The 144,179-nt window shown below is 45.4% G+C and overlaps 1 protein-coding gene across 2 annotated transcripts; it reads right to left on the bottom strand.

Annotated features, from left to right (window-relative positions):
* Nucleotides 1-43,549: 43,549 nt before the first annotated feature.
* On the bottom strand, nucleotides 43,550-140,265 carry TRABD2A (TraB domain containing 2A). Of its 2 annotated transcripts, XM_068423723.1 has the most exons (8): nucleotides 140,161-140,265; nucleotides 134,303-134,863; nucleotides 75,533-75,679; nucleotides 73,188-73,362; nucleotides 54,335-54,425; nucleotides 49,597-49,599; nucleotides 47,313-47,582; nucleotides 43,550-43,730 (listed from the first exon to the last, which is right to left on the bottom strand). In XM_068423723.1, exons 1-8 carry the CDS (start codon nucleotides 140,263-140,265, stop codon nucleotides 43,550-43,552), a joined length of 1,533 nt encoding a protein of 510 aa, XP_068279824.1. The 2 variants fall into 2 exon arrangements, with proteins under 2 accessions (XP_068279824.1, XP_068279825.1); XM_068423724.1 differs by lacking the exon at nucleotides 49,597-49,599.
* Nucleotides 140,266-144,179: the final 3,914 nt, after the last annotated feature.

Genomic DNA, 144,179 nt, shown 5'->3' with positions numbered 1-144,179 from the left:
CGTTCCCAAGCAAATCTTATGCTCCCCAAGTAAAGCACAGCTCTTTGCAGGCTGAGGGTCTTCCACATACAGCAGCAGCCTGTAAAGTAATTATCATGCATTGGGAGGAACAGATCCTGCCCAGTTTTGGGGAAATTGGTAAGCTAATGGTTTTTGAGACCAAGGTCATGTTTAGAAGATGTCATCAGTATCTCTTACTGACTAGTCACTACATGGGCTTGGAAGAACATTAATATCCTCTTGCCAAGTCTCCCCTGAGACAACTATATAGTATCATGACAGGACTTCTGTCTCTAGGTAGCCCTGCAGTAGAAATAGTAGCTCATCTCTGGTAACTCTTCTCCCAGAGAATGCTTTTCTTTTGTACCTTTGCCCATTTGATCATGTCCAGGTATAATCACTGCCTGTCACTGATCCTCTTATCATCAACACTACTGTGAAGAGTTGGACTGAGTTTGCAGAACCATTTCTGCAAACCATGATTTTCAGAAGAGGTCTAGCTGTATGGAGTAGATACAAGAGCAAACACTAATAAAGTTCTTAAAATGAAAGGTATTCTCAAAGCCAAAGTCATGGTGAAGGCAGCTTAATCTTAGCCACGTGGACCAAGTTCAACTTCCTCCACTAAAAATAGTTCTGATACTTCTTCCCTGTTAGATTAACTTCAAGTAATACTCATTGCCTCTCAAACTGTATTTGACTGCATGTAGCGCTACATCCACAGGAGGGAGCAGTTGAATAAAATTTTGAGCAGTTTGCTGCATAGCTCTATTTTCATACCTTTTTGTGCAGAGTGCTTCTGTGCACTGGAGATGGGGAAGAGATAAGAGATAATGGAGGTGCATGGAAACAGACTGAGTAGCCCATCAATTCATGAAGCAGAGCTCTTCAATTAGATGGATCTTGCACTGTTTCATTCAGGCTTTGCTTCACAGGATCACAGGATCACAGAATGTTAGGGATTGGAAGGGACCTCGAAAGATCATCTAGTCCAATCCCCCTGCCGGAGCAGGATTGCCTAGACCATATCACACAGGAACGCGTCCAGGCGGGTTTTGAATGTCTCCAGAGAAGGAGACTCCACAACCTCTCTGGGCAGCCTGAGATTTTTCAGCAATATTATCAGTTCCTCATCCCAGAAGGTTCCAAGGATACATTAAGAAAAAGTCTCTGGAAGGAAACTTAAGATTGAGTTACCAAAATTAAAAATGGTGATGATCCATGGTTTGAGTAGTTTAGTACAAAATATGCCATGTTCTCTTTAATTAGACTAAAACTTTTAACTTAGAACAGCTTTGTATCTAAAAAGAACAGTCAATTCAAAATAAAAGTACACAGTTCAACACAATGAAATAAGACCGACATTAATTATTCTGCATCTAGTCTTTTTGTGCAAACCTGCCAATACTTAGAGGACATATTTGTGCAGATGAATAAGCACATAAACACTGTATTTAGCAGGTTCCTCTTTAACAGACATATACAGAAGGTATAAGAAATTTGCCACTCTTCACTGCGAGCAGAAAATAAAGTTCTTTCTATTCTTTAACAAATTTTAAAATCTGACATTTTTTTTATTACCATCACACTCAGAATTCCCTGATGTGAATGAATCTTTTAATTTTCACGGTGCTATACACACACACAAACAGTTCCTGGTGAAGACATTTTAAAATTAAATTTAAGACAAAGGACAACATCGATAGAGACCAGTAAGTGAGCAAAAGAAACCAGGAGATAACCTGTATCGTGATGAGAGAGAATTTCAACACACGCATGACTTGAGCCAGTAAAAATGTACATAGGCATCAAGACAAAGATGACATTAAATAAAAGTTTTGACATTAAGGGAAAGTTTTAACATTAAAGGAAACCACAAAAGGTTGGACCAGATGACCTTTCAAGGTCCCTTCCAACCTGGGCTACTCTATGATTTGAGAACAATAACAGGAAAAGTTTGTGGAAATCCCCACCAGTGGCAGCACCTTACCTGGTGTAGAAGAGGAATTTATGCAAACAAAAAAACCTGCCCAGGTTGCTGCAGGTAGTTGTATCACCTGCAGCAAATTGTGAAAAAGGCATCATATACCATACCAGCAGAAAAAAAGAACTTCTCTTTGCTTACATAAAGAGGTAGGTTTGTATCTTCTTTACCATATATAAACGGTAACATATACGTATCATCCCATGGACATGGATGGAAAAGACCGATATATTTCATCCTAAGAAAAGCTTGCTTAGGGTAGATGCTGTTTGCTGTAATGTGCATATTATTTTTAAATAAAAGAGCGTACATCCACGTAATGCGTGGTGAATCCACTCTGAATGGTTCAGAGTAATAAAAAAAAGCAAAACAAAAAACTTCGTTACCCTGTCTCCTAGGTTTCATGATGCAATGCACACGTAAAAAGTACTCTCTTAAAATAAATAAAACACTGAGTCATTTTGTTCCTTGGGCTGAAAATTTTGTTCTCTGCTTCAGAGGGCAATATGGCATTTTACAAGGAAGACTTTGTTTCATGACTGACGTTCACACAGATGGATCTAAAATAAGAAATCTGACTTTCTGAAGGGTTGAACTAGACTAAAGTGCAAACTGCTAGCAGTTCAACAGCCTGAAAGCTCTAGAGTTCTTAGTCTAGTGCAGAGAAACTGTACCACAGTTTGACATCTGCTGCGTTTAAAAAGAGATTTGTTTCCAATATCTGCTTGGAGTACAACAATGCTTCCCGAGGGAAGCAGTGAGTGAGGGAAAACTTACTTCCGCATGCATTGCCAGTAGTCTGCACTTCAGCTATGCTGATGTGTCAGACCTTCCTGAGGGACCAGGGTTTAGCTGAGCATTGGAAGAGTAGACACATAGTCCTGCTAGACCATGTTTCTTGTTCTTTGCCCCTCTCTAGGGCCCCTCCGGTCTTTCCTGACTGACCAAAATGTGACACCTTGGCAGAACAGATTTCTAGAACCTGTGGACTTGAAGATTTTCAAAGCTGAAGCTATAAAAGAAGCTGGCGCAGCCTTAAATTCCAGCAGGACTGAGACCTCCACCAGTAGACTCAACGGCAGGTTCTTGTACACATTTCCCTTTAAAATGGTTATTACTTCTCCTTCCACCCTTGCTTTTGTTCAGTTTAAATCCTAAACTCTGGATATGGACACTCAGTGCTGCTCAGTGCTGGAGACACTTGCACAGCTGGAAAGGCTCTGTCTTCACTGAAGCATCTGGGGACCTATTTTTATTTCCTCAGGCTCATGCGTGGAGACTCCAGTGAAGATATCTCAGTGGAGATCCTCTACTGGCACAATATGAGTCCTGCTCATAGAATGAAGTCTTCTCCTGAGCCAGGGCAGATTCCTCTAACCTGGGCAGGGACAGGGAAGAGGTGGCTGCTGTTCTCAATAATCAGATCACAACACTGAGGAGAGAGAAGAATTAGAGAGGAGGTCTGATTTTACTAACAAAATTTCTTGCTTTTCCCTTTCCTGTTGGCAAGTGGTGGCAGATGTGACTCTCACTGTCTTCCAGGGGCCCTACAACAGTCAGAAACTGTAGTTTGAAATCAGCTCTTCTAACAAGAGTGCTTATGTACGGCACGGACTCGGAACAGGAAACAGAAGAAAGGAAGTGGTGAGGTCCATTATTAAATTTATCATATTAATCCTATTCCTGCTGGTGACGTGTGCATAATCGATTAAGATAATTATTTTGCTGCTGCCAATGTTATGAACTCCATGTAAGGGAACAGACGTGGCTGGATTGCTTGTTTGCTTCTTTTTTTCCCCTTTCATCTTTTCCTAATAACAGCATGGGTTGCATTTCCAAACCCTCCCAGCACCAGCTTAACTGTGCTCTCTGGCAGCTGCGATCAAATTCCTATTTGTCTAACTGCTAACACTTCTACCAGTGAAATGCTGACTGACTGCAGTGGGAGCAGAATTGAAGCAGTTCAGGCTCACCTAAAAATACCACTCTAAGAGATTACTGTAGGAAAATATCATGATTTTTCGTCTGAAAGAGTGGTGACTTATTAGGGCCAATATCAACAGATGAGGAACCTGAGGCAGGGAAGGAGACACCTTTTTTTGGTTATGTGGCAAATACAGGAGAGCAACCAGGACCCAATTTTCCTGAGCCCGGGTGGGTTGCTTGAACCTAAGCCCCGTTGTTTAAAGTTATGCCAAATGCCATTCAGTTGATGTCTTTGATTTCTCACAAGACATTTCATCCTGCTTCAAAGCTCTTGACTATTTGAGAACTACTCAAGGTCAGCTACAAGAACACCATCCCACTTCATATCGCTGCTTCTCTGAGAAGACATCTGCAGAACTGTGGCTGCTTGTTATTTCTGTGACAAAGCTAGGACCATTTTCTTTGGTTCTTTTCCTTCCTTGAGAGAGACAGCTGCTTGGCTCCACTGACAGCAATGCAATTCTAAATTGCTGAGGCTCCAATTAAAAACTAGATCTGTTTCCAAAATGCTATTAAGGACACACCAGGGGATAAGGATTTGAATTTATTGTCATGAATATAAAGCTTGTCTCCTTACTTGTGGCACAAAAGTGAGGAGAGGTTGTGCTACAAACAAGCCTTTCTGTCTAGCAGGGTAAAAGATTGTCCCCCAACAAAATGGAGACTGCAATTAGTGCTTTTCCCCTTGTGATATGGCTAGACTACAGGAGCTGGCAGTGGTGAGACATGCGTACCATTAGGAGTGGTGATCTAATAGAACAGCTGGCAGACTTTTTGTGCTGACTCTGCCTTGTGTCCAGCTCATTTGTTTTCTGAGACTCTTAGGACTTGATGTTCCCAAGCATGTGGCATCTCTCCATATCACACAGGCAAATATGCAAAATTGCTTCTTGCTGTTTTGTATTACCTGAGAAGTGGACCTGGTAGTACTTTTCGTCTTATGACTACTCACTACTGGGATGTGCCTGGAAAAGGAGATGATGTGGTGAGCTGTAGCAATTTGGGAATAGGCTCTGCCTCGGCTCTGCCTATGCCTGCTCTGCCAAAGCCTTCAGCATTGGCTCAACTCCTTTTCTCTTGATGGTGATTACAGTGGACTCCTGGTGAGCTCAGAATAATTACGTCACTCGCCGGAGGGAGATGCTCCGGAGCCGGCCCGTCCCGCAGCGGAGCGGAGCGGCAGCTCTCGGCGCACAGCGGCTTTTCCTGAGGCGAGGAGCCGCCGGGGCAGCGGCGGGAGCGGCCCGGAGCCGGCAGCTCCCGCGGGGAGTCGCTGACGAGGCGGCAGCGTTGCCAGAGCATCCGCGGCCCCTCCTGCAAAAGGCGGCCCCGGGAACGCCAGCCACCAGGAGCGCCGCGCGCCAGCCGGAGCGTGGCGCGGCAGTTTGCGCGGAAGGGCCCGCAGGGAGGGCGGCGCGGGGAGGGCGCAGACACCCTACCTGACCCTCAAGGCAGAATGGTGAGCACTCGCCTGAGAGCAAGGGCTGCAGCTCCGGCTCGGGATCTGCACCATCGACCCCAGCCGTGACCGATGCCCCCACCCAGACAGAGCTGCTGAAGGGAGAGGCTGCAGTGCAGACCTCGGGCTGCGGTAAGTGCCTTGATCTTTTGCCTGGGGCAGGGATGGGCAGCAGCAGACCTGCCTGCATCAGGTGTGCCCAGGTGGAGGACCTCCTGCAGCAGGTGGCTGAGCTACAGGAGGCAGTGAGGAGGCTGTGTGACATCAAGGAGGCTGAGAAGGAGTTGGATAATGGGGTTCAAGTGCAGTCTGCAGTGGCACTGCAGTCCATGGCCAAACAGCCAAAAACCCCCCAGCAGCACACTCAGAAGGAAGGGGGGATAAAACTGCAGAGGAATGGAGGGTCGTAAAGGCAAGAACTAGCAGGAGGAAGAGACTTCCTCCAAAGCCTGAGACGCCCCCGCAGAACACCCCAGTGGCACACAGAGAAGGAAAGGGGGATAAAACTGCAGAGGAATGGAAGGATGCAAAGGCAAGGACTAGCAGGAGGAAGAGACTTCCCCCGGAGCCTGAGGTGCCCTTGCAGAACCGCTTCAGTCCTCTGCGGTCTGAGGAGGAAAGAGCCACTGCATCAGGAGAGGTGCTGGAGCCCAGTAAGGCAGCCCAGTGTGCTCCCCGTATAAAGACCAGTGCTACAAAGAAAAAGCGGCGGTGACAGTGCTAGGTGACTCTCTACTGAGAGGCATAGAGGCACCCATCTGCCGACCTGATGTTCTTTCTAGAGAGATGTGCTGCTTACCAGGGGCTTGCATCAGGGATGTCATGGAGAGACTACCAAGTCTCCTACAACCCTCAGACTATTACCCGCTGCTGCTGAATTCACAGCATTGTTTATTTATTGATTATTGTAGGTGCAGTTGTCCATTATCTGCTTGTGAGATAAAGCTGTAATGCTGGAGTTGTTTTACGTGGTAAGACTCAGATTTGAGGAAAATCAGTTGTGTTGAGAATTCCGAAAACGTGACTTGTGGTTAGCCCAAGAACTCAATAGCTAGAAAGAAAATTAGGCAAATAAAGCAGTTTACAGAAGAGCTGACAACCTCTGTCTCAGCACTTCAGCACTTAGACAGCAGGACTGGAAACTGATAATCCAGGAAACATTTAGGTGTACCACCATGAATAAATACACAATAGTTTGCCCAGGAAGCCAGGTGTCGATGATGAACTACAGTACAGAGATCGGTTTACAGCCTGAAAAAATGACAAAAATACCCTTTCCAAAATTTCAGTGGTGGCTGCTAGTAACAAGCTGAATATTCTTCAAATACATAATTCTTTATTTGTTACGTTTAGTCTCAGTGACTTCCTCTGGTAATGTGTTCAACATCTGACTTGCCATTTCCTACACCTGAATTCCATTAAAACTCAAATTTGTTTTGAAAATTCTTCATGCTTGCAGTTTGGGGACTGCAGTTCTTGATACATTAGTTCTGTTTTTTTAATTCAGAGTAAGTGTGCTGTAGAACCAGAGGTGTTTAAAGCCAATCTGTTCTTTATGTGGAAAAACATAACGCATTAGATGTCTCTAGCACCTCTGTCATGATGCATGTATCCTGCCAGACCTCTCTGGGGTATCTGATACTTCATGACATGAGAATTAGGGTTCAATCCAGACTGACTAGTGTACTAGCAAATTAAGGATGAAGGAAGTTTCAGTGGATTTTATATCCTCTTATATGGTGAGGCCAGCCTTCAAATTGGGAGATCGAGAGGTGAGTTAGAATTTAAGCTCGAAATGCACGGACACGTTAAGCAGTATTATAAGTGGCCACCACCTCTGTCATCTTCAGAGCCTGGGGATTCCTTCTGCCTGGCAGTTGAAGCCTGGTCCAGGGACCCAGGGGTATCTGTCCCAGACTGATGGATGTGGCTGCTGCTTTCCCATTTGCAGGTTCAACCAGTATTGAAGCTGAGCACGTATGCCAGAGACAGACAGACAGACACAGACACACACACACACGCACACACACACACAGAGACAGAGGACACTGACACGACGGGTCACACTCACTGCCACAGATGAAGTGCTGCCTTCAACAGCACCCACATACAGGACTCACATAAACCATAAGCACAGACAGCCAAGTCCCCTCCTCTTCTTCATCTGGTAAAGACGGAAGTTCGCTACTGAAAGCGCATGCACTCCCACCACCCCTCCAATTCACAAGCCCACGCACAGTTGAGGCTTGTACTGGCATGGCCCACCCCTCTGTCCATCCCACACCCAAACCCAGATCCTGAGCCATTTTATATGCTTCACAGGTCTCCTACTCACCATCTCATCCAGCTAACAGATTCAGAACTCACACACTCATCTCACAGGTACCCCCCACTCACAGGTCCCCACAGTTACCAGAGCAGATCCTCTGCCCAGATCCAGCGCCTCCTGCTGACTGGCTGGTACAGCTCGAGATTTGCCAGTGAAATACACGCCACCCCTGCATATAGCATGTTTGTAGAAGATAGAGACCCTCTTCTGCCCCACATCAACTGGTGCCAGGCACATGTGCCTGTGACTTGAGGTCCCACTCCAGCCGCTGGAGCTGAGCCCCTCACCAGGTTCATTCTCCCCAGTCCCTCCCAGTTACTGATTTTTGGTACACACACTATTCCCGTCCCAGTGGCTGGTGGACAAGACACCCACCCGCTGTAGTAAAGAAAGGATTTAGTAAGAAGTTAGGACCTACTTCAGTGATCCAGTACAGAGCGCGGTCAGACAAGTGTACTGACCAGCGATATTTTACATGCAATTGGCCCCCTTTATACCACTTTCTGTCTATTCCCCCACTTTGTTCCTCCCCAATCCACTTCCACTAACATTTTGCATAGTCCCTCAGACCCTCCCTTGAATATCTCAAATCCTCACATTCCTCTTCTTTCCCCTTCCTTATCAGTTACAAAGTCCAGGTAGCCATCTCCAAAGATGTGCCTGGGAGTTTTTCTCAATTGTCTGTCAATTAGTAACTACAGACTTTCAATCCTTGTCATAATCTCTTTTTTCTGTTGTCTACCAGGTTTGTGTCTCTATGTGTTCTTGCTTATCAATTCCCCTTTTACTTATTATCCCCTTTGCACTGAGAAGGTCCTTGATCAGATAACCTTAATGAAGCAGAGGGTCTTACCTTCCACATACCCTTACAATACCCACTGCACAGGACATTCTCTAAGCAGAAGAACAGAAAGACAAGTGAGGGTTTTTTTTGTTGGCAACTTGTATTTGTGTCACAGCAAGAGCACAGTCCAGGGCACAAAATGCATCAAACTCCTATTTTAAAGCTGCCTTTGCTGAAATGAAGTCCATGGTGCTAAAATCAAGTAACAAAACTGTATCTCTGTCTTTGGAAATGCAGCATGGAAGGACAAACGTCAGATGATGCTGTAAAGATGGCTAGCATGACACGAAGCTATTAGCTCTTCTGACCTCCTGTAGCAGCTGTAGCCACCAGCACCTTGCACTGAGCCAAATGGGCTGCACCAAGGTGGTGTGAAACAGGAAGCTGATGACAGTGACTCAGAATCTCTATTTGTAGCTTACTTGTAGCTTGCGAACTATGTCTTGCTGGGAGTGTGGCTGCTAGCTGGCTCCCAGTGCAGTTACAGGGATAAGTCTCTCCAGAGACAGGGAGTGAGTTATGATCCTGTCAAAAAATCTGAGGGATTTTCCCCTGCAACTCATACAAATATATGATGTGTGCCTTTTGTGGTAATGGCTGCCTCATCTCTGGGATATTTCATCTTGACCTGAGGTAAGAAGACTTGTTTTTCTTAGAAACTCTTTCATAGTCATCGATTATGAGTGATTCATGTGCTTAGCCATTCACAGATGCCAGAATATGCAGTATCCCTCAGCTAACACTAGATGTTGCCCATGTGCTTTAGAAGCTGATTCTCATGATGCGAAAGGGAGCAAAGGTTGCTTAAGGGCCTTAGAACAGCTAACCTGGGTACAAGCTATGGGCATCTTATTGCAGAATTATTTCAGTCAGCAGTACAAATATATCTCTGCCTCTCTTTATCTGGCAGTTATTTCTTCTTATTTTTCTCACCACTCTTCAGGCCTGGCTAGTCCGATCTGAATGGTGATTTGGAAGGAAATTCCTAACTGTCACCTTAAAATATTCACTCTGTTTTTTGTTACCTCTGTAGGAAGCAGTGCTACCCAGGGTGGAAATATATGCGCTTCAGGTGAATATGCCAAAGTTGTTACTAAGCCTCCAAAATATCCTCGCCATTTTCTATACCATACAGAGCATCTTTGTGCTATGTCTGTTGTTATGTTTGTCATGTTGCTGTCCCTGAGACAAGAAAATGTATATGGTTAAAGCACTGAAATGGGAAGCTGGAGTACTTTGTTTGCATCCTTGCTCAGGCACAAGTCTTTTAACTGTTTTAGATGAGTAGTTTTGCTCTATTTGTGCCTTGCTGTCCCTTTTCTTAAGAGGGGACCTAGGGGTGCTTCCTTCCCACATGGGTGTCTTACATTCTTAAATATTTATCTAAGTGCTTGGATGGGAGTGATAAAATCATGTGGGACAAAAATACACTTAGAGACTAAAACCATTAGAGACGTCATCTGTATTAAGGATGGGAAGTCTATCTCAGAATATTCAGCTCCCCAAAGTATTGTGTATTTGGGGGAATTAATGGCCAGTGTACAGGCTTGGCAGCCAATTGCCCTTGAATCCTAGCCAGACCACTGCTCTTCCTCTTGTGAGGAATACCTTGAAGTGAAGTCTTATCCGTCTGCAAATCCTTCAAAGTGCTTTTATCATCTCTCTTTCAGAGAAAATCAGACTACACGTGCTCTGAATTGCATCCTGACCATAAGGAGACATCAGGCCGGCTGTGTACTCATCACCCTACTTTAGGAGGCCCGGGGCTATTCCCTCATCTTCCCTTGTGAGAGAAAGCCACTTTCACTACCATCCCTACCCCCTTTCTTGAAGATAAATCACTTTCTTCCTGACAAAAACTGTCAGCTATGTTTCTTTGATTTTACTGCCCTTCTTCTTGGGTTTTATATCTGGGGTTTGAATCAAGTATTCACCAGTGGAATCATATGCTGCACTTGATTCTGTATGTCATGCAGCATTTCAAATACAGCCTGTCTGTGTGATAAATCTAAGCACACTGTCAGAAATGCTCAAGGCCTGAACAGCTGGCAATTAACAGGCAAAACATATCTATGCAGTGCATGTCCTCATGTCCAGTGCTCTCTGCTTGATTGGTATGCCTTCTCCACAGTGCTACCCCAGCTTAGATATCTCCAAGGGAAAGCTTTTGTCAAACACAGGTAATGGTAAAGTTACCAGTTAACTGAAACCAAAAGTTTATAATGGAATTGTTAAACAGCATCAATCCCCGTTACTTTTGTTTCCTGCATTTATAATGTTTCCTTGGTTATATGTTTTTGTAAACAAATATTAATCTTCTGTTACTAATATGAATTAATCAAAATGCTGTATGTCATTCCTGTGTATTGAACCAGTTTTCTGTTTCTTGTGTTTCTCTGCAAGTTTATGTATTTTGCTTTATTTTTAATGCACAACTGCTAAGAACTAACAGGATAAGACCTCCACCTCCTGAACAACCTCAACCTGCTTTAAAGCCAAGTGTTTGTAAACCATTTTGCTCTCTCTCTGCTCATGTATTTGAATATGTGGAAGATGTAATTAAAGCTAATGTTACTGATCCTCTGAAAATTACTCAAGGTACATGTGAAAATGAAAATCCTGTCTTTCTTTATATGACCCAGTCTCTAAATTGTCAATTCAAGAATTCATTAATCTGAAGTGAGTTATTTTTCGAAACATATGTTCAGTTTATACATCCCAACTTGTGTTTATCTCTTGTAGTTCTTAATTGCAAGCACTGCTATCCATCCTGTAGCTAACTGCCTTGCCAAGAAAAGACATAAACCTTTATGTATATTTTACTGCGCAACTAATTCCTTCATATGTTATTTTAGTTCTTTAAAGTTAGGTCATATTATGAAAATGCTATTTATTGGGAAAGACTTTTTTTTAATGAGTATAGTAGAACACGAAGTGAAAGCCAAAACTGCAGTCTTCATAGATAATACAACACAAAGTTTGTTATTGTTTGAAGAAATGTATGCCTCTTTTAGGACTTAAGCAACACAGGGCCCCATAAAATTGTGCTTTAATTAACCCGGCCACAAACTGATAAACTATTGGTCTGCACATCCCCAGGTGTATGGTGCTATGTAAGTTATAGCTCTGCTGAAGACCTTGATATGTTTGAACAGTGTATGCCAAATCCAGAGAAGCAAATGGAAAGTATACATATTCCTTCAATTTAGTTAACTTCTCCCTAAAAAAAAGTGATTGATGCAAGATCTGGAGAAATGTTAATTTATAAGTCTAAAGGCAGAAAGATTAAAGGAAGCCTGTAAACAAAGGAAATAAATAGATAAAACCAGAGACAGTCAGGCCTATCTATATTATCCTCTCAGCAACAGGTAATATTCAAAGTCCTTTTTTCCTTTCGTCCATTAAGCTGTAGTGCTACACATTTCAAACACTGAACTTTTTGTATGATATGGAGGCTTCAAAGGACACTTTTTTGCGTTATAGAGCCTTTTTGAATGGAAGGGATGGGGGTCTTACACTTCGGCCACAACAACCCCATGCAGCTCTACAGGCTGGGGGAAGAGTGGTTAGAAAGCGGCCCGGTGGAAAGAGACCTGGGGGTGCTGATCGACAGCCGGCTAAACATGAGCCAGCAGTGTGCCCAGGTGGCCAAGAAGGCCAATGGCATCCTGGCCTCTATTAGGAATAGTGTAGCCAGCCGGTCTAGGGAAGTGATCGTCCCTCTGTACTCGGCACTGGTGAGGCCGCATCTTGAGTACATCTGGGCCCCGCACTTCAAGAAAGATGTTGAGGTGTTGGAGCGAGTCCAGAGGAGAGCGACCAAGCTGGTGAAGGGTCTGGAGGGTCTGTCCTACGAGGAACGGCTGAGGGAGCTGGGGTTGTTTAGCCTGGAGAAGAGGAGGCTCAGAGGTGACCTTCTTGCAGTCTACAACTACCTGAAGGGAGGTTGTAGTGAAGTGGGAGTTGGCCTCTTCTCCCGGGCAACTAGCGATAGAACAAGAGGACACAGCCTCAGGCTTCGCCAGGGGAGGTTCAGGTTGGACATTAGGAAGAATTTCTTTACAGAAAGGGTTATTAGACATTGGCATGGGCTGCCCAGGGAGGTGGTGGAGTCACCATCTCTGGATGTGTTTAAGAAAAGACTGGACATGGCACTTAGTGCCATGGTCTAGTTGACAGGGTGGTGTCAGGGCAACGGTTGGACTCGATGATCCCTGAGGTCTCTTCCAACCTGGTTGATTCTGTGATTCTGTGATTCTGTGATATACGTGAAAGAAAATTTCAAGACAGGTAACTGAATGTTGTTAATGAAATTTACAAATGCCATTAACTCTAGAATCCTTAGATTCTAGATCCTCACTGTGTCCCTACTGAAGCTAAAATCTCTTTAGTATAGGACAATAGCTTGCTGTAGCAAGATGTTAATGAATATTTCAACATCACCCCATTAGAAATATAATAAATAGCTTTCCACCAGCTGCTGACAATGTAGTGTGGAACACTGAAGAAAAAAATAGATATTTAGGGGGAAAGGGGTAATTTAATTTCGGCAGAATTGAAGGTCAACATTTTGAAATAAAAGCATTTAAATTTAGTCACCTAGTTCTATAGTGAAGCGTCTTAAAGAGAACATGACTTTCAAAAGTGCTGAATCTCACCAGAAGTGTATGTATCACCAAACCTAGTCTAGACAAGGTAGGACATATTCATCTCTTCACACTGCCAGTTTCAAAAATTAATATGAAGGTTAACCTTTGTTAAGAAATTTACCTCCCAGAAACTTGCTAAGAAGTAGGCTGTATTGCTTAACATTCTTATAGAGAAAAATTTTGCTAGTGTGGTTGCTGAAATATTGCTGTTAAGAGCTATTGTTCACTTGCATGAGTATTTGCTCTAGTACTGATATCAAAGCAAATGAACAGGATTGGTTTGCCTGTGTACAAGCCTTAAGACTTAATTAATTCACATTTGAAATCTTACTTTCTCTCCCTATTTTGCTGTCACATTTGAAGGCAATATGTGCCAAATAGAGATTTGCTAAAAAATGTGTGCTTAAGGTCCTAAAACTGAAACATTTCCTGTGTTCCTGGATTGAAATGTCATTTTTTTCCAAATTTCTCTTCTAAAATTTTTGCTTTATGCCCTATCTGTCACAATCTTTTCTGGACAACCCTTGGTAGGGTACCAAGGAGCAAAAAGACTCGCTTGTACTTGCTTTTGAGAAACAAGTCTCTGGATGGCAGCAAAACATAGCAAAATTGCTGCTGTGTCATAGGAAGAATCTCCTGAAGCTGATTTTGAACTACAAAAATTGTAACTTAGCTCAGCTTTCCTCATGCTTTTATAGGTACTCTTGGACTCTTTGCTTTCCCGTTCTCACCATCCGAATGCATTATCACAAAAGGATGTCTCTAAATTGGAGAGACACGGACTTGACGGATGGACCACTCGGTGGATAAAGAATTGGCTGGATGGTCGCACTCAAAGAGTTGTGGTCAACAGCTCGTTGTCCAAGTGGACACCAGTGACGAGTGGCGTTCCTCAGGGGTCAGTATTGGGACCGGTCCTATTTAACATCTTTGTCAGTGACATGGACAGTGGGATGGAGTGCGCCCTCAGCAAGTTTGCCGACGACACCAAGCTGCGTGGTGAGGTCGACACGCTGGAGGGAAGGGATGCCATCCGGAGGGACCTTGACAGGCTTGAAAGCTGGGCCTGTGCGAATGGCGTGAAGTTCAATAGGCCAAGTGCAAGGTCCTGCGTGTGGGTCGGGGCAATGCCAAGCACTAATACAGGCTGGGTGGAGAATGGATTGAGAGCAGCCCTGAGGAGAAGGACTTGGGGGTGATGGTTAATGAGAAGCTCAACATGAGCCGGTGGTGCGTGCTTGCAGCCCAGAAGGCCGCCCATATCCTGGGCTGCATCAAAAGCAGCGTGGCCAGTAGGTCAAGGGAGGTGATTCTGCCCATCTTCTCCACTTTCATGAGACCCCACCTGGAGTACTGTGTCCAGCTCTGGGGCCCCCAACATAAGAAGGACATGGAGCTGTTGGAGCGAGTCCAGAGGAGGGCCACGAAGATGATCAGAGGGCTGGAGCACCTCTGCTATGAAGACAGGCTGAGACAGTTGGGGTTCTTCAGCCTGGAGAAGAGAAGGCTCTGGGGAGACCTTCTAAGCAGCTTTCCAGTACCTGAAGGAGGCCTACAGGAAAGCGGGGGAGGGACCTTTTATAAGGGCATGTAGTGATAGGACGAGACGTAACGGTTTTAAACTGAAAGAGGGTAGATTTAGATTAGATATTAGGAAGAAATTCTTCACTGTGAGGGTAGTGAGACACTGGAACACGTTGCCCATAGAAGTTGTGGATGCCCCCTTCCTGGCAGTGTTTAAGGCCAGATTGGATGAGGCTTTGAGCAACCTGGTCTAGTGGAAAGGTGTCCCTGCCTGTGGCAGGGGGGTTGGAACTAGATGATCTTTAAGGTCCCTTCCAACCCAAACCATTCTATGATTCTATTCTATGATTAAGCTAAATCTTCAGTTGTCTGGCAGCATCCATCCTATCCCTCCCTTTCGTGAGTTGTATGTGAGTAGACATGAACCCGGTCTTCACCGAGGGACTGGAAAACGCTGTCTCTATGGTTACACGCAAAATGGCACTCTAGAACTGCAGCTGATGCACCACTGATTGCCAAAACCAGATTTGTAGCAATTGTGGGGGTCAGAACTACTGAGATGTTTGCAGATGTCAGTGCACAGCTGGGCTCAAAGAGGACAAAACATCATTTCAATGTTGAATTCAAAGGAAGGTACTTATATAGAGAGAGCAATAGGCCTCTGCATGTGCTCAGCATGGCATGTGGTGCTCCAGGCAATCAGGGCCAGGTTCTGGCCATAAGGAAATTTAGTTTGATGGAGTTATAATCACTAGCACAAGGTACTCTGAACCTGTTTAAAACCTAATCTTTAAGAATTGCTAGACATATGCAGGGATGAAAAGTCCAAGGGCCATCAGGTAGGAAGACACTTTCTCTCGTTGAGGAGGTCTGAGCCCATGACATCCAGAAGCTGAGACTCAATGGGAGAAAGGCTGCCAGCTGTGTTCATCTGGTCTTTACCAACATGCTTCTGTCAGACAGGACACTGGCTTACACACAGGGCTTTGGTCTTGGTAATACAGCTGCCAGTTTTTGCTTCGCTCTAAGCAGTCCTTAGGCAACTAAGGCCAGGGTCTCAGGCGCACTTACTCTCCTTAGTTCATGCAGCTTTGTACCAAAAGACAGAAGCATTGATTTACTTTTCATCTTCACCTTGGGAACAAAGGCAATGGTATGCAGAGAGGCTGAATCTGACACACATTTTCCTTCTGAGGAGACTGCAACATCTCTGCAGTTCTGAGACTGCCATGTTCCAAAATGTGAAGAACAGAGGGGTTTCAACCCCAGCAACAGAACACTTCAGCAGCTTTCTCGATCCCTGCCCTCCCCCCCCACACCCCCTTTATTGGTTTCTTCCTTAAACCCACAAGTGATGGCATTGAAAACGCTTAAGAAAACCCTGGAGAGAAATGGAATGCCTTATAATGGATGGAGGAAAGCAGAATCCAGCATTTCTGTAATGAAAATTGAGCAGACTAATGTGAGGAGACTCTTAAAGTATTAATTTTGCTCCTTACCACAGATTGTGTGTTGATTCCCCAGAAGAAAACAGCAATCAATACTTAATGGTATAGAAAATCCTTCCCTTCTACTTGGTTCCTCAAGAGCTGCAAGGCATTCAGCCTCAGATCTTCAATTGCCCTTTTTTTCTGGGAGCCAGCCCACTGCAAGAACTAGCAAGGCTGAATAAACAAGAGTGATTCTTTTTTTTCCATTGGAACAATGGGACTGTTTGAAAAAAACAGAAAAAAGAAAATTTAAAAGGAAATTCAACACCCTCAGTGCTCCTACCACTTGGTTATATTGTCAAGGCCAGAAAAAACTGTAACTCGGCTGCAATAGGTAAGTGATTTGTTCAAGCTTGACTTTAAAGTAGAGGTTCTAAGTCATTGAAGCTTTACCTGTTATTTACTTGACAGGATTCTGATACAAGCAAATAAAAAATAAAGAGAAGTCTCCAGAGGAAAACTGGAGCAAACAGACCTGAAAGACAGATTTTGTCTCCTTTCAGGAGTATACTTGCAAGTTTTACTGCTGATTTGTTCCCATCTGAAATGTTGGATCAGGAGTGCTGATACCACTGATACCCAGAGCAGCCTTTCTAGTTGCTGTATTTAAAATCACATGAAACCATGGGAAGCAGGGAACAGCTGCTGCAATCACATGACGGACAGCTGCGTTTTCAACTAGCTTGGCACTTCAGACCAAAGAAGGTAGAGACAAATCTGTTACAGCACTCTCAGTGACTCTAAATCTACACTGGTCATTGGGATATTTCAGATGGCGATTTTCGTGAATGTGTTCATCAGACCACTACAGCCCTGCAGGCTCCCCAGGAAGTGCCAGCCTGGCATCAGTGTACATGCACCCTGATTCCCACCACTCGAGTGATGCATTTTTAATGCTAGGATGTAGAACTACTGACTTAATCCACTGAAAGATCACTCTTATCCATATCTGCTCTTATAGGCAAGGATGGGCTGGGAAGGAGTGCCTCAGGAACTTTCTGAATGAGCTCCACCAGTTTCCCTTCATTTCCTTCAAGGAAGTAATTCACAAAAAAAGGTAGGATCTACAACGATAAATGCAAACATTGGTCTCATTATGTATTAGGTTGGGATTGGGGTGCTGGGGTCTCTTTTCGTAAGTATCTAGAATACAAAATTTCCATGGCATAAGAAATCTCAACAGGTGGGAAGTTTAAAATGACTCTTTTTAAACTTCCCAGCAGCAAGATCTTGTTATAACACTTATATAAAAAGAATGCTTTTCTGTTTGGGGAAGGAAGGCAAGGAGAAGGGAGCAAAGAGATTTTGGACAGCTGCCATACCTATTTTCATCTGCAAGAGAATGGGAAGAATTAAAGATGAAATGGTTTTATTCCAAAGTGCCTGTACACCTCAAAAGTAAAATGTTAATGCCTTCATTACTGAAAACACTAACACCAGTAGACACGCCCGATACTGTCTATTTCCATGGAGACCACTGTAGCGTTTAGAGCTCTGGTTTTGTGGGCAGAGCAATATGCTACTCAGTTAACTCATACTTGAAAAGACGAACATGAATCCTCCCTACATATTTTGGGAACTCATATAACCTTAATGCAGCGCAGCTACAACAACATTATAATAACAACTTCTGGCCTTCAGTAGCTATTTCCCTCTGCTGGAGCTGCTGGACATCAGTGGCCCAAATGTCCACAAACCAGTGTGTCAGTATTTGTGTGAGCATTCTGATGGTCTTTGCCAGGGCCTTCCCCTCTGCAATAAGGGCTAGCCCGTTTGACACTGCTGTGAAAGGGAACAACTTGACGCTGTCAACTCTGTGCAGGTTTGTTCCTCTAGCACCTGTGCCGGCCAGAGCAGAGGGCAGCACTGTGCTTGCCTCACACAGACGACATTCAAAGTAAAGCAGAAAGCAGGCAGAGACAAGCCATTTCTCTGGTCTCCTTGTCCATTTCTAGGCTGTGAAATCACTATAGTGAGCAAGAGGTGTATGTAATGCCACTGTGCCCAATTGCTCCTACTGATGACATGCTTGCAAACGCTTGCTTTGAACTAGTAATGGATCTACGCCTTACCAATTTTTCTCTCCCTCCTTCCTCCTGGTTTATACCCTGGAGCTTTAGTTCTGCCAGCTCTTAGCCTAACTTCCACTTGGAGCTCTTTCATTAGGGCAATGCCTACAGAGCTAGCCATGATCTTGTGTAGAGGATGAAGGTCCTGAAGGACTGAGGACAACTTTAAGCATAGGAAATACTTGTTTGACACGCCTACCTTTCTTACCAGGAGAGTGAAAAGCTCTGCCTGGCATCCAAGAGTAAGAGAATTCAGGAGGATAAGTCCTCCCTGAAGGAAGTTAGCATTTTGCATGACTGAACCCTATAAAGTTTCCTACTCTTGCAAGCTTCACTGTGAGCTGTGATGCAGTTTGCTTGGCAAGGATGAGTTTTGTCCATCAGTATCTGCCCTTCATTCCTGTGTAAAAGAATTGCATAAAAAAACATTGACCCAAATTTGCAACCTGAAAGAGCAAAAAAGTGTGGAGCAGAATCATAGAATCATAGAATGGTTTGGGTTGGAAGGGACTCCATGGCTGTGCTTCAGTACAGTATTTTTCAGCATTTGAAAGCTAACTTCACATCATGTGCCAAGGCTCAGTAATCAGCCTCCTCCACACTTTTTTGCTCTTTCAGGTTGCAAATTTGGGTCAATGTTTTTTTATGCAATTCTTTTACACAGGAATGAAGGGCAGATACTGATGGACAAAACTCATCCTTGCCAAGCAAACTGCATCACAGCTCACAGTGAAGCTTGCAAGAGTAGGAAACTTTATAGGGTTCAGTCATGCAAAATGCTAACTTCCTTCAGGGAGGACTTATCCTCCTGAATTCTCTTACTCTTGGATGCCAGGCAGAGCTTTTCACTCTCCTGGTAAGAAAGGTAGGCGTGTCAAACAAGTATTTCCTATGCTTAAAGTTGTCCTCAGTCCTTCAGGACCTTCATCCTCTACACAAGATCATGGCTAGCTCTGTAGGCATTGCCCTAATGAAAGAGCTCCAAGTGGAAGTTAGGCTAAGAGCTGGCAGAACTAAAGCTCCAGGGTATAAACCAGGAGGAAGGAGGGAGAGAAAAATTGGTAAGGCGTAGATCCATTACTAGTTCAAAGCAAGCGTTTGCAAGCATGTCATCAGTAGGAGCAATTGGGCACAGTGGCATTACATACACCTCTTGCTCACTATAGTGATTTCACAGCCTAGAAATGGACAAGGAGACCAGAGAAATGGCTTGTCTCTGCCTGCTTTCTGCTTTACTTTGAATGTCGTCTGTGTGAGGCAAGCACAGTGCTGCCCTCTGCTCTGGCCGGCACAGGTGCTAGAGGAACAAACCTGCACAGAGTTGACAGCGTCAAGTTGTTCCCTTTCACAGCAGTGTCAAACGGGCTAGCCCTTATTGCAGAGGGGAAGGCCCTGGCAAAGACCATCAGAATGCTCACACAAATACTGACACACTGGTTTGTGGACATTTGGGCCACTGATGTCCAGCAGCTCCAGCAGAGGGAAATAGCTACTGAAGGCCAGAAGTTGTTATTATAATGTTGTTGTAGCTGCGCTGCATTAAGGTTATATGAGTTCCCAAAATATGTAGGGAGGATTCATGTTCGTCTTTTCAAGTATGAGTTAACTGAGTAGCATATTGCTCTGCCCACAAAACCAGAGCTCTAAACGCTACAGTGGTCTCCATGGAAATAGACAGTATCGGGCGTGTCTACTGGTGTTAGTGTTTTCAGTAATGAAGGCATTAACATTTTACTTTTGAGGTGTACAGGCACTTTGGAATAAAACCATTTCATCTTTAATTCTTCCCATTCTCTTGCAGATGAAAATAGGTATGGCAGCTGTCCAAAATCTCTTTGCTCCCTTCTCCTTGCCTTCCTTCCCCAAACAGAAAAGCATTCTTTTTATATAAGTGTTATAACAAGATCTTGCTGCTGGGAAGTTTAAAAAGAGTCATTTTAAACTTCCCACCTGTTGAGATTTCTTATGCCATGGAAATTTTGTATTCTAGATACTTACGAAAAGAGACCCCAGCACCCCAATCCCAACCTAATACATAATGAGACCAATGTTTGCATTTATCGTTGTAGATCCTACCTTTTTTTGTGAATTACTTCCTTGAAGGAAATGAAGGGAAACTGGTGGAGCTCATTCAGAAAGTTCCTGAGGCACTCCTTCCCAGCCCATCCTTGCCTATAAGAGCAGATATGGATAAGAGTGATCTTTCAGTGGATTAAGTCAGTAGTTCTACATCCTAGCATTAAAAATGCATCACTCGAGTGGTGGGAATCAGGGTGCATGTACACTGATGCCAGGCTGGCACTTCCTGGGGAGCCTGCAGGGCTGTAGTGGTCTGATGAACACATTCACGAAAATCGCCATCTGAAATATCCCAATGACCAGTGTAGATTTAGAGTCACTGAGAGTGCTGTAACAGATTTGTCTCTACCTTCTTTGGTCTGAAGTGCCAAGCTAGTTGAAAACGCAGCTGTCCGTCATGTGATTGCAGCAGCTGTTCCCTGCTTCCCATGGTTTCATGTGATTTTAAATACAGCAACTAGAAAGGCTGCTCTGGGTATCAGTGGTATCAGCACTCCTGATCCAACATTTCAGATGGGAACAAATCAGCAGTAAAACTTGCAAGTATACTCCTGAAAGGAGACAAAATCTGTCTTTCAGGTCTGTTTGCTCCAGTTTTCCTCTGGAGACTTCTCTTTATTTTTTATTTGCTTGTATCAGAATCCTGTCAAGTAAATAACAGGTAAAGCTTCAATGACTTAGAACCTCTACTTTAAAGTCAAGCTTGAACAAATCACTTACCTATTGCAGCCGAGTTACAGTTTTTTCTGGCCTTGACAATATAACCAAGTGGTAGGAGCACTGAGGGTGTTGAATTTCCTTTTAAATTTTCTTTTTTCTGTTTTTTTCAAACAGTCCCATTGTTCCAATGGAAAAAAAAGAATCACTCTTGTTTATTCAGCCTTGCTAGTTCTTGCAGTGGGCTGGCTCCCAGAAAAAAAGGGCAATTGAAGATCTGAGGCTGAATGCCTTGCAGCTCTTGAGGAACCAAGTAGAAGGGAAGGATTTTCTATACCATTAAGTATTGATTGCTGTTTTCTTCTGGGGAATCAACACACAATCTGTGGTAAGGAGCAAAATTAATACTTTAAGAGTCTCCTCACATTAGTCTGCTCAATTTTCATTACAGAAATGCTGGATTCTGCTTTCCTCCATCCATTATAAGGCATTCCATTTCTCTCCAGGGTTTTCTTAAGCGTTTTCAATGCCATCACTTGTGGGTTTAAGGAAGAAACCAATAAAGGGGGTGTGGGGGGGGAGGGCAGGGATCGAGAAAGCTGCTGAAGTGTTCTGTTGCTGGGGTTGAAACCCCTCTGTTCTTCACATTTTGGAACATGGCAGTCTCAGAACTGCAGAGATGTTGCAGTCTCCTCAGAAGGAAAATGTGTGTCAGATTCAGCCTCTCTGCATACCATTGCCTTTGTTCCCAAGGTGAAGATGAAAAGTAAATCAATGCTTCTGTCTTTTGGTACAAAGCTGCATGAACTAAGGAGAGTAAGTGCGCCTGAGACCCTGGCCTTAGTTGCCTAAGGACTGCTTAGAGCGAAGCAAAAACTGGCAGCTGTATTACCAAGACCAAAGCCCTGTGTGTAAGCCAGTGTCCTGTCTGACAGAAGCATGTTGGTAAAGACCAGATGAACACAGCTGGCAGCCTTTCTCCCATTGAGTCTCAGCTTCTGGATGTCATGGGCTCAGACCTCCTCAACAAGAGAAAGTGTCTTCCTACCTGATGGCCCTTGGACTTTTCATCCCTGCATATGTCTAGCAATTCTTAAAGATTAGGTTTTAAACAGGTTCAGAGTACCTTGTGCTAGTGATTATAACTCCATCAAACTAAATTTCCTTATGGCCAGAACCTGGCCCTGATTGCCTGGAGCACCACATGCCATGCTGAGCACATGCAGAGGCCTATTGCTCTCTCTATATAAGTACCTTCCTTTGAATTCAACATTGAAATGATGTTTTGTCCTCTTTGAGCCCAGCTGTGCACTGACATCTGCAAACATCTCAGTAGTTCTGACCCCCACAATTGCTACAAATCTGGTTTTGGCAATCAGTGGTGCATCAGCTGCAGTTCTAGAGTGCCATTTTGCGTGTAACCATAGAGACAGCGTTTTCCAGTCCCTCGGTGAAGACCGGGTTCATGTCTACTCACATACAACTCACGAAAGGGAGGGATAGGATGGATGCTGCCAGACAACTGAAGATTTAGCTTAATCATAGAATAGAATCATAGAATGGTTTGGGTTGGAAGGGACCTTAAAGATCATCTAGTTCCAACCCCCCTGCCACAGGCAGGGACACCTTTCCACTAGACCAGGTGCTCAAAGCCTCATCCAATCTGGCCTTAAACACTGCCAGGAAGGGGGCATCCACAACTTCTATGGGCAACGTGTTCCAGTGTCTCACTACCCTCACAGTGAAGAATTTCTTCCTAATATCTAATCTAAATCTACCCTCTTTCAGTTTAAAACCGTTACGTCTCGTCCTATCACTACATGCCCTTATAAAAGGTCCCTCCCCCGCTTTCCTGTAGGCCTCCTTCAGGTACTGGAAAGCTGCTTAGAAGGTCTCCCCAGAGCCTTCTCTTCTCCAGGCTGAAGAACCCCAACTGTCTCAGCCTGTCTTCATAGCAGAGGTGCTCCAGCCCTCTGATCATCTTCGTGGCCCTCCTCTGGACTCGCTCCAACAGCTCCATGTCCTTCTTATGTTGGGGGCCCCAGAGCTGGACACAGTACTCCAGGTGGGGTCTCATGAAAGTGGAGAAGATGGGCAGAATCACCTCCCTTGACCTACTGGCCACGCTGCTTTTGATGCAGCCCAGGATATGGGCGGCCTTCTGGGCTGCAAGCACGCACCACCGGCTCATGTTGAGCTTCTCATTAACCATCACCCCCAAGTCCTTCTCCTCAGGGCTGCTCTCAATCCATTCTCCACCCAGCCTGTATTAGTGCTTGGCATTGCCCCGACCCACATGCAGGACCTTGCACTTGGCCTATTGAACTTCACGCCATTCGCACAGGCCCAGCTTTCAAGCCTGTCAAGGTCCCTCCGGATGGCATCCCTTCCCTCCAGCGTGTCGACCTCACCACGCAGCTTGGTGTCGTCGGCAAACTTGCTGAGGGCGCACTCCATCCCACTGTCCATGTCACTGACAAAGATGTTAAATAGGACCGGTCCCAATACTGACCCCTGAGGAACGCCACTCGTCACTGGTGTCCACTTGGACAACGAGCTGTTGACCACAACTCTTTGAGTGCGACCATCCAGCCAATTCTTTATCCACCGAGTGGTCCATCCGTCAAGTCCGTGTCTCTCCAATTTAGAGACATCCTTTTGTGATAATGCATTCGGATGGTGAGAACGGGAAAGCAAAGAGTCCAAGAGTACCTATAAAAGCATGAGGAAAGCTGAGCTAAGTTACAATTTTTGTAGTTCAAAATCAGCTTCAGGAGATTCTTCCTATGACACAGCAGCAATTTTGCTATGTTTTGCTGCCATCCAGAGACTTGTTTCTCAAAAGCAAGTACAAGCGAGTCTTTTTGCTCCTTGGTACCCTACCAAGGGTTGTCCAGAAAAGATTGTGACAGATAGGGCATAAAGCAAAAATTTTAGAAGAGAAATTTGGAAAAAAATGACATTTCAATCCAGGAACACAGGAAATGTTTCAGTTTTAGGACCTTAAGCACACATTTTTTAGCAAATCTCTATTTGGCACATATTGCCTTCAAATGTGACAGCAAAATAGGGAGAGAAAGTAAGATTTCAAATGTGAATTAATTAAGTCTTAAGGCTTGTACACAGGCAAACCAATCCTGTTCATTTGCTTTGATATCAGTACTAGAGCAAATACTCATGCAAGTGAACAATAGCTCTTAACAGCAATATTTCAGCAACCACACTAGCAAAATTTTTCTCTATAAGAATGTTAAGCAATACAGCCTACTTCTTAGCAAGTTTCTGGGAGGTAAATTTTCTTAACAAAGGTTAACCTTCATATTAATTTTTGAAACTGGCAGTGTGAAGAGATGAATATGTCCTACCTTGTCTAGACTAGGTTTGGTGATACATACACTTCTGGTGAGATTCAGCACTTTTGAAAGTCATGTTCTCTTTAAGACGCTTCACTATAGAACTAGGTGACTAAATTTAAATGCTTTTATTTCAAAATGTTGACCTTCAATTCTGCCGAAATTAAATTACCCCTTTCCCCCTAAATATCTATTTTTTTCTTCAGTGTTCCACACTACATTGTCAGCAGCTGGTGGAAAGCTATTTATTATATTTCTAATGGGGTGATGTTGAAATATTCATTAACATCTTGCTACAGCAAGCTATTGTCCTATACTAAAGAGATTTTAGCTTCAGTAGGGACACAGTGAGGATCTAGAATCTAAGGATTCTAGAGTTAATGGCATTTGTAAATTTCATTAACAACATTCAGTTACCTGTCTTGAAATTTTCTTTCACGTATATCACAGAATCACAGAATCACAGAATCAACCAGGTTGGAAGAGACCTCAGGGATCATCGAGTCCAACCGTTGCCCTGACACCACCCTGTCAACTAGACCATGGCACTAAGTGCCATGTCCAGTCTTTTCTTAAACACATCCAGAGATGGTGACTCCACCACCTTCCTGGGCAGCCCATGCCAATGTCTAATAACCCTTTCTGTAAAGAAATTCTTCCTAATGTCCAACCTGAACCTCCCCTGGCGAAGCCTGAGGCTGTGTCCTCTTGTTCTATCGCTAGTTGCCCGGGAGAAGAGGCCAACTCCCACTTCACTACAACCTCCCTTCAGGTAGTTGTAGACTGCAAGAAGGTCACCTCTGAGCCTCCTCTTCTCCAGGCTAAACAACCCCAGCTCCCTCAGCCGTTCCTCGTAGGACAGACCCTCCAGACCCTTCACCAGCTTGGTCGCTCTCCTCTGGACTCGCTCCAACACCTCAACATCTTTCTTGAAGTGCGGGGCCCAGATGTACTCAAGATGCGGCCTCACCAGTGCCGAGTACAGAGGGACGATCACTTCCCTAGACCGGCTGGCTACACTATTCCTAATAGAGGCCAGGATGCCATTGGCCTTCTTGGCCACCTGGGCACACTGCTGGCTCATGTTTAGCCGGCTGTCGATCAGCACCCCCAGGTCTCTTTCCACCGGGCCGCTTTCTAACCACTCTTCCCCCAGCCTGTAGAGCTGCATGGGGTTGTTGTGGCCGAAGTGTAAGACCCCCATCCCTTCCATTCAAAAAGGCTCTATAACGCAAAAAAGTGTCCTTTGAAGCCTCCATATCATACAAAAAGTTCAGTGTTTGAAATGTGTAGCACTACAGCTTAATGGACGAAAGGAAAAAAGGACTTTGAATATTACCTGTTGCTGAGAGGATAATATAGATAGGCCTGACTGTCTCTGGTTTTATCTATTTATTTCCTTTGTTTACAGGCTTCCTTTAATCTTTCTGCCTTTAGACTTATAAATTAACATTTCTCCAGATCTTGCATCAATCACTTTTTTTTAGGGAGAAGTTAACTAAATTGAAGGAATATGTATACTTTCCATTTGCTTCTCTGGATTTGGCATACACTGTTCAAACATATCAAGGTCTTCAGCAGAGCTATAACTTACATAGCACCATACACCTGGGGATGTGCAGACCAATAGTTTATCAGTTTGTGGCCGGGTTAATTAAAGCACAATTTTATGGGGCCCTGTGTTGCTTAAGTCCTAAAAGAGGCATACATTTCTTCAAACAATAACAAACTTTGTGTTGTATTATCTATGAAGACTGCAGTTTTGGCTTTCACTTCGTGTTCTACTATACTCATTAAAAAAAAGTCTTTCCCAATAAATAGCATTTTCATAATATGACCTAACTTTAAAGAACTAAAATAACATATGAAGGAATTAGTTGCGCAGTAAAATATACATAAAGGTTTATGTCTTTTCTTGGCAAGGCAGTTAGCTACAGGATGGATAGCAGTGCTTGCAATTAAGAACTACAAGAGATAAACACAAGTTGGGATGTATAAACTGAACATATGTTTCGAAAAATAACTCACTTCAGATTAATGAATTCTTGAATTGACAATTTAGAGACTGGGTCATATAAAGAAAGACAGGATTTTCATTTTCACATGTACCTTGAGTAATTTTCAGAGGATCAGTAACATTAGCTTTAATTACATCTTCCACATATTCAAATACATGAGCAGAGAGAGAGCAAAATGGTTTACAAACACTTGGCTTTAAAGCAGGTTGAGGTTGTTCAGGAGGTGGAGGTCTTATCCTGTTAGTTCTTAGCAGTTGTGCATTAAAAATAAAGCAAAATACATAAACTTGCAGAGAAACACAAGAAACAGAAAACTGGTTCAATACACAGGAATGACATACAGCATTTTGATTAATTCATATTAGTAACAGAAGATTAATATTTGTTTACAAAAACATATAACCAAGGAAACATTATAAATGCAGGAAACAAAAGTAACGGGGATTGATGCTGTTTAACAATTCCATTATAAACTTTTGGTTTCAGTTAACTGGTAACTTTACCATTACCTGTGTTTGACAAAAGCTTTCCCTTGGAGATATCTAAGCTGGGGTAGCACTGTGGAGAAGGCATACCAATCAAGCAGAGAGCACTGGACATGAGGACATGCACTGCATAGATATGTTTTGCCTGTTAATTGCCAGCTGTTCAGGCCTTGAGCATTTCTGACAGTGTGCTTAGATTTATCACACAGACAGGCTGTATTTGAAATGCTGCATGACATACAGAATCAAGTGCAGCATATGATTCCACTGGTGAATACTTGATTCAAACCCCAGATATAAAACCCAAGAAGAAGGGCAGTAAAATCAAAGAAACATAGCTGACAGTTTTTGTCAGGAAGAAAGTGATTTATCTTCAAGAAAGGGGGTAGGGATGGTAGTGAAAGTGGCTTTCTCTCACAAGGGAAGATGAGGGAATAGCCCCGGGCCTCCTAAAGTAGGGTGATGAGTACACAGCCGGCCTGATGTCTCCTTATGGTCAGGATGCAATTCAGAGCACGTGTAGTCTGATTTTCTCTGAAAGAGAGATGATAAAAGCACTTTGAAGGATTTGCAGACGGATAAGACTTCACTTCAAGGTATTCCTCACAAGAGGAAGAGCAGTGGTCTGGCTAGGATTCAAGGGCAATTGGCTGCCAAGCCTGTACACTGGCCATTAATTCCCCCAAATACACAATACTTTGGGGAGCTGAATATTCTGAGATAGACTTCCCATCCTTAATACAGATGACGTCTCTAATGGTTTTAGTCTCTAAGTGTATTTTTGTCCCACATGATTTTATCACTCCCATCCAAGCACTTAGATAAATATTTAAGAATGTAAGACACCCATGTGGGAAGGAAGCACCCCTAGGTCCCCTCTTAAGAAAAGGGACAGCAAGGCACAAATAGAGCAAAACTACTCATCTAAAACAGTTAAAAGACTTGTGCCTGAGCAAGGATGCAAACAAAGTACTCCAGCTTCCCATTTCAGTGCTTTAACCATATACATTTTCTTGTCTCAGGGACAGCAACATGACAAACATAACAACAGACATAGCACAAAGATGCTCTGTATGGTATAGAAAATGGCGAGGATATTTTGGAGGCTTAGTAACAACTTTGGCATATTCACCTGAAGCGCATATATTTCCACCCTGGGTAGCACTGCTTCCTACAGAGGTAACAAAAAACAGAGTGAATATTTTAAGGTGACAGTTAGGAATTTCCTTCCAAATCACCATTCAGATCGGACTAGCCAGGCCTGAAGAGTGGTGAGAAAAATAAGAAGAAATAACTGCCAGATAAAGAGAGGCAGAGATATATTTGTACTGCTGACTGAAATAATTCTGCAATAAGATGCCCATAGCTTGTACCCAGGTTAGCTGTTCTAAGGCCCTTAAGCAACCTTTGCTCCCTTTCGCATCATGAGAATCAGCTTCTAAAGCACATGGGCAACATCTAGTGTTAGCTGAGGGATACTGCATATTCTGGCATCTGTGAATGGCTAAGCACATGAATCACTCATAATCGATGACTATGAAAGAGTTTCTAAGAAAAACAAGTCTTCTTACCTCAGGTCAAGATGAAATATCCCAGAGATGAGGCAGCCATTACCACAAAAGGCACACATCATATATTTGTATGAGTTGCAGGGGAAAATCCCTCAGATTTTTTGACAGGATCATAACTCACTCCCTGTCTCTGGAGAGACTTATCCCTGTAACTGCACTGGGAGCCAGCTAGCAGCCACACTCCCAGCAAGACATAGTTCGCAAGCTACAAGTAAGCTACAAATAGAGATTCTGAGTCACTGTCATCAGCTTCCTGTTTCACACCACCTTGGTGCAGCCCATTTGGCTCAGTGCAAGGTGCTGGTGGCTACAGCTGCTACAGGAGGTCAGAAGAGCTAATAGCTTCGTGTCATGCTAGCCATCTTTACAGCATCATCTGACGTTTGTCCTTCCATGCTGCATTTCCAAAGACAGAGATACAGTTTTGTTACTTGATTTTAGCACCATGGACTTCATTTCAGCAAAGGCAGCTTTAAAATAGGAGTTTGATGCATTTTGTGCCCTGGACTGTGCTCTTGCTGTGACACAAATACAAGTTGCCAACAAAAAAAACCCTCACTTGTCTTTCTGTTCTTCTGCTTAGAGAATGTCCTGTGCAGTGGGTATTGTAAGGGTATGTGGAAGGTAAGACCCTCTGCTTCATTAAGGTTATCTGATCAAGGACCTTCTCAGTGCAAAGGGGATAATAAGTAAAAGGGGAATTGATAAGCAAGAACACATAGAGACACAAACCTGGTAGACAACAGAAAAAAGAGATTATGACAAGGATTGAAAGTCTGTAGTTACTAATTGACAGACAATTGAGAAAAACTCCCAGGCACATCTTTGGAGATGGCTACCTGGACTTTGTAACTGATAAGGAAGGGGAAAGAAGAGGAATGTGAGGATTTGAGATATTCAAGGGAGGGTCTGAGGGACTATGCAAAATGTTAGTGGAAGTGGATTGGGGAGGAACAAAGTGGGGGAATAGACAGAAAGTGGTATAAAGGGGGCCAATTGCATGTAAAATATCGCTGGTCAGTACACTTGTCTGACCGCGCTCTGTACTGGATCACTGAAGTAGGTCCTAACTTCTTACTAAATCCTTTCTTTACTACAGCGGGTGGGTGTCTTGTCCACCAGCCACTGGGACGGGAATAGTGTGTGTACCAAAAATCAGTAACTGGGAGGGACTGGGGAGAATGAACCTGGTGAGGGGCTCAGCTCCAGCGGCTGGAGTGGGACCTCAAGTCACAGGCACATGTGCCTGGCACCAGTTGATGTGGGGCAGAAGAGGGTCTCTATCTTCTACAAACATGCTATATGCAGGGGTGGCGTGTATTTCACTGGCAAATCTCGAGCTGTACCAGCCAGTCAGCAGGAGGCGCTGGATCTGGGCAGAGGATCTGCTCTGGTAACTGTGGGGACCTGTGAGTGGGGGGTACCTGTGAGATGAGTGTGTGAGTTCTGAATCTGTTAGCTGGATGAGATGGTGAGTAGGAGACCTGTGAAGCATATAAAATGGCTCAGGATCTGGGTTTGGGTGTGGGATGGACAGAGGGGTGGGCCATGCCAGTACAAGCCTCAACTGTGCGTGGGCTTGTGAATTGGAGGGGTGGTGGGAGTGCATGCGCTTTCAGTAGCGAACTTCCGTCTTTACCAGATGAAGAAGAGGAGGGGACTTGGCTGTCTGTGCTTATGGTTTATGTGAGTCCTGTATGTGGGTGCTGTTGAAGGCAGCACTTCATCTGTGGCAGTGAGTGTGACCCGTCGTGTCAGTGTCCTCTGTCTCTGTGTGTGTGTGTGCGTGTGTGTGTGTGTCTGTGTCTGTCTGTCTGTCTCTGGCATACGTGCTCAGCTTCAATACTGGTTGAACCTGCAAATGGGAAAGCAGCAGCCACATCCATCAGTCTGGGACAGATACCCCTGGGTCCCTGGACCAGGCTTCAACTGCCAGGCAGAAGGAATCCCCAGGCTCTGAAGATGACAGAGGTGGTGGCCACTTATAATACTGCTTAACGTGTCCGTGCATTTCGAGCTTAAATTCTAACTCACCTCTCGATCTCCCAATTTGAAGGCTGGCCTCACCATATAAGAGGATATAAAATCCACTGAAACTTCCTTCATCCTTAATTTGCTAGTACACTAGTCAGTCTGGATTGAACCCTAATTCTCATGTCATGAAGTATCAGATACCCCAGAGAGGTCTGGCAGGATACATGCATCATGACAGAGGTGCTAGAGACATCTAATGCGTTATGTTTTTCCACATAAAGAACAGATTGGCTTTAAACACCTCTGGTTCTACAGCACACTTACTCTGAATTAAAAAAACAGAACTAATGTATCAAGAACTGCAGTCCCCAAACTGCAAGCATGAAGAATTTTCAAAACAAATTTGAGTTTTAATGGAATTCAGGTGTAGGAAATTGCAAGTCAGATGTTGAACACATTACCAGAGGAAGTCACTGAGACTAAACGTAACAAATAAAGAATTATGTATTTGAAGAATATTCAGCTTGTTACTAGCAGCCACCACTGAAATTTTGGAAAGGGTATTTTTGTCATTTTTCAGGCTGTAAACCGATCTCTGTACTGTAGTTCATCATCGACACCTGGCTTCCTGGGCAAACTATTGTGTATTTATTCATGGTGGTACACCTAAATGTTTCCTGGATTATCAGTTTCCAGTCCTGCTGTCTAAGTGCTGAAGTGCTGAGACAGAGGTTGTCAGCTCTTCTGTAAACTGCTTTATTTGCCTAATTTTCTTTCTAGCTATTGAGTTCTTGGGCTAACCACAAGTCACGTTTTCGGAATTCTCAACACAACTGATTTTCCTCAAATCTGAGTCTTACCACGTAAAACAACTCCAGCATTACAGCTTTATCTCACAAGCAGATAATGGACAACTGCACCTACAATAATCAATAAATAAACAATGCTGTGAATTCAGCAGCAGCGGGTAATAGTCTGAGGGTTGTAGGAGACTTGGTAGTCTCTCCATGACATCCCTGATGCAAGCCCCTGGTAAGCAGCACATCTCTCTAGAAAGAACATCAGGTCGGCAGATGGGTGCCTCTATGCCTCTCAGTAGAGAGTCACCTAGCACTGTCACCGCCGCTTTTTCTTCGTAGCACTGGTCTTTATACGGGGAGCACACTGGGCTGCCTTACTGGGCTCCAGCACCTCTCCTGATGCAGTGGCTCTTTCCTCCTCAGACCGCAGAGGACTGAAGCGGTTCTGCAAGGGCACCTCAGGCTCCGGGGGAAGTCTCTTCCTCCTGCTAGTCCTTGCCTTTGCATCCTTCCATTCCTCTGCAGTTTTATCCCCCTTTCCTTCTCTGTGTGCCACTGGGGTGTTCTGCGGGGGCGTCTCAGGCTTTGGAGGAAGTCTCTTCCTCCTGCTAGTTCTTGCCTTTACGACCCTCCATTCCTCTGCAGTTTTATCCCCCCTTCCTTCTGAGTGTGCTGCTGGGGGGTTTTTGGCTGTTTGGCCATGGACTGCAGTGCCACTGCAGACTGCACTTGAACCCCATTATCCAACTCCTTCTCAGCCTCCTTGATGTCACACAGCCTCCTCACTGCCTCCTGTAGCTCAGCCACCTGCTGCAGGAGGTCCTCCACCTGGGCACACCTGATGCAGGCAGGTCTGCTGCTGCCCATCCCTGCCCCAGGCAAAAGATCAAGGCACTTACCGCAGCCCGAGGTCTGCACTGCAGCCTCTCCCTTCAGCAGCTCTGTCTGGGTGGGGGCATCGGTCACGGCTGGGGTCGATGGTGCAGATCCCGAGCCGGAGCTGCAGCCCTTGCTCTCAGGCGAGTGCTCACCATTCTGCCTTGAGGGTCAGGTAGGGTGTCTGCGCCCTCCCCGCGCCGCCCTCCCTGCGGGCCCTTCCGCGCAAACTGCCGCGCCACGCTCCGGCTGGCGCGCGGCGCTCCTGGTGGCTGGCGTTCCCGGGGCCGCCTTTTGCAGGAGGGGCCGCGGATGCTCTGGCAACGCTGCCGCCTCGTCAGCGACTCCCCGCGGGAGCTGCCGGCTCCGGGCCGCTCCCGCCGCTGCCCCGGCGGCTCCTCGCCTCAGGAAAAGCCGCTGTGCGCCGAGAGCTGCCGCTCCGCTCCGCTGCGGGACGGGCCGGCTCCGGAGCATCTCCCTCCGGCGAGTGACGTAATTATTCTGAGCTCACCAGGAGTCCACTGTAATCACCATCAAGAGAAAAGGAGTTGAGCCAATGCTGAAGGCTTTGGCAGAGCAGGCATAGGCAGAGCCGAGGCAGAGCCTATTCCCAAATTGCTACAGCTCACCACATCATCTCCTTTTCCAGGCACATCCCAGTAGTGAGTAGTCATAAGACGAAAAGTACTACCAGGTCCACTTCTCAGGTAATACAAAACAGCAAGAAGCAATTTTGCATATTTGCCTGTGTGATATGGAGAGATGCCACATGCTTGGGAACATCAAGTCCTAAGAGTCTCAGAAAACAAATGAGCTGGACACAAGGCAGAGTCAGCACAAAAAGTCTGCCAGCTGTTCTATTAGATCACCACTCCTAATGGTACGCATGTCTCACCACTGCCAGCTCCTGTAGTCTAGCCATATCACAAGGGGAAAAGCACTAATTGCAGTCTCCATTTTGTTGGGGGACAATCTTTTACCCTGCTAGACAGAAAGGCTTGTTTGTAGCACAACCTCTCCTCACTTTTGTGCCACAAGTAAGGAGACAAGCTTTATATTCATGACAATAAATTCAAATCCTTATCCCCTGGTGTGTCCTTAATAGCATTTTGGAAACAGATCTAGTTTTTAATTGGAGCCTCAGCAATTTAGAATTGCATTGCTGTCAGTGGAGCCAAGCAGCTGTCTCTCTCAAGGAAGGAAAAGAACCAAAGAAAATGGTCCTAGCTTTGTCACAGAAATAACAAGCAGCCACAGTTCTGCAGATGTCTTCTCAGAGAAGCAGCGATATGAAGTGGGATGGTGTTCTTGTAGCTGACCTTGAGTAGTTCTCAAATAGTCAAGAGCTTTGAAGCAGGATGAAATGTCTTGTGAGAAATCAAAGACATCAACTGAATGGCATTTGGCATAACTTTAAACAACGGGGCTTAGGTTCAAGCAACCCACCCGGGCTCAGGAAAATTGGGTCCTGGTTGCTCTCCTGTATTTGCCACATAACCAAAAAAAGGTGTCTCCTTCCCTGCCTCAGGTTCCTCATCTGTTGATATTGGCCCTAATAAGTCACCACTCTTTCAGACGAAAAATCATGATATTTTCCTACAGTAATCTCTTAGAGTGGTATTTTTAGGTGAGCCTGAACTGCTTCAATTCTGCTCCCACTGCAGTCAGTCAGCATTTCACTGGTAGAAGTGTTAGCAGTTAGACAAATAGGAATTTGATCGCAGCTGCCAGAGAGCACAGTTAAGCTGGTGCTGGGAGGGTTTGGAAATGCAACCCATGCTGTTATTAGGAAAAGATGAAAGGGGAAAAAAAGAAGCAAACAAGCAATCCAGCCACGTCTGTTCCCTTACATGGAGTTCATAACATTGGCAGCAGCAAAATAATTATCTTAATCGATTATGCACACGTCACCAGCAGGAATAGGATTAATATGATAAATTTAATAATGGACCTCACCACTTCCTTTCTTCTGTTTCCTGTTCCGAGTCCGTGCCGTACATAAGCACTCTTGTTAGAAGAGCTGATTTCAAACTACAGTTTCTGACTGTTGTAGGGCCCCTGGAAGACAGTGAGAGTCACATCTGCCACCACTTGCCAACAGGAAAGGGAAAAGCAAGAAATTTTGTTAGTAAAATCAGACCTCCTCTCTAATTCTTCTCTCTCCTCAGTGTTGTGATCTGATTATTGAGAACAGCAGCCACCTCTTCCCTGTCCCTGCCCAGGTTAGAGGAATCTGCCCTGGCTCAGGAGAAGACTTCATTCTATGAGCAGGACTCATATTGTGCCAGTAGAGGATCTCCACTGAGATATCTTCACTGGAGTCTCCACGCATGAGCCTGAGGAAATAAAAATAGGTCCCCAGATGCTTCAGTGAAGACAGAGCCTTTCCAGCTGTGCAAGTGTCTCCAGCACTGAGCAGCACTGAGTGTCCATATCCAGAGTTTAGGATTTAAACTGAACAAAAGCAAGGGTGGAAGGAGAAGTAATAACCATTTTAAAGGGAAATGTGTACAAGAACCTGCCGTTGAGTCTACTGGTGGAGGTCTCAGTCCTGCTGGAATTTAAGGCTGCGCCAGCTTCTTTTATAGCTTCAGCTTTGAAAATCTTCAAGTCCACAGGTTCTAGAAATCTGTTCTGCCAAGGTGTCACATTTTGGTCAGTCAGGAAAGACCGGAGGGGCCCTAGAGAGGGGCAAAGAACAAGAAACATGGTCTAGCAGGACTATGTGTCTACTCTTCCAATGCTCAGCTAAACCCTGGTCCCTCAGGAAGGTCTGACACATCAGCATAGCTGAAGTGCAGACTACTGGCAATGCATGCGGAAGTAAGTTTTCCCTCACTCACTGCTTCCCTCGGGAAGCATTGTTGTACTCCAAGCAGATATTGGAAACAAATCTCTTTTTAAACGCAGCAGATGTCAAACTGTGGTACAGTTTCTCTGCACTAGACTAAGAACTCTAGAGCTTTCAGGCTGTTGAACTGCTAGCAGTTTGCACTTTAGTCTAGTTCAACCCTTCAGAAAGTCAGATTTCTTATTTTAGATCCATCTGTGTGAACGTCAGTCATGAAACAAAGTCTTCCTTGTAAAATGCCATATTGCCCTCTGAAGCAGAGAACAAAATTTTCAGCCCAAGGAACAAAATGACTCAGTGTTTTATTTATTTTAAGAGAGTACTTTTTACGTGTGCATTGCATCACTTGATTTGAAGCAAAGCTTGAATGAAACAGTGCAAGATCCATCTAATTGAAGAGCTCTGCTTCATGAATTGATGGGCTACTCAGTCTGTTTCCATGCACCTCCATTATCTCTTATCTCTTCCCCATCTCCAGTGCACAGAAGCACTCTGCACAAAAAGGTATGAAAATAGAGCTATGCAGCAAACTGCTCAAAATTTTATTCAACTGCTCCCTCCTGTGGATGTAGCGCTACATGCAGTCAAATACAGTTTGAGAGGCAATGAGTATTACTTGAAGTTAATCTAACAGGGAAGAAGTATCAGAACTATTTTTAGTGGAGGAAGTTGAACTTGGTCCACGTGGCTAAGATTAAGCTGCCTTCACCATGACTTTGGCTTTGAGAATACCTTTCATTTTAAGAACTTTATTAGTGTTTGCTCTTGTATCTACTCCAATTCAGCTGAGTGGAGTTCTTCTATTCTGTTTAAACTCCCACACATCCAGGCCATTCAAGCATCAAGCTTGAAGAAGATTGAGCAAGCTTGAAGAGGCTCTCCTGCCAGCCCATGACCCTTCAGCAAAATATGAAGGGATCCTGCACCACATTTGGTGATTTCTGGTGGCAAAGACTTCATATTTTCTTGTATCATTGTGCGTATGAAGAAGCTTCACTAGAGTGACACTGGTCCTAAGTCATCTTCTATAGAACAAGTTCTTTTGCAAAGGATTTTTCATGATTATATTCTAATGTCATAGGCAGCACAAATTTACTGGTGAGCAACGTAAGCTACAGAGGAAGTACACAACACTACAGAAAAGAAATAGTGCTGTGTGGCATTTAAGAAGCTAACATTTCAGCGTAAGCTTAACGTGGGGAAAACAGCCTGCGTACATGCATGTCTCACAGGAGCCTGGATATGGGTTGTCTACTTAGTAATGGAAACACCTGAGTTCTTCTGAATGGGTGGGGTGTTTGCAGAGTAGCAAAGTGCTTGGAAATGTTAAAGCCCCAATACACACGGCTGTTTTATGTGGCCTGCTAAGTACAGATGTGTAACTGCTGTACTTACATTACACATCTTTTTACCTTTCACCACAGGGTAGGAGCCTGACATTGAAGATTGTTGTTGCTTCTAGCATTTCTGCTCCAGTTCTTTCAATAGCCTTTGTCCATTTGATCCACTTAGGTGTGAGTTTATATCCTTGAAGCTATATTGGCAACTAATTACCCAGCATGTTACAAAAGTCCAGCATAAAAATTCACGCACCTTTCACGTGGAACTGAGGTCTGGCACCCACCATCAGAAGGCCTCAGAAAATTGCCTTGCCCACTAGCAAACTCTGGGGCAGGCCAGTGAGTTCACACTTATTTATAACATTCCACTATGTTCAAATCAGACATAGGAAATGCATTTCCTGGGATGTTTTCAAAAGCCACGTACCAGATGAACTTGGCACATCATCACAATAACATAAGGTGTGACTGTGTGCCGCAGCACAGCTATTGCAATGCAACTTGAAAAGACAGGGGCTTATTTTCTTCTATTTCTAATTTGAACATAATCAAAATACCCGATTTCTACCATTTCTTTAGAAGGGGCCACCTCCTTCCACTGAACTCCACACAAATGTTTACAAGTTCATAGTGAATAGTCACTAAATTAATAAGAGGGGCTTTAAAAAATTCAGAGTTTTGGTTTCTAGAAGGGGGAAGAAGGAGATGAACACTCTATGGGTTTTTTTATCTGAAGTATTCAGTGCAGCTTTGTTAAGAGCTCTATTTCCCTATTAATCACAGGGTCACAGCTGCTTTGTCTCTCTGAGTACATCTATACCACCAGGTGCAACTCCACAAAGGGAGCACCAGCTCTCAGTCCTCAAGGACTCTGGCTCTACCAGCAGCTAATCAGACAAGGCTCAAGCTGGCCCACTGTGGCATACTGAGAAGACATACAGTAGGCAAAACCATCTTGGGCAGGGTTGATATTCTGATTGTACATTGCATCATGTGCACTAACCCTGAATGGTAAGTACTGTGAGTATGCAAGGTTTGAATCATTCAGAGGGCTGATCATCAGTGTTGTATGCATCGTTTGAGACACTCTGCCACCACTTGATAACTACAAACACGTCCCAGGAATGTTTACATGTTGAATCCAACGACTGCCAAATACACAGCACAGAAATGGCTGCAGGAAGTCAGCCTTCCAGCAGCTGATCACAGCTGTCCCTGGCAGATGCTGGTAATCAGCTCTTAAGCCCTTAAGTCATGCTCATCCATTGCTTAAGAAACATTTATATATTCCATGCAGCCTAAACAGAGAGGAACTATCTCCTCCCAGTTAACTTCTTGGTGCTAAACTGCACCTGAAGAAGCTGTGGCTTCAAATCCCCTCCAGCAGAGAGAAAGCAGAAAACAGGTCTTACCCAATAGTTCAACCCCAGAGCCACCTGACAGCAAAAAGGCATTAGCTTTGCTTCTTGTTTTGTGGGGACCCTAGAAGCAGTTCCCACACTGGGTGTCTACATGTAGAAAGCAGGTCCCCTGACCTTCTGCTGGTACTGCCTAAAATTGCACAAACTAATTCAGAGCTGGGGGGTGGGTGCGGAAAGGAGGAGTAATGGGAACTGAGACAACGCACAAATAGTAACATTTGTCAGGAAACAAAGGCAAAATACTGTTTCTTGTCTTCATCCGTATAAACTTATAGTGACTTGAAGGCAGGGTGTTAAACAAAATAAAAGAGATAACGCACAAAAGACCTGTAGTCATTTGTCACAAGCATCGGAGAGTGAGCTGTGACAGCAAAGTATTTGTCATCCTGGCTATACAATTATTTATGCATTTACAAACAAATGATATCAAGACACATACAAACGACATTTTAAAATCCAAAGCTTTCGCTTTTTGCCGTGTAAGAGGAAATAAACGCTCCATGGGTTTTGTGACCTGAAGGATTAAGTGACTCAAGATACAAGTTGTATAATCAGAGGTAATTTAGCCATGTCAAACAGACTCTTTGTGGGGTGCAGATTTTCTGAACTGTTTGATGCCCAGTTCCCTGGACACCAATATGAAATAGCTGGTTGATTGAGCACTGGAAAATCTAGCTCCTGGATAAGGTACAGCTGAACACTGCTGGAAATACCCATATGGCAATACACACACCTCAGAAAGATTCAGGGAACCAAAGGCAGGTGCCTCAATTCTCTGCCTAGACCACAGGTATCTTCAGAGCAGTCTTCAGAGTATAAATGCCAGATGGCTGTTAATATCCTGAAGCACAGGAAACACCCAGCAACACTGTGTGCTTCTAATTGTATTCCGTTTAACGTTCTCAGCCTACCTGTGGCTTGCTTGCAGGCAGAAGTGTTAATATATTGTGATAGAGACTTTTTCCAGCGTTTACTGATACATACAGTCTTCTCGATAAGGAGAAACCTGCACCATAACAGGACTGTGATCTTGAGAGGTAAATTAATTTCAGCATGAGACCTGACCTGAATAAACCTCCTGTGCATTCACTGGTGGTTACAGGATAGAAGTCTGGATGAAGCAGAGTAGAAGGGTAGAAAATGGTAGTCAGTTTCACCACAGATATAACAAGATCACCTTTTATTAATTTTCATGGCTTAGATTTTATTTTTGTGATAAAGGGTAAATGACATGTTTTGTCCATATCTTCTAGACAACAAGCCACTAGAGAAACACATCTTCTAAAGCACATTCTTTGGTTATCTAAGTTGGGGATTTCAGCCTGATTTCTACACACTGATCGTGTCACAGTGTTTCAAATAGCTGATCAAAAGGGGCCGTAACAACCCACTGAACTATACTAGCTTGTTATCTTACTTACGGAGTAGTTGCAGGTTCAACTCCACCAGGAAGAGAACAGACCAGCCACAAGAATACCCTGGTGTTTGAAAAGAGGGCTCTGTTCTTTCAGTGCCTAGTTCTTTTTTCCCCGGCTGAAGAGCATCGTATTTTCCCCTGAAGCCTTGTTGCAGAGGGTACAAAAGGAGCACAGAGGAAAAAAGAAACAAAATGCTTAGATATCTTCATTTCTATTTATTTACCTGCCTTCTGTAACTCCTGCACTTTTCCCCTCCAATCTGTTTTAGAAGTACAATTTTGCTACATGAATGGTTAAAACAGAAAAAAATACCCTCTTTCGAATGTTTCAAAGTGAAAGGAAAAAAATGTGAATCACTGAGCAAGGTTTTTTTGCATTACTGTGTCTTCTTTTATGCTACTGCACCTTTAAAATAACAAAACCATGCAAGGTCCTTAAGGTGTCTCAGAGGTTAGAGTAAAGTAATCCACAGAGCTTATGCATCCCCTCTCACATTGTTATAATTATCGCTTATGAGGCACGTGTACATTTTTAGACCCTATCTGAAGAACAAGAATATTTTTTTTCTTTCAGTAATTTTATTTTTCACATCCTAATCTGAAAGGGTTTGAAAGTAAACCAGCACTGGATCCCCAGCTTGCTAAGGCGCATTCACAGTTCACAGAAAAGCTGTGTCAGGTAAGAGCACATTACCGTGTATGAAAGCACACTGAGTGAAGTCAAGCCTCCTGCAATGCTTCGCAAGAAATCCCAGTTGCTAACCAAATATCATATCAGAAAATAAAGCTTCCATGCGTTAAAAGCGATGAGCAGCAGAAAGGAAAAGCTGTGAAATTTCAGGAGGTAACTGTTGGAATGTCAACAAAGTCCAAAATAAATGGTGTCTAACGCCTGGTCCTTTTCATCAGCAAGTAGAAATAAAGTGCAAATGCTGACTATCTCAGGAAACAGGAATTCACGAGCAAGCCCCTTCCCCAAGGAGGATGTTTGTCTGTCTTTTTTTCCTACCTATATACATAAATGTGAAGCTTTATAATAATTAAAAAGCATGTATGTCATAACACAGTGGTCCATTAGCAAAGCTTCATCAAGCAACAAATATTCACAAGAATTCACAACACACTGCTGATGGTTATAACCTATATTCTCCAACATTACAATTTAATCCTGGGGGTGTGTGAAATTATATTATCAAATCAGTACATTTTGAATTGGGTACGTTTTTAATTTCTGCTAATAACTTTGTGAATATCAGTGTTTTCCAACAGATAAAGAGAAATCTTGACCACAAGGAACCCATGGCAAGAGTCCCAATCATCTCAAAACAGATCCGTTCACAGATCTGTTCACAGAACATTGAAGAGATGATTTATGAAAACAATTTAAGCAGGGAGGGGAACAGCGAAGTGCAGAGGCTAATTAGTAAGTACAAAGGAAAGAGAATAGAAAAAGGAGACCAGGATGTTCAGATTGTATAACAAAGAATGCTCTATTATAACACTTAAAGGATGTGGAAGCATCTAGCCCAGGAGACAACAGGAGATTTCAGCTCCTGCACTGAAGAAAGAAGTACCTGCACCTTCACAGGGATTTCTGAATCAAGTCTGCTACTCATTACAAGCCTGACTGAATCTCAACTTCAAGGCAACAAAAGCTACCTCAGCTGCTTTGGAGGGGCAGCTAGAGGGACAGTGAAGTATTCCAGGCACATGATAGGAATGCTTGCTTTCCTGATGCTCTGTGGCTCAGAAAAGGGTGGTACCTGAGCAGACCTTGGCCATTAGGATGGCTGCTCAGGCTGCTCCAATTGTGGCAAACTTTTCTTGTTCTGGAACTAGGGAGAAACAATTGGACCCAAACCTAGCACTCCCCAGTGGTCACTGTAAACAGCCGAGTAGCATGTTCAGCTGGAGTAAGGCTCTGCTCTCCATACCGGTCACTGTTTCAGGACTTTGTTGTCCCATGGCCAGTCAGCAGTGACTGGTCTGGAAGAAAAAGTGAGGGATAGGAACCACCAGTTTAGTTCACAGGTATCAAGCCAAGCCCATGAGACCCTCAAAAATACCTTGAAAGAATTTGATCGCTTTGCAGAAAGACTTCGAGGATGCAGCCTCTGTAGGCACACAATCCATCACAGTTTAAGGACATCTCTATCTCCCTGACACAGTCAGGCTACAAAATGAGTTACCGCACCATACCTGAATTATCCACAGAGCTACTTCAGGTCTCTGTTATTCCTGAGTGTTTTACAATTACTCTTCCCTCACGCCAACCTAAGAAAAACGTTGGTGGCTGTTCCACTCAACTCAGCTCCCCTCACAGAGGTGAAGCTCAGGAGCAACTATGGAGGAGGGAACAAAGGGAAAAGTCAGTCTGGGGCTATTTTACATAGCAACCTTTGTCTTGTAATGGAGAAAAGAAATGGAAGCTCTGCCTCAGCTGCTTCTCCCAGTGCTTCCGGATCCCTTTGGACCTGTGCCACACCTCATCATGCACTTCTAAAGGACAGAGGACAGGGGGAGGAGAAGCAATACCCATGCACAGGCTAGCAAGTGGCAGAACGCACTCTGATGTAATGTTTTTGGTGGCCGCCTCAGATGCACTGGTAAATACAGAAGTATGTGCTCAGTTTGTCAGGCCTGCAGTGCAGCTTTGTAACTGAACTACCCCCGATCTGAGCTGCTCCCCTCAGGTCATACTCAGGCCAAAGAAAATAGCTCCAGACCCACCAGGTCTATGACAGTTTACACCAGTGAAAGATCAAACAGAGAGAGAGACAGGGGAGAGCATATCACCAGCCTGGCTGCTGTGTAAAGCCAAGGAAGCCAGAATGCATTTGGGACCCTGAGGTCTTCCAGTATTCCCTATAACGAGGAATATACAATAAGATGGTACCATCTTCTATACCAGACCAGATATATTTCGTTCTCCACAGTGCTGCTGCAAACTGCAATATTTAGCTCCTCCTTTCTCTGTTTTCCTCAGCAAACTGAGGCTTTGTTCAGCTTCAGTCCTTCTGAAGAGGGATTGAAGTTTGAGATCAAGAGATTAAAAGCCTGTTAGGAAAGCTGGAACTGTTTGCTCCTTCTCCTCCAATGTGCAGTAGAAGGATGAGAAAAAAGAGGTACTTTATATAGGCAACGGAAAAAGCAGCGAAGCACATGTACATGCACAGGAAGGGAAACTTGAGGGTTTGTTGTCTCACTGGGGCAGATGACTGCTGTGTTTCCAAGGTACCAGGCTCAGCACATTGGCTTCAAGCCCTCCCATGGATCTTATGAAACCTTCCCAGGCAAGGAAACCCTCCTAAGAGGACAGAGGGATACATTGCTCACAAAATGAGTAGGTGTGATCACAAGAGGATGTCTTGTATAAACACAGAAAACCATACATCACCACTTTCGAGCTTCCTACATCCAACAGTCAACAGCATGTCAATTTTAAGTAGACAATGAAGGACTTAAAGCACTTTGGAAAGTCTGAGAATTTCCATTGAAATCTGTAGAAAATTTGCAAGGATTTCCTAGAATGAAGTCTAACTGCGCAGAAAAGGATAAGGAAGCCCTTTCTCCCCAAAACTGAATCCAGCTATAAAATAACAAAATATTTGTGATTTAGAAAGAGAGGGAAAACCTGCATCTTGGCTTCGCAAATCACCTCTTCAGAACTTCTTATTTTGGAAGCGTCCAACAGTATGATTGTGAAGCTTCCCCAGCAATTTCTTTTTCTTAAATGTACATTAGTTTGTCCTTACGTGACTTGTCTGGCCTTTGGAGGTTCAGGTGTACCCATCTTACAACAGCACCAAACAGATGGCAGAAACATTCTGTTCACAAGTCTTTACTGTTTTATTCTGTTGTGGAAGGTGTTGTCATGAACCTTTATATGTAATTTGGAGCCCTAACAAGCAAGAATTTAAAGCATTACCAGTAGAGACATAAAGTTCCAACCTCTCTTTCCCAGCTGTGCTCATATGACCAAAACACTCTGTTCTAATAAACAAGTTAGTGGTGTGTAAATCTTCTTACAAGGCACTGAAGGTGAAAAAAATGTCATTTAATTGGGCTCATACAGCTAAACAGCAGCTATGTTATAGCAACATTATAATTTCCCCAAAGCATTATGGGATAACATGAAATCATTCTTCTGCAAGAGAAGGATAAATAACACTTTCATTAAAATATCTTCTCCTGTATTGGGCAGGTCAAACCAGTTAATAGTGTTAAAGATCCAGATTCAGGAAAAGGAGGCAGTTTAAGAACACCCCAAAGAACAGGTGTCCCACTCAGAGTCTTCTATTTTTGTTTTTTTCACGTAAGTTTCTTTTTTGTTTTTTCAGGAGAGAGCCGTGCAGCTTGGCTCCCCCTGTGTTTCAATGCAGCCTTATCATACACAAAGTCAAAGTCAGTAGTGAGAGGAAGAGAGAATGGGAAAGCTGGTGAGCGCTGCCGGTGCCTGCGTGAGCATGACTACGCCGTCCGTGGCCTCGGGGCTGGGGTTCGACTGTGATGTAGCCGTTAATGATGCGGATCCGGGGAGGAGGGTCGGTAGCACTGCAAGGCAAGAGAACAACATCAGTCCAGACCCAGCCCCGAACTGCCCCATGCCCACAGAGCAGGAGGCTGTCAGCCTCTGTGCCCCACTGTCAGTCTTCTATGCTCCTGGGAACGCTCTCTCGCACTGGTTGCATGCTCACCAAAGGACTGTGTCTCCTAATGGCAGAGCACTGCCTCGTCCCTTCCTGACAGGTGTGGGCAGCTCCCATGCCACCCCACGTGGACGAGGGTGCTGCCCAGCTGAACTGCGAGGCAGTCTTGAGGGGGAACAGGGAAGGGACTGAGGAGAGAGATAGATTGAGGAGACAGCACCGAAACACCTGTTCTGTACTCAGGTCTACTCAGCCAGCCTGCCCATTGCTCCCACGCAGTCAGTCAGGTGGATAAGACGACCGTATTCCTAGCACCTTCCAGCCAGCCTTTCAGCTAAGCAGAAAATGCGTAAGAAAAACAAAACAAGCCTTGTTGCAGAGGAGTGTCACTGCAGTGACACTTGCTGAGCGCAGCAGCAGTCAGTCATCTCCTTTCAGCTGAATCCATCTTCTCCAGCCATGCTTCTGTACGTGCATCTTAGTGTGGACCAAACTTGTTCCTATACTGCATGTTCCCTTCCACAGGTCAGGAATTACAAACAGTTTACATGACATGCTTTAAGGAGAGCAAGAGCCACTTCCAAAAATGCATCCTAGAGTCACTGGGAAAAGATCACCCCATCCCAGAGTATCTCCCAACGGAAGAGAGGACTCAGAGGTGGTGATGAACAAGAACTGAGTCAGAGCCTACATGATGCTGAACTCCCATTACAGCAACACATGACGGAGGAGAGAAATTTGTATGCTCCAGGTTGCTAATACAAACGGCCCTGAATTGGGGGAGCTCTTACAGCATGGCAGGTCAAGAGTCAGATGGGTCAGATACTATACAGGTGTTGTTCTCTTCAGCAATGGATTGAAAGCCATGCTTGACCCCACAGCTGTAAGGCTGACACACACCCCAGGGCCTCATGGTGCTGTGTGGAACCAGAAGACAAATTCAGACAAAACTAAAAGCAAGTCTACCTGCCAGATACAAAAGCAGAGTCATTTCTGCTGCACCCACTCCCCAGCTGCTGTGCACCATTCTTGTCTTATTTTGGCCAGCTGCATTAAGCAAAAATGCTTTGGGAAAATGAAGGCTATTAGTATCCTTTTTAAAAACACTTACCCTTCCATACCCAAAGGCCCCCACAGAAGGGTTGAACAGTAACTGGAGAGAAGCCAGCTGGCAGCACGTCAAAAAAATACAGCTGACAGCTGACGTGTACAGGAGCATGAACCAAAGCAATTCTGCCAAGCCCACTACAAGACTGTATTAAATCACTCGAGCTGCACCTTTCACATGCCCAGGCTCAAAGGAGAAAAGCCGTGAATGGCCCACGCATAAGAAACCTGACAGATTTACCTGTGCCCAGGCACCCCGGCGAGTGCTTAGAGCAAGGGCTGAGACTCCCAGTGTGATGTGCCCTGCACACGTCTGAGCTGGAGTGCAGACGGGCTGGGTTCCACGGGACGCAGCGCGGCTGAGGCATGCGGTGGGGCGGTCAGCTCAGCCCAGGCAGCCGCCACGGCGACTGCCCCCGCTCCACAGCCAAAACCCAGCGCGCCGGTGGGAGCTGTGCATGAGTGACAGCTGCCGCCCTGACACTCGCGGCATTCCCTCCGCACTAAGGGCGCAGCAACCTCCCAGGCAGCAGTAAGCATCACTTGTCTTTCCCAGTACTCTCAGGCAACAGCTCCATCTCCAGACGTTCAATCTCTCTGCTACAAAGGACTCACCCCTAAAAGAATTTGTCACCTAGCACGTGGGTAAGTTTCTAGCACAAATGATGACTTAATTAGCAGGGGAAGAAAGGAAACATTACAAAAGAAGGAATGGAAAGGAGGCATTTGCTGCTCCCATATTTATGCAGTAGTTTCCTAAGCTGTCATCGTTAGCTTTGCTTTTACCTCACTATTGCCTTGTGGTACTTGCAATCCAGTATGTTGCCCTAATATACCTCCAATTTAGCCACAATAGCACATCCTCCCATCTTCTCTGTTCTACTGAAAGCACTGATACTGCACGTGCACATATATCTCACATTAGGGCACCCACTGACTCCCCTGAGTTTCATGGGAACAACTGCCCGTGAAAACTGAACATGTCAGCACTCCGGCAGGGTGGGAGCTTGAGATCATAAACACTCCAGATCATTCCTTAGCACTTCAACTAAACAGACTGTCAACAGAAGCTCCAAGTATCAACTACATTAACAGAAAGTAAATAAATGATACACTAAAATACAAAATCAAAAGCGATTAATATAAGTATTTGTTGTACTGGTGAATCTTGGACTGTGTGTAAGTCTGTCAGTGTGCATGCAAACCTCCATGTGCATTTGTCTCCCTTTCTCTCCAAACTACTCACATTTAGGTTGGAAGGAGGAGGAGAGAGAGAGCACAAAACTACTCTAGAAAAGAGGAAAAGCAATCTGGTCTAAAAAGTCTGACAATGGCTGAATACTTGGAACAGAACAACAGCTGCTGCACCCACTTGCATCCAGACTGAGCAATGTATTAAAGCAGTGGTACAGCTGAGATAGGAGAGGCACAGGAGAACCCTGATATACTCAGTACCTTGGGGAGCAGGAATAAATATTCTTCAGAGGAAAAAAAGAAAAAAACTATGTAGAGGCTTCATTTAAAGAACTGCTGGCTTTTCTGCATCATCCTGACCTGTCTGATTATTCACAGTACCACAAAAATTAAAAGCTTTCAACCTGAATATGGCAGAGATACAGAGACACAAAGTACAAAAGAGAGCAGACTCAGGTGTGCGTGTTGTCTGACAGGAGGGGAACATTAAAATACACATTCAGCCACAGGCCTAAGTAAGTACAGCTAGTGAGGGAGTAGTTGGCTTTTTTTGCAGGCTGCTGTAGCTCTTGTAGGTAAGCTCCTCTGGGTGAAAACAAGGGGGTATGTATGAACCTTTGCCCCACAACACGCTCCATTTTTTATATTAACTCCATCATCCATTACATTGTCATCCCCCTTTCCAGATCTCCAGTAATGCCACGGGGCTCACATGCTTTTTAAGACTGGAAGAATACAGAGACTGGAAATAACGCATAAATATTGTCCAACTGCAAGGAGCACATATGCCAGATATGACAGTTTCCACATATGCAGCAGCTCTTGGATAAAGGTCCAAGGCTTTGATCTCTACCATCTACCACTGGACCCAGCCTTCTGTGACAAAGAGGACTACCATATGCTCACAATCCCTCAAGCCCAAATGCAAAATGGTCTAGACAAGGCTTCCACTTGTATTATGCCTGGTTTTCCACAAACCTAACCATGCGGAAGAAGCTATTTTGTCACTAAAAGCACAAGCAGCTTTGAGTACATGTTTCAGCGAGAATCATGATGAGGGAGAAGGTCAGATCCTGCCCTCAGTGTGTATCTAGCCCCTGCAGAAGTTTGGTGTACTGGATTAATCAGTCTAAGTTAAAGACCCATTTGCATGACAAACCCTCCTTCCTCCCCAGCCGTTAGCTACCTTTCTTCAAGGCGAACCCAGAGGTCATTAAAATGTCGAAGTCTTTGCTTCTTCTGCTGCTTCTTCTTCTTCTTTTTGTACTTCCTGTCTACCTTCTCCAGCATGTCGATGCCATCAGGGAGCAGCAGGTGAGGCAGTAGCTCCTCCTCTTCCTCCTCTTCCTCCTCCTCCTTCAGGGGGTGCAATGGCAGTGGGAGCTGATGGGATGCGACATAGGGGCTCTGTGCCGGTGATGATGATGAAAAGGCTAACAAGGTTTTGTGGAGTTTTCTGCAGGAAGAAGGAGGGAACACAGATAATATTTGAAAGGGCTTTGAGGAAGAATACTGGTACAGATACCATCAAGGCACATACAAAACAGGTGTTTCTCCCTGACATATTGGCTGGATGCTTATTTCTCTGCCTTGTATTCCTGCACCTTCTTCCTTAAGTCAATATTCTGATCAAAATAGTTCTCTTTAATGAAAAAAGCTTTGGAAAAGAGGTAATCTGGAACTGAGGAAAGTGGGCAGTCTGGCTCAGGGTGGAGTAACTCTTGGGAATCACTTTGTATATCCAGAAAGAGGCAAAAAAGGAATCACCCTCAAAGTCAGAGGAGGTCAAATCACACTCCTCTACTCTGACATACTGCAGAACACAGACCAGACTACTCCTTTCAGCAGCTCCTGCCCAGAGCCACCTAATTTGGACGGGATGACTGAGGCACACTAGCTGAAGGAGCCAGTCCTAGATCAACAACCCTCACTGGTGGAGGAAGTAAGTAATGAGCTAGTCACTCAGCAGTGACTGTGGTCACAGTTGCAGGAATGCATCTTGCAAATTACCACCTTTGAAGGGAATGGCACAATATGCCATTAAGCAATCCTTTAGGCCATCTAGACTGCAGCAACTGGAAGCAGACTAGCTGTGGCAGTGCCAAGTTCACCATCATCTCATTTTCTCTTTCATGAAGCCAGATGGTACAGAGCAGTGAATGCGTAGCTTTTAAGAAACATCAGGTCAGGGAACATGTCTGACACATAAGAGACCAGAGCTCAGCTCACTATTGTGGCATTGACTTCTAGTGTAAGCATTTACTGTCTCCATATTGATCTGTAAAAGGAGATCATGCTGTTCTGTCCCTCAGATAGGCACACCAAGGAGCATGGAATGGTGGTTTTAAAGGGTTGCATCAGACAAGTATGGAGGTCCACATGGACGGAAGGAGGCTGAGCAATCGCAGCTCTCCCACAACATAGAAGTGAGCTTTGCACACATTTATAGCAAGTGATGAGGGAGTAGGAGTCAGGCCTTCAGATTTCTGGCTGTACAGATCCTGTATTAGGCTGGCAGCATTACCTGGAATTTCACAGCAGCTCCAGCAAGTGAGATACTGCAGTGAGACTATGTGTATGCACAAACTCTCTCTCAAGGCAAATCTTGGAAGCCCAAAGGACCACTCAGTTGAGCCCCCAGAAAAAGCTCTAAGGGCTATGCTTACTCAGCTTTGTGTGAACGTGATATATTGAAGAAACAATCAATCAGCTCCATGCTGATTACTCAAGCTGTTTCATTATACTTAGAGCAAGCAACATCTCCTCATCTATACTTCAAGGCAGGCAGTCTGCAGTCTCCTATCCACTCATGGCTTTGCTGGCCCACACTTCTCATTGTTCGGAACAAAGTGACTCCCTTCTTTACTTGTTCATGAGCATCTTCAACAAACTCACAAACTCAGTCAATCTGTGGATACACAGAGCACAACACAAATATCTGACTGATCTTTATGGCTACTTCACAAAGAGAAGAGATGCAGCAGTCTCCTGTAACAAGACAAAATTGCAGACTAGCTTGGGCTGACAGACCACTGTGCAGAAACCTGCCTTCAGTCAGTGAAACCTTCCCGGAACTATCACGTTTCCTTTCTGCCATGCAATGGCATCGAAAGAAGGAGGTCCAAAAGGAGATGTGTTTCAGCATGGCTGCATTTTTAAAGCTAGCCCATCACTGTGGCCACATCGCTTTGATGGAGAATAAAGAGGGTCCATCTTGGAGAAGAAGAAATGAAGTTGTGGACTGGAACATGAGGGAGCAAGTAGATGGAAAATGAAAAGAATTTGATCTTATTTCCTGCAAGGAAAATCACAGACTGATCATGTGGTGAACTTTATGTGACAGAGACTGGTGCAGAATGGGTCTTGGGCTATCGATCTCTTTCAAAATCCTTGTGATTGTCACACTTTCACTTTATCACCTCTGAAGCATGACAACCCTTCAGCTCTCCTCCACAACAACTTCACATCACCCACTCTTTAACTCTGCCTTACACAGTGACCCGCCCCCCCGAGTTGTTTCCAGTGGCCTAGGTTGGTCTCTCTGAAGGTCCTCTGCTTATGGTTCCCTTTTCCCCAAATTCTCTTCAATTGTGTCTGTTTCTTAATTGTGAAAGTCACAGACTGGGCACCAGCCCTCCCCTGTAGATTAGAGAGCCTTGCTGCCTGCAGCCTCCCCTACCAAACTCATGGCCATACCATGCTGGCGCTCAGCATTGCTACACGCACAGCCAGGATGACCTCCATCCTGCATGTCCAGCCATTTATTCTGATACTTGCAGCCTCAGAACACTATTACACAGAATCACAGAATCACAGAATCACAGAATGTTAGGGATTGGAAGGGACCTCGAAAGATCATCTAGTCCAATCCCCCTGCCGGAGCAAGATTGCCTAGACCATATCACACAGGAACGCGTCCAGGCGGGTTTTGAATGTCTCCAGAGAAGGAGACTCCACAACCTCTCTGGGCAGCCTGTTCCAGTGTTCGGTCACCCTCACTGTAAAGAAGTTTTTTCTCATATTTATGCGGAACTTCCTGTGTTCCATCTTGCACCCATTGCCCCTTGTCCTGTCAAGGGATGTCACTGAGAAGAGCCTGGCTCCATCCTCATGACACTTGCCCTTTACATATTTATAAACATTAATGAGGTCACCCCTCAGTCTCTTCTTCTCTAAGCTAAAGAGACCCACCTCCCTCAGCCTCTCCTCATAAGGGAGATGTTCCACTCCCTTAATCATCTTCGTGGCTCTGCGCTGGACTCTCTCTAGCAGTTCCCTGTCCTTCTTGAACTGAGGGCCCCAGAACTGGACACAATATTCCAGATGCGGCCTCACCAGGGCAGAGTAGAGGGGGAGGAGAACCTGTCTTGACCTGCTAACCATACCCCTTCTAATACACCCCAGGATGCCATTGGCCTTCTTGGCCACAAGGGCACACTGCTGGCTCATGGTCATCCTGCTGTCCACTAGGACCCCCAGGTCCCCTTCCCCTACACAGCTCTCCAACAGGTCTGTCCCCAACTTGTACTGGTACATGGGGTTGTTCTTGCCCAGATGCAGGACTCTACACTTGCGCTTGTTATATTTCATTAAGTTTCTCCCCGCCCAACTCTCCAGCCTGTCTAGGTCCCTAGACAGACAACAGACACTATTAACAACAGACACTCATATACATAACTTCCTTTGCAACACTTCCTGTTTCTTCCAGGGACTGACTGAGCAACCACAGGAAAAGGCACGCAGATGCAAAAGCACGTTCTTCTTCCCCAAGGCCAATTCCCTCTCTCTTAGGACAGCACCTAAGCGAGGAGTCAGGAAGCACCTTAATTACGCCTGTGATCGTGTGATGATTATTTTACAATATATATATGCATTCTAAAATCAGTAACAACAGTAAAAGCTGAAAATAAGACAGTAGGAGCTGGACTGAACCTGTGGCACTATTTATAAACTGTCCCTTGCACTGCTGCGTGGTTGGAGCACCTCTTTTGCCTTCCTTGCTTTGGCGACACCATGAAGAAGGAGCCCTCTGTGACCGATGCAGACCGATGCACTGTTTGAACTTTGGTCCAGGCAGATGCTCAGCAAGTAGGCCTAACTGAGGTCATTTCTATTGTGTGCGGCTATCAGTGAGAACTCAGCACCAAACCCAAAAAAACACGGTTTGGCTGCAGACTGGGCTGGTAAGTAGCCGAAACACAGCAGAAAATCTGACTACAAATCAACCACTTTACACTATAAATATCTGCAGCCATCAGGGCCCGTTGAGCTCTCCCTCCACAGCAGCTGGCTGTGTGGTGGTGATATCCCCTTGAGCAGGGATGCCTCTCAAGGCTACCCCTCGAGGCTGAGAGGTCCTTTCCCTGACACTAGACATCAGTGGTTTGGTAAGTGACATTTTTTGCACGCATGTAACATTTAAGGTACGTATAGTAAGCTTAAGCAATAATCTTTGTATCATGTACTAACTTTAAGTGTAGTAAATAGTATTGACCACCAATCCATCTGTACTTATTAAATATGATACATACCTAAATTTACTGATTAGAACTCAATAAACTAACTACTAGATCAGATCTGTCTGAGTGATCTCTGACTCTTCTTCTGTGACACTCTCCTGCCTCCACACTCCACTGCAGGCATTCATCCCTTTCCCTCCACAGATGTGCAGGACACTTCAGGCAGCCCTGTCTGCAGGTGAGTTGTGTCACTGCACCCAGCAGTTTGCCTATTACAGAAAAACATGCATAATGATCCCACATCTTTCTGTGTTCCTACACACAGATATTTACAAGATACCTCAGAAGGGTCTTTCTGTTTAGCCAGAGCACAGGAAGCAGCAGACTGTGCTGCTACTGCACGTCATGTTGCAGGGAGGGAGACAATTGCAGACTTTCTCATCCTCTTGTTTTAGGACCAGCTCAGCTAATATCCCCTACTGTATCCGGCAGTAGAACAGCCATTTGAATGCTCTGTTTCAGTTCAACCACTTGCCAGTTTTTGCCTCTCTAAATTTTGTCCTATGAAATACTCCGTAAATACTGACTGGACAGTGTACAGCACTGCTATCTAGGACAGTAACTGGATATGGTTCCACATTTACGTGGGTTAGACTGGGTTTATTGACACAGACTGCCCTGGTATTCGCTCCTAGAACAAGCCTGGGATAGCAATCAAGTGAAACCCTCCATCACCTTTCCCCAGGACTCTGACATACTCTTGCCACAGCTGTTTCCCTCACCTCAAATGCCATTCTCCTTCAGAACTCACATTTTCATTGAAATTCGTTTCATATTTTTAAATCTGTTTCCAAGTCATCCAGAAATGTTAACATCTTTTCTCAAAGAAAACACTAAAGTGCTATCTTCTTTAGCTTCTTCACTCAGATTTAAAATCCAGACTCCGGGGAAGATGTTCTGTCCAGTAATCCTAATGAAAGGTTTGAGATGCAGCCAATGCCAAACTGAGGGCTTTCAAAGGCACAAGAGTCACTGGCTGGACAATGAACTCCCATAACGTGGTCAGAGAACTGGGTGCCCAGCTACTCTGAGTATCACTGATACCTATCTCCCTGATGGATGAAGATCTAGCCCTCCTTTCCACAGTTGCCTGCCCTTAATTTTCTTAAAGCTACACTTTTACAGAGCAATACCGGATCTTGTTTTTGCTCAAGTACACATTAAGCTCTCTTTATTTCAGCTTTAAGAAGCTGCTATGGCTGTTTTTAGAAATACCTAAGCTAAGAATGTTCTGGGGGAAAAAAAAACACAACACAAAAACATCACTGCAGGGAGGTTTTTCATTATCCCCGTACACTAATACACTGGATTGCCTAGTACAACTTAAGTGTTACAGGATCATTAAGTCTTGTGCTTAAGCACAGGGGACTTCTCCGTGCCAGACTACCTGCCCATTTGTGGCAACAGGGTTAGGGGTTGCATTCATATACATATGGGGATGAATCTTTGCTCAGTTTGTTTCAGAGCAAGCAGAGTTAATGATGTATGTCCACGTCAAGAATTATAGCAAAACCTGCAAGAGTTTGAGTCTCATGGTCTGAAAAAGGCAGCAAAAGTGGTGCAAAGAGAAAGGTGAAGCAACCAGAGTATGAGAAAAACATGTTATTATTTTGCACCACATCTGTGGAGCCTCTGGCACAGACCAAGACTCTGCACTGTGCCCCCTGCACAGAAGGTGATCATCCTGCCTGAAAGATCCATATCACAAATGTGGGGGAGGAGGAACAAAGATGTAAGCAGTCAGGGACAGCATGCCTGGCACAGAGGATAAAAGTGAAACTATCATAATTGGGGTCAAACCTTTTTTCCACTGTGGTCTTTCAGCAGTGACTTTAAGGAAGAGTAGGGATATCTGACAGACACAAGAGCACATGTTTGATGAGAGCCTGGAGAAGGGTCAGCCAAGGATTGCAGAGCCTAAGCTGGTGGCAAGAAGTCCAGGAAGAGGTGAGTCAAGAGCACATGTAATTCTCCACAGAGTGTGGAGGAGAAGATTATTTGGCATTCTGTAGTTACTGAAACCATGGAGATGGACAAAGCCACCCAGTGAGAGATAAAAAGAGGCAGTACGGGTATATCCCAAAGGACAGCTGCAAGATGAACCAGAACAGCAAGTACCTTGCCTTAAAAATGCAGAAGAGAGCAGGGAACATGAGAGCAATCAGTCATGGGGACAGCTTGCAAAGAGGCTGGGTGGACTCTGAGCAGTCAGATTCCAGGCTGAGAGTTATCAGAAAGAATCAAAAATAGCAGTGTAAGAGAAGGAGAATGTTAAAAGGTAGGGCAGTTAAACACTTAAAACAGAGGAAGGAGTAGCATGGAAGCCCATGTGGTATGAGACATCATCCAGATCTGATGAACCAAGCATGCATACTCTACAGCTGTTAGTTTAAGAGTTAAAAACTTAAGGGTGGGGGGAAGAATATTTTTATTTTATTTAAAAAACAAAACAAAACAAAACAATACCCACAAACAAAAAATCTGCCAAACAAAACATGAAAAAACCAAACTCAAACCAAATAAAATTGTGTTTCCAAACTGGCTCATGGAAGAGAAAAGCAAACTGCTGGGGAAGAGAGAAGGAGCTTAGCTCACTGTTAGGCATAGTTCCAGCTGCCACTACTTCTTCATGATTGTTTACAAACCCACCCTCCCAATGGCTGCTCAGCTAGATAAAAGCATGCATTACTTGTTGATGGCTTGTCCAGCTGCAGTGTGTTCTACCTCGTAACCTTCTCTCCTCAAAACATCAATCACTGTGTTGTTGCCCATGAAGTGACCTGGAGTTAAGAGAAAAATTACATCAGAACTCAAGGAGCACAGGAAAAGAGTGAAGAACAACAAAGTCCTTCCTCATCACAGGAGCCGTGCCACACGCAGGGCAGGCAGCGCTTTATCACGCCCCACCAGCATGCACCAGAAACACAAGATCTCTAACGAATGATTGCTGAACTTCCCCAAGGTCACTTCAGTTACCACATTCTGCCTTTCTATAATGCAGATGTGATTGAAATTACTCTGGTCCTGAAGGTTGTTGTGTTATCAGACCACTGTGCATTTCTTGGGGCAATATGAGATGAAGTTGGGAAACACCCGTTCAGGAGCAGCACCGAGTCTACAGCTGGTGGTGGTGCAAACCAGATCAGAATCTGGCCACAGTGTGTCTTCATTTTAACATCCTCTGGCATCATAAAGGCACTATCTGAGATGTTGGTCAACATCATTAACAATTTTTAAAATATTAAGAATCATCCAACTGCAGGGAATGCTCTGAAAGCCAATGACTTAGATTAACCCCTTTCATTCCTTCAGTATAAGCCACCAGGGAGAAACTCCACTTCAGTCTCATTGACAAAAATTTTAGAAGGACTTTGATAGCTCTGCCCTAATTCTGTGATTTATGTCTCCACTCCATTTTTAGACAGGTGTGGTGGCTGGCCAGCCCATAATTTGGCATCATAGGGAATAAATACATGCTCAAAGGGTGCAGGAGTTACTCCTGAAGGACTGTATGCTCTGCACACTGACTGACTTCCACCACCACTCTAATAACTCATCAGACAAGGCTGCTGAGAAGCAGATGGACAACAGACAACAGAGGCCTTGCACAGTTTCTCACAGACCTAGCTTTCTTGAAATCATTTGTTCATTTAACAGCACACATTAATTAAAATTAGGCTTGATCAAATGACTTATTAAGAGTGCTCTGTTACCTCTGTAGATTTAAGCAGTGCTAAAACTGATAAACAACTCCAGAAAAACTGTTTTCTGCTAATTTTCTTCATAAATACATGGGAATAAAACCACTAGGTTGATTCTAGTAGCCAGGAAAAGCAAGGTGATAGAAAGGGAAGTCCAACAGCAATGAGATTAACCAAACGGATTTATGATTTTTCACTCCAAAATGGATTCAATGAATTGGAGCACAAAATTCCAGTTTCTCATGCCAGAACAGCAAAGGGCTCATGAACTACCAGCTTAAGGTATGACAGTTGGATGGTATCATTTGAGCATAGACATTTATCACTATGAAGTTTCCCCGAGAGCCTAAGAACACAAACAGATCTAGCTCAAATGAAACTTTTTTAACCAAACACTGCAACACACACCCATTTGGTACTATATTTTCCCAGCTAGTAACTGGATTTTCCCTCCACTCCTCGACCTAACCTCTGCCTTCAGAAAGAGTAAAGCTTGACCATTATGTGGACCTAACCTAATACTGTTGGTATCTGTTGCTTGCCAATGGTTCAACCCCAGGTGCAGTTAACTGAGAATTTCCTCATGTCAGCAAAAACATCAGATGCAGCAGGGAACAGGAATGACTGTAATTAAATCTTGTAATTGAGTAAAATCAGCCACCGGTGCATTAGGCATACAAGGTGCCAGACCTAGTTGCTCTCTCTCACCTTCAACAGAGAGAGGTATGTGCAAAGGGAAGGGAGAGGCAATTCACTCCTCCTCCCCTGCCTCCAGAGAGAGGAGAAAGGGGCGCTTCCAAATGGTGATCCACCTCTTGAAAGTGAGAGTGAGGTAGGACAACTCAGACTTTTAGAGAAGCACCTCTTTATTGATGAGGATAGGGGCAGTGTATATAGCAAGTTCAGACTACGTATCCGTCTCATGTGGGCAACGTTGGATGAGCTGAGTCCCATCCTCAGCAGTGAAAAGCAGTGCCAAGGCTCTGAACTCATATTTTCCTCATTCAAGTCCTTCAGGAGGAAAGGGACAAGACATAAAGATAAGCAATATATAGGGCAAACTATAGTGTTAAAATATTTCTCCTCATGCCAGTTTAAGAGCTTACAGTCTCACAGATTTCAAGAGTGAGCTACCACATAGCTGCTCACATCACACCATCAAAAGCACTAACCCCTGTCAATCTTCAGCTACCCTTGCTCAGAGAGACTGGTATGTAGGAAATTACTGTAGCACATGGATGAATCCCGTTTCAATCAATCAACCTGCTTGAGTGATTTCCTGAAGCTGGGCCTTAATCTTCTTTTTAATTTGATGGAGTGATAAGAATATCTTTTATATCACAGTCACATGTACAGGCCTTCCCAGGGAGCCTTTGCTCATTGCCAATGCAATGAGTTATGTCTGCATGTGAAAGAAAAATGGTGTGCTAATATTGTGCAAAAGAGAACAGACCAAATGGACAGATATGTGTAAAACAGATGCATACAAATACAAACAGGCATGTGATATTAGATTGTTCACAAGATGTGATCAATCAGGAGCCACTCAGGCTAGGTACATAAAAGGATTAGGAGATGTCAGTGTTTGCTATCCAAAAGGTGGGCCATGTGTGCCCCATAAGACAGAGCTGGTCTGGGGCCCAGAGGACCTACAGGATCAACCTGAACTAGGTGCAAAATGAAAAAAAGACAGAAAGGTGAGGGTTTGAGGTACAGGATGCTACCAGGAGCCTCTCTAGAGTCAGCACTTTTGGCTGTTTTCTCGGAGCCATCACAAAAAGAGTTTGGTGGTGTGTGAGAGACCTGATCACTAAAAGTAGCTGTAAGAAACATGAGAAAGATTCACTCTCCAAGGTTTAAAATCAAGCAGCTATGCTGCAAGGGAGACTTAGCTCAAAGTCACATGACAAGGAGTAAGGCTCTTTCACCTGTTTTCTATTTTAGCCTAACACACTTGAATGCCCCCCAAAAGAAAAGCCGCAGGCCCTGTCCCATCAGAAAGCCTACTCTTTTCTTTCTCTACTGAGCTCTGCATTATCCTCACACCACTAGGTGAAGAGATGCCTCTGAGAGGTCAGTTTACTCTGGCAGGGGGTGGGGAGCCATGACTCTCTATTCTTCTGTGTTCAAGCTCAAAGAGAAACTAAGCAGCTGTTGTGTGCACCAGCTCAGCCATGCACTCTACTGAAAGAGTAAATAAAACCCCACCCTTTAATCTGTACTGAAAGGAGATGGCATGCAGGGACCGCAACAGGCAATACGCACAAACAACAATACTGTTTGACTAATGTGCACTTGCAGACTAGTCCATGTGCTTGGACATGCATTGAGCACTCCTGGCCTTCCTCAGTAGTAATACCCAATCCTGCAGAATACAGGCTACTAGTATCGCCATGAAATCCATGTCTCCTGCTTGCAGCTTTTACTGCCAGTGCACACAGAGGTGTTTTCCTCTAGGTAACTGTGCTAGGACTGTGGGTTTCAGCAGAGGCTCCTGAACCCAAATTTGAGCCATTGCAAGACTGAAAATTTTCTGCATCTAGCAAAATCAACAAGGAAATACTGCACCACAGAAGTTCTGCTTCTGTTTGTGAATTTTTATTTTTCATATAAAGCAAGATTGTAAGACTGAAGAAAGCTATGTTCCTCTCTGAATTTCAACTAAATCCATGATTCCAAGCTGATACACCAATTTCCTTGACTTTCACTTAGCGTCATGTAAAAGAAAACTCTCAAGCCCACATAATTCTTTATGTCTGCTGTGTTTTCCTTAGTAGAAAGATGGCATTTCCCATCTGACCCAGAAACATTCCACGGCCTCACCATCTACAAATATCCCAAGACAATGAATCACTGGATGTACGTGTAAAGAAACAAAAATGTTTCTTAGGAAACCTGATCTGGACTGCTGACCTCCAAGAAGTGGAGGGAACAGCTACAACACCTGATCATAACAGTACAACCACAAAATGGCACAAACTATTCTAGACACTGGGCACATCATAAAGCAGGATGTTTATCTTTGACCGGGCTGGGAGTGCTCAGATGGGCTTTTGGTGCCAGAGTCTCTATGGTCACTGAAATAAATATTTTGAAGAATGTTTTAGAGGTACAGATCACAATTATTTTAGCAACTTCCTTGAAATGCCCATGGCAATGACCATCTGCTATCATTCTTCTTAGACTGCTTCCAATAATTGTATATATAAATTCACATAACATACCCCAGAAGTGTGAACAGGACACCTGTAGGTGACAGGATTAGAGTTATTGGCCTGTAAAAAAGGCATGACATGAGGCTGCTGACTATGCTACCCATGAACAAAAAAAAAAAGAGAAACTTCAGAAAAAATTATCACTTAACTGTGAGGTACAAAGGACAGCTCATCCCTCTCTATACTCCTCCCATGGCAGGGTTCTTCTCCTGCTCTTTCAGTAATCAACGTATCCTTCAATATCAGTCTGTGAGCCAATAAATGCATGAAGAAGGGTTCAAAACTGCCAGTGCTCCCTCAAAGGATGCAAACACAAGCAAAGCAGAATTCGTGATGGCCTGGAGAGCAGGGACATGCATGGCCCAAGTCAGTCCCACAGGTATCTGCAGTGAAGAGCTGAAAGTTCAGCGTGTGGCACACCCGGCCAATAACCTGGAGAATATAGAGTACTGTATTAAATCATGTCATTGGATGGAAGCCAAACTGCAAAACAGACTTCCTACAGGTCCAGATCACTTTAGCATTCATCAGGCCATGAGGTGGACAAAGTGATTCTTATTGACATCAGGTACCTGATGAAGCTATAATGAGCTCCTGGAAGACACAGCTCTTGGGACACAATGACTAAGAATGGAGACACAAGAAAGTACTCCTGTGGTACCCCCACCCACAGTGTCCCCACAGGCAAGAACCCTTACAGAGGAATTTTCTTCATCCCACTCCACAGTCTGTTATTCCCTGAAAGGAGCTGAAATGAGTGAAAGAGAAGCAAACCTGTGGAAAGAAAAGGATGCTTCTCCCTATCCCCAAATCTCTACTTAGTTTAACCTTTTGGCACAAGGACAAGGGACAGCTCATGCTCTGTGAGTGACAGGCAAAGTCCTTTTTTCACACATATCACAAAATGACCTCGCTCTGCTCCCATATAGTACTAAGTGAGCGGAGAAAGATAACCCTAACCAGGTCTTACTGGCAGAGCTTGGCAAGCCATATTGGAGGCAGCCATATCATAGCAAGCACAGAGAGAGCCCTCAGCTTCACGTAACCAAGTTACTACCAAACTTTGTTTGCAAAAGAGCTTGTGCAAAACTACAGGGGACTTCCTATATGGGCTGACAACACCTGCAGTAGCAAACATTCCCAGCTGAATACCCTTGAAGAAACCTGTACTTGATGCTCAGAAATCCAGGGGCAAATTTCATGAATTTGCCTCACGCATATACCCAGTTATACATGCTGGGATGCAGAACACAGAGTCGTTTTAACCCAGTTAGTAAAATTATGGAGGAAAAAAAGATAGACAAAATATTTAACATGATCCAAAGCAAAAGAAGGAAAGTGATGTGATCAAATAAGTTACAGATCAGTTTCCTTTAGATGCATGCTTTCTGCACACACTGTTCAAGAGGAAGACACTGCTTTCAGGCATGAGCACTGTGCACCCAGGTGAAGTGAGCTTGCACCTCACTTCTCCCAGAATCAGAGGGAGGAAGTGCAGTTACACTAGATAATCCAAACAACATATGGAAAATAGCGGTCATTGATAAAGTAGCTGGGATTCCTGATTTGTCACGTCAGTTAAAACAGTTTCTCAAACAGAAAACATGTAACACTAAACCTAATAAAATCTTCTTCCTTCTAACAGTATTTCCAAGTCAGGAAAAGCTCAGGTACCAGAACACAAACCAAAGGACTGAGAGCATGGTACTCTCACAAATTTAATGCTGCTGGAAGAAGGAAATGACAAAAACTGAAGGGGATGGGGGCATCCGTAGGGGTATTGTAAGTCAACCTAAAGATTCTCCAAATTCACGTTAAGTGCAGGAGTATAAGGAATGTTGCATTACACTACTTCTGCATACATGTAGGTCAAATCCTCTGCAAACAACCCTCTCATGCTCTTCAATCTTTTTGAGACAGTAGACTTCCAAACATATTCCTTCCTACGATTACCTGTAAGATGAAATATTACTCCATAAACATTGGACTTGGGGTTTTAATACTGAGGCCAGGACAAGTGTTTGTCTTCAAAAAACATGATTCCCTTCACATCTCTTTTTTAGTATAAAATTTTAGTGGATCATACTTCACCAGTCTCAAACCAAAGGGGAAAATCTGGTGGTCAGGACTGTGAAACAGTGGCATTCTCTATGCCCAAGAAAGTATTTTCACTAGACATGGAGAGACTTGAAGTGTCTCAAACCTGCATTCACTCAGGAGGAAACAAAAAATAACCTTCCATTTCTTTAAAAGTGATGTGCTTTGCCAATTAACTCACCTATATAGAATTACTAGGATTTATTTTACACGTTTGTTTGTAACAGAATCATGTAAACATGAAATCCTTCTCAAAACAGTTGATGATGAAGGCCTTGCACAACATGGGAAAAATTACATAATACCACAGAAAAGAACCATATGAAGTTACAATTCACATGAGCCAAAATGAATGCATTTTTCTTGTGAAAGACAGCACGACACTCTTATCTACCAGGTTCTGTCAAAAAATGCGTCTCTTAAATGTATAACCTGAGTATGTTTTAGTCCCGAGGATTCCCATTTTTACCTTGGGCAAAGTAAAACCTCCTGATAACTACACAAATTGAAGCTAGAAAAAAGTTTTCCAGTGATTATAAGGCCAAATTTATAGCAAAGTTAGCATAAGGAAAAAGTTTACAATCCCATATCACTTATTTTGTAAAAAACGAGTTAAAAGAAACAGCTTCTGTTCAGGCAGCCTTAGCCACTGGGGCTCCATCTGCACTGGCATTTACTGAGAGGTTTCTACCGTTGAAGCCCTAGGGTCATTAGGCAAGGAGACCCTCATGTAGGTGACTACGCTAGCAGCCAGCATTATGCTACCAGTATGGGAAGGAAATACCAGTGCTATGACTGAGCTGCAGTACTCACAGCCACCTCTGCCACTGGACCTGCTCCCATTCCACACCACTGTTTCCTTTCCAGAAAAAAGGTAGTAAGGACTTGAAATGCCACCAGCTTAAAACATATGTTACAAGATCACAGTTTTCCTATGGTAGCTGCCCAATAAAGGTAGCAATGGGTAAATCCCAGCACCAATAAGAAGCTGATGGTCACCAGTTTGTCAGCACCTCAGCAGAAACAGCACATGGTTGTTTGACCTGGCTGATTTTGACAGTTGCACTAATACATTGAAACAAAGGTTTCTGCCTCTAATGCAGAAATGCAAAGCTTTCCTCATTCCATGTGTCAGAGATGTCAGGAGGAGTGCCCTTCATGTGAACTGTGGGGCTTTGGATGTGGATCCTGCCTCCAATCTCCTTTGGGGGTTGTTGTTCTAATAAACCCTGTCATTAGCATTCTGCAGACACAAAGAGGTTACTAAGGAAAACAGTCTCAAACCTGCTGGGTATCTGGCATTCTCAGATTACAGAGGTACAGGCACACCTTCAGGGACTCAGCCTTTCCTCCCACCCAAAGAGGCTAAAATGATGATGCATTCCAGAGACAGAAGTAGTAAGCAGGCAATCAGCAAGCCCGTTGTGCCTAGGGAGAAGTGAGGCAGCCCCACAAGATTCATTTAATCTGCTTTATCATTACGTTATGTTCCTGCTCCCCGCATCCCCCATTTTTGTCCTCTTCCAGGATCTGCCAAGATTCAGCTTCTTATGGATTTTTCATTAACTTCCTCATTACACATTTCAAATCCTTTATATAAGGAATAGATAAATTTACATTCCCTGTGCACACCCCACATCTCCAGTCCCATGTGTGCTGATGGCTCAAAGTTTCCATGCTGGGTTCTGAATTCCTGCTGAATTTCAAGGGCAAATTGATATTCCCTTTATCTGGGCAACTTTCATATTCCGATGGCAGGTTTTTGTTTGGTTTTGTTTTACAGGTATAAACACCTACATGAAATGGACAGAGACATCCTGGGCTTAGCACTGTTAATTATTTTTACAAGTACTGGTGAGAAGGCCTTTCTCCAATCTTTTCTTTTCCAGAGACAATAGATCTTGTTCCTCTTTCACAACTTCCCATGCAAAAATGCCAGATGGAACAGCAAATTTCAAGAAGTAACAGCAAACAGCTCAACGTGGAAACACCACCACCTAACACACAATTCAGGACAGAGACTCAGCACAATTCCAGTTTCCCCTGGAAATCTATTCTTTTCTTTTTGCTTTTTATGATGTAAGAGGCAAGGGAAAAGGCATCAGACATGCCTGTGGATCCAATGCACTTGGCACATGAGGTGGACACATAACTGATCAAGCCCCCACATCCCAAGGACTGCCTCAAAACCTAGAGAAGTTGGAGGAAGTCATTTGGTAGACTATGGCAGACTCTGGGGTAATCATAGGTGGTAGAATGTTCTCTCTTTTCCTTGTCCAGATGGCTAAGACAATAGGTTACACAACCATCTTCAGCTCAGACAGGGTCAATTATGCTTATACAACGATGTCCAAATCCTTCTTCTGCATGTTGTTGGATCAGCATCAACCATCCGAAAGTTAATTTTAGTTTAGCAATTATCAGTTGACTCGGATGCTGGGAGGAAGACAACTAAAATCTGGAGCTCTTAGCTGAATTGGTAATTCAGATATCGCTTCATCAAGCTGCTCATAACAATTCTTGTTTCTGGGAGGTCTTGCAGGGGGTGGTGGAGTAAAGACTGGGAAAAAAACAGCCAGTTCCTAGAGGTTTGAATACATACAGTCTGAGTAATGCTAAATAAACACATTCATTATTTCCTTTAGTAATTAGAAGTAATGGTAGCTGAAGAGGTTTCCACCATTACCCTTCTTTTCTTAGTATTAATAGAGGTTTGCCAACATCCACTATACTTTAAAGCCTCAGAAGGACGCTTTTTTCAGGAAAGCAAAGAAAAAAGAGCTGAGAGAAAATGGAATTTGCCAGCGTTTACAAGATTAAGAGCACCAACTTCTGAAATTGTCACGTCAGCCAGGGTCTCTCAGTGAACTCAGTCATTTCGTCCACAGGGGTATAAGGCATCTTAGATCCCTCTATACCTCTTACTCATGAGCTGGCACTTCTGAAGTTTCTCAGCTGTTCAAAGAGGCAGGAGAGACTGGAGAGAATTTAAACTTGGCTCCTAGAAACTCTGGCTTCACCTGAGGCCTCACCTGTCATAATAAAGTCAGGATCTCATGCCACTAAGTATGCTTCCTCCTGCATAAAAACCCACGCCACTCTTTTTTTTTTCTCTTATTCTTTCACCCCGTCAACAGAAACCATCAATACGCTAAAAAACCAAACCATGCTCATGCTAGAATAAAAGTGACCATGCAGAAGAAAAGTCCATCTAGAGTTGAATCTGGTGAGAAACATCAAGGGAAACAAGGAATGCTTCTACTCATACCTCAGCAGTAAAATGTAGACTAGATAAATGTCAGCCCAGCGTCGAAGGGGGCAGGAGACCTGGTGACAAAGAATATGGAAAAGTGCCATTGTCACCTTCTTTACTGGTAAAACCAGCCTTCAGGAATCTCAGGTTCCTATGACTAGAGGGAAAGTCCAGGGCAAAGAAGGTTCACCCTGGGTGAAGAAGGATTCGGTTAAGCAACATTCAAACAGACCAGACATGCACAAGTTCTGATAGGACACATCCACAGGAACTGTGGGAGCTTGCCAATGTCACTCCGAGGCCACTCCTGGTTATCTTTAAAAGGCCATGGCAATTGGGAAGGTCCCTGAGGACTGGAAGAAAGCAACTATCACTCCTGTCTTCAAGAAGGGCAAACCATTTCCAAAAGTGCTAGGGATAAACTGATGATTGGGACTGGTCAGTATGGATTTATGATGACGGAACCTTGGCTTACGAAGTTCAGCAAATCAAGTCCTGCACCTGGGCAGGAATAGCTCCAGGCAGCACGATACGCTGGGCACCAACTGGCTGAAGAGCATCTTGGCAGAAAAGGTTGTGGTGTCCTGGTGGACATCAAATTGACCTTGAGACAGCAACGTGCCCTTGTGGCAAAGAAGGCCAATGGCCTCCTGGGCTGCATTAGGAGCAGCGTTGCCAGTAGATTGAGGGAGGTGATCCTTCCCTTCTCCTCAGCCCTGGTGACATACATCTGGGTCCAGTGTCTAGCTCTGGGCTCCCCAGTTCAAGAGAGATGTGGATATACTGGAGAGAGTCCAGCAAAGGGTCACAATGATGATGAACAATTAGAGCATACGTCATACGAGGAGAGGCTCAGAGAGTTGGGACTGCTCAGCCTGAAGAAGAGAAGGCTCAGGGCGGTATAACTGATGTATAAATACCTGATAGGAGGTAGTAAAATAGATGGAGCAGAACTTTTATCCATGGTGCCCCATGAAAGGGCAAGAGGCAACGAACACAAATTGATATACAGGAAACCCCACTTAAACATAAGAAAGAGCTGCTTTACTGTGAGACTGGTTAAACACTAGAATAGGTTGCCCAGAGAGGTTCTGGAGTCTCCATCCTTGCAGATACTCAGAACCTGACCAGACTTAGTCCTAGGAAAACTGCTCTATATGACCTTGCCCTGAGCAGGGGGGTGGATCAGATGTTATCCAGAGATGCCTGTCAGCCTCAACTATCTCGTGACTCTGTGAAGGTTTAGCCAGTAGGCAGCACCCTTGTAAGACCTGTACAAGTAGCAAAACTCTTCCACAGCACAGCAGGACAATGCAGACCTCTCTACGTCAATGTGCACCTCTTAGACAATCCAGAAACCTATAGTGTTATCTAACTGGCTGTCTATGGAATCACATGCGCCATCACTTACTTTGGCATAGCATGCAGAACCTGAACACTCCACTTAAAAATGCGTACAGAAGGAAGACTGCTTGTGAAAGATTATAGCGGGCTTTGCTTCACAAGTTCTTCCACTGGCAAGAGGAAGCAGGTCTGCCTTGTAACTCTAGTGCTGCTATACAAAAAGGTCTGTCAACAATTAAGATAAAATCCTTACTGAACCTAGGGGAATGCTGCTGGCATTACCATCTCTCTCTTCCCATACTTTCCTCTAATTCCCTCAAACAGACCCCATGTTTGCACTTTGGCCAGAAGTAAAGCTTTTTGGATAGTTTCAGCAAAATCTGTTATTTTTTTCCTCTCCACTTTTGTGCAAGCTTAAATTACTTCCAAAAAAAAGTAGTTCCAGAAATGAGTTCTAACTGTAAAATGTTTTCAACAGAATACAGGGGCAGTTTGTCTGATCTATTAAAATACAGTAGAAGCATAAAATACGCTGCATCTAATGATCAAATCTATTGCAGTACAAATTACCATACATCATTCCACGTAAGAAATCAACACCTATAGACGTGCAGCTGTATTAAGACCTGGAAAGAGATATGAGCTTTTTTTTTGCACAATGTATTACACACCTCTAAACCACATCAATCCACTTGAAATAAAAAATAAATCATCAATCTTTTCTGATTTTCCCCCATTTAAAATAAAAATACAAAGAGTAGTTTACATAACAAGAGTGGGTATTAGAAATATCGCAGTCACTCACAGACCATGAACTTCTTTGGGTATAATTGATGATAAAAGTGTTGTTTCAATGGTGTCTGGTTAATGGAAAAATTTGAACTTTCCTTACAAAAAGCCTAGCCCTTTTAAAAATAAAAAGCAAAAAAAAAAATAAAAAGGGTGAAAAAAATCTGGAAAGGAACAACTAAAAAAAATGTCTTCTCCCCCTTCTAACCTGGAGACTCTTCGGTATGCTTCTACCATGTTAACACAACCTCATCCTGCAGTTTATCAGCCACTGCTGGGAGATACTTTTTTCACTGTTGGCCAGAAGAGGGAAAACCACAATGTAGTCATCATTTAGTCCCATTCCTATAGTCTTTCTCCCCTTTTTCTACCTTCTGCTGCAGCTCATTCTAACCTGCCTTGTGCGAGTACTTTCCTGGAACCCTTTTCCAGTATTTAACAACAGTACAATACTCAAGCAATACTCAAAACTGAACACAAGACATTTGTTCATCTTCACTGCTTGCTGGCATAAAAATAAATCTTCCACATAATTATCTATCACATAGAGCAATCTGGATAAGCAAAAGGCTAAATTAGCTTGCTGGAAAACAATAAAAGCCTGCACTCATGTTTGTAATGTGCACTCAGAAAACATGAGAATTGTGTAGAAATGGATCTGTTTTCTGCATTATATCCTGTGATGTTACCTATCTCATTTAGACAATTAATATGAAATAAATTTTTCTAAAAAAAAACATGCCGTCAAACAAGGGGTTAATGAGGAATTGTGCTGCTAAAAGTGGGAGGCTGGCACTGTCCTTTGAGCAGAGTTGTTTGGAAGAGCAGATGAGAACAGAGGCTGGACTGGTATCAAAGCCACAGTGTAATTAGAGACAATTTCAAAGATGATCTAGAGTCCCCAGAGAAGACAGGGAACCTGTCTGGATTCAAAAGTATGATGGAACAGCATGAGTAGAGCACTGGTGCTTGGAGATCAAGCCATGTACACATAAGCTACACATCAAGGGTGTTCATATAGGCCCAAGGCTCCAGGCAGCGCTGCGGAGTTGGGTGAATCCTAACTCCACTCTACTGAAAGAGGCAATCAGGGTACAAAGAAGGGGGCAACTGGGAAAAGGAAAATAAAAGAAAGGAGGAAAACAAGAATCCAGAAAGCTTGGGAAGGGTTTTAGGACAGTCATGAAGGCTGAGGACAAGAAAGATTGGGAAGGACAGGGATCTGTTCTGCTTGTGCAGTGCTTCTGGGCTCTGGGGCAGAGCTGTGCACGGTAATGACAATGAAGACAGTCTGGAGCAGAAGAGAGGGAAGAAAAGGAAATTGGTGGGAGGGGAGACAAATGACACAACAGCATCTTAAAGACATGTGATTTGTCCAGTGCAGCTGCTGGGATGCAGAATGTGTGTGCAAGAAGGGTAAGAGGCTCTTTTCTCTCAAAGGATCCTGCTCCTGGGACAGGACAGACTCAGAGTGACACTTGCATCCACATCTGTCCATTTGCATGGGCTGCTCATCGCTCAGTTGTGACCCAGTTACTGGAGCCCCAACATTTGTGATTAGCTCCTGACAGAAGATTAGCTACCTGCAACTGACACAGCTGCAGGGCACTCAGGGCTGACATATATGCCGGTCAGCAACATCACAGAATCACAGAATCATTTTGGTTGGAAAGGACCTTTAAGATCATCGAGTCCAAACATTAACCTAACACTACCTAGTCAATCACTAAACAATATCCCTAAACAATATCCCTAAGCACTGTATCTACTCATCTTTTAAATACCTCCAGGGATGGTGACTCCACGACTTCCCTGGGCAGCCTGTTCCAATGCTTGATAACCCTTAGAATGTATTGAGTTCTGTCCAGGGGCGGATCAGGAGCGAGTTGAGAGTGTGTGGGAGCGAATTAGGGGGCAGGCTGGCAGGGGTGATACTGTTGTGGGTGTCTATTACAGGCCACTGGATCAGGATGAGGAGGGTGATGAGGCCTTCTACAGGCAGCTGAGAGCAGTCTCGCAATTACAGGGCCTGGTTGTTGTGGGGGATTTCAACTACCCTGATATTTGCTGGGAGGCCTACTCAGCCAGCCATCCTCAGTCCAGGAGGTTCCTCCAGTGCGTTGATGATAACTTTCTGATGCAAATGGTGGATGAGCCAACTAGGAGAGGAGCGCTGCTGGATCTTATCCTCACTAACAAGGAGGGTCTGGCTGAAGAGGTGAAGGTTGAGGGCAGCCTTGGTTGTAGTGACCATGAGATGGTAGAGTTCAGGATCTCATGTGGCAGGAACAGAATAGCTAGCAGAATCACAACCCTGGACTTCAGGAGGGCCAACTTTGGCCTTTTCAAGCAATTGCTAGGGGAAATCCCATGGGACAGGGTACTAGAAGGTAAGGGGGCCCAAGATAGTTGGTTAGCATTCAAGGACTGCTTCTTCCGAGCTCAAGATCAGAGCATCCCAGCAGGTAGGAAGTCAAGGAAGGGTACCAGGAGACCTGCATGGTTAAACAGGTAACTGCTGGGCAAGCTCAAGTGGAAGAAGAGGGTGTACAGATCATGGAAGGAGGGGCTGGCCACTTGGGAGGAATATAAGTCTGTTGTCAGAGGATGTAGGGAGGCAACTAGGAAAGCTAAGGCCTCCTTGGAATTAAACCTTGCAAGAGAGGTCAAGGACAACAGAAAACCAACACTAGAGGCAATGTAGGCCCACTGATGAATGAGGTGGGGGCCCTGGAGACAGAGGATAAAAAGAAGGCGGAGTTACTGAATGCCTTCTTTACACAGAATCACAGAATCAACCAGGTTGGAAGAGACTTCAGGGATCATCGAGTCCAACCGTTGCCCTGACACCACCATGTCAACTAGACCATGGCACTAAGTGTCATGTCCAGTCTTTTCTTAAACACATCCAGAGATGGTGACTCCACCGCCTCCCTGGGCAGCCCATTCCAATGTCTAATAACCCTTTCTGAAAAGAAATTCTTCCTGATCTCCAACCTGAACCTCCCCTGGCGAAGCTTGAGGCTGTGTCCTCTTGTTCTATCGCTAGTTGCCCGGGAGAAGAGGCCAACTCCCACTTCTCTACAACCTCCCTTCAGGTAGTTGTAGACTGCAATAAGGTCACCTCGGAGCCTCCTCTTCTCCAGGCTAAACAACCCCAGCTCCCTCAGCCGTTCCTCGTAGGACAGACCCTCCAGACCCTTCACCAGCTTGGTCGCTCTCCTCTGGACTCGCTCCAACACCTCAACATCTTTCTTGAAGTGCGGGGCCCAGAACTGAACACAGTACTCAAGGTGCGGCCTCACCAGTGTCGAGTACAGAGGGACGATCACTTCCCTAGACCGGCTGGCTACACTATTCCTAATAGAGGCCAGGATGCCATTGGCCTTCTTGGCCACCTGGGCACACTGCTGGCTCATGTTTAGCCGGCTGTCGATCAGCACCCCCAGGTCTCTTTCCACCGGGCCACTTTCTAACCACTCTTCCCCCAGCCTGTAGCGCTGCATGGGGTTGTTGTGGCCGAAGTGTAAGACCCGGCACTTGTTCTTGTTGAACCTCATGCCGTTGGTCTCGGCCCATCTATCTAACCTGTCCAAATCCCTCTGTAGGGCCTTCCTACCCTCCAGCAGATCGACACTCCCACCCAGCTTGGTGTCATCTGCAAATTTACTGAGGGTGCACTCAATCCCTACATCTAGATCATCTATAAAGAGGCTGTCCTAAGGAGCCCCGGACCCCTGAGGCCCCAGAAGAAGTCAGGATAGAGGAGGAATCTGTCTTGGTAGATGAGGGCTGGGTCAGGGACCAATTAAGCAATCTGGACGTCCATAAATCCATGGGCCCTGATGGGATGCACCCGCGGGTGCTGAGGGAGCTGGCGGAAGTCATTGCTAGGCCACTCTCCATCATCTTTGCTAAGTCGTGGGCAACGGGAGAGGTGCCTGAGGACTGGACGAAAGCGAATGTCACTCCAGTCTTCAAAAAGGGCAAGAAGGAGGACCCGGGTAACTATAGACCGGTCAGCCTCACCTCCATCCCTGAAAGGTGATGGAACAACTTGTCCTTGGTGCTGTCTCTAGGCACATCAAGGATAGGGGGATCATTAGGGGCAGTCGCTTCACCAAGGGGAAGTCATGCTTAACCAACTTGATAGCCTTTTATGAGGACATAACCCAGTGGACAGATGATGGTAAAGCTGTGGATGTGGTCTATCGCGATTTCAGTAAAGCGTTTGACACGGTCTCCCACAGCATCCTCGCAGCTAAACTGAGGAAGTGTGGTCTGGATGATTGGGTAGTGAGGTGGATTGAGAACTGGCTGAAGGAAAGAAGCCAGAGAGTGGTGGTCAATGGCACAGAGTCCAGTTGGAGGCCTGTGTCTAGCGGAGTCCCTCAAGGGTCGGTACTGGGACCAGTACTATTCAATATATTCATTAATGACTTGGATGAGGGAATAGAGTGCACTGTCAGCAAGTTCGCTGATGACACCAAACTGGGAGGAGTGGCTGACGCACCAGAAGGCTGCGCAGCCATTCAGAGAGACCTGGACAGGCTGGAGAGTTGGGCGGGGAGAAATTTAATGAAATATAACAAGGGCAAGTGTAGAGTCCTGCATCTGGGCAAGAACAACCCCATGTACCAGTACAAGTTGGGGACAGACCTGTTGGAGACCAGCGTAGGGGAAAGGGACCTGGGGGTCCTAGTGGACAGCAGGATGACCATGAGCCAGCAGTGTGCCCTTGTGGCCAAGAAGGCCAATGGCATCCTGGGGTGTATTAGAAGGGGTGTGGTTAGCAGGTCAAGACAGGTTCTCCTCCCCCTCTATTCTGCCCTGGTGAGGCCGCATCTGGAATATTGTGTCCAGTTCTGGGGCCCTCAGTTCAAGAAGGACAGGGAACTGCTAGAGAGAGACCAGCGCAGAGCCACGAAGATGATTAAGGGAGTGGAACATCTCCCTTATGAGGAGAGGCTGAGGGAGCTGGGTCTCTTTAGCTTAGAGAAGAAGAGACTGAGGGGTGACCTCATTAATGTTTATAAATATGTAAAGGGCAAGTGTCATGAGGATGGAGCCAGGCTCTTCTCAGTGACATCCCTTGACAGGACAAGGGGCAATGGGTGCAAGCTGGAACACAGGAAGTTCCGCATAAATATGAGGAAAATCTTCTTTACGGTGAGGGTGACCGAACACTGGAACAGGCTGCCCAGAGAGGTTGTGGAGTCTCCTTCTCTGGAGACATTCAAAACCTGCCTGGATGCGTTCCTGTGTGATATGGTCTAGGCAATCCTGCTCCGGCAGGGGGATTGGACTAGATGATCTTTCGAGGTCCCTTCCAGTCCCTAACATTCTGTGATTCTGTGATTCTGTGATTCTGTGATTCTGTGATTCCGTGAAGAAATTTTTCCTAATATCCAATCTAAACCTCCCCTGGTGCAACTTGAGGCCATTTCCTCTCGGTCTATCGCTTGTTACCTGGGAGAAAAGACTGACCCCACCTCGCTACAACCTCCTTTCAGATACTTGTATACAGCAATAAGGTCTCCCCTCAGCCTACTTTTCTCCAGGCTAAACACCCCCAGTTCCCTCAGCCGCTCCTCATAAGACTTGTTCTCCAGACCCTTCACCAGCTTCGTTGCCCTTCTTTGGACTCTCTCCAGCACCTCAATGTGTTTTTTGTAGTGAGAGGCCCAAAACTGCACACAGTATTCGAGGTGTGGCCTCACCAGTGCCGAGTACAGGGGGACGACCACTTCCCTTGTCCTGCTGGCCACACTATTTCTGATACAAAAATACATCAGGCCAGCAGGGACGAGTGTGATCAGAACAACGTCAGCAGTGGCATACAGCAAACCTCTGGTCTTAGCTTACAGACAGACATGACCAAAATCTACATAACCTGCACCTGCTTCTCTGTCCTTCATGACAGGGAGTTGCACAGAGCACTGATACTGCAAGAGGATAGCACCGTTACAATCTTCAGGCATGCCTGAACAGACATTATCAGCCACCTTTCTCTACCACCCTGCGCTCACACATAGGACCCTTGTTATGATACGTTTACAACCACAACTCCCCGCTGCAAGAGAGGAGATTCTCACAGACTTCAAATGCCAATGCCTTTAGAGTGTTTAAGCAAATATTTTCCTTGCCTTGTCCAAATCATCTATCCTCACCAAAGCAGTAACCACTGAGACAGGAAAACATCACATGGATCCTGACACCAGCTTCAGTTCTCTCCCTTTCCCAAGACCCATATGGTTCATGGTGGAGGGGATGCAATACTTCTCTTGGAATTAGCACCTGTCTTTTCAAACACCAATCCTCATTTCATCCCTTCCCTGGAGCTAGAACAAAGGATAGAAGTCATGGCAAACCAATCCTGTTTACACCCTCCACCCAGCCCTAGTCTGAAGTGTTGGTGTTAACCTGTTAACCTGTTCGTTGTTAACCAACAACCTCAGTTGGACGTGCTGCTGGATGTGCCTATGGATTCCTGCTGGCTGCTAAGAGGGAGAAAATGGAGTCGGTTTTCCCCGTCTGGGCCCAATGCCCTGCTCCAAAACAGTGGCAGACAAAATTTCCTTATAGCTGTGGAAGCGCAGTGAAAGATGTAAGGAGCTGCATCAGGAAGAGAAAGGTGAAAGTGTGCCTTGCCTCTCCCCTTGCATTTATTGAGCCCCTTAGATTCACACAATTTGGCATGTTATTCTTTTGGATGTGTTCTTGAAAGGTTTATTCAAGCACTGGTGCAACCTCTGACTTGCCGCCTTTCATCTCAGCTCCCTGTTTCTCCTACACTTCTGCCTTGGTTGGCCAGAGCATAAACATGTATGTCTAAGAGCCGTTCCTTTTGTGTATGCACTGTAGCTATCAGTATCTTTGGCTATGCATATAACAAGTATGTCTCTAACTAATAAATATTGCAATCAACGCACACACTGTGAGCTCTTTGCATACTGAAGAAAAACACTCTCCTACACTAAAAAAGTTTTGCTACTAGGATACAACTATCAGAGCAAAGCTGTGTTCTGTGTCCACCATGGTAAAAGTACTGACCCTTCTTTAAACTGAGGCAAGCATTTGTAAAAAGATTCTAATGGATGTGGGAAGAATGTGTTCAAGTTGAAGGGCATCTTAATCACATACCAGCTCCAAATGCAAAGAAGAAACTCTTGTCTGGGTACTCTTCCAGCAGGTCCTTCACCCTCCTACCCATTCGCTCATTTCGCTTGTAGATGAGCTCCTGACGGAAGTAGCTGTCTATCTCTTGGGCAGTAATGCGTTCATGGGCCAGAAGTGTAGCATTAATGAAATTTGGGACCTAAGGTAGAAAAAAAAAAAGTCTTCATGAAAGAGGCATTTATTTCACAGGCAGCCATCATGCACAGGCATTTTGCTCAACCATTAAATGTGGCAATCACCTTGTCCCTCAAGACACATTCAGTAGGACAAAACCCAAATAAAGGTAAAAAATGACTCAGCAAACTTCTAATAATGCATAGTCCTTCATTTCTCTCAACATATAATTTCAAAAGCCAGCCAGCTGAATTTTTTTTTGATGCAAAGTCAACACATACTGCTAGTTTGCCATGCCACAGATCCCAAATCCTGATTACTTGGCCGAAGAAAGTAAATATTTGCCCCTGGCTATCTTTAGCTACATACCTCTTCCTTGAATTGACATAGGTATGACATAACTGTAATGGTAATTACACTCTTCTAAGAGAGTTGCCTAGTATCAGACCCCTCAGGCTGTCAAAGAATAACTGTGCAATTTGAACTAGTTAACAAAAACATCCCCAAACTTTCCAAAAGAAAGAGGGCCAGATTTTGTCAGGAAAGAAAGTATTACCACCTCCAGTTCCCCTGTCCTCAAGGTATCTTTTAACATACTGGCTTCCTCCCTTGGGGCCTCCAGGACAGCTGTGGCTGCACACAGCTCCCTGCTAGTGGAGAGAAATATGGGTCTGGAGTTACAGCCATCCTGGCTTCTTTACAAGTAGCTTTGGGCATTGCAGCTACATGAACTGCTAAGGAAAAGGCCTGCAAGTGGTGGTTTCTGGGGAGCAGAGCCACTAAGCCAGGTGCTGTCCCTTGCAAGGCTGAAGCTTTGGAGCCACTCAGAGACTATGACCGACTGTTTTCAAAAGGTTCTTAGCCCACAGTGGGTCATCTACTGTGCAAGCATGGGGTCAAATACAATTTACAGAGATGTTCTGCTTAAAACATAAGCTGATAGTGTTGCAGGCTATTACTACGCAGCTCTGCTGTGAGGGAGAGTGACCTGCGGCGGAGCCGCTCGTGTAAGCAAAGGGCACTCGCTTCCTCAGAGACATGCATGTCTCCGCAAGAGCTGTTCTCTCCAAGGACCTAAAGGCAACGCCAGCTGTCTGCAGTCTGTAACACCTCAGCAGAATAGTGATGCAGCATCTATATGCTCTTACAGTGCTGGCCTCCTTTGGAAAGCCCTTTGAAATCTACGAATGAAGTGCACTGTGTAAGAGGTGAGCAGTGTTAACAACCAGGTTGCCTGCACCTGCAGGCTGAAGGGTGTGCAGGACAGCAAGGTAACGACACACTCAGAAAGCTCAGTGCCAGAGAAGCAAGGGCTAGTACGACAGTATTTCCAGCTCTGCAGCACTGCACTGTATATATCAAAAGGCCACAGGAAAATTCAGCAGGGAAAGCCCAGGTACCAACACCCACTCTTCAGCACTGCGAGGCTAGAGCTTATGTTTTCATTGATGTGCACAAATTGCCAGGCAGTACCTCATGGACAAGAATAGAGAGGCCTGATGTCTCAGTTTGAGGTTAGCTAATCTAACAGCCCAAACAGGTCAAATTGGTCCCTGCTGGGCATTTTCTTGTGGTTTAAAGATCAGAACATTGCATTTCACTGTGCTGCTTAGGAAACTGTCTCCATAAACCAAGTCTGTGAGGCCTCAGAAGGTTTTCTTTTCCTTAACATTCAGTCTAAATCTATCTTTCCTTTGTTTCACTCCATTTCTCTTCTTTGGGCCTTGCTCACAGCACACAATCATACTGAAAGGGGACATTAAAAACTTTGCAACTTGCCCAGCCTTACACAAGCGTCCAAGGCACGACTGCATTTCTCTGTTGCTATTTGCACAACAGAGCCTGCTGCTGCTCTCTGTTGGTGCTAAGTTCACTCATACCTAAGCTAGTGTAATTCCACAGGATCCTTAAGAAAATAAAGGATTAACTCATAGAGCTTTGACACTAAAGCAAACACAGCACTCGCCCAAAGGGGAAAGCCAGGTGTGCCTCGTCTGCTTGCATGCAGCAAGACAGGGGTGAGGTGGTGCAGACTCCCGGGACAGGAGGCGCAGGAAAGCAGATGCGCCAGGAGCCAGCGATGTGCCCTTGGCCCTTGCCAGCAAAGGGCCTGAGGAGAGATGAGCGTGAGTGAGACAGGGGTTAGTGCTACAGGGACATGTGCGTAGTACAAGGGCGGCGGTGGCAAGACTCACTTGAGAAGTGTCATGGTTGAAGATGATGGAGCTGAGGTCCCCACAGTTGTAATGCTTGATAAGGTCTTCTGTCGTATAGGGGATCTGGAAACTGCCTGCTCGTAGGCTCTCCTGCTGCAAGAGAGTCTGATTCAAAGCAAAGACCACCTGAGGGAGGGGGAGAAGGAGGAAAAGACAGAGTTCCTGGTGAGTTCTCGTCTTGCCCCTTGAGAAGGTCACAGACATACAGCTGCCTGACGAGGGCTCTCTGAAGCTGCTCCAAGCGCACCAGTCCACACGTCTCCAACCCGCTGCCTCCTCCAGATCCACAGATACTCACACCTCAGGTCCCATGAGCCTGCTCATAGGGAACTGACTCGCCACGCATACCTCCAGGAGGTTTCACCCATGAAAAGACTAATACAGAAGATACAAAGGAGCAAACTGAAAGAGGGGCAATCTTGCTCCCCTAGACAACAGTGTGCCTGAAACCTGGCCTGACAGGCTCCTATCCCCACAGCTCCTCATCCACCTACCTAATTTAAGCACAGCTTCTCCCTGTTGCCCTTTCTTCCTCATACACAAGGAACATTAACACTGTTATTTCCTGCTTAGTGTCTCCTCCTCCCATGTACCCCATTTATTTCAGGCAGGAATGGCTCTCCAGAACAGGTGGGAGAAGGATGTCAGCTGCGTGGGGACGCAGGCAGCCACCCTCCCTGCAGGTGAAGCCTGAGGGCAGTGGCCCCACAGTGGCCCAGCACTCTCCCCTGGCTGACTGCCTCCGCAGGCATGGGGGCTGCGGCTGCTTGTGCTCCCTCCTCCTCCTCAGAGTTCACCTGGGAACACAAACACTCTCATTCCCTTCACCTCATGCTGAACCAGTGTGGCTGCCACAGCTCCTACCACCAGGCACCCTCTCCCTTGACCAGAAAGGGAGAAGATCAGTAGAGGAGGACTCCAGGTGTTGCTGCTTCCCCCCCTCTCCAGCACAGCATGGCTCTCCCTGGCGGTGGCCTCAGGACCTGACCCAGAGAGAGCTGCTGCTTCAGCTGCCTCCCGCCTGGGGCAATGCACACCCCATGAGTATGACTGCCACTTAAAAGGCGTGAGAGAGCAGTTTGGAGCAACACTTGACAGGGGCCTCTGGAGGCAAACAGATGGTGCTGCACCTCTGTACCTCTCCCTCACTGCACCAGCTGCTGCAGCAGGCAGCCACCAAGCCCCAGAAAGGCAGGGAGACAAGGAAGGACCTGGGGCAGAAACTCCCCAGTGTGATCATGGGATGCCAGTGGGCACCCTGGTGGGGCACGAAGATGGCTACTTGCCAGTGCAGATAGCACCTCTCCATCGGCATGTGGCAAGAAAAAACACTGCCATCTCTCCTGAAGACAGTGCTTACTCAAGCTACCGCTGTTTGCACAGCAAGACTAGACAACTGTAGCAAGCCTTTCTACTACCTACTGGTTTATTTTTTTATTTCTAAAATAAGTAAGCTGAGAGATATTCCTGAGGTCTTGAAACACATTGAAAAAGTTACTCTTTGGAGGGTTATTTCGCAAGCTCTCGTGACTCTCTGCAGTGTGATGAGGGCTCTGTGGAATTAAGTCCTCCTGGATATTTGTCTTGAACACCATCAAAAGCAATCTGGAACTGGAGGTATTCACCAACACCATGAAACTCACACATGAGTAAGCATATTCTTAATGTACTGAGATTATGTGAACCAAATCTTGGGACTACAGCACAGGGCAGACGTGGGAACAAACAGGTGCAGTTTGCCCTCCCCCAGCACAACAATCTGTCTCCTACAGAAAGGTGCAGGTCCCACCAAACTTGAAATCACGCTGTCCCCACTACAGCTAAAGCTGCACATCTGGATCCAAACCACTGTGTATTGAACAGAATATGAAAGCACATAACTTAGCATTAGTTCTGGAAGTGTGTTCATGAATAGCAACATTCACTCCCAGGTCATGTTTTTAAAAAGGGCAAGAATTCACTTTGTTGGTACACACTGTACCTGATTAAAAGAATACCTGCAGGCAGACACTCAGGAAAGTTACACCAAACTAACCAGCGGCCATCTTGCAAAGGACCTCTGTTTAATTTGGAAGTAAATTAAACAAAAACAAATTGAAACCACTTTACGTCTGACCAAAAGTTTGCATGCAGGCTGGGTTTTTTTGTGCTCTGAAGCCATCGTTCTCCATTTGTTTGGCTTCACTTCCCACATGGAGAAGCCCTAATGGATATTAATGACCAGACAAGATTCACTGAGAGACAAGCCAAATCCATGCTGAAAATGTGGGGTTTCTACAGCCAGGACTGCTAGGTCATGCCAGGAAAATCTGTTATGTACAATCAGTCCAGTCAAAAGCACTTTCCATGGGAATGGCTTATTTTGAAAGCTATTTGACTACCACAGCAGCATCCGCTTGGACAATTTACCATTAAAGCAACACAGCCCTTTCTAGACTCTACAGCCTCTGAAACGATGACCAGACAGTGGTCTGAAGAAGACCTGTGACGGTCTCCTGAGCTGGTCAGGTAGCTCTGCCTCAATGTAGAGTAAGCACATAAAAGAGGTTTTGCAATCTTTACCATTTGATTTTCATTGGAACACAAACCAGTGGAGTGTAACTGGCTTCTGTGGAGAAAACACCAGCCTGCTGGGCGAGACATGAGAACAAAGCAAACCTTCCTCTCCCTGCTGTACTCCCAGAGCCTGCACTCCTGCTGTCGCTTGCTCTGCATGCTACCCTCTGCTCTACACACATCTCTTCCCTCCTCCCTTGCAGTATGCTTCAGGTGAAACACATTCAGTCTCTTCTCCAAACAGACCTGGCCTGGACCATAGCAGCCCTGTTGAGCCACACAGGCATCTTCCTTCCTCATGCCCACCCACTGGCCATAAGAAACTAGCAGACGGTAAACTGCAAACAGCTAAATAAATCTGTCTCAAGAGCAGTTTAAAACCACAATGATTACCTGCAGTTATGGAGGATTACTGCACACGTTTACACACAGAGGGAACTCACCCCCCTCCCCTCATATTTCTAAACTTACTGCTGGCAGGACACAAAGCTGTTCTGGTGAGGCAGCTTTGGCAGCTCTCTGGTCTTTGCTAAGAGTACATCTTTCTCGTGCGGAGGTGGGAGAGTTGATACTGGACACATGAAGAAATCTCAAGATGGCAGCAGCTGAAGGGCTTGCCTGCCCAGCTGGGGAAGTACAAAAGACCTTTCACAATGAAGTGGTTCATGTTTCACCTCAAAGAACAAAGTCTCCAAGCTCACTGCCCAAGACTCCTACACCCCCATCCTGACCACAGCTGCCTGGGAGCAGAGCATCCAGCAGGCTGCCATGGACCCCACAGCCCAGCTGGTGAATTTGCATGGCACTGCACGGGCTGTTTTTCTTTGGCACGGAGGACGACAGAGGATTGTTCCGTGCCAGGTCAGACTTCCCCATGAGCAACATCTTTCCCTATTTGGATCTAGACTTGCTTCCTATCACTGTGCATAGCACCTAAGAGAGAAGTCAGACAAGAACCACCTGAAGCCCACCCAGAGAGGGGTCTTTCACCTTGGTGTTGTGAGGGACAGAGGTGGTCTCAGCTCCTTTGATGACAGCAGCAGCAGCCCAAGTCCCTCTGCACCATTCTCAACCACAGCCCAAGCACTGAGAGCAAGAAAAGTCAAGATCACAGAATCACAGAATCACAGAATGTTAGGGATTGGAAGGGACCTCGAAAGATCATCTACTCCAATCCCCCTGCCGGGGCAGGATTGCCTAGACCATATCACACAGGAACGCGTCCAGGCGGGTTTTGAATGTCTCCAGAGGAGGAGACTCCACAACCTCTCTGGGCAGCCTGTTCCAGTGTTCAGTCACCCTCACCGTAAAGAAGTTTTTCCTCAAATTTAAGTGGAATCTCCTGTGTTCCAGCTTGCACCCATTGCCCCTTGTCCTGTCAAGGGATGTCACTGAGAAGAGCCTGGCTCCATCCTCTTGACACTTGCCCTTTACATATTTATAAACATTAATGAGGTCACCCCTCAGTCTCCTCTTCTCTAAGCTAAAGAGACCCAGCTCCCTCAGCCTCTCCTCATAAGGGAGATGTTCCACTCCCTTAATCATCTTCGTGGCTCTGCACTGGACTCTCTCTAGCAGTTCCCTGTCCTTCTTGAACTGAGGGGCCCAGAACTGGACACAATACTCCAGATGCGGCCTCACCAGGGCAGAGTAGAGAGGGAGGAGAACCTCTCTCGACCTGCTGACCACACCCCTTCTAATACACCCCAGGATGCCATTGGCCTTCTTGGCCACAAGGGCACACTGCTGGCTCATGGTCATCCTGTTGTCCACTAGGACCCCCAGGTCCCTTTCCCCTACGCTGGTCTCCAACAGGTCTGTCCCCAACTTGTACTGGTACATGGGGTTGTTCTTGCCCAGATGCAGGACTCTACACTTGCCCTTGTTATATTTCATTAAATTTCTCCCCGCCCAACTCTCCAGCCTGTCCAGGTCTCTCTGAATGGCTGCGCAGCCTTCCGGCACATCAGCCACTCCTCCCAGTTTTGTGTCATCAGCGAACTTGCTGACAGTGCACTCTAATCCCTCATCCAAGTCATTAATGAATATATTGAATAGAACTGGTCCCAGAACCGACCCTTGCGGAACTCCGCTAGACACAGACCTCCAACTGGGCTCTGTCCCGCTGACCACTACTCTCTGGCTTCTTTCCTTCAGCCAGTTCACAATCCTCCTCACTACCCAATCATCCAGACCACACTTCCTCAGTTTAGCTGCGAGGATGCTGTGGGAGACCGTGTCAAACGCTTTACTGAAATCGCGATAGACCACATCCACAGCTTTACCATCATCTATCCACTGGGTAACATCCTCATAAAAGGCTATCAAGTTGGTTGAGCAAGACTTCCCGTTGGTGAAGCCATGCTGAGTGCCCCTAATGATCCCCCTATCCTTGATGTGCCTAGAGACAGCACCAAGAACAAGTTGCTCCATCACCTTTCCGGGGATGGAGGTGAGGCTGACCGGTCTATAGTTACCCGGGTCCTCCTTCCTGCCCTTTTTGAAGACTGGAGTGACATTCGCTTTCCTCCAGTCCTCAGGCACCTCTCCCGTTGCCCACGACTTAGCAAAGATGATGGAGAGTGGCCTAGCAATGACTTCTGCCAGCTCCCTCAGCACCCGCGGGTGCATCCCATCAGGGCCCATGGATTTATGGACGTCCAGATTGCTTAATTGGTCCCTGACCCAGCCCTCATCAACCAAGACAGATTCCTCCTCTATCCTGACTTCTTCTGAGGCCTCAGGGGTCCGGGGCTCCTCAGGACAGCCTCCAACAGTATAGACAGAGGCAAAGAAGGCATTCAGTAACTCCGCCTTCTTTTTATCCTCTGTCTCCAGGGCCCCCACCTCATTCATCAGTGGGCCTACATTGCCTCTAGTGTTGGCTTTACCTGCAATGTATTTGAAGAAGCCCTTTCTGTTGTCCTTGACCTCTCTTGCAAGGTTTAATTCCAAGGAGGCCTTAGCTTTCCTAGTTGCCTCCCTACATCCTCTGACAACAGACTTATATTCCTCCCAAGTGGCCAGCCCCTCCTTCCATGATCTGTACACCCTCTTCTTCCACTTGAGTTTGCCCAGCAGTTCCCTGTTCAACCATGCAGGTCTCCTGGTACCCTTCCTTGACTTCCTACCTGTTGGGATGCTCTGATCTTGAGCTCGGAAGAAGCAGTCCTTGAATGCTAACCAACTATCTTGGGCCCCCTTATCTTCTAGTACCCTGTCCCATGGGATTTCCCCTAGCAATTGCTTGAAAAGGCCAAAGTTGGCCCTCCTGAAATTCAGGGTTGTGATTCTGCTAGCTATTCTGTTCCTGCCACATGAGATCCTGAACTCTACCATCTCATGGTCACTACAACCAAGACTGCCCTCAACCTTCACCTCTTCAACCAGACCCTCCTTGTTAGTGAGGATAAGATCCAGCAGCGCTCCTCTCCTAGTTGGCTCATCCACCATTTGCATCAGAAAGTTATCATCAACGCACTGGAGGAACCTCCTGGACTGAGGATGGCTGGCTGAGTAGGCCTCCCAGCAAATATCAGGGTAGTTGAAATCCCCCACAACAACCAGGCCCTGTAATTGCGAGACTGCTCTCAGCTGCCTGTAGAAGGCCTCATCACCCTCCTCATCCTGATCCGGTGGCCTGTAATAGACACCCACAACAGTATCACCCCTGCCAGCCTGCCCCTTAATTCGCACCCACAAACTCTCAACTCGCTCCTGATCCGCCTCTGGACAGAACTCAATACATTCTAGCTGCTCACTCACATAAAGAGCAACTCCACCACCTCTCCTTAGCGGCCTGTCTTTCCTGAACAGGACATAGCCATCCATGACCACATTCCAGTCATGCGAGGCGTCCCACCAAGTCTCTGTAATTGCCACTAGATCATAGCCCCCCGACCGAACACGGATTTCTAACTCCTCCTGCTTATTCCCCATGCTGCGTGCATTGGTGTACAGGCATTTCAGGGAGCGAGCTGGGCACACCGATTTCATCCCAGATTCACCCCCTGATTTCACCCCAGGGGGATGGGGGGCCTCCTGGTCTACCTCAACACTAGAGCGTTGCCCCAGTGGTGCAAGCCCAGCTACAACCCCATCCCCCTTCGAATCTAGTTTAAAGCTCTCCGAATGAGCCCTGCTAATTCCTGTCCCAGAACCCTTTTGCCCCTACGACATAAACCTTTCCCATGTATCACTGTCACGCCTGTTGTCTTATAAAACCAGCCATTTTATGGTTAACCAAGATATGACAAATGGGCAGAAATCAAAAGAGCATCAATGTCCTCGACAATTAGCCATCCCTAATGAGTTACAGTAACTCATGTCATCAGGCTTTGCACAGCTGGAGGGCAGGAGATGCTATTGCCAAAAATGCTCTCCACATCAGCTGGTCTAAACAAAATGGTGGCATGTGCTGGAGGGGGACCATGGCACACCTTCTGAACAACTACACGGGATTATGATTTGGTGTCAGTGTGTGTATAGACCCTCTAAAAGGAATGTGATAGCTTCTCTCCATTTCTGTACCACACGTATCTTCTTGGGGGAAGCGTAACTACCCAGCAGAAAGAGAAGGGGTGTGGGGGTAAAGAGGGAGGAGCTGTTTGCAGGACCAGGTGTTGCTTAAAACTGTGCCCTGGAGTGAAGGTTATCTTCAGTAAATAGTAATGGATAAACACTGTCAGGATCTCAAGAGAAGGAAGATTCCTGAACCTACTGTTCTTAAAGGATTTAATTTGCTGAGGTGGGTCTTGCTCAGAGGTTGATAACTCTTATCAGTCATTATTTCTCAAAGAAAACATTAGACTAGGTGCAAAGTGATACTTAAGGAAGACCACAGCCATCAGACTCTGCAGATCAGATCCCAGTCTTGTTTACCAGCTGTGAAAAGCTGAAGAAAGTCGATAGAGCATGAGAAGCAGGGACCAGATCAGCAGTTGATCTGCAACTGCTATATTTGCTTGGCACAAATACTGCTTGCCTTCCTAGCTGCCCATTCAATCCTGCAGTGCTTTCATTTCTAACAAGTATAAGGAGTTAAGAAGACAACTGAAAAGAAGGAAAGGTTGAAGAGAAATTTTCCATTTTTCTTAGAAATCAAAACCAAGAATCTGTGCTGAGCTGAGCTCCTTCAACAAGTCATACAGAAAGTACGCAACTGTCTTCCAGGTATCTTTTGCACTGCACATGTCTTACTAATTCCAAAATGTTTCCTGTGTTGGAATCCAAAGAAATCACTCCACATTCATCCTCCTTGCAAAACTATTCTTCCTTACTTCACACCTCCCCCCCAACAACTCTACCATACTCTGCTCCATTAAGTGTATTCATACTAGCATCAAAGCATCTCCTGAGAAGATGTATTCAGAGAACAAAAGTAACAAGTTTATTAGAAAGGGATTTTTTTCCTCCCACCTCCCATTTCCACTGTGATCTGTCTTCCCCCAACACTCTCCCTTTTTGTACTGTGGAAAAAATCGATTAAGCTCTCTGGTATACATATTGCTGCAAGCCTCATTCTCCTCCTGGAGATTTCTTCAGCTGTCAGGAGACACTTGTCCCCTTTGCTAGCATTGTTGAAGTGGCCTGCCAGGCTAAGGGGGTGGGGAAAAGGGGGTTAGAGCCTGGCAGATGCCTTTTTTGTCAAAGACAAAAGACCCCCTGCCATCCTCTCCACTTTTCAGCACTTTCATCCACACTGGATCAAAGTGCTATTCTGCATATGAAAGGAACCTGGCATTATGCACCTCAAATTAGCCTATCGCCATCCCACTAGCCTCCAAGTCTTCCCAACAAAAGCGCTCACATCTGTTCCATCATTTGCCTCATCTTCTGTTTTTTTTTCTCTCCACTCTCAGTTTTTGAGATCCATTCAGTCCCTTGAATTATAGTCTGAGGGAGCATCTTCCTTGCTCTGGGATTGCTCAGCCGGACAATTTGCTTTTAATTGTCTTAAGGAATCATGGGTGGCTTTTGGGCCCTTCCCAGCAACTAACTGCATCCATTACAGCTTCCATTCAGCCTCTTCAGCCAATTTTTTCTCTCTTCCTCCTCCTTCTCAAAAGCATATTTCTCTCCTTGCTCTTCACCTGGAGGAGACTATTGCTTCTCTGGGCCAGCAAACACTGCTGCCCCAAATCAAAGCAAGCCTCAAATCAAAGGCATCATGACTACGAAAGTCAGTAATCCTCTTTTGTCATGGTAATGGTCCAGCAGGCCAAGTGTTAAGAAGAAAGCAGGATTCCTCACTCCAATGTGACAGCAGTTCCTTAGATGTCTGGTGCCCAAGCCCCAGCTGCCTTTGAGGCAGAAAGTTGGGACTGGCCTTCTCAGCCTGCAAACCTGAACCCACCTGTCATGTGGAGTCCTGCAAACACCAGCCTGCACACACAGGCAGGAGAAGTCTGATTTTGACAGGAGCTGAAGATACTAATAGGAGATTTAACCCACCATCTGCAGCCTTCAGAGGAGCCTGTCACTTTCAGGGCTGTTGCACCAGATGAGATGCTCCCTGTGGCCCCTACAACAAGCTTCTGTAAAGAAGAGAGAAAAAGGAAGCAACTTGCCAAACCTGGACCACTTCTGTGAGAAAGATGGGATTCAGATGACTAGAAGAGACAGGTTATAAAAAGGACTCACTCAGAGGACACAAGACGAACAGCACATCAAGTCACTGAAACAAAAGGAAATTGAAACTATTCTAGGTTACCTATGAGCTACAAGTTTCCCATGGGCTTGGTTTTATTTATGGCTTTTTTTCTCAAAAGCCAGCATGGCAAGCAGAGAGAGCACTTCTTCTCTACCATGATCAACCACGGCACTCTAGATGACATTCTGTTTGCCTCAAATCAGACACACAGATGCTTGCAGAGGTAATGCCAGTAAGTAATTTGGTCTTTGGTCTCCTGATAACAACTCACCCTGGCACATCTGGTGCCAGATTCTTGCAGTGTGTTTTTCTAGAACCAGACAAAACGACACTCTGAAGCTTTTGGTTGTTATCTGAGGTTTATATGGGAATACATGAGCCAATGCTTCTCCAACTAGGAGCTATAAAAACAAGGGACTTCCAATAATTTATCAGCCACTTTTGAAGCAGTGAATGAATTTATCACCCTCCTCGATGCAGGAGGATTGTAGATAATGCTGAATCAGAGAAACACGGCTTACAGCAGTGCTGGGAGAAGTGCAACTCATTTACTTGTAACATACTGCATTAATACATAGACTTTTGTCTGAATAATTTACACTGATTTCCAGGCTTCTATGTTTCCACTGACAGCAGTGAGAGAAATAAACACCCCACTATGTGCTGAATGTGGAATAAGACTAGCAGTGGAATAGATTGTTCCCATTTCACAGGTCAGCTTGCAGTTCACAACGGGACACCTCCAAGACTTTGCTGGGACTTGCTCCCATCTTTCTAGAGACCTAATAGTGTGGCGATGAACCTGCTGCTGTACCTCATCCCTGAGGGCACTCTAAGTACTCACTGGGGTAGCTCCTTCTGCTGCAGGAATGCCTCAAGCTTTCGTGAAGTTCATCCTTGTGCAGAAAATCTTCGCTCTGTGCTGGAAATGAACTGGTGATGTATGTTTGCATGCTACTAGAAAAGGATTAAACTTTTTTTTTAATTCCATCTTGGTTAAGTGTAGAGGTTTGGTTAAGTGAGAAGGGGCACGATCTTGTGCCACTGAGCAGTCTGAGCAACCCAGGCTTTGAGCAAGGGTTAAGCCCAGAGCTAGCGACCTTGGACTCCCCTTGCACGGTGCAGAACAAAGAACCCCGTGGTGCCTGCTTCGCGGGAAGCAAAACTACATCCGGGAGGGGGGGGGGCGGTCACGGCTCTGAATATGTAAACCTATGGACCAATCACAAGTGCGATCGGGGCGCGTGATTAACATATGCATAGTCTATATAACCACTGCTTTCTTTGTTAATAAACGAGAAGCTTCCATACTCACATTGAGATGGTGTAGCTTACTCCGGACCGTTCCCCAGCACCCGCGAGCGCGCCTCCCCCAGTTTCCCCCGTACTACAGTTAAGGATTTTTTTTTGTTTTTAAGTTTGTTTTTAAAACCTTCACAAATCAAACCTTCATCACATACATGTTTACCTTATCAGACAGAACTAGGGACTAGCCCTTTGTATAATTTTCAGGTTTCTACAGTCCTGAACCAAAGTTAAAAGCAAAAAAAATGGACTTTCAACACACTACATTTAGAACTCCTGCCTGTCTCCTACTCAGCATTTCTTCTGTTAGCAATGTCCAGCTTATTTTGGATTAGCATTGCCACTTAGCTCCTAAACTCAGGTCAAGATCAGACTTGGGAACAATTAACCAAACAAAGAAGAACTACTAGCAATCCAGATTTCTCTTAGGGTATGCCCACTTTCCAATTTGCATGACTGTCTAACCAGTATGCTACTAGTAAGAGTTTCTTTCTTTTGCATAATTATTTATTTTACAAGATACTTAACAGCCATCTCAAAATTGTATTGAAAGAATAACAGAGTTGCAAAGTGAAAAATCTGAAACTAGGGTTACTTGGGTTGAGATTGACTATACTTTTCAAATTCAACACCTGCAATTGATGTTTGGTTTGTTTCTTTTGTCTTGCTTTGTTTTGCTTTTTTAACAACCCTTCTACTAAAATAGGAGTTGCTTTAGTCTACCTCCTCTTCCTTCTTTTCCACTGGATAGTCTTAAATTTAGTGGAAGCAAAACTAAAATACTGAGGTTAACAAACTTTTTTTTAACTCTTAAACAACTTTACAGGAAAATTCCCTTAGAAAGGAAACAATGTGGCTTTCCAAACTGTAGAAATTATGTAAAAAATGTAGAAATTATGAAGACATGACTGTGTTTACCACTGTAAAGAGTAAGCTAGTAACACAGCCAAAGCCCAACCTATCTCCACAGCTTCAAGGGCAACATTTAGCAGCACTTCTTGTTTTCCTAAAACACAATCAATGAAACCAAATGTACTTGTTATTGATGACCCGGGATTTGGCCTCCAGTTTTCTTTCACTCAACCATGGATGCTCTTTGAACTGCTGCTAGATGAAAGAAAAAGTTTTACAGGTCCCCTCCTGCCTGCATTGATTGTTTTTTCACTTGTCCTCTCTAGAACAGGCCATGCATAGCTTAGGACTAAACTTGACAGTGGTTTGGAAGACTGCTAGAAGTAGCATGTCTTAGAAATGCAGAATACTTAAGTTTGAAACAACTCTCACCAGCTCTTGTGCACCTTTTTTGGTGGAATGGAATAAGCCAATCTATGATTCTAAGAATTCAGAAAATAAACTTTTCATTGGCTTGAGGGTTCCTGCTCTTTCTGTAAAATTGATGTACATTACTTGCGTAATTCAGGTAAGCATGAGCAAATCAAGTTAATGATTTGCAAGCAAATAAAGTTAATAGAGTAAACAATCTAGCCTTGCAATATGATGAACAAGCTCAGACAGTTATCGTATACTTTCCGGTAACCATGCAACGAGATACTTTGGATTTTTTGAAGTTCTGCCAGCTGGGAAAGCATGTTCCATATAAAACACTCAGCATTGATAAAACATTTTTCCACTCAACAGAACAACTAGGCGAGGACTCTTGCTGCTGTTCCAAACAGAACAACAACTTTGAACCAGTGTTTATGTCAAAAGCAACTAGGAGCATCTTTAAAAGAAGCTTCTGGCTTCCAAATGGAGCACATCAGAGCAAGATGACCTTTTCAGGGTATATGGGTGAAAGGAAGAGTTTATATTAGTGGTAGACTTGCCAAGAAAAACCTCAAACAAGAACTGCTGAAATGGTCCCTGGCTGGTTTCAGGCAGATCAGAAGCTGGAAGTTCTCAGTGCAAAAGCTTTCCAAGAGGAATAGCTGACAAAATTTTCACATAGTGAAACACAGGTCTAAAGCTGTGCTCTTCATAGGAACTGTGAGCTCAGCCACATAGAAAAATCAGTGTATCCCAAGGTAGGGTGGGAACTTACAAGCCTCCAACTGTGCTGTGCGAATGCCCTGAGAGGACATTCTTGGAATGAGCCAGCAGGCTCCACTGCCAGGCAAAACCTTCCCTCACCTCTTTGGCTGGCCACATTAGACATGACCAGTGGTCCCACTTTAGCGAACACACCAAGCTGCCTTTGTGGCAAAATCTAAAATACTCTGATTTTCAGACCCATGAAAACCTACCTGCTGCCAATGCAATCAGGGAACTGCTGGGCATTGGGCACTTCTGAAAGATAGGCTGCTTTTTGTTAAAGGGTATCTGGGTTTTTTGCTTTTTGTTTTTTTCTCTTTCAGTTTTGTTCTTGAAAGGGATTGCTGCATGCCAGCAAGGACCCCTCAGGAATTTTAAGTGACTATCTAAATTCAACTGATTTGCAAGAAATCTCACAGATCAGGTAAGCTATTGCTCTCCAAGTATGGAAGACTTCAACCTGTGGTCTTCTGTGCCAGTTTCAATGCATCCAAAGCCAGAAGAAAGGATACTTATTTCCCCTGCTAACCCCAAGACTTACCTGCTGTACAACAGGGCTTTATTATTTTCCTTCGCCTGCTGACTATATTTAAAAAAAAAAAGATGTTAAATCACCAAAAAGTAACTGCAGTCCATCAAAATATGAACTCAGAAGGATGTTAGCTCAAATTGGATCGCAGTAGCTTTGTAAGAGGTATCTACCAACACTGTCACTTGGAATGGATTGGAACAAAAAGAGTCACAGAAAAATTATCTGAAGATTTTGTCAGGCAAAAAAACCATGGACTATCTCTTGAACTCATACCCTCCAGACTAACTGAACAGAGATTTCTTAATCACCTCAGTGAACAGAGTAGACAGCAGTCCCAACAATGAACTAACCTGGTCTTCTTTAGCCCTTTTGAGCCCTAGAGAGTCAAATCATTTTGTTAAAGGCCAGGGCAGGTCACCTTCCCCAGAGCAGTTCCAGCACATGCTCACACAAACTGTCAGGGTAAGTGTCCTGGATAAACATCTGCTCAAGGACTCCTAAGAAAAGTGGAGGTATCTGCCAAGAGCTCATCATTTTCACCAAGTCACCAGGATTACAGAAGCCTGACTGTTAAGATTAAGATAGCCTAAGATAAACAGGAAGGCTCTGCAGTGTGATGAAATGTGGTGGTAAAACAAGAACAAAGCATGGCAAGATTTATTTCATGGGCATGTCATACTTTGGCCTTGGAAGGAAACACCTGGGTAGTTTTCCTGGGCTAGGGAGGGTAATGCTTTTTCAGAAGTTATGTGGAAAAGCTGCCATGCAACTGGTAGCAACTCAACCAGCAACTCCATGTATGGAAAAATGCAAGAATATATGGGCTTAAGGTCTGTAACTTTCAGCACCAAAGCAAAAAGCTCTGGTGCACTCAGAATTGTGCAAAGGATTTTAAAGGCATAATGGGATGTGAATCATCACTCTCCAGATCCAGTTTTGGCAATAGCAGACAAACAATAGTGTACAACAGCAGTTGCTTGGTGAATATCTGCTAAAACTGTGACAGAAACAAAACAATAAGTAGATAATCAGGGCAAGAAAATTCAAGTGGCTGAACTGTTCATCCTCCCCAAGCTGGGTAAGCTCTGACAAGCTGTACTTTTAGACTAACAGGATCTTTCCCAGGGACTCCCAAGTGATTTAATACCATTTTTTGGACAACAAACCCTCAAGAAGATCTGTACAGTACAGGCATGAGGCTTGCACTCCAAAAAGTCTAGTCTGAAAACTTGAGTTTGAATGAGAATACATCATATACAAAGTCTTGGGTTAAGCTTCATTGCTACTATCCACCCCAAATATCTGCAGAAGGATGCTCCCTCCTGCATCATTATACATTTACACATCGTTACTAATATGCATCTTCTCTATGTCAGGCAACATCTACCGGAACTCCTTATGCTCACATCTCTTCAGTTAAAATCTGAGACGCAGGTCCACAAGCCATGTGTCTATGCAGTGTTGTGAGACTGGATTAAGGATAAAAGAGTCCAGAGATTACCCCACTGTGGATTGCGACACAGAATAGATAATAAAAAGAAGCTATCCATCCCTTCAAATACACTACATAGACCCCACCATAAAGCTCCTATAGGGGTTTTTTAAACACTCATATACATTAAAGAATTAAAATGCTACCCCTAAACTCAAATACAAGGAAAATAAAGTTGGCATTGAGAAACTTGTGTCAAAATCCAACAGACAGAAGAAACAATCGCTTATAATTCATGAACTCCTACAAATTCCTCATTTTATCATCTTGGAAAAAATGCTGCCCTATTGGTATTTCTGATCAGTCTTCAACTTTAACCTTCCTAAGTAGAAACAATTCTTGATACAAAGTTGCCTCCTTAGAACAGGACATCTGGTATTTGCTACCCTGCAGCGTGTGACCCTCAAGTAAAGACGGAAGCAACACTTTTACCACAGTCATTCCCAGTGAGGGACCCCACTGCACTAGCTTGCGTGTCAGCTCAATGGCAGCTCAACCCAGCTCTTCTCGAAGACTACACACTCCAGTATGCCACAATACACAATTCACCCTTATGTTGGTGTGTTTTTCCACCACACCCCGTTACGATTCTGTTTCCAAATTTGTGCTCATTCGCCCTTCAAATCAACCCTGGCTCCAAACCTCCCTTTCCTTTCTAGTAGCTACTCTTTTCCCAGGGGCATTAGCTTGCTTTCTTACTCGAGCTCATCTTTGGGTTTTTTTTGCCTCCTTACACATGAGCAGGACAAGGAACTCACTGAACATAGAGAAATGTCAATATTACCTCCTCCCTAATTTTTCCAGACACAGCAATATTTCAGCTTGGAAGAAAAGCCCACAAGAGCCCTGTTGGTGTAGGAATTTTCCCAGACATTGCACTAAGAACACTCATCCAAAACCACCCATCAACCAACATCAGACATGAGTTGCTCTCAATGATGCCAATTTTTCAGGCTCTGCACCGTTCACAATTAAATATAAGTAAACACAAACCTACCAAGACAACAGAGATTTCCTGTTCAGAACATGTCATACTTATTATGCCACTAAGCACACTTGGTGTTGAAAAGTAAATTCACATCAAATAAACGTTTCTTTAGGGAACCTTACATAGAATAACATCTGTTTGCGACAGATAAAGAAAGGAGTGAAATCACCATTCCTCAGTACAGCATTTCAAACTCTTGTATAAATCCAAAAAAAACTGAAATGGCATCAAACCTCCAGAATCTGCTGAGCAATTTGGAATTAATGCAAAAAGAAAATTTAAGTTTCCCAAGAGGTTTCAGAAACCTCTGGAAGTTTTGCACCTGAACGCCACTGTGATCTCTGTGAACCCAGTGGAGATCTGTAAACTACTGTGGGTACACACATGAATTCCAAGGATAGAGAACATTAAAGCCTTTTGTCATTTGCATACACACTGTTGCCCAAAAAATTCAGTCCTAACCAGCCACAATCTTCCAGCTGAGCAGTGCTGCAAATTAAGTGCAACACTCTTGCTAGCGTCTCACTTCACTGTTTCTACTCTCTTTCCTGCACTGAGAAATATGATTTCATACTATATGAGCACATTGAGCTGGTTCTGATACATTGGCTGAAGCCCCTCTTCCTACTGCACAAACCTGAGCTCTACATAAATTCCCCTCCTTTACCATTCCAAGCCCTCTCTTCCAGACTTAGTCTTCCCCTTCTGCCTGTTTGTGTGTGACTTGCTGGCATTCAACTTGGTTGCATGACTATCCACATCAGCCCCAGAGGCAGTGAAAGGGCCCTTGGTGGGCCGGAGACCTGACAAGCTCAGCTAGAACTCAGTTCAATGCTCCCAGTTTTTTGCTGCTCCAAAGGTGGGGAGGAGAAGGGTAGGGCCCATTCCTGATGGTCACATGCTCAGTGCTCGACCTCACACACTAACTGCTGTCACATTTGCTGTGTATAGTCAGGCTGTGTGTACTTCCCAGACTCAATGGGAATAAGTGTCAATGTTTCAGTATCAAATTCCAATACAAGTTGCAACACTGATGTATCAGGTTCTTCTAACATGACAGTATTGATGCTCTGCCAGGTGACAAGAAGCGTTGAGGAAGGAAGTGCTTCCACACTCATCCTTAAATGGTGAGAGTGAGATCCAAAGGAGACAACTCACTCCCTTGGTATGTTCTCTGGTCAGCATCAAAGCTTGGTACCAAACCCAGAACCCTAATCCTTTGCAGCCCCTACTGCAACCCCCTTGTACAAACCCTTCCAGGAGACCTTTCAGACGAAGCTGACAGCACTGCTACCAGACAAGCGTTCTGCTTGTCTAATGTGCACACCAGGAAAATGGGAGTTTACAAACATAAAAATAGCAGCTGGGAGTTTACAAACATAAAAATAGCAGCATCACTGGTGAAGAGGTGCAAACTTGAGTCATACACCAGGCTCACAGCTAGTATGTCCAATTGCATATATGTTCCTAAACATTTCAAACCAAGTAAAACAAAAGTTGAAGGCTGTACACCCTGGCAAATAACTCTCTCATTCCCTATTCTTGGCTATGGAAACTGACAAGACATCCCAGATCCAGGACATGGGACAAGTTCCAGGACAAGTTCTTTTTGTGAGAAAGATAATCAAATAAATGTAAATCCAAATAATTATAATCCCTTTCTGAGTCCGTCTGCTACAGATATCCAGACTTTGCTGGGACTGTATCACCCCCCCTCCAGAGGCCCTTAAAAAATATTATTAGCACCTTTATTTTAAATCCAGGAAGGAACATATAGAGAATTTTACTTGTGGTCCAGCTAATCCAGCCCCATGTTTTCAGTTTACTTAGTGATCACATAACTCTGCTCCACAGGCCGTCAAAGTTTTGTCAGCACAATCTTTTATCTTGAATGACCTCATGATACTCAAAAGCCACTGGGCTAACCCTCAGTACGTTGTGTCAAGGATGTATTTTGTGCAGCTCAGTGTTTATTTAAACTGTGGTCAGACAGACCAGTCATCCAAGGACATCAGACGATAGTCCATGAAATGACTGCACATTTTAAAAGCCATCATCAAAAAACAGACCCAAGCAATCATGAAATAAAAATAATTAACACTTTAAGCCTAGCATAATTTTTCTCTGCTGATGGAATCATTGCAACAGCACTGCACAAGGTGGCCTGCAATCCTCTACCACCAGCAAGGGCTAATTCAGTTTCAATTTAAAACATCTGAAAAACACTGTTCGATATAAGTGCTGCCATGTTTGACCTTTTGTTACATTTCAAAATGGTTTTACTTCAAACTGCCTGCTTAACAATTTCCAGGGATATGCTTTTATCTTGTCAAAGGCTGTTATTACATTTGCCTAGCCCATAGATTTGTTGGATCTCACTTGTTCTCCATGAATGTTCAAAAAGAGTGGCTAGCAGTTCGTGGTATCCTGTGCTAGTTCCTTTAGAAGCATTGGCTGTCTGTCATCTGGTCCTACTGGTGTTGAAATGGTTAGTTTTACCAGGTATTCTCTCACCCTCCCCTCATCATTAACTTGCTGGCTAAACCAACACCAGTTCTGTTCTTTTCCTGATGGTTTGTAACAGCACTGTTTTTAAAATATTTGCTTTCTTCAGCCTTTCCTCCATCCTCAGATACTCCAGAAGCTGTTCTTGCAAGAGCTTCTCTCTTTTTATTTTCCTTTCCTACCTCCACAGATTTTGCTCCCTTATGCAAAATGGTGCAACTAATACTTCTGCATCACAAGGGACTTTGCAGCAGTGCAGATCTGCTGGTGGAGAGTTCTCAAAAAATCTGGCCACCAGAAAATCCATTTTAAAACACTTCTTGCTTCTGCCCACTCCATTTTCGTATCACACTCGTTAGACTGCAGGCCTTTATCTACCCAAGAAGCAAATTCTTCGTTTAACAAGTCAAGTTAAAAGTGCTGGAATTAAATGAGCACAGATCTGTACAGTCAACTTCCTTCATTTGGAAGGGAACATAAGCAAAAAAAGTATCAGCTGCAGCAATAACCTTTTTGGTTAAATCCAGAAAGTCCTCTAACACTTTTTTCATGGTTTTGAATGGCAGCTAGACATTCATAGGCTACTCGAGGGGGGTGGGAGCAGGCAGTAGAAGGCAAGTCCCATATCTGCTTCTGCAAAGTTTTTTTACAGTGTTTTAAATTCCTAACTGCTGACACACGAAAGTACCTCTGCTTTTGTCATAAGGGCCTTCATCCTCAGTCCTGTTCTCTTTAAAAACCCCATAATAGAGAATGGGCTGTCTTTCAAAGGTGGTGGCAAACACTACAGCTAACACACAAAAGAAGCTTTTGCAGAAAGCACACACTCTAGAGGGGAAAAACCCCAAACAGCCCAAATGCTACCGTCAGGTTCCCCTTTCACAAAGAGTGACTGGACAGATTCACCAAGGCTGCTGAAACAGCTCACCAGGAACTACCAGAAACTTGGACCATGGGCTGGCTGCTGGCACTAATGCTTTTGACTGCAAAAAGGTCCTTCTCCTCCTCTGCAGAAGTGAAAGATCAAGACCTCAGACACACTGCTACAGCTCTTTAGGACAGAGCTCCCAAAACATTTGCTCCTCTTCTTTTCATATAGCCACACACGATAAACATGGACTTTTGCTGGAGTGCACATACCACACTCTGCTACTAGCCACGGCGGTACCACGGCTTGGGCAGTCCGTAGTGACACATGGCTTGTGACCTGTGCAGCACTGCAAAAAGTCAGGTACTGTGATCCAAAAACTCTGTTCAGGATCACTGCACAAACTAGCACAGCTGAGTACTTTAAAACATTATAATCCTTCCACGTTTTTTTTTTTTTCTTGATACATTCTAACACTATTTAATAAGTATTTCCTAGACAGTAAAAGCTTATGGGATTTACTACATTAATGGAATGAATGAGTAATTACAACTCATTTACAACATTTCTGACAAATTTGAGTCTCAAGTCTGTCACATCTCTTGAGCTTCCAAACCAAAAGGGCACTGAAATCAAAGGACTTTTCATATTTAGAAACAGGCAATATGTTTAAGCAAGCCAATTCCCAGGACAGGGGCTCTCACTGCAAACTGAATGTGCCATTCTGTAATAGGCTAAGGAGCTCAAAATAACAAAATTGTGAACTCCTGGCTCTGTATCTCAGTACATGGAGATTTATTATGACAAATACATTTTTTGTCTTTTGTTGTTGTTTATTCCAAAGTCAAAAAGGTCCTCAGAACTTCTTTGGAAACAGCGTATTTCATGACAATTATGGTAAAACGAAAGGATAATCTCAGATGGATCAAATGAAAATGTGGTAAGAAAAATCAAAATCAATACACAAATAAGGAATTATTGGGAAGGTAGCCATACTATCACACAGGATCTGTGGGTGGCAGGTAACCAGAAAATTTATGAGTCAACAACATGATGCTTTTGCAAAAGGTAGTTTCCAAGAATGTAGCATGCAAATGTTGGGACGTAATTAACCTGTCCTATCCAGCTCTGTCGAGGCATCTGCCAGAGACTTGCATCCAATTTTGGACACAGCTGAGACAGAAACAAATTCAAAGTCCAGAAGAGAAAAGGACGACTGTTCAGAGGTTTGGAAACATAAGCTACAGCAAAGGATGAAGAAATTGGCTTAACCGATTTAGAAAACAGAAGCCCAGGGAAGGAGACAGGCATCACCACAGTTCACCCTGCCTACAAAAGGTGGTTAACAAAGGAAAAGGCCATCAAGTTGTGGTCCACAGCTTGGGGATGACCAGAAGATATCAGTTCAGCTTGCAACAGAGAGTGTTTTAGGTACAGGGGGAAGCTAAGATGGGAAGGAATGAAGCACGGATGGATTCTCCAGGGTCACTGTACAGTCTCCACCACGGGATTTACAACACCATTAGTCTCATTTCCCAGGCATAATTTTGGTGTACTTCTGCCTTGGGACAAGAAGATGAATTAGGTCTCCACAGCTTCAGCAAGTCTTTTTTGCTGTCATACCCAAATTCTCACATGCTACAAGTGTGAGTATTGTCTTCTTCAGGTAGGAAGGTGTCCTGGTTTGGCCTAAACCAGGCCGATTTTCCTTTCAGTGATTTTTACTTTCAGCTAAGTCTCCTCTAAATAACTGCACTTTCTGAAACTAACTGCATGTTTTTGCAGACAGTGTCTGCTTCCAGGACTGATAACGCTCGAAGTTTGTAGTTATCGCTGAGGTACCGGTAGGGATGTTGTGCAGTAAGGCTCTTGCTGTACTTTTTTCTTAGAGAAACCAAGGTCACCGCTGAATTCCTCACTGCTTACAAGTGAAAAGCTGAAGGGGGGTCGCAGCTGCAGCAGGGAGCAGACAGGGCAGGTGACCCAAAATTGACCAACGAGGGTATTCCATCCCATACACGTCATTCTCGGTATAAAGCGGGGGGATCACGAGGGTCTTGCCCCTCTTGCTCGCTCTTGCTTTTTCTGCTATGGCCGGTGTCCAAGGAGGACTCCGACTGTTTTCCTGCTGCCCCCGATCCTGATCTGTGCATCCCTGAATCCAGCTCTCGACCGTCGCTAGGCCCAGCCTGGGCCTTCCCGGAGCCTGCCCTGCAGTGCCGGTGGTGACGTTGCCGACATCGGGGGAGCTCGATCTTGGTTTTGTATATATATTTGTATATATTTGATTATTCCAATATTATTATACTCTTTTTCATTATTATAGGTTTATTAAAACTGTTTTAACTTTCCAACCCGTAAGTCTCTCTCCCTTTTCCCTTTCCCTTTCCCTTCGGGTGGCGGGGGGGGAGGGTTAACAGAGAGCGTCTGCTGCAGGTTTAATCGCCAGCCCAGCTTTAAACCGTGACAGATTTATTGGCGCCCAACGTGGGGCTCGAGAGAAGCTCCAACAGGTTCCTCTGATAAGTCGAATCCCAGCTCCGGCGGGAGGAGACCCGGAGAGCTCAGCTGAGAGAGTATCAGATTTCTTCCTTTGAGATTTACGAGGGGTTGGAAATTAAAACAGATAGGGAAGATGCTGATGTCATTTTTGAGTACTGTGTTATCTCGTCTTTTTATAGAGTTTCTTTCACAGTTGAGTATTGCAATGATGCCTTACCTGCCGTGGGCACTGTGTTATTGTTTGCTTCTTATGAATGTTTACATGCAGTTTAGCAGTGGGCGCTGGTCGAAATGTATTGTTTTGGTATGGGGTTTGATACTGATTTATGCTGTGATAAACTGGGCAGTTACTATTCCGATCTCTTATCTCTATAACACAATGATGGGCAGTTTTAATCGCGAATCAGTAGCAGCGACTTCATCTGCACGCTCCAGGCGTCCTTTAGCTGATTCTGTTAATGATTACACTTCCAGTTTTACTTCAGGAAATAGTACCTTCTCCTTTTCTGCCAAGCTGATTCCTCTAGATTTTGTGAAATTCGGATGGTGCTGTCTAGGTGGCATGTTTTTATTTTCGCTTGTCCTGAATGTGTTTCTGATGTGGGATAAGATTAAATATCGGTGCAGGGACAGTTGTAGGTGTTGTGCAGCCACCTCAGATCCTACAGCGTGTGCTGCCGCTACAGCCACTAAATCCACTGAAACCTCGGCAGCCTGCACCGCAGCTGCTACACCCCCCAAGATGGCCACTGCAGCTACTCAGACTCTAACAAGTCTCAGCACTCCCACGACAGCCACTGCATCTACTCAGACCCCAGCATCTAACGAATCTGTACCAATTGCTCCTGTAACCAGGAAGAAATACCAAAAGAAATCAGCTCGTGAAGAGGAGGATGATGACTCAGAGCCTTCTAAGGCAGAGCCATCACAGGACCCAGGTGAGGGCCCTTCTCAGGCAGAGTCAGGGCCTGACACAGATGGGGGTTCCCTTGATCGTCATTTTAAAGCAGACCCATTACAGAAGAAAGGTCGTTCTAAAGCAGAACTATCACAGGAGGAGGACTCGGATGTAGAGATAACCTACCACTCCTTATCCCTGAAGGACCTGAGAAATATAAGGAAAGATTTCAGCCGTTATGATGGTGAGCCAATTATTACCTGGCTGCTCCGATGCTGGGATAATGGGGCGGATAGCATGCAATTAGACGGCAGAGAAGCCAGACAGTTGGGATCCCTGTCCAGAGATGGTGGTATTGATAAGGCGCTTGCAAGAAAGTCAAACACTATCAGTCTCTGGAGGCGACTCTTGTCAGCTGTAAAGAGCAGGTATCCCTATAAAGATGATGTTATGAGCCACCTGAGCAAATGGACCACTATAGAAAAAGGTATTAACTACCTTAGACAACTAGCTGTGCAAGAGATCATTTATAGACACCCACGGGAAATTGTAGATCCTGTAGATCCTGATGAAGTGGAATGCAACCGATCCATGTTCCGGAAGGTTGTGAAGAATGCTCCACCGACATATACCCATACATTGTCAATATTAGTCTGGGGAGAAAATGCTATGGCACGACCTAGTGTGGATGAAATGGCTAACCGTATGCGACAGTATGAAGATAGTATTTCTTCCCCACTGCAGGCCCGTGTCTCGGCTGTGGAAAAACTGACAAAGGAAAACAAGGACTCATTTAAACAACTGTCAGACAAACTGTCCAGGATCGAGAATAAACTTGACTCTCTACCTACACAGGCCCGCGTTGCAGCTGTTAAGAGAAAACGCCCTCCTACAGGACCAGCTCAAAGGAAGCGGAACACATCACGAGGTATCCTGTGGTTTGCCCTGCGTGGTTATGGGGAAGACATGAACAGATGGCATGGACAACCTACCAGTACCCTACAGGCACGAGTATGTGAGTTGCAAGCTAAAAGAAATACCAGAGAGAATTTTTCTAGGAGGATGGCTGCTCCAGTTACCAGTGAGCAGGACCCCAGTCAGGGTAGATGGGCCTCAAATTCCTTTTTCCAAAGTGTGAATAGGAGAAATGAAGGTCCAGTCCCTGTGAGCAGCACAAATCCATTTCTTGATTAGGGGGGCCCTGCCTCCAGCCAGGTGGAGGAAAGGGACAACCGAGTTTATTGGACTGTGTGGATTCGATGGCCTGGCACATCAAAACCACAAAGGTATCGAGCCTTGGTAGACACTGGTGCACAGTGCACCCTAATGCCATCGGATCATAAAGGGGCAGAACCTATCAGTATTTCAGGAGTAACAGGAGGATCTCAAGTGTTATCTGTATTGGAAGCCGAAGTGAGCCTAACTAAAAATGAATGGAAAAAGCACCCCATTGTGACTGGCCCAGATGCTCCATGCATCCTTGGCATAGACTACCTCAAGAGAGGGTATTTTAAGGACCCAAAAGGGTATAGATGGGCTTTTGGTGTAGCAGCTGTAGAGACTGAGGACATTAAACAGCTGTTTACCTTGCCTGGCCTCTCAGAGGATCCTTCTGTTGTGGGGTTGCTGAAGGTCGAAGAACAACAGGTGCCAATTGCTACTACCACGGTGCATCGACGACAATATCGCACCAATCAAGACTCCCTGATCCCCATTCATAAACTGATTAGACAATTAGAAAATCAAGCAGTGATTAGTAAGACTCGCTCACCCTTTAATAGTCCTATATGGCCAGTGCGAAAGTCTGATGGGGAATGGAGATTAACTGTGGACTATCGTGGCCTAAATGAAGTTACGCCACCGCTGAGTGCTGCTGTGCCAGACATGCTAGAGCTTCAATACGAACTGGAGTCAAAGGCAGCCAAGTGGTATGCCACCATAGACATTGCTAATGCATTTTTCTCTATTCCTTTGGCAGCAAAGTGCAGGCCACAGTTTGCTTTTACCTGGAGAGGTATCCAGTATACCTGGAATCGACTGCCCCAGGGGTGGAAACACAGTCCTACTATTTGCCATGGACTGATCCAGACTGCACTAGAAGAGGGTGGAGCTCCAGAACATTTGCAATACATTGATGACATCATTGTGTGGGGTGATACAGCAGCAGAAGTTTTTGACAAAGGGGAGAAAATAATCCAAATTCTTCTGAAAGCTGGTTTTGCCATAAAAAGAGGCAAGGTCAAGGGACCTGCCCGGGAGATCCAGTTTTTAGGCATTAAATGGCAAGATGGGCGTCGCCAGATCCCGATAGAGGTGATCAACAAAATAACAGCTATGTCCCCACCTACTAACAAAAAGGAAACACAAGCCTTCTTAGGCGTTGTGGGTTTCTGGAGAATGCATATTCCAGATTACAGCCAGATTGTACGCCCTCTTTATCAAGTGACCAGAAAGAAGAATGATTTTCAGTGGGGCCCTGAACAACGACAGGCCTTTGAACAGATTAAACAAGAGATTGTGCATGCAGTAGCCCTTGGACCAGTCCGTACGGGACAAGATGTTAAAAATGTGCTCTACACCGCAGCTGGGGACAATGGTCCTACCTGGAGCCTCTGGCAGAAAGTACCAGGGGAGACTCGAGGTCGACCCCTAGGATTTTGGAGTCGAGGATACAAGGGTTCCGAGGCCAATTACACCCCAACTGAAAAAGAGATACTGGCAGCATATGAAGGAGTTAGAGCTGCTTCAGAGGTAATTGGTACTGAAGCACAACTTCTCCTGGCACCCCGATTACCAGTACTAGGCTGGATGTTCAAGGGTAAGGTTCCCACTACTCATCATGCAACTGATGCTACATGGAGTAAATGGATTGCATTAATTACACAGAGGGCTCGAATAGGAAACCCTAATCGTCCAGGAATCTTAGAAGTGATCATGGACTGGCCAGAAGGCAAAGACTTCGGAATGCCACCAGAAAAGGAGGTGACACGTGCTGAAGAAGCCCCACCATATAATGAACTACCAGAGGATGAGAAGCAGTATGCCCTGTTCACCGATGGATCCTGCCGTCTTGTAGGAAAGCATCGGAAGTGGAAAGCTGCTGTATGGAGTCCCATACGACGAGTCACAGAAACCACAGAAGGACAAGGTGAATCAAGTCAATTCACAGAGGTAAAAGCCATCCAGCTGGCTTTAGACATTGCTGAACGAGAAAAGTGGCCAAGGCTGTATCTTTATACTGACTCATGGATGGTGGCAAATGCCTTGTGGGGGTGGCTAAAGCAGTGGAAGCGAAGCAACTGGCAGCGTAAAGGTAAACCTATTTGGGCTGCTGAACTGTGGCAAGATATTGCTACTCGGCTAGAGAAACTAGTTGTGAAGGTACGTCACGTAGATGCCCACGTACCTAAAAGTCGGGCAACTGAGGAACATCGAAACAACCAACAAGCAGATCAGGCTGCTAAAGTGTTCCAAATAGATTTGGACTGGGAACATAAAGGTGAACTATTTTTAGCTCGGTGGGCTCATGACACTTCAGGTCATCAAGGAAGAGATGCAACGTACAGATGGGCTCGTGACCGAGGGGTGGACTTAACTATGGACTCTATTGCACAGGTTATCCATGATTGTGAAACATGCGCCGCAATTAAGCAAGCCAAACGGTTAAAACCTTTGTGGTATGGGGGGCGGTGGTTGAAATATAAATATGGGGAGGCCTGGCAAATTGACTATATCACACTCCCTCAAACCCGCCAGGGTAAACGCTATGTGCTTACCATGGTGGAGGCAACCACCGGATGGCTGGAAACATACTCTGTGCCCCATGCCACTGCCCGGAACACTATTCTGGGCCTTGAAAAGCAAATCTTGTGGCGACATGGCACACCAGAGAGAATTGAGTCGGACAATGGGACTCATTTCAAAAACAGTCTCATAGATAACTGGGCCAAAGAGCATGGCATCGAATGGGTATATCACATCCCCTATCATGCACCAGCATCTGGGAAAGTTGAACGGTATAATGGGCTGTTAAAAACTACCCTAAAAGCAATGGGGGGTGGAACCTTTAAAAACTGGGATAAGCATTTGGCACAAGCTACCTGGCTAGTTAACACCAGAGGATCCATCAACCGAGCTGGCCCTGCTCAGTCAGACCTTTTACATACAGTAGAAGGAGATAAAGTCCCAGTGGTGCATGAAAGGAATCTATTGGGAAAAACTGTCTGGGTTCTTCCTGCTACGGGCAAAGGTAAACCCATTCATGGGATTGCTTTTGCTCAAGGACCTGGATATACTTGGTGGGTGATGCTGCAGGATGGTGGAGTCCGATGTGTCCCTGAAGGTGATCTGATCTTGGGTGAGAATACTTAATTCTGAACTGTATGATGTTAATTGCTGCATAATACTAACAGTGTTCATAAGTGTCTTTCAGGTTGAAGCAGTGGTGATGGGAATAGAGCTAGCTGCAAGTGGTGTCCAGTAACCTCCTCGAGACTGACATCTTTAACCTGCAACCCGTGGGCATGAACCGTGACAAAACTCATACCATGTCTCCTGCCCTGAGAGACTCCTAGCCAGATGGAAACCCACAATCCTGAACTAAATGAACTTGATGAACTTTTTTTTTTCTGTATAGAGATGAATCATAAACTAATGTTATCTGTATATATTTTAAAATGAAAAGTTAGTGGTGATCTGAGTATGATGTGAATGGCATGGAATAAGGGGTGGAATGTCCTGGTTTGGCCTAAACCAGGCCGATTTTCCTTTCAGTGATTTTTACTTTCAGCTAAGTCTCCTCTAAATAACTGCACTTTCTGAAACTAACTGCATGTTTTTGCAGACAGTGTCTGCTTCCAGGACTGATAACGCTCGAAGTTTGTAGTTATCGCTGAGGCACCGGTAGGGATGTTGTGCAGTAAGGCTCTTGCTGTACTTTTTTCTTAGAGAAACCAAGGTCACCGCTGAATTCCTCACTGCTTACAAGTGAAAAGCCGAAGGGGGGTCGCAGCTGCAGCAGGGAGCAGACAGGGCAGGTGACCCAAAATTGACCAACGAGGGTATTCCATCCCATACACATCATTCTCGGTATAAAGCGGGGGGATCACGAGGGTCTCGCCCCTCTTGCTCGCTCTTGCTTTTTCTGCTATGGCCGGTGTCCAAGGAGGACTCCGACTGTTTTCCTGCTGCCCCCGATCCCGATCTGTGCATCCCTGAATCCAGCTCTCGACCGTCGCTAGGCCCAGCCTGGGCCTTCCCGGAGCCTGCCCTGCAGTGCCGGTGGTGACGTTGCCGACATCGGGGGAGCTCGATCTTGGTTTTGTATATATATTTGTATATATTTGATTATTCCAATATTATTATACTCTTTTTCATTATTATAGGTTTATTAAAACTGTTTTAACTTTCCAACCCGTAAGTCTCTCTCCCTTTTCCCTTTCCCTTTCCCTTCGGGTGGCGGGGGGGAGGGTTAACAGAGAGCGTCTGCTGCAGGTTTAATCGCCAGCCCAGCTTTAAACCGTGACAGAAGGCAATAACCGGAGACAGAAAGACACACTGATGTTAGGAAAGGCTGAGCATGCTCAGCAGAGCCTGGATGCAGAGCACACGTGGTCCTCCTGCCACCGAGCTCCCACCACACCTTGTAATGCCCTGTGAACCACTAGAATGGTTTCTCTGATAGCCACAAGGTTAAGGCTCCTGGCTGTCTCCCGTCTTTAGGACCCAGTGCATAGGGTATGCCTTGATGTGGCCTGTCAATGTTTTCTACTGTACATTTCTGTGTTGCAATACACGTGTGACAGTTTTTCAGCCTTTGACGCCTAAACATCATCTGCTTACCATCCTCCTCAGGCTATATTCTTAAGGAAAGGACACTCAAAAAATGGCTCATTTCAGACAGTAAAGTAAGTAAAATACTAGGTACTACCTCTGTTCAGCCAAAGGCAAAAAGGAAGCAAGCTCTGTCTTTATAAACTGTATTAGAAACTATGGACAAAAACAAGTAAGGTGCCTCTAACTGGCATTTCCTACTACAGTAGCATAAATTGAATTGTTCAAGTCCATCTCCGTTTTGAACTGACATAATACTTGAGGATTTTATCTTTTCAAAATGTTTCTTGCCTTGTTTTCCCAGTTATCTCTGCAACGTTCCCCATCTTCTAGGCCTAGAAACTTTGCCCAGAACTTTCTTGTTTCAAGTGATAGCAGAATACTGGATCTTTCCAGCACTGGAAAATTGAGCACTGAAACGAAGCCAACAGTTGTATTGTCTTGACAGGTTGCTCCAATATCTAGTCTTTTTTTGTATATTTGTGTCTCCTTATTAAAAAGTTCCAGATGCTGCTGTAATATGAAACTGAAATTGGCTAAAGAACAGAACACTGTATGCACAACAATTAATTAAGAGTCATCTAGTATGGGGGAAATAAATGTATGCAGAGAGAAAGTCAGTGTCCAAAATAATAAGATAATCTTCCCAAAGATTAATGTCTGAGAAGACAGGCTATGGAAAAGCATGCTTTTCCTGGTAAATTTGTTAAACTTGGTAAACCCACAAGATCTGAAATGTTTCTCTTTGTTACATGACAGAATAATTTAATCTTGGAGATTGTCTGCATAGTGGTGGTTAGTATTTTCTCTGGATCATGACACCTGATGACAATAAAATCATCCACATCATATGAGCTCAGTACCCACAGAAGTGGTCTGCAAACCAGCTCAGTCAGGAATTTTAATAACTGCCAACTGCAGGCAGTTAATTGGTCCTTCAATTTAAATTTTATTAAATTAATTAAATCAGTTTATTTATAAACCTACTTAACATACCAAGTGTCGTTGTTAAATTAGCTGTTAATTTAGTTACTGAACAGAAACCATTCATGCATATCCACAGAGCTCACAGGCCACTCAACTTGTTCCTATAGCAGAGACAGATTCACAACATTTTTCTAGCAACCAGAAAAGGTTGCTGAAAGTGTGACTGCAGCCAAAGGACTGCATTGGTCTTTGCCATGCATGGGTCCCATCCACAAGTCTTTACGGCAAAGGGAAAAAAAAACAAGTCTCACAAGAAAAGTCATGATTTCTCAGTACACAGAATCACAGAATTAATCAGGTTGGAAGAGACCTCAGGGATCATCGACTCCAACCATTGCCCTGACACCACCATGTCAACTAGACCATGGCACGAAGTGCTGTGGCCAGTCTTTTCTTAAACACATCCAGAGATGGTGACTCCACCACCTCCCTGGGCAGCACGTTCCAATGTCTAATAACCCTTTCTGGGAAAAAATGCTTCCTAATGTCTAATTTGAACCTCACCTGATGAAGTTTGAGGCTATGTCCTCTTGTCCTGTCGCTAGTTGACTGGGAGAAGAGGCTGACTCCCACTCCACTACAACCTCCCTTCAGGTAGTTGTAGACTGCAATAAGGTCACCTTGGAGCCTCCTCTTCTCCAGGCTAAACAGCCCCAGCTCCCTCAGCCATTCCTCATAGGACATACCCTCCAGACCCTTCACCAGCTTGGTCGCTCTCCTCTGGACTCGCTCCAACACCTCAACATCTTTCTTGAAGTGCGGGGCCCAGAACTGGACACAGTACTCAAGGTGCGGCCTCACCAGTGCCGAGTACAGGGGGACGATCACTTCCCTAGACCGGCTGGCTACACTATTCCTAATAGAGGCCAGGATGCCATTGGCCTTCTTGGCCACCTGGGCACACTGCTGGCTCATGTTTAGCTGTCTGTGGATCAGCACCCCCAGGTCTCTTTCCGCTGGGCCGCTTTCTAACCACTCTTCCCCCAGCCTGTAGCACTGCATGGGGTTGTTGTGGCCGAAGTGTAAGACCCGGCACTTGTTCTTGTTGAACCTCATGCCGTTGGTCTTGGCCCATCTATCTATCTAACCTGTCCAGATCCCTCTGTAGGGCCTTCCTACCCTCCAGCAGATTGACACTCCCACCCAGCTTGGTGTCACCTGCAAATTTACTGAGGGTGCACTCGATCCCTACGTCTAGATCATCTATAAAGATATTGAACAGCACCGTATTGATATTGAACAGTACTCCAATCCTTCCTGATAAATCACCTCTGCCAAACCTTGCCCCTCAACTCCATGTCTTTCTCAGATCCTCTTCACACATCTGACTTCCCATTGTACTGCTGCTTCTCCTTAGCATGCTCACATGCATACACACGCTCCACTTGCACACAAACGTGTACCACCAAGGGAAGTCGGAACGCAATTTCAGAGCAGTGTTACAGAGCAGCTGAGGCTGCTCCCCACCACAGGATGACTCTGACAGAGATGGATATAGTGGATTCACCTTCCCTCTGAAACTCAAGACATGGCAGGCAACGCACTGAGCACTGACGGCCAGTCCTAACACTGCTGAAGCAGAACAGCAGCTGCAAGACTTCACCCACACTAGCAAGCTTACACTTACCTGCACACACACAAAATGCCACAACTGCAGCAGCATCAGCAGCACTTGAAGCTGCATCCCTAGCACAGGCTGCCTCAGGTTTTTACCTGGAGACAGCTGAAAGGAAGGATGACAATGTGTGCACCATGCAAGCGCCTGGATGCCAGTGCTGCCACACAGTGTGGAACCTGGGCAGCAGGTTGAACAGTGGAAGGAACAACGATAACCAGCAGTTTGCCCACATTTTGCTATGCTGCCACAAAGCCAGCAACCACATGCAAGAAGCTCGGTGGCCAGAAGCTTGACACTGTCAGCAGAAATCAGCAAGCTGCAGGAGGAAAGGCTCCTGCTAGAGAGGACTGACAGGAGAGGCTGCAGAGCTGACGCAAAAGCCGAGTTTAAATCCTGGGAGCAGATGGGATTTCCTGCCAAGGTGTTGCAGCATGCCTAGTCTTACCACATGTGCATGTTTCCCTTGACTGGGATGGCACCAGCTGCTCTTACCTTCCCCTGAATCATGAAAGTATATGTAATTATGGGAGAGAAAAGCAGATAGAAAAGGATTCTGTGCCATAGCATTTACATAGACCTCAAATTCTCCACAAAATTTCTCACAACTTCCAAATATATCCGGAAATCTTCTTTCAGTGTAGACGACAAACCTCATATTGCCTTCCTCTTAGTACTGACTTTCAGAGCAATCCACAGGTAGACACCTCCTAGTCTTTCCATACTGCCTTACATAACCAACGACTTGAAAGCCCAGAAGAAATGTGCATCCAACAGCAGCATCTTTTACTGACCGTGAAGATTACAAGCAAACAGGCACTCTGGGAAAAGCTGGGCAGAAGGAAATCAAAGGTATTATAGCTGCAGAACAAACCCAGGAAGTCAGTACAAGGCATATCCAGCCAGCTTGCTGAAAGTCATAGTGAGGTTTTTCAAAACTGGTTCTCCAAAGTCAGCCTATGTTTAAGTTTCTGTATATAAAGAGGCTGCATTTCATAAATCCTGTGCCTCTTTCAGCCCAATTCAAATCACTGGGAGTCAGTACCTCTAAAACAAAATTTAACTTTTGCAAACAAATACAATGGGATAACAATTTAAAAATAAGACATTCTGGAGCTACCAAAAGGATTTTCACCTAAGTCAAAGTCCTTCTAGGTCTCCAATTCTCATAAAATTGAGATTACAGCCATACACTGCAATTCAAAACAGAGATCTTTCCATAGCCTCAACACTCTAATGGAAAAACAAACTATTTCACATCCACTTTTACGTGTAACATTAAAACCCATAGCTGAGAAAATACGATCCCTTGGCCTGGGGCTATGAACAATCTGGTGGGAGAGAGAATAAGCATCAGCTACCAGTTCTGTGCTGAAGGACCATTTAAGCTGCAGAACTCAAGGACATGGCTTGTCTTCTCCAATTCAGGCTCCCTCCTGTTTTATTTCCTCTAAGGACAATGCTGCATCCTAACAAAAAGCATGAAATACATGTGCAACAGGCCCAAATTTCCCTTGATCCCTTACATCAAGCCCACGTTTTCAAAAAGCCAAAAAAAACCCACCACCCAGGATAACTGGAAGATGTTTGTTTGCACCTGTCTTTGCCTATCCTGCTGCCTCTGCTATAAGCATAATCCATGCAAAAGATACTCAGCAAAGCACTTGGAAGGCAAGCCACAACCTACACCTCTGCTCTAGGCCAAAAAGCATGCTGACGCTTTTCCTTTGCATCCTTGTTACATAGCAACACATCTAAGTGCTAAGCCAAATCAACAAGAAGCAAAGAGTATTCTCATCCCCAGAAATCTCAGCAGATACATTGCACTTTCCTAACAGCTGGAAAAAACACTTGTTCACAGCTCCTTCTGCAGTGACACTGGTGATGGGGTTGTCACAACACCAGGCAAAGTAACTGCAAGGAGATTTAGACCTAACACCCTCTTATAAACTGTGTCACTGAAAAGAATAAGGGTGCTTTAAATAGCTCCTTCAAAATCCAGTACTATACAGATTTTGGTCTATCCCAGATAGCCCTAATAAGCAAAGATTTTCAGATGCAGAGAGAGGACACAGGAGTCCAAATCCCATTGAGACTAATAGGACTCATTCTTCTAATCTACTTAGCACTTTCCAAAATCTGCTTCAGCCAACACATATTTACTTATCTGGCAAACACCACATCCAGGAGCAAAGGGCGTGCTCTGTCTTCACACTGCAAGAAGCCTATAGGAAAATATACAGGAATTTCAGAAGCACTTTCAAGTTTCTTCTTAGGTGGCTTCGGTGTTCAACACACATTGTCAAATGCTCCTCTCTTCAGCTTTGCATCTGCTACAGCACCAGCAGTCACTGGGCATCACTCCCTGCACTAAGCACAAACACACCAACATGACCCATAGGCTTGAACCAAAAGTACCATGACCCAGCATCACTCATTTAACCATGAGAGACAAAGGACTCGGGAACATTAGGTTCAGGCCATATAGCAGTATCTGCCAGAACCCCCCATAACTTCCGTAATCTGAAGGGACTTACCTTCCCACTATTTTTCAACTTGCTCACTGGTGACAGAAGTGTGAAATACTGTTCCAGTCTCCAAAATAATTCAATTTACCCTGATCAAAGCCCTGAAAATAGAGAAATCCTGAGACATCACCTACCCTTCCCTCTGTCAGAAGTGTGTAGAGAATCACTCTGGTGCAGCACTATGCTCTAAAGTAATTATGTTTTAGAAGATAGTCTTCTCAAACATGACAATCTAACTCCTGCTAGAGGAACAGAGGTTTATTAAGAGGCAAAACACAATAAACACATGCCACAGCTGGGTCTCTGCAATGCTGGGCCACTGTCAATCCCAATAAAATCTATGCTAAAATTAAGCCAATATAAATTAACAAAATCCACCTTCACTAAATCATTAAACAAGGAAACATTTTTTAAAATAGAAAAGATCAGGAATAGCATCACCTGAAGTTATCAAACGCATTAGCAGCCTAGTGGAGAGAGTAAGCAAAACAACCCTATTCCGGTATTTCTTTTTCTCCTAGGCAATTATTTGGTTGTTGCTTACAGAACAGATTTTGTACCCATCCACAAAAGCACGTGTTGTAAACCTGATGAATGTTTTCTACTTTTTGACAGTCCAAAAAGGCATTCTTAGCTCCTGAAAGAAAACATTTGAAATCTATTTTATCAACATAGCTTCAGGGCATGTGAAAGGTCTCTTATTGAGTGGCTAAATCCACCTCCATTCAAAGCAGTCAGACTACCTCACACATCTCCTCAGCTTGCTTTGCAGCAACAACCCCACTTCCACCTCTCTAAAAGGCTACTGAAATGGCTTGTTACTTCTCACGAGTACTTAAAAAAACTGAACCTAGTGTGTGACTAAAGCATGTGGACAGGCTATACCTGTTTTGGAAAGCCAACAGCAGAAGCAGCATGCTACCAGCCCCTCTCTTCCTGTGAACTCTTTTTGCTACTGCTATTTCCAAGTACTGGATCAGTGTATTCATTGTATTATCCTCCTAAAAGCTCTGCAAAGCACTGTGAATCCTGATGTTATACAAGGAACAGAAGGCACAGAAGAGGCAAGAAGGCAGTGGCAGGGCTGTGAATTAAAGCCAGGGCTTCCTATTACAAAATTTCAGCCTGGAGACACCAGGCTCTTTTTTCAATGCATACCACGCCATGGCATCCTTCAAAGGGAAATAATGCTTTGCCAACAAAACCCAAATAACACACCTAGAAATTGTCTCTTTCAAACCATCATCAAGACTATATTTGACCCTTTTTTTTTTTTCACATTGAGGACACCCTGACCTTTTGACAAAACTTCTGGTAGAAAAGAGTCCACCGCAAATCCTCAGAGCAAACCTAGTCAAAGCTCTCTACAGAACTGCCAATGAGGAATTACAGCGCTGCCACAGAGTTGGCCCAGAAAACAGGCATGGGTGAGATGTGGAGGACACTACACCACGTTGTCATCCTGAACAAGATATATGGAAGTCCACAGGAGCACGACAGCATGTGCTTCCCCTCTAGCCCACAGGACCTGTTTGCAGAAACTTGCCTCCAGCCACCACTTGCAAGTAAGGCTCTCCTTCTCCTTCTCCTGATTATCAAAGCCTGCCTCTACTCTAGACCTTGTCTTGCAAGCTCTGGTTGGCATCCTTGTACACGTCCTCTGGGCTCAGCCTCCTTTCATTCTTCTCTGGTGGCAACTCTGGTATGTGTCAGAGCTAATCACTCTGAGGAGACAAACACAGAGAGAGGTAAGGGAGAAGAGACCACACAATCAGGTGTCCTGACACTTAGAGTATGTGTTTGAAGCATCTGATCCCTCCTCTCCCACTTCACATACCCCAATTCTACAACAGCATAGGTGGTCTATGCTCTTCTCATTTCAAGGGAAGATGCATTTTGCATAGGAAGGGCACTTGCAAAACATGCTACACTGCAGTGCAGGGCCCAGGCCAGCCTAGATTATATGTGAACAGTTAAGCTGGATATGTCAGTGTGCTGTTGCTCTCAAACTATTACAGTGAGGTAACTATCCAGTAGTATTTGTTACACTCCGATACGCTCTTTTACGGGACTGCATCTCGTTCAGCTTTCCCTCCTGTCTAAACCAGGACAAGATGCTAGCTAGACCTCAGCTGGATTCACCAGCTGTGCTATCAGCTCCCCTGCTGCTGGGAGTTCAAAGCCTACTTGCTGCTTTTGTGCAACCACATTGCGTCCCATCTGCCTAGTGAAATGCTACACTCCTTGCCTGCAGCAGACAAAGTAAAAGCTAGAAAACAGTGACCTTAAACAATACTGAACCTGGAAGGCACTTCAGAAGAGGCCAATACTCATTTAATTTAGCTGACCTGATTCACGTGCTTTGACCTGTTTGAACAGGCAACACTGTATATTAGCAGGTCCAGATCAGCAGCCACAAAAATCACAAGATCGCTGAATGGAAACTCTTCTCTTGTAGATGCAGTCCCAAACCAGCCCCTTTTCCTCGTCTGGTTTCTCATTTCTAGTGAAGTTTTCCACTCCCAGTTTGAGAGATTAATGGAGACAACAGATGAAGGGCTCAGACTGTTACACACCTCATTCTCCTATAGAACGTATGATGATCTATTTTAAGAGTACACCACTGATAAGAGTATATCTGCGTCTTCCTCTCATCCCTTCTTCCTTCCTTCATTGCTCCTGACTGTATTTTCCTGGATGTATTTTCCACCGTGCTGTCTCTGTCACCACTGGACTCTTCTCTGGTTTGTAAGCCACTGAAGTGTGGCTCTTTCCAAGAGCAGCAACAACGCTGGATGGTTGCAAGGTTTTCTGAGTAATCCAATCTTGGGAATGACAAGCCAGCAAGGACTTCAAGGCCGTAACTGCTAGACTACCCTGCAACCCAGTGGTATGCTGCATCCCACAGTTGTCTGCTGTGCCCACATACTGTCTTCGGCCTATGACCGAAGAGAGTCAAGAGTTCCTCTCAAGAGTTCTCCTCTGGCTAAAAAAAGTCAGTATACATTTTGTACGTCCAAACTCAAGAGTGCTTCTGATATGTGGCTCCGGAAAGGTTATCTGTTCCTGACTTGCTAATGCAGTCTTCCTTCCTCTAATTCTTATTTACAAGGCAGTGAAACAAAGCAATTCCTTCATTTCTGCGCCTACCTGGTCAGCATCTCCTCTGTGCTAGCCAAGTTCAGCAGAATAGCTGTAACACGTTCACCATCCCTCAGCAATAATGCACCTCTAGCTCAGGAAGTCCCTATGCCTCTGATAACCAGAAACTGGGAGATCACACAGGGGGAAGTAAATTAATGTGTGTTGTGTTTCTTGTGCTCATTCCCTAAGCACCCGTGGGGTAAAATCCAGCTGGAACCATGACTCTTAATTTTTATAGTTAAGCAGTGAATGCAAAGCTGTCATTAAAGAGTCAGGCTGAGCTGGGACAGTGGGAACTGCTATGTTCACTCTCTGTCCAGGAATTTCATGTATCACTGCTCACGGGAAAGAATGCAAGTGAATAAAATTTGTCTTGTTGTACATTTTGCAGTTGTAAACACTTCTAGCCCAGAAGAGGGGAACTGATCTGCAAAGCGGAACAGGAGCATCCCTTGCCGCATCTGATTAGATGGAACACAGAACTGCGCGCAGGCTGCAAATCAGGGACAGCCAGATGGGTAGTTTCAGCAGAGAACAAGACAATGAAAAGGTGAGAAACACTTTCGCCAACTACACAGCAAGAGGACTCTGCTGTCATAGGCCGCACCACTAACAGTTATTGATGCGACACTAGGCAATCTTTGGCACACTTCTCCAGCCAGCTTGCTGTGCAGCATTATAAGCTTGAACTCAAATACAAACCATAATGGTCTGCCCCTGTGTCTTTCTCCTGTATGTCCCATCCCTGTCTCTCAACACCACAATTGGACTGCTTCTTCCCAGCACACCCCTCTCTTGATGAACTGAATCTACAAAGTCTTGCCTAGCTACAAATTAGCACAGGGAGCCATTGGCTAGCAAATCCAAGCGGTATCCTCGCTGCCTCACCGGGACAAGTTGTGAGGCTCTCCACGAGGGCCCTCAAAAGACCTGGACATCTGAAACCTTAAGGGATATATGAAGAGTGATGGAGAACATCAAGCATCTATTTCATAAGCTGCATCCTGTGTCTTTAATTCTGCAGTTAAGCATTGCTTTCTCTAGTTGCCACTCCATTTCCCAGATGATGCAGAGCACAACAACTAAGTGACTCAGTTCTACAACATTTCAGTGGCAGAGCCTGGTGTAAGCCAAGACCAGCCACCTTGAAAAGCCTTGGAGCCAAATTCTGCAAGGTTACACATTGCTTCAAAATCAGATAAAAACAGTATGAGCAGATATACAGGAAGTACAAACACTTAAGAGCAACCAGACCTCTACCGGACATGCTAAGTGACTGCCACTGGCATAGCCTGGAAAGGTAGACGGGAAAGCAGTGATGCCAAAACTAGGAGCTAGTCTCTTGTGCTATTTTCCCTGCACACTCTTTCACTTACTCGATGACTCTGCAATACCTCTGAGGCTTAGCAGTCTGTCATTGAGAAATTTGACTTTGGCTTACTCCACTCCTGCACCAAGCATTTCACAGCGCATCTTCCCATGGCTGCTCATGCTGTGCAGTTTTGAAGCCTAACCCAGCAATCCCTTTGCTGTTTGGCTCATGCTGGGACAGGGTTGTTTCCTATCACAGTTCTGCTGCTCCCCAATAAATAAGATGGCACGTGACTGAAAATAAGATCATCTTCCTGGTAGGAGCTAAGACTGAGAAATGGATTGGTTTCAGGCACCACTATCTGAGACCTAGAGACTTTACTTGATTTTCACTCCTGTGAGTGTTAGCAACAAGGTAGTACCTTAATTTTCCCCTGCCACTCTTATTAGAAATCATAGCAGAGATAAGGGATGACTGCTTCTACTCAAATCAGTCTGAATCAAGTAGAGTTTCTTCCCTCCTTAAAAGTAAATGCAGCACAGCTCTCAGAAAGATGCTTTCCCAACAGCATTAACTCTCAGCTATGAAAGCCCATCAGTAAAATCCTCTGCTGGATCCTTAGGTGGCCAAGATAAAATTCTTGTTATCAGCTAACTAATCTGCAATTACTCTCCTCTAGGGACTGAAGTGGATAGGGAAAAACATCTTGGCCAGGGCAAATGCAATTAGAAACAGAGTTAGAAACAGGATGTTTGAAAGCCCCACCTAATACTTACAATCCCTAAGGTGAAGACTCACACATTGGTGGGTCTCCAGGTTTCCACTACATGACCTGTGGCTAGACCCTGGATGACAAATTGACTAGTTTCTAGAGGAGCCAGGCTGGATTAAGAAACAGTGGGAACAGAAAACAAACTGGACTTCAAGCAGACCAGCAGTGCCGAAGCACACACTCATGCTCCGGCAGTGTAGAGGCAGGCATGTGCAAGCAGAGATGCTGGGGCTGAAGAGGATCTTGCTCAATGAGGTGTGAGATCCCAGCTTCAAAGAAGATGTTCCTCCTAATTCAGCAGTGCTGCACCTCTGCCTAGCACGGGTGACATAAGAAGGAAGGAAGGAATGAAAGTGCTCTTTATCAAAATTCTACATACAGGCTCTGAACAGAAGCACTGTGTTGTCCTCTGGGACAAAAAGGCAATGTGGACAACCTCTTGCTCATTGTGGAAGTCCTTGAGAAAGGTAGGTGAGCATGTGTCACGGTTTAAAGCTGGGCCGGCTATTAAACCTGTGGCAAATGCCCTCTGTTATCCCCCCCCCTCCCCCCAGAGGGAAAGGGAAAGGGAAAAGGGAGAGAGACTTCTGGGTTGGAAAGTTAAAACAGTTTTAATAAACTATAATAACGAAAAAGAGTATAATAATAATAATAGAAATAATCAAATATATACAAATATATATACAAAACCAAGATTGAGCTCCCCTGAAGTCAGCCACGTCACCACCGGCACTGCAGGGCAGGCTCCGGGAAGGCCCAGGATGGGCCCAGCGACGGTCGAGAGCTGGATTCAGGGATGCACGGATCGGGATTGGGGGCAGCAGGAAAACAGACGGAGTCCTCCTTGGACACCGGCCATAGCAGAAAGAGAGCGAGACCCTCGTGATCCCCCCGCTTTATATTGAGAATGACATGTATGGGATGGAATACCATACCCTCATTGGTCAATTTTGGGTCACCTGCCCTGTCCGCTCCCCCCTGCAGCTGCGACCCCCCTTCGGCTCTTCACTCGTAAGCAGTGAGGAATTCAGCAGTGACCTTGGTTTCTCTCAAGAATAAGTACAGCAAGAGCCTTTCTGCACAACATCCCTACCAGCGCCTCAGTGATAACTACAAACTTCGAGCGTTATCAGTCCTGGAAGCAGACACTGTCTGCAAAAACATGCAGTTAGTTTCAGAAAGTGCAGTTACTTAGAGGAGACTTAGCTGAAAGGAAAAATCACTGAAAGGAAAATCGGCCTGGTTTAGGCCAAACCAGGACAGCATGGAAACCAGGAACCTCAGCTACGGAGGAAATGCAGCAGCATCGGAGCAACTGCCTCGTTCCCAGCCTTGCAACAAGTTACATTTTTGCTCCCTCTACCAGGTGGAAGTTGATAGGTGTCTGTGCAGCTCCCACCACTGCAGACCCTAGGAAGCTCTTTGACCCTCTGTGGGATGGCATTGTCTATGTACAGCACATGCCCTGGTGAACCTGTTCCACCTGCTCATGCTCTGTCCTGTTTCCCACCAGGAGGAAAGACCATTCCTTTTTACCTCACAAGGGGCTGTCAGTGAGTGGAAACCTAAGCCTTATTCCCCCTGCTCCCCCCATCCTCTTGATGCTTCACTGCAGCTCTGGCTATGCAACCTGCAGAGCATGCAGATGTACAAATCCAGTTAGGATCACAGTACCGCCTGGACGGCATTTTCCATGTAGCGTGTAACAAGATTGTTGGGCAGTCGGACTGGCAGGAATCTGGGCTTCCTTCTCAGTCATCTCCTGGGAGGTAGGACCACCACCTGGTGCACGTACGCTGCAGGCAGGAGCACAGTGGAAAGAACTGCTGCTCACAGCTCTGCAGCCATTTGCCAGGATGCCACACATGCTTGCACCTGGTGCTGGAGGAGGAAACCTCCAAAAGACACCAACTCCCAGGAGGCCTGCAGTGCTCCAGCACAGAGCTGAAGTGTCTTGGAATGAGCAGCAACGCACTTGCAGAGCTGATGCCTGTCACCCACCAGTCCAGGAAAGTTTGTTTTTAAACGTGAACCCTGGTGGAGGCCAAAGTGCTTGCCTGCTTAGAGTCAGTCCTCAGGCACTCCACTGGTTTGCATTACACCCGTCTAACTGTCTTGGGAATAAATGTGTCTGTGTACTCCAGGAAAAAAAGAAATTAAAGGAAAAAAACCCAAAACTCTGGCCAAGTATTGATATTTAACTGGAAAAAGGAGCCAGGCAAGAAAGCAGCTAAAAGCTCAGTTCTAGCTCTGCCCCCTTGTGCTTACTCCAAAAAAGGGCTTGAGCTCAGTATTTGGGGGGAAAAAAGAAAAAAAAAAGTCTGCCCACCCTGAAGGGGAACAGAACTGAATTTCCCAATGCCTGTGGAGTTCAGAGGCAGAGGGGAAAGTGACAGCAGCAGGATCATACATAGTGCCACAATACCAGGGTGCCAGGCAAGCCAGACCTGACTGAGACTTTCCAGAAAACCAAGCCCTGTATGTGGGACAAAGTGCAGAATGACAGCCTGAGGCAGAGACTGGGAGTAACTCAAATCCCCATCCCTTTGCCTCACCGTTTCCCCTGCTGCACACACATCTTGGGAGCTGGTGCTGTGCATACAACCATGTGAGTGCAAACTAACATTTCATTTAGCTTCTGCATCAGCAGCAAAGTCTGCCCTAGACCGCATTTATGTTAAGATGGAGAGGAAGGAGAAGAAAACACAAGCCAAAGGAAAGTAGAACTGAGCGTAGAGTGTTTTTCTTAACGCTAGGTCTAAGGCTCTTGACTACATAAACTGGAGAAGGAGTGAAGTTTCAGGGACAGCAGGGATTGACCTGAAACATCAGGAAGACAAGAGAGTCACTTGCAACAGTTTCCTAATGAGCTGAGGTCATTTGGGCTGGTTCTGGCTCCTGTAACACAGGCATTCAGTCCCCATTCAAAACTCAGGCCCTGTATGCGTGGGTACCCATATAAACACTAAAAAGAGAGAGCTGAGTGTGAAAAACTTGTGTATTTCTAATAAAATCAATGAATCGATGCTGATTTGCAACCACTGAGCATTTGAACAAGTAAGCAGTTTTCAGGATGTAAGCTGGTGTGACTAAGGCATGTGACTACAGAACTGTCTGTAGTCTGCAGTACCCCACAATGTTACACTACAGAAATACGTATAACATGCTTGATATAGGGAATTGATGCTTTCCCTGGCTGGGATGCATCTCAGGAAAGCAGTGTGCAGGAAGGAATAAAAAGTGAAGGTGAACCCCACGCCTGCACAGAGGAGCAGCTCTAAACTCAGTGCACACCAGCTGTGTTTTCCAGAGAGAGGTACTCTCCGTGATGCCAGTGGGTCCCAGGTTTGTATGATGAGTTCTGACATCAGAATTTATTGCTAGGACTTTTCCCATTTCTTCCAAAGGGACTGAAGCAGAAATCCACTGATGTCTGCAGGCAATTTTTTCCTGACTTACACAAGCTTTGCATCAAGAAACTGCAGCTGACTTTTCACAAAATCTATTAAGACAAGACTATTGGTACCTTTCCAATTTCCACAGTCTACCTGCTTCATCCTTGGCCAACTTTGCACGCAGAGGGAGCTCTTTGCCAGGCTCTCAGCTTCACCAAGACTAACCACAGAGGAGGAAAAGGAAAATGGCACCACAGTCTAGGGCAGCTTCCCTGCAAAATTTAGAATAGATCTGAAGCAGCTCACCTTCTGTCTGGCTACACGGGACCGACCAAGGACTGCCCAAGAGCTGCAGCACTCCTTTTTCACAGTTTTTCCTAAGCCAAGCCTATTCTGGCTTGGGGGACATACTGTGGATCCACCACTCTGGCTCTACATCACAGGGCAAACCCCCTTATTTAGGGAGATCTAACACCATGCAGCAGCTCTACAGCCACTTGATCATTTTCTACAGATGTGGATGAACAGCCTCTCAAGAGATCTCCAGCACCTATCTTAAGAGCAAGAACAAAAAAGCATGTGGCATGTGGGATCACAACTGTGTGGGCTAGGCGGATACCATGAGTCACCACCATCACTCCACTACATTGCCTGGGAACCTGCTTTATGCCAACATACAGTACTACACACCCCCTTCCAAACCACAGCCACCAGCACTGAGATTAGCAAAAAGCCTACAGGGTGGCTCCTTCCAGAGAGACATTGCTGGCAGAAAGGCATATAGAAGCATCAATTATGAACCAGCACACATCTCTCAAAGACAACAGTGTCTGAAAACACCTCTGTTTCTCCTGTCTCAGTCACCCAGCCTCTGATGCACTGCAGTTCCTGAGCTGCTAAAGGATGCAATTCCTCTAAATTTTACATGTCTGCTTAGCTACTGCATGTGCACATGATGGCACAGGGAAAAGAAAACAGTGCCTTCTCTGAAGGACTTCCCCCAGTGAGCTCATGACTTCTGGAAGTTATGAAAACATTACACTCCATCAGCCACAGACAATGGGCTGCTGTGCAGGTGACCCGGCTTACCTAATCTACCATGACAGGGAATGGATATGTTCATGACAGGTCCTCAAAACACCGCAATGGCCTTGAAACGCTATCAGCCTGAAAACTGCCTGAGCAAGGCAATGCATTTGGCCAGGTTCCCAATCCTCCCTGAACATGGGGAGGACAGAAGAGACATCCCCACCTATCCACAATGCTATCTATAACAGTGGCACCAGAATGACATTTTGGAAACAGTTTTGCAATAGTGGTAATGAGCTCCAACTCTTGCTTTGGCCAGTTGGCCAGGATTCAGTGCAGACTGAAGAATCCAGCCTGCAAATTTTAGCTCTTAATGTCAAACTGGACTAGCCTAAAATAACAACCAAATTTTAGGCAAAGGAAACTGGCTTATTCCCAGAGGATTCACTACAATGCTACTGTGCAGACATGCTGTAGCTTTCCCAGACAATATGAACAAGAGGACCGACTTCTGCTACTTACCAGCATCACTGATGCCTCAGTTTCCCACCTGTATGCATCACAGGCTCCCTGCCACTGTTGCTGTCCCAGTAACTACCGCAAAACACTGCTCTGGGGACGGACTCATGCCATCTTCACAGCAGCACCCAGGAAAGTGTCTTGCATTCCAGGATAGCCTCAGACTAAAGGGACCTGGTAACACAAGTGCTTTTTAAATCGTTCTTCATCTGTGCTTGGTGCCACAAATCAATGGCAAGCCAACAGGGCCAACAGAAAGAGCTGTTGTCACTTACCAAAATCCCAGCCCTCCACTTGACAGCAGAGTATGGCGAGGGCTTTTGTGAACATAAGGGGAGCAGTGCCACGCTGTACACTCGCTGAGCAGGGCGCTCAGTGCCCGCCTGCCATGCATCTCCACAGCATTATGGCTTTATGGTCCCACTTTGTTTTTTGTTAAGCGGGTAAACAGAGCCCAGAAGAGCTGGCACCTGCTCCTTAGGGATCTTCCTCTGCAGGTATTGCAGCACTGAATGCAGCCCTCCAAGTCTTTTGGTCCCTCTCACATGTAAATACACATTTGGGTGATGCCTGAGGGCATCTGGAACTCGCTAGCAAAGGCCTCCAGTACCTCAAGCACACAACAGACCCCTCTGCTTGGTAGTGGTGTTTCAGTGCTCCTAAAAGCTCATCCCATTTGCAGAGGATGTGCAGCAAATAGCACACAGCTTTGACCTGCATCTGCTCCCCTAATCCTGCCTGCCCCCATGCTAAAGTCACAGTACCTCTATTTTATAATAATTTATTGTCCTATGTCTCACTGTCAATAAAAAGAAGTCTAGTTTCAGATTAGCATAAAGAAAGTCACATTGGCACTGACAACAAACTTACAAAGGTTCAACCTGATCTACAGAAAAGATCTACAAAAAACGAGAATCTGGAAGCTGCTTGAAACTGCTCGTCTAGCCTTAACTGCAGATATCTAAATGCCCCAAATTGGTATTTTATAAGACAGAACAAAATGTACGTTGATTCCATACATGAATCAGCAGCTCTTGAACACCACCTATCAATCTCTTCTGTTTCAGAGAGCAATTTTGTGGTGACTTAAAGGCTGAATGATGGCAATTCCACCAGGTCCTAAGGAAATTTATTCAACGGGCTAATTGCCTTCAGTAGAAACCAGTTATATTGATTCTGATAGTGTGTATCCTCAGCAGCTAGGCCACTGGACTTGGGGATTTTGCTGCATTGTCCCTCTTCCTCAGACACATACCCAAGCATGCTCATGAAATGACTTGTCAGTTTCTCTACAAACAACTTTGTAGATCAAGTTTCTTTATTGTCCTGTTGTACAGGTATGCTCGGGTCCCAAATTAATTGTGTAGCTCTTTTCTGACCTTGCTCCAATTCTTCAACACTCTCGGAAGTGCTGAAACCAGGACTAAGCAGTATTCCTGCACTGGGCTCCCCAGCACGTTTCTCCCCTGCTCCTACCACTCACCTGAGGACTGCAATCTCCCTCTGTATTCTGAGTGTATTCTGGGTAAGGCCTCCAGCCTTACTAGCTTGACCTCCATGCTTTGCTCCTAGATGTACAGCCTTGCATTTAACAGCACTAGAGGAGCCCAGCTTTCCAGGTGACTCAGCTCTGCTCCCATAACTGACCCATTGTCTACCTCCCCTCCATCTGCAGGATCTCCACATTTGTGCAAACAATTGCTTGGTATTTACATCACTGACAAAGCCACTGGGTAACGCAGGACCAGAAACAGGCACTCAGTACTTCCTCTGGTGTTCCCCAGGGCTCTGTATTGGGGCCAGTTCTCTTTAACTTCTTTATCAATGATCTGGACGAGGGGATCGAGTGCACCCTCAGTAAGTTCGCAGGCGACACCAAGTTGGGCAGGAGTGTTGATTTGCTTGAGGGTAGGAAGGCTCTGCAGAGCGATCTTGACAGGCTGGATTGATGGGCCGAAGCCAACTGTATGAGGTTCAACAAGGCCAAGTGTTGGGTCCTGCACTTGGGGCACAACAACCCCATGTGGCACTACAGGCTTGAAGAAGAGTGGCTGGAAAGCTGCCTGGTGGAAAAGGACCTGGGGGTGTTGATCAATGGCTGGCTGAATACAAGCGGGCAGTGTGCCCAGGTGGCCAAGGCGGCCAACAGCATCCTGGCTTGTATCAGAACTAGCATGGTGAACAGGACTGGGGAAGTGATCATCCCTCTGTACTCAGCCCTGCAGTTTTGGGCCCATCACTACAAGAAAGACATTGAGGTGCTGGAGCGAGTCCAGAGAAGGGCAATGAAGCTGGTGAAGGGTCTACAGCACAAGGCTTATGAGGAGCGGCTGAGGGAACTGGGGTTGTTTAGTCTGGAGAAAAGTAGGCTGAGGGGAGACTTTATCGCTCTCTACAACTACCTGAAAGGAGGTTCTAGCGAGGCAGGTGTTAGTCTCTTCTCCAAAGTAACAAATGATAGGACGAGAGGAAATGGCCTCTAGTTGTGCCAGGGGAGGTTTAGATTGCATATCAGAAAAAATCTCTTCACCAAAAGGGTTGTCAAGCATTGGAACAGGCTGCCAGGGGAAGTGGTGGAGTCACCATCCCTGGAGGTATTTACAAGCTGTGTAGATGTGGTGCTTAGGGACATGGTTTAGTGGTGGACTTGGCGTTAGCTTTATGGTTGGACTTGATGATCTTAAAGGTCATTTCTAACCAAAACAATTCTATGATTCTTTACAAGTATCTTCTAGCTTTCCTCCTCCCTGGTGGAGGATGACTCTCCATCTGCAGCCATTTTATGAGAATGATCATTTCCCCTGGGCTGTTTACAATAAGCCACTTTGATTTTGTTTAGTTTATACTCCTATATCAGAGTATCACCAGGAACAAAATCAGAAGCCTTCAAATCTATGTATAATTATGTCAACACAACAACTTTTATCACCAAAAATCATACTCTTATCAAGAACTGGGATCATGTTTGTCTGACAAGGCCAGTTTCCCATTCCAGGGGAACTGGCTGGCATCATCCTGCCTTCTCTCAGCTCTTTGTCAGCTGCAGAGCCTATTAGCCTTTTTATGCTTTGAGCAAGCTGAAGTTTGGGTAGCCTGACAAGCTACCCACTCACTGTCCCACAATAATGCTGATACAGTAGGTTTGTTCTACTTTCCTGAATTTTTTTAGTGCCTATATTAATGATTCAAAGAGCTCCTTGGCTTAGACTCTAAATATTCTGGACTGTAAGTTAACCACTGTTAATGTTTTCTACTGTTAAAAACACTGACATTTAAAATTCTTCCTAATTACTGGAAGTAATTTCTTACTGGAGCAGAAAATATTCCCTTACGACCAAGTTATGAATAGAGAGTCTTCTCCTTTCCAAACACCAAGAAATAGTTACTGGTTATTTGTGCCTCTTCTATTTCATATGCAACAATTTTGCAATCCTGTTCAGTATGGAGCCTGTACCACTGCTAGGATTCATGAATCCCTGATACATTTAAAGAATCCCTTCTTATTGTTCCAAACCCACTGCCCAAAGGCGCTTCATTGGTACCCTTCAGTTCTCTCATCAATTGTCTGCATTGCCTTGCAGATTACTTGTCCACGTTGCTTCCTCTGTTTTTCGTTGTATTTGGGTTTTTTTTATTGCTGCTTTCATCTCCTCTGTTAACCAAAACAGCTTTTTTTAACTAAGGAATTCATCTTTGCAAATGCAGAATTGTGGTTTCTCAGGGATCTAATACAAGATTCTTGAACAACTCCCAATTATTATTCACATTTTTATGCTTAAGTTTTTCCTCCCACTTTATTTGGCCTATAATTATTTTCAGCTTGGGAAAATTGGGCCCCCTTAACTCACCAATCATACATATTATTGGTTAGGACTATATATTCCCTTTTCACAGAGCAAATTAAGTTCAGTCACGATTACTTGTACCTAAGCAAACATACTTTTCAATTCAGTGATTAATTCATTCTTATTAACCTGGATGAGGTCTGAAACTGCATTACTCCAAGCCAGCTGTGATACCTTCTAGACAGAGTGTTATTCACCTATGTGTTCTAGTGCTGCAAAAAAATATTTGAAATACCTAAATGGAGGTATATTTTTTCTTTCTTCTCCTCTGGCAGATTTTCAAGGAGCTGCTCACCCAGGCATTGTGCAATACTGATAACAAGTACTCCGTCCTGTGTTGTTGTTGAGCCTTCCATGTCTTCTTGACTTACCAACAGCTTCACAGCAAATAAAGAGATATGTGGTGTCACCCTCTCTTCTTTCTCCATTTCACCCCTCCTAGAAAGCATGGCTGCAGCTACTTTATTTTTAAACATTCCAAACACACAACTCATCCCACCGGCCTCCAGCTGTAACAATAGCCCATTTATCTTAATAAATAGGCCTTATAAATTCACACAGGGATGAAACTTGTGATCAAATTACCCTAGCCTAACAAGTTACTGGCTGAGCAGCAGAGACTGTCCAGGAGCCCAGACTCAGGCCATACTGTATGAATTGTTTCAGCAGTAATGCCTCCATGAGCAGCTCCCAACCACTCCTTACGTGCCTATATTTTGCAGGGTCAAACCTTTGTGCAGGCACTTGGGAAACTGGAAATGCATTTGGGAAACTGGAAATTAAGTGCCCATTACAATTTGTTGAAAAACTCAAGCTGTCACGAACCAGGGACTGGTGAGAGGCTGGAAGCAAGCAGCCAGACTGGGAGGAATGGGTCTGCTTAGTCACCTCTCACCAATGCAAGACTAAAAGGTACACTACCTGTCTACCAGGTACCCACCATGGTCCCAAAGAGAGTATAGATATACATCACCTCAGGATGTCTGCAGCTACTTGAATACAGAAATCTCAGCTCTAAAAATCCCCAGAGATGATTTTACCAGACATACCAACAGTGACAGGACTTTGGTTCCTCTCTCAAAGAGATACAGAGGAATTTGGTATGTTTGCACTTTGGGGGATACCCTGAAACTCCATGGGCAGAAAATTCCCCAGGCATACATGGAAGTCAGGGGGAGTTCTTCTATCATTATAGGCATGGGATATCACAAAGCTGAGTTTAATCAATACACACAGGTGGTCAAACTGCTGCACATTCCCAGCAGAATGAGTTGCTGTGGCCAGAACAAGGTAAGAGCTTCAAAACTGAGCTCAGAACATCATCAGCAAACCGCTGTGTCTAGCACTGGCTAAGGGTATGTCTTCCCTGCTGAGACAGCCCTGGTCAAGTGTGCTAGCAACCACAGTGTGAAGCCTTCCCAAAGCTGGGAAAGTGAAAGACCTGGGAGAGTTAGTTTTGTGCTGATCCCGTGCAACTGTGGAAAGCTAAGCTGCTTTAGCCTTCTTTACCATTGTATCCTGACATAACTTACCTATCCTTCTGGGTGCATGGCAGAAGGGCAAAACTGTGGGAGGAGACGAGTGGATTTATTTCGAGCACCTGAGTGATTTAGCCAGCTCCCCTCTGCAAAACAAGTAGAAGAGAAGCCCAAAGCAATAACAAAACCTGCTTTTCACCCTGTTTCTTCAGGTGTACCAGGGAGCCAGGACTCAATGATCTGATGAAAGCTTTGCAGGTGGAGAGGCAGTTAAACTCTTTATGTTAATCCAGGACCCTCAGAAAAGGCAAAACTTTTAACTGAAGCAACTAAAAATCTGGCCTACACTGAATCAGAGGAATCCAGGGCTGTAGCTTCACTAGCGGGGTCCTCAACAACACCCTGTGCTGGGATACATCCAGTAGCACATCACTGCAGGGTTGCAGCTCTTCTGCTAGTTCAGAGCTTCTAGTGTTATTTATATAATTGGTTCCCACATGAAGTCTAAACATTTCCTCTGAGCTTGCAGGAAGCTCTTCAAAATGCCACAAGGTGCCAGAAAAGCAAAGCCAGGGAGCTGTAGTGATGCCGTCACATGCTGCCTTGCCTCAAGCATGAGTGAAAATAGGCTTCAGCCATGCTCGGAGCAGGCTCCTTGCTCAGCCAAGTGGAGCACACCATGAAACCTATCTCCTTGATGGGGGTAAGATGGCTTTTCCTGTGTGACATGCCAATAAGCCAACAAGTGCCACTTCTGAAAGATGAAGGAGGCTAACCGTACTTAGGGCGCTCTCAAGATAGCGACAAGGCACGACAAACTCCCCATGAGCCACGTGTCTCAGTGAGATCTCTCACTACAGCTATTCCAAGTGACCAGTGTGAGAATATCTCAACATCAGACATACCCAGCAAAGGCAACCTGCACCTCAGCTTTTACCTTTAGCAGAGAGGAACATCAATGGGATGACGCTGTCTGGATCTGCAGCACTGATTTATTTGCAGCAAAAACAGCTAGATTTGAGGCACAATTGCAAATCCAGTTGATTTGAGCTTTGACAGCCTCACAGTCCATCAAGATGTAAAAATGTTTTTCTCACATGGTACTGTTCGGGGGGCACGAGGGGAGTGGGACACACTGATAAATTATAAGTAATCCACACAGAAATTAAGCGTTTGAGTAAATAAGGTGAAAATCAGTCTCCAGTACTGAGTCCACTGATGATGCAGCCTCTGTGTAATAAGAACTACGCTCAGAAAGCAAAACAGGTCAACACAAAAACATATACAAGCTGCCATTAAAAATAAAAAAACCTGTTTGCTAGAATGTTCCTGTAATGCATTTACCAGATGCTTCATGTAAGTCAAATCTGAAACAGTGCATCTTTTTTTGCCTAAGATTAATTTGAGTTCTGGCCAAAGCTAGCAATCCTGCTAATCTTGTTAGAGCAGAGTAAAGAGACTGAGACATGCACAAGGCCAGCTACCTGAATCTTCCTTTACACAGTTATACGACAGGACTGTGATCACAGTAAATTGCAGACTAAACACTGTTATGCATTTGGTTTTAATTGACAGGACTGTTCTTAAGTTGTGTGGATGGATCCCTTCATAAACCTACCCCTGGTTTCAGAGGGCACAGCCAACTGCTCTCCACACGCTTGTCTGTTCACATTTGACCTCTGCATGCTCGAAAAAGATAAGCCTCATGAAAAGGAAGGAAATGGGGACGTCTGAGTGCTCCAGCGGAGACATTGCCAAGCTTAGGTCAGCTGACCTGTTCCTTATCAACTTCCAAGCCCACCTCCTGTTCCCAGCGAGCCAATGGAGCTTGAAAGCTGTTGCGTCTGAGCACCAACTTTTAGTGCCACTTGTCTCAGGTCAAGTCTCCAAGCGTCTGCCCACACAGACTACATGCTCCAGGAGACTGGACAGATGCACCATGACCCAGAGTGTAACCTGGACTGCAGATGCTGCATGCAGGACTGGCAAGTGTGCCAGGGTCAGGCTTTGGAAGGAGAAGGGCTGTTGCACCCCCAAGAACACCATCTCACCTGGCAACCCAGCAGGAAGAGCTGCTGTTTCCCAAGAGCACAGCACACGCAGGGGTGATGGCAACACTAACCCAGAACCCAGCCTGCCCTGGCATCTCTCTTCCAAAAGCAAGCAGGACGATCAGGAGGAAGGAGAGCAGGCAGTCAGCTACCAGCACTCCCAGCAGAGTCTGGCACCAGGTGAGTCTCATACAGGACACCTAGCCAGGCCAGGGTGGATGTACATGCTCTGTCCCCACCAGCACTGCCGGCATAGCTCAGCATCTCCAGAGAGAAGTCATGCCTTTTGTTTCAGCTGCTCACTTTGGCCACCACTCTGGGCAATAACGCCTCAGTTACATTTTTGGGAACAACCTTCCCACACCTGCCCAGTAGGGCAGAAGCCCAGCACCCTATATTTAATGACAGCAGAGCACCTACAGAGTGGTTCTTCCCCTGGCACCTGCTCTCAATTCAAGCTGAGGGATGTCCTGAGCCAGAAACGGCACTTGGGACACGTATGAGACTCCTTGGTGTGACTATCCTTCATCAATCTGTCTAATCCCTTTGAAACTGTTCACACATCTTTGTGTCCGAGCATCCTTCATCCGCGCATACTGGAAATGAATGATGTCTTGTGTGGATGTGCATCTACCTGCTAAGCCTGCTACCTGATAATTTTATTGAGGGACCCAATCTTTCCTGTTACCAAAACCATGAAGAATTGTTCCTGCTGCTCCCTTTCTGCATTAGGCCAGATAAAGCAATAGACATCTTAAAATTGTGTTTCAGCCTCCTCATCCTACTTGTAATCAACCTTTCTAACTAGCTAATAAAAGCCTTCATGAAGATTATAGGAAATAAAACATAAACAAGGAAACATAAAACATAAAACATAAACAAGGAAAGATGAGGATAGTGACAATATCACTCCGCCAAGCACACATGCGTGAGTGCCATGACACAAGACAGATACTGTTAGGTCTGAGAAGAGCTGAAGGAACAGTTAACATGTAGAAAACATGTCCTGCTGGGAAAGGCTCAACGGGTTCCATTCACTTCATTTAACAAAAAGAACATTAAAGGACAAACTGATTGCAGTTACAGTACCCACACAAGGTAGAGCAGGTTGACAGAAGAGGCTCTTTGGTGTATTACAAACCCTCACAAAATCAAAGAGTTGAAAGCTGAAGCTGGGCTGTATTCTTGGTCTGAATGTATCCAGGTTTGTTGAAGAAAACCAAAAATTAGTCTTTGGAACCACTGCCATGGGACAGAAACCCTGTCACTGGGATGCAGGAGCCAACTGGGATCCCCATGGACCTGGTAATCCAGTCTGGACCAAAAAGGAACCATCCTACAGCTGTTGGATGGTAAGGTGACAGCAGTGCAGTCCAGTTCTTAGATCAGAAAGCAAGCTGTCTTCTACAACTCTGCAGGCATGTGCCTTTAGGTTGTCCAGAACAGTTACAACCTCTCTGTCCAAGGGAAAAGTTGGCAGCTAGAGTCCCACACTTTGGGTTTAGTAATGGGCAATAAGTAGTGAGCCCACAGGATCAGGCATCAGACGGAGCCACAGCATCCGGTCACTGTGACCAATCACCGTAAGTCTGCACCAAGACCTGAGAATGTGCAAGACCAAAGCTTAGCATGGAGGCATCCAACTGCCTGATCAGCTGAACAAGCCAAGCCCTCATCCCCTCCCTGCTTCACACTACTCACTGTTGGTTAAGTTGCTCCAAAAAGCATCCAGCCCAGACCTTCTGTGTGCTCTCTCAAGTGGCCTCCAATGCCCAGGACCCCTTTCAGCCTGCTGAGAGAGCTGTGTTCCTCTGCAACAACAGTACTAAAAAGGCCAATGGCATCCTGGCCTCTATTAAGAACAGTGTAGCCAGCCGGTCTAGGGAAATGATCATCCCTCTGTACTCAGCACTGGTGAGGCTGTACCTTGAATACTGTGTCCAGTTCTGGGCCCCGCACTTCAAGAAACATGTTGAGGTGTTGGAGTGAGCCCAGAGGAGGGCGACCAAGCTGGTGAAGGGTCTGGAGGGTCTGACCTATGAGGAACGGCTGAGGGAGCTGGGGTTGTTTAGCCTGGAGAAGAGGAGGCGCAGAGGTGACCTTACTGCAGTCTACAACTACCTGAAGGGAGGTTGTAGTGAAGTGGGAGTCGGCCTCTTCTCCCGGGCAACTAGCGATAGGACAAGAGGACACAGCCTCAGGCTTCGCCAGGGGAGGTTCAAGTTGGACATTAGGAAGAATTTCTTTTCAGAAAGGGTTATTAGACATTGGAATGGGCTGCCCAGGGAGGTGGTGGAGTCACCATCTCTGGATGTGTTTAAGAAAAGACTGGACATGGCACTTAGTGCCATGGTCTGGTTGACATGGTGGTGTCAGGGCAATGGTTGGAGTCGATGATCCCTGAGGTCTCTTCCAACCTCATTGATTCTGTGATACTCTCACCCAAAGCTAGAGGATCTCAGAGTCATGTCTGCCAACCAGCCCACCAGGATAGTGCTGACTTGTCAGAGGAGAGCAGGATAACCCAGTCACCAACACTCTCAGAGCAGTGTACACAACTCTGCCCAGCCCTCACTAACTAGGAAGAGAGGAAAGTGCATTGGCATGCTCATGTTGTAACACTGGGAGCCAGACACAGGCAAGAGGCCGTCCGTGGGAGCTGCGAGCAGAGACGAAGCCACATTTACTGCCTGACGTCTTCTGTTTCTGCTGTGTGATATGCTCAGCAAAGGGCATTTTTAATGGGAAAATCCAGCTGGTTGATAGGCATGCAGAGTGCAAATGCAAGGAGCTTATAATGGCACATGTGACCAGTGTAAATCTGTGCAACAGCAAAATCTGCAGTTTGGGATTTCAAAGCCCTACAGCAGAGCCCAGGCTGTTTGAAACAAAGTCTCCACCCTTCCAAATGCAAAGACAGTAGATCAGCAACTGAATTCCCCTTTCACTTTCACAGAGAGAAGAACCCTGAACTGCCCAGGTAGTCAGTAAGATCATAATTAAACTCTAATTACAACAATAGAAATGTGAAGCCTTAGCTATTCTAGTTCCCACCAGACAGCCCATTCCCCATCCCTGATGTCTAGACACAGAGGCTGCAGGTGTGTCTACACACAAACTGAAAACAAAAACAAATCTAGGTCACAGACTCCAGCAGCCAAAGATGCAAATAGGATCAATTCAGTTGTTTCAGCTCCAGTTCATGTGCAGAAAACCCTGATGTTCCCATCACCTGAGAAGGGAAGGCTGTTCCTTACACATATATCTTGAAGTTACACCCTCAGGGCAGAAGATGCAATCAGTTTACCGCAAGTAGTGTCTGGTCCAACTTGTTCAGCAGTGAGTGCTCTGCTCCTGTGTCAGCTCTTTCATGAAGCAACTGCTCTTCTCTTTGCTCCAAATTTGGATCTGAACTGCTCCTTGCAGAGCTCCCACTGTGTGCTTCTCCTTGCTCTTCCCTTCTCTGAGGTTCTCTGTTCCTGCTGTTGTCAAAGGTGAACCTGAACTGGTGTCTCGTGAATGGGAACACTGCCAGATCTGACATTGCCCCAGAAATTAAAGACAAACATTATAACTGATCAACTCAGTGTAGCAAAAGAGCCCTTTGTTTGAAATGAGACTAGCACGATTCTCTCCAATTTCATATAGTATCTTTTGGGCCTAATTTCAAGTCATCACTGCCATTTCTCAAACTTCCTCAGAAGGGGAAAAAACAAAACCAACCAGGTCTTCCTTCCACACATAACAAGGCAGTGGTGTCTTGGCTTCCTACTTTCCCCACAGATGTCATCTGCTCCTAAATCATAGTTTTATACCAGGGGCTATTAAGGGTGGCCCTTTCACCCAAGTGGGTACATAGATTAAGCAAGAAAAACAATATTGCATTACATCAGGAGGCTCATATTTGCTAAGCGGGAGTCTACAGCTCTCAGAAAGTCATGTTAGTGGTCCAGAACTCAGAAGAGCTAGGAACCCTTTAGAGAAAAGCAGGGATCTATCAGAGCTTTGCTGCTTGCAGAGGTTGCTGCAAGCTTTTGCTTGATTTTCTATCTGCAACTACCTGTATGAGGAAGTGGCTGAAAGATGCAAAAGACAAGACTTTCAAGTGCTTAGTCCCAGAGCTGGAGCCAGGATTCCAGGAGCAGTCAGTCCTCAGTGGCTTCCTGCTTTCTACTCCACTCAAGCAGCTTTGAAGATTACTATTGAAGATGTAGCCATGTGTTCAGATGCTCAGGTAGGAATAGACTGCTGTGGCAAGGTCTGGACACAGGAAAGACACGTGGGGAAAACAATTCTCAAATTAAGAACAGCTAGCAGGTAAGGTCTTCTGTCAAGTGTCCTGAGCTTGGAGAAGCCAAACGGGCCAGGGTCTTGGCTAGGAAGTGGTGATGGCTGGACAGTGTCTACACGCTTAAGCCTCTTGTTCCACGCAGAAGGTAGACACAAGTCCTAACTTCTTGTGTTCAAGCTCAAACCAGTCTGTGAGAAACACAGCCTGGACACCATCCGAGTGTGCCAAAGCACAGCCTGTTTAAAAGTGCATGGCACAGTGTGGGCCAAGACCAGCTCATTTTCTGAGCCAATACCAAACTGATGTTCAGGACATTACGGCTGGAGCCAACAGGAAAGCTGCATGGGCTTTAGGCTGGAACACTAATGCCCCCAATCCAGCAAACATGTAGGCAAATGCGTAACTGGAAAGGAACAGTTGGGAGGTCTGAGGGTCTGACTCCAGTGCTGGAAAGTCAGCAGTGGCAGACTGTGTATAGCTACAAAGCCTTTTATCTTCTAGAAGCCCAGACGCTGCTAGGAATGAGACTGCATCCTTATAAGGTATTGCAACAGGACAGGCACTACCCATGAAAGAAGGTGGGGTGGGGAAAAAAAAAAAAAGTCTTTAAGACAAACTAGGATAGAAACAGCATAAAACAGGGAAATAAACACCATGGCCCTGGCACGGAGACAGACTGATCTTTTCATACTCCCTAAAGCTGCATGGATCTTGGAACAAGAGAGAGGGATTGAGGAGGCAGTAAAGTATTTCACAGATTGTGTACACATCATTGTGTACCTTATAGAAATTATACTTTTATGGCCTGGCTATGAGGGCAGCCAGCCTGAACAGAGAGATTTGGCAGGTAAAATAAGAGAGTCATAAAACAAAAGATAAGGAGGAAACTGGAAAAAACATTGCCAAATAAAAAGAGCCCCATGACAGGCAGTGTCAGCTGTTGTATGTGGGTTTTTTTGTTTATTTTATTTTTTTCCACTCTCTCTCCTCACAAGGAGAAGAAGGAAGTCTCTTGCTTGGGTTTGTCTACACTGTGCAGTTACTGAGCACTGTGCAATCCCATGGAGACAATCAATGATAAACTGTTCCAGACCTTCACCTGCAATAACATACCCACACCAACTAGGCCTTGTCCGATAGTATGGATCAAAAGAGGGACCTAGACAATAACACTGTATTGCTTGTAAGTGCCCTGGGAGTCCTCCTCACCAGGTAGCACAACCACGTCATTAAGTAAGAGAGAGAGCAAATCCTATGCAGAAACATAAACTGAGAGCACTGAACTTGCTTTTCTGCCAAGTAAATAATCTCTCTTCAACTCTGCTGCAACAAAAAAGCATTTCTTGCACAGAATTAGACCATTCCTTATGGTTTTGTGTCCCCATTTTCCCCAGCAGAAGTTTGTAAGTCGTCCCTGTGTGTTCACTCACTTCAAAGGCAGACACAGAAGTGGTCTGATGCTGGGGGTTCCCAGACAGCAGCACAATACCAAAAGAAATAATTTTCAAACAGCCTATTTCAAAGTCTTTGTTTGGTTTATATTAAACACATAATTAACTCAACTGCCTGAACAAACTGAGAAGAAAGCTCGGAAATCAAAGATTTACAGAACTGCCAGCTATCAGAGTTCACAAGTCAGGTTCTGAAACAACCATGAAATTGGCTTAGAAACATGAAAACCATCTGCCTCTGGTTCTCCTTTTCCTTGAGCTGCCTATACTGGAAATTTAGTAGTGGGTAGAAGTGAGAATGTGAATTTGTTGTGCCGTAGCTGCTCCAGACCTGCTCCCACAAGGGACAGCGTGCTCCTTCCCCCTGGAAGTGAGCAGGAGCAGGAGGAGCAGCAGCTTGCATGATGCAGTGCACATCTCCACCCACTGTGGGGTAATCACGGGCTGTGATTTTCCTGACTAGAGCTAAGTTTCTTCTGCAGTTCTGGTTACCCTGACCTCCTCAGGTGGGCTCTCACAATAAATGTCATCAGGTTGGGCAACTCTGGATGTTGCAGCTCTGTGTCCCCACCCCACCCAGTTTCCTGGCTCATGTGGTATTTATTCCACCTGCCAAACAGCACATCAAAAGCCACTCTTTCAAGAAAGCTGCTGAAGGCCTAAAGTAAGTGTCAACAGTTGCATGAGCTTAACAGGGACATGATTTGCAACCTGTTTTTTTCAGCCTCCTTACCACTGTCTTACAAGGCAGCACAGAAAGCACATGCCCCCTCCCCGCCTTCTATCATGCTAAACCAGAGGGGCAGTGTCAGCAAAGGAAAAACACAGGCAAAAATGTTCATAAAGCCTCAACCAGATAAGAGGTGGAGGAGATGGGACTTCCCAACCCATTCTTAGGGTGGCTGCGAGCAAACAGCGACAGCACAGTTAAGCAAAAGACTGGAGATGCAAATGAGGCTGCCCAGCTCTGAACGAGGGAAGAGAGGAGTGCAGATGCCGTGCCTTAAGTTAACGACTGCAAAAGTGATGTATCCCAGGCTGCCATGCTATTCCCTGCACCATGGCCCTCCACCAAGATTGGCCAGGGTAGCAGAACTTCTCTGACATCTGCCCCAAATTGCTGTCCTTGCCCTTGCTGAGCTGCACCTCCCCTTCTGCTCCTTCCCTTCCAGCACGGGAAACTGAACCAGTGATGGGACAGGCTTCAGGATGCAGAGCAAAGGGTCAGGCATCAGTCGAAACTCCCCAGCCCCATGACCAAAGGTCCTCCCACCTTGGACTAACAGGGCATGCTGCAACAGCAGGTCCCACCTGTTCCTAAGCAATCACCACTTCCTCTCCCCAAACTAGCACCTCCCTGCAGCAAAGGTACCCCAGGCCAGAGAGCAACCTTATGCCTGCTTGCGATCCCACCAGGCAGGCTGAGACAGCTATAGACGCTGCTCCCTGGTGTATTCAGTTCAGAGAGGAGAGTCCACGACTGCCCCATTCAGCACACGGACAACACAGAGGTTGCTCTGCTTGCCTAGTGCGACACCTCATGAACAACGGTGCTAAAAAACAGCTCGTTGGCAGACACAAACGCACTTGAACAAGGGTCTGCACTAGCCTGTGGAGCTCCCTGCAGGAGGCTGTGCTATGCTGACCCTCACCTGGTCTCAAATGAAGGAAAAAACAAACAACACTTTTCCCAATGCAGAGGATGGGCTCCCATTTCTGAAGGCACCAAGAGATCCACTGGGATACTTTTCCAATCAGTGGTTACTTCTCAGCTTTACTCAGAGTGCCCCTCCTTCCCCCAAGTGATCACACCTTTGTTCTTAAGTAGCTATTACAAAAGCAAGTTTAGACAACAAGCCACAGCCTGCCCTGGGCTCCTGCAGGGAAGCCCAGCCAGGGTCAGAGAGCAGACATCCAAAGGTCCAGGGTCTCTTAGGGTGAAGCCTGCCCACGGCTGCTCAGGGTAGAGGTCTCCCCAGGCCAGGTCTAAATGAATTTAGGATGTGGCCTGAAGTCCTACTGCTAGCAAACTCTCCTGAGGGCACAGGCAGAGGCACAGGCTGCAGGGAGCAAACGCAAGTCTCTGTGTAGAGAGCACTTACCCCATGCTTCAGCCCACGCTCTTGCTGCCGAGCAGCCAGCCTGGCACCCTGCACACCACTCCGTCTCACCTGGGAGAAGTTCAGCCCATTGAGTGGGTGACACTGCTCCTCCACTTTCTCCACAGCGCCCGTTTGCTTCCTCAGCCGCTCCGCTTCCTGGGCCAGGTACAGATCCAGGACGGGCACGCCTCGTGACTTGATGTCTACCTCTGTCAAAGAGTTCACCATCAGCATCACCCACACTGGCCTTTTCCGCTCCCAGTTGCCAGCAATGGCATTGAAGAGGTAGTCTGCATACAGCCCTTTGCCCCGCTGGTCTGGGGTCATCCAGGATGGCATCATGAGCTTGACGTACTCCAGGTGCCGCTTGAGCCGGCGGTAGATGTCACGGGGCAGTACGTCCTGGAGGTTCTCCCCCTGTGGCAGGAGCTGGCAGCTGGTAAGAGCTGAGATGGTGTAGGGGTCAGTGAGGTCCAGCTCAAAGTACACAATGTGGCTCTCCTGGAAGGCCTTCTTGGAGTTCTCTGGGATGAAATCCCAGACACGCGTGTAGGGGACATGGATGGTGCCAAAGAAGTAAGACGGGGGATCTCTCTTGATGGTCCACAGGAAGGAGTTCAGCTCGCTTTGCTGGGGGAGAGGGAGACACAGCTGAGTAAGTACAGACATTCATCCCAGGCCACTGCAGTACAGGGCTTAAGGAAAACATGGTGCCAAGCCAGCAGGTCACCTGGCTCAGCCGCTTGCCAGTGTGGACTTTTCCTAAAGCAGCTCTGCTTACACAGAGTCCTCCTTGACCATCTCTTTTCTTACATCTTGAGGTCAAAATTCAATTTTCATTAATTAAAAACATAAGAAGATCGGTTCTGGCTTTATCCTCCAGAAAGGCAACAGTGGGTCTTCTCAACAGTAACGCCACCCCAGCTCATCACTCTAGCATCTGCCGAAACCAGCAGCAGAGCACAGCCCAAGCAAGACGCTTATCCAGCTTCCACCTTTTATCAAGTTGAAAGCTGGCATGACTTTGCTGAAGCAAAGCAGGTCAGCAAGGTTTCAATCACCTTCACCTTGATGCCTCTCACTTCAGCACGGTAAGGCACCTGTCATCAAAGAAATTGTTGTGATAGTCAGAGGGTGCCACAGCATCTCGGGAGAACTTTCTGCTCTGAGCAAGACACCAAACAAATGAGTAACACAAAACACAGCTGGCAGATAGACTCGCTGGAACAGGCAGAAATACAGTTTTACAGGGATGTGGCACACAGCAGACAGACACACAGTCAAGACTCTTCACAGCCCAGTTCTCCTCTTTCTTAAGGAGCAGAGAAACGCATGCAATACCTTGGAAAATAAGGGAAGAAATTCTGCAGGCCAAACTCGGCCTATGGTTCCAGGTCATATTCTTTTAAACACAGAAGAAGAAGAAAAAGCTTCCTCCTTTAGATTAGCTTTTAAAATCTCTCAAAAACCACAGCCATCAGGAAGTCAGAACCAGACTTTAAGTTTGTTCCACTGCAAAATGTGCCTCACAGCATCCCCAGGAACACCAGAGTGAAGAGCTGTGCTCAATCCCTAAGCAATCCCACAGGACAGGAGAGCAGATGGGGCAAAATGGATCTGGCTTGGATCCTGCCAAGTCACTTTATACCAGCAGCAACAGGCACGACCTCCATCACCAACAGCATGCACCCCATTGGTGCAGTGGTCCTAACTGAAGCAATGGACAGAGTTTCTATCTGTCTGCGCAGACAGGAAGAAGTAGCCTTTGCATGTCTAAGTAAGAAGACAGGCTTCCAGATGCACTCAAACATCTGGTCAGCCCTTAGCCAGCAGATAACTCTTAACTCTAAGAAGCCTGCCTGACTGTCAAACGCAGAACAGGCTGCTTGGAGGAATTTATTGGAAGCACATTGCCTATAAATTTCTGATACTAAAGACCCAGGGTCAGAAAGGCTAACCTTAAAGACTGCTCTGCAATGGCTCATCCTGGACAACCTTCTCCAGCAGCTCTCTACATCAAACCCAGGCCACAGATCAGGCAGCTCTTCAGCAAAGTGCTACCACCAGTCCAGCTTAGACCAACAAACCAAGTATACTCCAAAGAGCTCTTCAGACACTACTGCAGCATGTCAAGAGTCTGAAGGACATCTCAGACCTTGGTAACACCATGGTACAACTCCAGATCCTATACGACAGTCCTGGAATGCACTCCTGAATTACAGACCATAAAAACTCTCCTGAAGACCATGGGAAGAAGGGAGAACAAACACGATGCAGCATCGAGAGGTAAAAAAGATACACAGCAGTAGATGAGTATGAAATCTGACATACACCCAGGAAGAACACAGGAAAGTGAATACGCAAAGTAAAACTAGGAAAAACGAGACAGGGTTCCCTCCTGTCATTAGTCCTGTTCATTTTAACTACCCCCAGCAGCTTGCTCTTCCACCAACATTTATAGGTCCACCATAGGATGCAACCCGTAGTCTTCAAATACACAAATAGTACTCTGTTTGTCAGACATCATGCATCATTTCAGGTGAGGTAGCATTGATTCTGCTGGAAGAGTGATGCCAAAGAGGATCAGAAAGAGTGTCAACTTTCTTCTGAGAAACTAGCTCAAATTGGACCAAATGAGGTACTGACTGGCAAGAGTAAAATTATTGCAAACATCCAGAAAATAATGTAGCAAAAGACAGGAGGAACAAAGAATGCATCTAGTGGCAACGCTCTGAACGACTAGAAGAAGAGCATGGGAGTTTAAAAAAACAAAAAAAAAACTCAAGAGGGAAGGCTGTGGTGATACAGGGAACGGAGGCTCAGAGGGGAAGCGAAAATGCTGTCCAAAGGCTTAGGAACTGGATGTGAACTCCAGACATGGGAAACCTACACCTGGTCTGCTTCCTTCTACATCACTTCTGCTTCTCTCCATCTTCTGTCTCATCTTCACAGACTATATGTTTTCCAGCACAAAGTGTGTAACTTGCTGTAGGTAGGTGCCTTCTGTGGCTTTAGTGTCTTTTAGGACTCCTAACCCTCATGATCACCACTTCACCCCACAGCCACATCTCCCAGACCTCAACCCAGGATTGCACTGCTTCTCAATCCACAACATTTTCTTACATTTTTTTGCTTGACAGATAAGCCAGAGTAGGTGGCATACAATATTTCACCCAGGCAGGCAGCCCTGTAACACTCCCTATATGGCTTTCTCCCTCCCTCTTATCTATCCTCTTATCTATCTTGTCATGTTCATTTATACCTAATTGAGGCAAAGACCGTGCCTTTATTCACCATGCAAAGTGCCCTATGCATCTATGGTAATGCACACAGAAATGGTAGGCACATTTTTAATAGTCATTCTCTTGAGCTTTTGCCCACCTGCATTACTAACACTCTCAAACTCAGCTTAAGACCGTAAGCAGAACTCACCTGGGATAAACATTGTACTGCACACATTCAGTCTCTATTTGACAGAAATGAAAAATAAAAATCAAATTTTAAACTAAAAAGTCAAGGGTTGAGAGCAGTCATTACTTGCTCTGTTGAAGTTCACATAGGGGGAAAGGTAGCCATTTAAATTAATTGCCCCCCTATCAGGAATAATGCATCATAAAACACTAACCAGCTACAACCACAAGCATTCTGCTGTTAATCCCTGGACTCTGGCTTTAAATTTACCAATACACTCCAACGTTAAGTAAAAAGAAAGCACCACCAGACCACATTACTTAGTAACTGGAATATAACCCAAAGGATTCCAGCATACTTTATTTTAGATTAACTGTTTTCAAAGCCTTTCTTTTTTCCTATTAAAAAAAGAATGATGGGGCACATTATTGGTTGCAGCTTTAACTATACTTCAGAGTGATGATGAGAAAGCCCTCTGAAGTATTGTATGTTCATTCCTTAAAATAGCAACTTCTCTCTTTCAGGCACTGATGCACATATTTCTTTCATGACAGAAGCTTTAGGCAACCTGACAAAAAAGAAGGTGGTATACCTGTAATCTAGAGAGATAAGAAAAGAGTTCTGAGAAACAATTAAGATAAAAACAAACAAAAAAAAGAGCATTCCCTGATGATGCAGGGACAAGGAATATTTTTTTCCCAAGGAGCTGGTGTAAATATTCATAAGGATATGCTCAACAGAATTGCAAATAAGGGAGACACTGCCATTCCTAGACAGTGTGGCTACCACCACTGTCCTAATGACCCTAGGAAAGAGCCTTCCAGTACCAGAACTACAGGTGGTCTCACATTTTAATGACAGAGTAATCAGCAGATAATGAGATACCATTAACACATTTCACCTCTAGTTTTGCTGACAACTGGCAGAAGTCCAGTCAATGGCTCCTGAGGAAAGCTCCCTGCATGTCTTACCAAATCAGTGAATTCCCCATTTCTGCTGCTCAGGCTCTTATGGGCTGTCCCCTTCCTTCTTCTTGCTCTCAACTAGCTCCTTGCCCACAGGCTTTTGCACTTCACGCCCTCAAGGGGAAGGGGGCACCCACTCCAGAGGCTTGACCTGGCTTTATGGCAGTGTCACAGCTGGCTACCTATAAATCCAGTTGACAAACTGGTTCCAGGCACAAGAAAATTGGTGAGGCACCCTCCCCCAAGGTAGGATTAATCCCTGTCTAACCCAAGCTCAGGCAGACACCTCCAGTGAGGCACGTGTAGTTTGGCATATGGTTGAATAGGCACTGCCCTAAATCCTAGGAGATGTCTCAGCCTCTACGGCTGCAGCAAGGCTGGAATGCTCAGCTGGAGGCAGTAAGGCCCCTAGACCAGGGGCTACATGTAGGTGCACGTGCAGGTGAGAAAGAGAAGAAATGTCACTGAGCAGACCTTCAGAGTTGCAAAGGTCTCACACCTACCCTGCAGTGAGCCCACCGTGGTTTTGGCACCTCTTCAGTGCAGCAGGTCTGCACTTCTCAGGGCTTCCAGTTCCTGTAACTGGAGATGTACTGGAGGAGGTAACCCTGCCTGGGGCATGCGATGAACACAAATGGCGAGACACGTGTACCCCAGAAGAGTCTTGGGTGCACAGCACCTCCGGTCAGGCTGCTTCCAGGTCCAAGCAGATGCCAACAGACAGCATGGATGGTCTGTCGCATTTACACAAAGTCCCAGAAGGCTTTTCCTATGTGATTTTTGGTACTTTTATCTCAGAAACTTCAGCGAGAACTGCTTTTTCTCAGTGTCTGATTTTTAATGGAAATGACACCCTGCTCGCAAGCTTCACACCGGCCAGAACATCACCCCTAACTTGCAGCAGGGACCGTCAGCGGTGCTTACCACCCACCGGAGCCAGGTCAGCCCATGCTGCTCCTGATTACTACAGTCAGGCTGATGAGGTTAGACGACGAGCAAAACCTAACACAATTTATAACCGCGTTTCCACTTTAGGGGCATGGCCATTTGCCGGTCCGAACTTGCTCGGTGTTCAGCAGTAAGGCAAGAGGGTACCCCCAGCCAGGAATGCTGGCAGCCGGTCGCTCCAGGCCAGCCTGTCCGGTTGCAAGCGGCGTAGCTCGTCCCGCACAGCGCAGGCAAAAGGTCCTGCTGGGGCTCATCCCGGGGTCTTCCCCCTCCGCCACGCCCCGCCATCAGCACCCAGCGGTGGTCGTCCCACCTGGCGCACACCCCGAGAAACCATCCTACCCGCCCCGCCCCGCTCCCGCCAGCCGCCGCCGCCCGAGCTCCGCACCCCGCGCCCGCCTCACACCGGGCTGAGCCGCGGCCGGCGCGGCCCCGCACACCCCACCCTCTCGCCGCTGACCACCCGAGGGAAAGAGACTGCCGCGCTGTCCTTCCCCTCCGCCCCATGCAACTCCCGCGGGGCCGCGGCAGCCTCCGCGCTGCTGGCCCCGGCGGCCGCTGCGGTGCGGCCGGCGGCAGAGCACCCCCCGCCCCGGCGTTTACCTTTCCGCGGAGCGGGCAGGCGCCGGCGGGGCCGCGGCTCTGCCGCGCTCTGGCCAGCAGGAGGAGGGAGCCCTGCAGCAGGCAGAGCCAGCCCGGGTGCACCATCCCTGCTCGCTCCCAGACTTGGCACAATTTGGGGATGGCTTTTCTTTTTTTTCTATTCTTTTTCCCGTCTTCTCCTACTTCCACACGTCTCTCTTTTTTTTTTTTTTTAATTCCCCCTCTTTTGCTTTTTCTTCCTCTCCCTCTTTTTTTTTTTTTTTTTTTTTTTTGGCTCGTCGACCCAATCCCAGAGCCCTCGCAGGAGCGGCCCCGTCCTCTGGCCAAGCCCTCCAGCCGCTGCCCCCTCCTCTTAAAGGGTCCCGTGCCGGGCGAGGGGGGGGGAGGAAGGGGAGGGCGCGGGGCCCGCCGCACCGGGGGCGGGCGATGGGGCGGCAGCGGGGGGGTCCCCCCGGGCCCGCCGCCGCCGCCTGGCTGAGGCAGAGAGCGGCGGGGCCAGCGGGCGCAGCGCATAGCGGCGGGACCCCGGGGGGCCCCGGCAGCCCCCGCCGCGCCCAGTGCGCGCAGGGAGCGCAGTGCCCCCGGCCCTGCCCATCCCCTCCCCTGCCCCGCCTGCCCTCTGCCTGGCCGGGCCCTGCCCTGCCTGCCTGCCGCTGCTTCCCTGCTCCTGCCTGCCCCCTGCCTAGCCGGCCGGTCTCTGCCCAGCCTGCAGCTTTCCTGAAGCGAATATAAAATTGAATGTTGCGATTCTTCCCAAGTGTCTTTATTGTCCATCAGCTTCAGATTGAGGAGCTATTGCTTCTAACACATTCTTGTTTCCTTGTTTCAGGATGCATGTGCCAAAATGGTGTGTCCAGTGTGCTTTGCACAAGCAGTGGGATCTATGTAAGATCAAAAATTCACAGAAGAACATGTCACCATCTTTAATTGTAAAATTCAGCCGTATTTTCTGAGGAGAATGATACTTAAAACCTCACAAAAGTACATATTGCAATTAATCACAGTCTTTAAAATACTGAGCAAAGCCAGAAATACGCCAGTTTTTAGTCCAGTGCAATTTAAAAGAGTGAACTTTCATAGCTCTCAAAATATTCATAATAGGATCTTACTGATAATTTTAATGTGGCATGTGTAATTCACATAAAGCAAAACTCTTAGCACTTTTAGGGCTTAAGATAAGAAAACCTTTAAAGTTAGAATACTAACTCCAGATTGCCCACCATGGTGTATGGTGCTATTGTATGGTACCTTCCTTCCTGCATCATCCACAGTTGTTTTAATTAAGGACTTCCAAACACAGAAGAAGCCAAAATCTGTTGAAGCCGTAAATAAAAAGACGACAGAGGTCAAATGAAGGGGAAAAAGTTATGTCACTCTATGAACCAGAGTCTGCTTGTTTAAGTAGCAGAATAAGGTGTTGCCCTCAATGCAGATGTTTCTCCACAATGCATTTCTCCATCTTTTCTCAGTGTTCAGTAAAAGTATTTTTATCATTTCTACTTTAGTAGTCACCGTTATGCTCACTGTCCAGTGGAGATGAATGGGGCCTTTTTTTTTTTAATAGCTAGTGGACTTGATCTGCCCCTGGGCTGGGTACACTGGATACACAAACATGGTCTTAAAGGACTACTACAATTTCTTTAGAATGTTGACCATTCCTTCTGAAGCTGTGTCTGTGAAAATACCATGCACAAAGCAACAGACAAGCTGCAGACCGATTGTTTCAGGATCTTGCAGACTCAGATGGTCATTGTTTCTTTAGCTTTATCCTATTTTTACTTTTAAACTCCTCTTTTTCAATCCCAGAGATCCAAATCTCTGTCCCTAATGTTAAATTCTGGTACAGAGTTAATGTCAAACTTCCCACCGACTCGAAGAAACCAAAAGTGTCATTCCTAACTTTTGCTAGGAGAGCCTAGTTTTGTGGTTCAAAGTAACTGTCTCCAGAAGAAGGCAGCCAGAGCCAAAACCCTTCATTGCCTCGCCTTCGGTTATGTGCGTTGCTATATTTCTGAATACTGTGGATTTTGATGTGGAGAATGACACTGGTAATATATGAAATGCATCTTCTTTTCTTAGGCCATGCCAACCATTTAGAACAAAAAGCATTATCTGACAGAATATGGCATTCATGCAATACATAGTTGTTATAATCCCTGACTATTTTAATTATTATTCCTTTTTTACAGCAGGGGGAAATACTACCTGCAATTTGACAGCACTCGAGATACTCCCATCCTCTCAAAAAAAATCCCTGGTTCGACACCACAGATTCAAATAGTGAGCTGAACCAGTCTTTAACGAGTCAGGGACAGTTAAGCAGCTTTTCCAAAAAAAATCACTCTTAGCTGCCAGGTGTAAAACATAGCAACAGGATTTTTCTGCCCTGGAATGCAGTAAGCAAGACCCACATTTGTTTGTATGTATTTCTGGGCACGGAAGCCAGGTAGCATTCATACAACACCTAGATCAAGCTATCAACAATAGTAATAAATCTTTATTGGCACAGAGGTGTGCTACCAGACTGATTAGGGACCTCTGTGTGACCACTTTTAGTTGCTTCTCGTTCTAAAGTAGCAAAATACATAACAACACTTTCTGAAACACTTAGCTCGCAGGCATACAGGCAATGCAGTTTAAGATGCTGCTTGGCTTTGTTTTTGAACTGGTGGGAAATGTATTCTTTGTGGTAAATTGCTGATGGAAAATAGGGAACAAGGAAGGACAAAGGGAATGTTTTACAGAGACTTTCATAGTAATTTACACTTTCATTGCAACATTTCAGTAGAAAGCCACATCCTAGGCCTATTAACAGAAAAGTAAGAGAGAAACACAACATTTTTATTTAATAAGTTTCTGTCTATAGAGTGGCTGGGATACGTTTATCCCCGTCCGTTGCAAAATTGTTTCAATAGGACTTCAGCATGTGCTTAAGGCTAAGCATGTGCTTATGTACATTGCACAGAAGGGCTAACTGAAGCACGTACTTAAATGCTTTTCTGAATCAGGGCCTTAGACCACAGAGAGTCTGTGACCTGAGTTGTCTGGTTGGTGCTTAATTCAAGGTAACCGAAGGGGCAGGCTCCACAGCTGTGTCTCTTACAACAGCAGAATTTAAGCAGCTAGTTTAAGCAGCTGTCACGCACAAGCAGTTACTCACACTCTCATTCCACGCTTTTAGGTGTGCCTACAGGTGGAGCCAAGTAGTGAACTGGGCTGTGTGTAAAAAATAGCTTTTTTTTTTTGTCAGCTGATGTTTAACTTTAGTCAGTTTCCCAGACCATAGAAGAAGTTATATGGAAATGGCTGAGAGGCTGTCAGAGGCCTAAATCTCCTCAAGTGGGTGTTACTGCTGACAGATATGCAGAGGATTACAGTCCAAAACTCCCACACATGCTAATTTAGATGGCATGTGTCTATGTGCACATGTGGCACAGTGCACGTACAGTGCATGCACTCCTGACAGACCTCTCCAGCTTGTGCATCTGACTTGCTACCTAACATTAACCTGCAACGGGAAAGAAAGCCACCTCGTACAGCCAAGCACAGCGAGCCTTGAGTGAAAGAAGCTGCCATAAAAGAGGTTTGCACAGGCTTCAGTACAGAATATATTAATTCTCCGTTAACATGCAGGTCAGCTGTGATTCACCCACTACCGAACATGATTTGGCTGGTTTTGAATTCAACATAGATTTTAAACACCACAAAAATTAATCATGAGGATTTCTCACCTTTTAAAATTATGAAACAGATATCATAAAGTAGATAATAAAGGAGGTAAAGGAGCTTTCTTCATCAAGTTGAGAAAAAAGTACTTTATCTGCATTTGAAAGGAAGATTGCTTAGGATTGATGTGAACTTCAGAGATTCAGGAACACAGAGCCCCAATTATGCCTTTAGATAAAAAGGGTTAGTGAACTTTGTAGTATATTACTGTATGAAAGTGTTAGGTCAGCTGGAAGGGAAATATGGGGAATATATTACAAAGTGAAGTGGTTACATGTAATTATCAAGCATAG

Source organism: Nyctibius grandis, chromosome Z (genome assembly GCF_013368605.1).
Source record: "Nyctibius grandis isolate bNycGra1 chromosome Z, bNycGra1.pri, whole genome shotgun sequence".
In the NCBI taxonomy this organism is placed as follows: domain Eukaryota; kingdom Metazoa; phylum Chordata; class Aves; order Nyctibiiformes; family Nyctibiidae; genus Nyctibius; species Nyctibius grandis.
This window is presented reverse-complemented; position numbering and strand designations above follow the sequence as displayed.

What these genes read in the sequence shown, in the direction of transcription:
- TRABD2A (XM_068423723.1), bottom strand. Translation starts at nt 140,265, where the DNA reads ATGGTGCACCCGGGCTGGCTCTGCCTGCTGCAGGGCTCCCTCCTCCTG. An exon ending in ATGGGCTGAACTTCTCCCAG is followed by an intron (nt 75,680 to 134,302) that starts GTGAGACGGAGT and finishes CCCCTCCCTCAG; the next exon opens with GTGGTCTTTGCTTTGAATCA. An exon ending in CTTCTTTGCATTTGGAGCTG is followed by an intron (nt 54,426 to 73,187) that starts GTATGTGATTAA and finishes TCTTAACTCCAG; the next exon opens with GTCACTTCATGGGCAACAAC.